The 121,896-nt window shown below is 41.8% G+C and overlaps 2 protein-coding genes across 2 annotated transcripts; one reads left to right on the forward strand and one right to left on the reverse strand.

The window, feature by feature from the left end:
* Window positions 1–14,663: 14,663 nt before the first annotated feature.
* On the forward strand, window positions 14,664–38,996 carry LOC142194473 (cytochrome P450 2J2-like). Its single transcript, XM_075263623.1, has 9 exons — window positions 14,664–14,834; window positions 15,624–15,786; window positions 16,226–16,375; window positions 17,714–17,874; window positions 20,273–20,449; window positions 22,361–22,502; window positions 22,831–23,018; window positions 36,355–36,496; window positions 38,412–38,996. Exons 1-9 carry the CDS (start codon window positions 14,664–14,666, stop codon window positions 38,588–38,590), a joined length of 1,473 nt encoding a protein of 490 aa, XP_075119724.1. The 3' UTR covers window positions 38,591–38,996.
* A 3,437-nt stretch (window positions 38,997–42,433) lies between these two features.
* Window positions 42,434–109,099, reverse strand: LOC142210096 (zinc-regulated GTPase metalloprotein activator 1B-like). Its single transcript, XM_075279128.1, has 16 exons — window positions 109,034–109,099; window positions 97,943–98,068; window positions 93,374–93,460; window positions 87,383–87,479; window positions 83,677–83,768; window positions 75,450–75,509; window positions 70,375–70,412; window positions 61,456–61,502; window positions 60,396–60,482; window positions 59,677–59,721; window positions 58,329–58,385; window positions 57,088–57,136; window positions 49,964–50,032; window positions 49,829–49,894; window positions 48,410–48,533; window positions 42,434–42,603 (listed from the first exon to the last, which is right to left on the reverse strand). The coding sequence occupies exons 2-16, from the start codon at window positions 98,046–98,048 to the stop codon at window positions 42,545–42,547; spliced, it is 1,083 nt and encodes a 360-aa protein (XP_075135229.1). The 5' UTR covers window positions 98,049–98,068; window positions 109,034–109,099; the 3' UTR covers window positions 42,434–42,544.
* Window positions 109,100–121,896: the final 12,797 nt, after the last annotated feature.

Genomic DNA, 121,896 nt, shown 5'->3' on the forward strand with positions numbered 1-121,896 from the left:
GTATATCAACCAGGGACAGAAATAGACTTGACAGGCTGATCAGGAGGGCCAGCTCTGTCCTGGGGAGCCCCTTGGACCCAGTACAGGTGGTGGGTGACAGAAGGATACTGTCTGTGGTGACCTCCATGCGGGGGAACAAATCCCACCCCATGTATGGGACCCTGATGGGACTTGGCAGCACTGTAAGCGACCGTCTGCTTCACCCCAAGTGTGAGAAGGAGCGCTATCGCAGGTCCTTCCTTCCAACCGCGACCAGGCTGTATAATCTACATCAGACCAAACGAAGAGCTCTCCGCACAGAGAACTAATGATTATGAGGATGACCATGAGGTCTTCCTCTTTCTCTTCTGTTTTTTCCTTAGCTGCCATGGACTCCTAGTATATCTTCTCTTCTCAGCTTATCTGTGTCTACGTCTGTAACATATTACTCTGTATTATCCTGTATCTGTATTACTATGCTGCTGTAACACGCTGAAATTTCCCCAAGGTGGGACTATTAAAGGATTATCTTATCTTATCTTATCCCTCCCTGTCTCCTTAGCTATCTTGCCTACTACTAGCCCATCCCACTAGTGTTTTTTTCCCACTCGCGGAATAAAGAAGCGAGCTGCTCTATCTTACCGCAGATTCTGTGATTGAATCCGCCATGGCATCCACAGTGAGAGACTCCCTCCTGACTAGGCCCATTCATTTGGGCCTAATCTGGAGCGGAATGCCACGACTGGATGCCGATGCTCTGCACCAGCATCCATTGCAACTAGCCATGGGAGGTGTTTTTTGGAGACTGATTCTGAGGCGGCCTCAGTGTCAAAATCTGTTCCAAAAAACTCCATGTGAATTAACCCTTAGACTTCCCTTCTGGACTGCTCCTCCTTTTCTTCCACTGTTCTGGTTGTGCACAGGCTGGAGATGCCTGCACAGTACAGACAGCACCTCTAACAGGGGCTTGCACAGACCAGAAATTCCTCTGACGCCTGCGCAGTAGAAATGGAGTGCCATCTTTACTGTACGTGTCGCATGCACCTCTAGACTGCGCAAATGCTAGCAGAGAGGAAGAGAGGAGGAGCCATTCCCATAGAGAAAGACATGCAAGTATGATGGGGTGGGAGTAATGGTGATGTTTCGTTTTGGAAACAGGGAAATGGAATGTCACAGGATTAACAAAGTGTGCCTGGGGCGGTCAGATGATTGCCACAGGGATATTGGTAATTATATATAGATTTTTCTTAATGTAAGTAAATTAGAAGTTAGGTGAGGGGAGGTGGTTTAGTTCAGGGGTTAATTTTTATTTCATCCCGGACAACCCCTTTAATGTACTATACATATATATGGCAAATTAAATGATGGGTATACATTAAATTTACAACGATGGAAGGGGGATGGGGCAACACTTCCACCACCTTACATAAAGATTTGATATTTTTGTGATATAGGCCTCACATGCCACTCTTGGCACACACGTCCGGGGTGGCTGATCCCTGTGCTACAGTATACTGCACTTCATTATACAACATAAGGACTGTATGTGTATGCAGTACAGACAATAGAATTTGGATGTATTACAGTTGTGGGGATCCAGCCTTAAAGGGTATTCACAAGGAGGATTTCAGAGAACATTTTGAGGCAGTGATCAGAACGCTACTCTTAAAGGAAGTTTTGTTTTGTTTTGTTTTTTAAATGTAGATTATGAGCCCCATATAGGGATCACAATGCACATTATTAATTATTATTATTTTATCCCATCAGTATGTCTTTGTTGAATGGGAAATCCACACAAACATGGGGAAAACATACAAACTCCTTACAGAAGTTGTTCCTGGCGGGATTTCAACTCAGTACTCTACGCTGCAAGGCTGCAGTGCTAACCACTGAGCCACCGTGTTGCCCCTAGTCTTAAAGGAAGTCTGTCACCACAACCAAACATATTAATCAACCCTGCAAATTGATTCAGGGGACCCCAACCTTTCTAAGGTTAAGGCCCAATGTTAAGGAAACAGTATTTTTTGTTGCAGATTTTGCGGCTTTTTTTTTTTTTAGCCAAAGTCAGGAGTGGATTTGACAGAAGGCAAACGTCTAAGCATTTCCTTTTCAATCCAATCTAAGGTTTTCAATCCACTCCTGACTTTGGCTAAAAAAAAAAACACAAAAAAAAATAAACACAAAAACACAACTGCAACAAAAATGCAGAATTTTTTGCAACATGGGACTTTAGCCAAACAGCATTTTTCCCCTTGTGAGATTTGCTGAGATATCGCCATTTTCATCAAGCACCAGATTCCTCCCTCTGCGGACTTTCTGTGAAAAGCACTGCAAAAAGAAAAACGCAATGAGTTTCCATTGCAATCCTTTCCACAGTGCTTTTTTGATGCAGTTCACTATATCGGGTCTTAAGAGTTAAGGACAGTTATTACTTTTTTTTAAATTCCACTCCTGGTTTTGGCTTTAAAAACTGCCTCAAAGACTTTATCAAAACCTGGTTGTGTGAATATAATCCTATCTGCTTTCTCATATGTGCTGGGTGGAGTATTTTGACTTAAGAATTTTAGACTAGCTTTACATGGCAGTATTTTGCATCAATAGATTTTTGTACTAAGAGCAGAAAAACACTGCGGAATAACAAACATGCTCCAGAATTCTGACATAACCTTCACCTAAAAAATGCATAAGGCAAAGGGCCCTACATTGCGGAAGCACTGCTTTTTTTTGCTGCATACTTTGCTACAGGATTTTTTGTTGTTGTTGTTTTTTTTAGTCAAACCTAGAGAAGGAATGGGAAATCTCTAGCTCTAGTCCCCCACCTCTGCAAAAATTTCTGCTTGTTATATCCACATGCTGTGACCCCCCCTCCTCGTGTCCTACAACCAAGTCCGCTGTATTATTATTATTATTATTATTATAATTATTATTATTAACATCAATCTGCACAGAGAACTAAATGATCCTGCAGTGTGTCTGTTTCTTTCTTTTTTAGTTGCTATGATTCCTAGGATTTCTCTATCTGCCATAAGCTTCTATGTGTCTCTCTCTTGTTATATACTACTGCACCATCTATGAAACTGTATCACTGAAATTTCCCCATTGTGGGACTATTAAAGGAATATCTTATCTTATCTTATCTTAGTCTACCTTATGCTCAACCCACTCCTGGCTTTGGTTCAACAAAAGAACAAAATGAAGAAAAAAAAAAAAAAAAAACGCAACATGCATTTACCAAGTATTTTATACACTTTTGCAAATTGCAAATGAGAAGTGGCATACGGTAATAGGGGCGGCGTTTAGGAAGTGTTCCAGTTCGCCAAAAACACAGCAAAAATTTTTTAGCCAACTAATAAGTAGCGTAATGTTATATTAGACAGTCAAACAATAGTCCAGATTTATAAAACGGCATTGGAAACTTAAATCTGCCACAGTTTAAGGGCTCGTTCACATCTGCGCCTGGTCTCCGTTCTGCCAGTGAGCGTTTTATGCTGTCCGCCGCGAAACCGGTTTTTTTTAAACCGGACACAGAGTCGGACATGCAGTACTCTGTGTCCGATTTTTTAAAAAAATCGTTTCGCGGCGGAGAGCATAAACCGCTCACCACCGCTCACGGCCGGACCCGGTCTGACAGCTTTCCCTCTTCTGCATGCGGAAGACGGAACCACAGAACAGAGACCCAAACGCAGGTGTGAACCTAGAACAAGATTGTATAGTCTAAATTTGTAAGGTCTAAAACCAAGACACCAATAGTAAATCTGCCCCATTGTTCTGCTTTCAAGGAGTACGTTTCTGGTTTGAAGTGCTTCAGTTTTTGATGTTAAAATAACAGCCCTTTATGGATAGAAATCTACCTAGAGTTACACAATTACTAAGCTATATTAATACTATATTAAGGCTTGGTACGAGAGCCCCAGGCATAGAAGTAAAACTGGATCAGAGTCAGTCATTGGAATACAGGGACTGGGAAAGCCCAAGGGTAAGTTCACACAGGGTTTTTTGGACTGGAATCTGAGGCGGAGGCATCCAGCCGCGTGCTCCGCTCCGGATTAGGCCAAATGAATGGGCCTAGTCCGGAGGAGGGGGTGTCTTCAGCTGCGAGGCAAAACGACCTGAAGAATGAGCATCTCGCTTCTTTTTCTGGGAGCCGGCACAAACTCCTGAGCAGCTCCCATTGAGTTCAGTGGGAGCCATCTTTTTGGTCAGGATTTTGAGGGGAATACAGCCTCAAAAGCCTGACCAAAAAACTCAGTGTGAACTTACCCTAAATGTGCACACTTAAGACTATACAGACCAAGCCAATTCAAGGTGGTAAAATAAGAAGTATACACTGACCTATACCTAACTAGTGAAAAGAACTGACTTACAGCAACCAATCTCTAGATAAACAAAAAGCCAGAAAACTGAGGTCAGTTATGACAATGAATATAATAGATTACATCATGTTAATATTATATAACAGACCAAATGACATAGTGGCTATAGATAATAAAAACAAAAAGAAGGCTTTGCCGTGATCATTCACATTTAGCTAGTCTGTAATTCTGATTAAGAAGCTGAGACATTTTATGATTGTTAACATGAACTCCTTACCTAAAACACAGAGGGAGTCTGGGTAATAAAAAGCTTCCAGCTGTCTTAAATTGCCTTTTATAGAGTGTTGAGACCAGCAGGGGCAGCAGAGATCCCTACATGCCTATCCTAACAATCCTCAAATTCCTATGTTGTTCTAGCATTAGGAGCTACAATGCATCCATAGGTAAGTCTCAGTCACACACTAGTACTCTGCTCAATAAACCAGGAGTGGATCCAAACCACACGGCATGTTTGTGCTATACTTTGTCTTTGTAGATTCCTTTCTTGATCTAGGCAGGAAAAATACTGATGCAAATTGCTAAGCATAAGGGTGCATTCACACTGAGTAAACGCTAGCTTATTTTGTAGAGTAAAATTACACTTGTAAATTTTGCTATCCCATTGACTTCAATGATATTTTTTTACAAGTGTAAAAATACGCCTGTAAAAAATACGCCTGTAAAAATACGCCTGTAAAATGTCATTGAAGTCAATGGGATAGCAAAATTTACAAGTGTAATTTTACTTTACAAAATAAGCTAGCGTTTACTCAGTGTGAATGCACCCTAATACTGCCATGTGAACATACCCAAAACTCCTTGCAAACGACCGTATGACTGGTCAGGGTTTTTCCCTGATAGCACATGACCCGTTCATTTCTATGGACCCCTACAAATGACTTACAAGTGAATTACAAGGTCTTGTCAAAATACACACCAAAAAATGTGATGCATATTTTGATACGTGTAAAAAATTTAATTGAAGTCAATGGAAGTGTTATTTTTACACGTGTATTCTATACACGTGTATTATGCTAAAATGCGCTCGCGTTAACTCCGTGTGCACGGGCCCTTATTCATTGAATGAATGGGGCCATCTGTGTGTCACCCGTACACCGCCCGTGCCATTCATCCATGGCCATGTGCAACCGGCTTAAAGAGGACCTTTCATCACTTGGGGCACATGCGGTTTTATACACCGCTAGAAAGTTGTCAGTGCGCTGAATTCAGCGCACTGTCAGCTTTCACGATCTGTGCCCCAGGTGAAGAGCTATCGGTGGCGGTACCGCAGCTCTTCACCGTCAGAAGGGCGTTCCTGACAGTCAGTCAGGAACGCCTTCCTCACATCAGCGCCTATGGCGCTATACTGTGTGAACGGTGAGGAACGCCCCCCCCCCCCAGTACTTGTCTATGGATGAGTACTGTGAGGAGTATCTATTCCTCCAAGAATTTTATTTATTTATTTATTTTTTGCAAAGTTTTAGATTTTTTTAAGGGGTTAAAACATAAATAAAACTATATTAAATTGATAGACCCAGAATCACACTGCTCCATAGAATACAGGTGAAAAGTGAAAGCCTTAAAAATAAAGCCCATAAGAAAGTTGCACAAATGCAGTTTTTCTCCAATTCCACACCAGGTCTGATTTTTTTCCCCAGCTATCTGGTACATCATACAGAATATTAAATAGTAACAGTATAATACAATTTATCCTACAAACATTAAGTCCTCATATTGCTCTGTGAACGGAAAAATAAAAAAGTTATGGGGTTGGAAGGTGGGGTTAAACAGGCTGTTTGTTGATGTACTAAGCTAAGGTTAGATGAGTTTATTATTGTGCATGTGCTTGTATTAAAGGTTCAGAAGAGGTTGTGATACTGGGCCAAGTACGCCTTGAATTGTGACTCGATATACAGTAGTTGTATTTATTTAGAGAGTGATACACAGTGTAAGAACAAAGTGCAACATAAATAAGCCTTTTCCTCTTGTGTATTGTTGTTATATAATGACTTTTAATGTTTAACAATGCCATATTTATTTGTTTAAAGAGGACCTTTCATCAGATTGGGCACAGGCAGTTCTATATACTGCTGAATTCAGCGCACTATCGGCTTTCCCGATCTTTGCCCGGTGTAAAGCGCTATCGGTCCCGGTACTGTAGCGCTTTAGTGTCAGAAGAGCATTTCTGACAGTTAGCCAGGGGCGCCCTTCTGCCCAGCAGCGCCTATCACGCTGTACAGTGTGAGCGGGGAGGAACGCCCCCTCCCTCTGCTCACACAGCTCGTCCGTAGACGAGTTTCATCAGGGAGGGAGGGGGGAGTTCCTCCCCAGTCTTAGAGCACAGCGCGATAAGCGCTGCTGGGCAGAAGGGCGTCCCTGGCTAACTGTCAGAAACGCCCTTCTGACTGTAAAGCCCTACGGTACCGGGACCGATAGTGCTTTACACCGGGCACAGATCAGGAAAGCCGATAGTGCGCTGAATTCAGTGCACTGTCAGCTTTCCAGCAATATATAGAACTGCATGTGCCCGATCTGATGAAAGGTCCTCTTTAAATATATGTTATAGATTGTTAATGTAACTGTATGTACAATGTATGATCATAGTAGCTGCATCTGGCAGAACTAATCTAATGTTAGTGATGGTGCTGAGACCCCCACCAACTGATAAAGAGGCAGAAGCACTAACATCAAACCTTTGGTCTGAAATCGTCCAAATCCAAAACTAAATGAATCTTGAAAGGTTTGCTCATCTGTAACTATTTTAGAGTATGTTCACATGGAGTTTATGCCTCAAAATCTGCCTGCAAAAACGTCACCCATTCATTTCAATGGAAGTCACTTGCTTTTTTTTCCCGCTAGTGATTTTTTTTTTCAACTAGCAAGGAAAAAAGCAGCATGCCCTACCTTCACGCAGATTCCGTGGCTCAAGACTCCCTCCTGCATAGGCCCATTCATCCAGGCCTAATCAGGAGCGGGATGCCGCAACGGGTGGCCAATGCACCACATCAGCATCCTGTTGTGGGCAGCCACACCAAAATGCCACACAGCGAAAAAGGTTTGTGCCGTGTGACTTTCCCTTACTATACATATCATTATTCTATCTCTAGCTGTTGCTAAATTCTGAGGGTTACTTTCCCCATCTTCACCCAAAACCATTCATTTTAAAATGACTGGTAAAACATTTTATCTTTCCCCATTTGTAATACGCATTCAGTAAATAGCAATGTAGGTAACCTTCTGAGTGCTTTCTACCTGAAGTATTATCTACAATTCCTTCCCTATGTGACTACATTGTGATTGTCCAGATTGATCCAGAGTTTGCTGTCTGGGCTGCGTGTCAGTCTCTTTTTGAAAGCCTGTGAGAGTCTTAATGTAGGGGCGTATTCACACATCTGCATTTTGCAGATGTATGATGTCTATGATATTCACAGACTGCATGTGTACCCATTGATTTTAATGAGAGCAAGAACAGAAATATGTTCTATCTTGGTCCATTTCGTGCTCAGTATTTTCGTGTCAGTATTTTCCAAGATCGTGCTCCATTCCATCTTCTGTGTTGAAGGGTCTGGAGGTGGTTTTTGAACAGGACCCGTGGTATCCCATGCACTTCCTACTGACTTTCCATGAAAGTAATTAACTAGAATGTCAAGGGACTTATGTCCCCCATAAATGATCCATGGTTCTTAAACATCTCAAAAAATTAAAAGCTGACAAAACTGCAAGAGACACACTTTGGGGAAAATGGCTTTTATCACATGAGGAAATACTGGGTGAGTGAGGTGCTTGGGGGTCCCAGCTAAAAATAGGGTGGCGTTCTCATGTTCCTATATAAGACTACCTCTTTCATGGTCAAGTCCTACTCTGCTAAGGAGAAGGGCTACAGGTGATGCTTGATACGCTTGTAAAGGAACTTGGTCTACATAATATATATGGTCCTAATGTAGATAGCAGGAAGATCTTCTACATCTTGTGGGAGAGAACTTTGTTAACAACAAGCTCACAGTAGTTGACATACACATGGTCATGGACCCCTTTCAACCTTTGCGAAACCCTGGGGCTAATTCATGTCTGGCAGGCACACAACCCTGATAGCCGAGAATACATTCATTGGGGATTATTTATTAACTGCACCTTTTTTATCTCAAGTTTTGGAACTTGTGCCTCTGGTTCTTTGATAGTGGATATTTTTTTAAATACTCCACTTTGGCCATGCCCACTTTTTCACAAAAAAATAAAAATAGCAGGGGAGGAAGAATACAAAAAGCAAAAAGCACAGCAAGGCACTTGCCTTCGTTTCTTACCAAAAATTACTTGTTCTTTCTCTAGGAAGACATCTTAATGTATGATGGGGCACAGAGGAGATATTGTAATGTGTGATAGGCCACCGAGGGGACATTATATTATATGGAGCTACTGCAGGTGCATTTGATTGTGTGATGAATAACTTAGAGGTATTATATTGTATGGAGCCAAAGCAGGGCAATTTTACTATTTGATGGTTCGCAGAGGGCAATTATATTGTATGGGGCCACTGAGGAGGCATTAAAGTGTACAAAAACTACTGAGGGAGGACTATTCTCTGTAGGGGCCACTATACTGTGTCACTAGGGGCCACTATACTGTGCCACTGAGAGTACATTATACTGTGGAGGAGGTATCATCACTGTCTTTTATAAATTAAAGGGAACAATTACTGTGTTAGGGAACAAAGGGACATAATAGGAGTGAACAGGATTAAAGGGGATGTATGTGGAGTTTGGGGCACATATTAACACAAAATTATTTGCTATGGCACTCACAGCCACACTTATCCAGCTCTGTGATCCCTGAAAATTGGGATGTGTGTGTAAATGGTGGTTTTGTGGGAGCAGGGCCATTTTAATACATTAGGGGGCCTGTGTCTTGACGCTCATTGCAAATCCCTGCCACAGACAGCATCAGTCAATGGCTAAATAATGAAATATGGATCTGATAGTGCAGCATCCCAGAGTGACACTGCTGATAACATCTTTATTTTATGTGCTTCTGGTTGTATATATTATCTTTGTATTGTGTATTTTATGTTTTGCAGATTCCCTTATGTGTTCTCCTAAGGTTTTATTCCCCACTGTTGGTCACCGCTTTACCTTTTCAAAGCTTGTTACAACTGTGGCAAATCACAGGCCACTGAGTGGGGTAGGGAGACCCAAAGTCTCTGGAGAATCATTAGGGTCTCACCCAATTCTGTGCTGTGACAGCCCTGAGACAGGGAAGGATAGTCTGTCTACTGAGCAGATGATTTACCAGGAGGAGAGAAGGGGTCCTGTTATCCAGAAACAATATTCTGGGAGCCACCTAACAAAGTATATGGACCCAGTGGACTTGCTTTTTACCAGCCCCCAGAACTGGCTGAGGCTAGGTTAGCTACTGATTTGATGGAGTGGAGTACAAGATACTTATCTACCATTACAGTCTGGGCATCCCTCAACCCCTGGGGGAACAACTACCACCACCATCAGGTACCATGCAGGCTCCCGTCATCAGTGTCTGGCATGGAGGGTGGGCTGGAAGAGTCCGTTGGGAACACTTGACCTACCTAGTGACATCGCTATAGCCGCTACTACTCCCAGCCTTTGGTTTCCTCCATATGGTTTGCCTACATAGCTCTCTGCTCCACCATTTTTCTTTTTTCAAATCTCATTTTATTAACCTTTTCAAATTTATTTTTTTTTTACAGAAAATAAAACATAAAAAGGAGGTAGCAGTGGTATGAATATTTTGCGCGTATAAGATCAAACAATACAAAGAGGGTCAAACCCTCAAATTATCTGAAAAAGACTGAATAAGTACAATGTATGTAAAGTAAAGTACAGGGATTCTTGTCCTTAAGGAAAGGAAATGGGAGAAAAGTCATAAAAATTAGAGATGAGCAAGTACTGTTCGGATCAGCCGATCCGAACAGCATGCTCCATAGAAATGAATGGATGCACCTGGTACTTCCGCTTTGACGGTGGCCGGCCGCTTAACCCCCCACGTGCCGGCTATGTCCATTCATTTCTATGCGAGCATGCTGTTCGGATCGGCTGATCCGAACAGTACTCGCTCATCTCTAATAAAATGAAAAAAGGTAGGGACACGGGGAGGGCAGGGGATATAAAGGTCTGGTGAAAGGTGAGAGAGGGGTCTGTCAGTCTGAAATAGTCTCGGGAGTGTGGGTCTTTGGTAAAGAACAACCTTTCAAAACGTCTACTGGGTGTTTGCTGAGATACTAATTTGCTTGAATTTAGACCACGGTGACCACATCTTCAAGAATCGGTTGTGTGAGCCGGAGGACCAGCTAAGCATTTCTTCGAATTTAAAAATTTGCGTCAATTTTTCTCTCCATTCATCAGTCAAAGGGACGGTGGGTTTGAGCCAATATTTAGGTATGAGGGACTTTACTGCCTCAAATAAGTGCATTGTGAGGTTGGCTTTGTTGGGCGAATATCTATTATCTATTATATATTACACTATCTGTGGATATGGTTTTTCTTTTTGTATATGTGAGTTAAGCCCCATACCACATTATGCATTATTGGCCTCTTTATGTATTCATTTGTTGGGCGAATAGTAAGATGTAGGGCATGAGAGAAGGACTGCAGCAGGTGGGTAGATTAGAGTGGACGAGGTGATATGTTGAATCTCTTGCATTATTTGGGACCAGAAAGCCTTAATCTTTGGGCAGGTCCACCATATGTGATAAGGGGTACCTCTTTCCGTTCGTCATCTCCAGCACAAGTCGTTTGACGCCAGATTGTGAGCGTGTAGCCAATCTAGAGTACGGTGCCATCTCGCTAGGAGTTTAGAATGTGATTCCTGAAGCCGCACACAGTTTGAGAAGCCATGTGAGGATTGTAAGTTGGATGTGATTTCATCTTGAGTGAAGGTTGTATCGAGCTCAGTTTCCCATGCGGAAAGATATCCCGGCTTGGAATCTGGAATGGTATCTAGCAAAGCTGCTTTACAGTTAGCTAATCTTCTGTTTCTTGGAGATTTAAAGACAACCATCCTCTCGAATTTGGACATTGGTTCGACAGTTGTAACTGGGCGAGGTAAGGAGGCGATACTGTGTCTGAAATGTTGATAATGCAAGAAAGAGTTGTTTATTGCCAATTAGTGTCTGCAGAGCGTCTTTATCTAGAGGTTCACCATTGACCCTCCACCATTGTATTTAACCTCTATCTGTATCCCGGAATAGTGAGACAGCACCTGAAATGTGGGAGTGTCCCACTCTATCCAGGGTGGCTGAGAGTACCCATAGGGTCTGGTGCGGTTGCATGGTTGGTCCTATGGTTAATTTGGTGCTGTGTGGGGGTCTTTCCACTGGGCCCACTAATATGTTACAATGTCCTGAGGGTATCAGGGTAGGATCCCAGGCATTTAAGACAGTCTTGTTTGCTGATGATGTGTTGCTATGGCAGATCCCTGTAGACATCTCTGATCAGTCTTTTTGCACATTGATGCTTTTATGGCAATATCAGGTTCAAGATCAACCCTGGCAAATGTGATATGTTCCCTTTGGGGGTCACTGGGTTCAGAAGGAGTGAGTGTAATCACATCTCTCTGGGTTCCCACACATCCTAGACTGGATACATCAGACATGCCACTACTCTATGATATCCATTGTTTGTGGTGCCCTATGACCCACTCACTCATATAATAATTTCTATGCCATCCTGCCGCCCTAGCAAAACAGCCAGTATTGATCAGATACACGATAGGGAGTAGTAGAGAACTAACCAAAAAATGTGGTCTGTCTTTCCAAATATTTATCTCCCGATAGCTGTTCACGATCCCCTAACTGACATGTTTCCCCACATTAGTGGTGTTTTCATGGGCGCCACACCCAATACCCCTATGGACTCCACTGAGGTGGCAAAAGTATTTCAGGTGGGGGTGCTTACAGTAAATTGCTGTGCGTTAAAATCGCTCACAACCCACAATTAGTATAGTGGTGCTGTAGATGTCCTAGTTATAGTTCATATGCAGTAAATATTAACTCTGTTCGCAATACTACATACACTTTTACAATGATTTTATTTTTGCACATTAGGTTTATTCATAGATACAGGTGGGTTTGAGTTTGGCAAAAATAGTGTAGTTTTAGTATAGATTGAAGTGCTAATGGGTCCATTCCTAGACACCACCCGGTATCACACCTGAGAACTTCCCCGGCAGATGGCAACTTGGTCCTTATTGTATTAGGTAAACTGTATTGATCTGTGGATTCCTTAATGGGTGCAGGTAGCACCTTCAATTTCATATATATGAGACACACTGTATTTCTTGTATCTATGTACGAGTCATGTTCTTGCCTCACCCTCACTAAAATAAAATTATAAAAAAATAAAACTGGATCAATGACACAAAGCATGCGAATCTAAAATATAAAGGATCATGTGCTGTTTGTGATTACACACACACACACACATATATACAGTATATATATATATATATATATATATATATATATATATATATATATAATGATTATCATGGATGTCACATATCCTTGTGAAGAAGTCCTGAAACTATATAGAAGCACAGAAAGACTGACTGTCAGTCCACATAGCAGACTCTGTATTATTCTTACGGTGCGGTCACATGGTAATGTAAAGCAATGTAACTAAGAACAGAAAGAAAGCCCTCAGTAAAAATAGTGCTGGGAGTGGAACTTTATATCATCATAAAGAACTCACAATATCTATAAAGCAAACAATAAATGAAATGGCAGCGTTAACTATGGGAACAGTTTCACTGGAGGGGTAAGATAAGGTTCGATGAGTTTATTATTAAACATGTTCTTGCATTAAAAGTTCAACTAAGTTTATGAAACTGGGCCAAGTATTTCTTGAACTGTGACTTGATATAGTTATATTCATTAACAGAGTGATACACAGTGTAAGGACAAGGTGCAGCACAAATACACTCATTGAAAGCTTAAGGGGGCGTTCACACTACCGTCAGTGTCCGACAGGTAGTGTCCGTTCAAAATCTCGCACGGACATTAGGAGCGGACACTAGCTATGTCCGTGACACTTGTCATTCATATAAATGGCGATCGGGTGTGTTCTTTTGCACTCCATGCCCTTCCTTCACTGTCCGTTTGTAAAGATGTCTGACTTTTCAAGCGGACAGAAAAAACCTACATGTCGGGTTTTGTTTACTGATGAGTACTATGCAACCCTGGATGGTTCAGATGGATGAAGTAGTATATGGTTGGTGTATGGCCACCATGTCCTAACAAGGCTGAAGCATCAGCAAGGAGGTGTTAGGGTCATGTTTTGGGCAGGAATCATGGGGAGAAAGCTGTAAGCCCCCTTTATGGTTCCTAAAGGTATGAAAATGAACTCAGCAAACTATATAGAGTTTCTAACAATCAAATCAATCAAAAGAAAGAAACTAGCCACAACTGATATATGTGGAAATTACAGTGACTATAAAACAAGTGTGCATAAAGTGATTTACAAATGTGATAACTTTAGAAAGTCCAATATCTACAAAGTTCAAAATCTAGAGGTAGAATTTGAAACTACCTGTCAGGAGCAAGGCCAGAGCCTTCGTGGCGCCGTGTGGAGGCTGCCAGCTCTCCTCCTCCTGCGCTCCCAGGTCCCTCGCATCCTAGTCTCAGAAAGCAGACCAGAATCTCCACAACATTGTGCGGGAGTTGCCAGCCTTCTCCTGAGCCGGACGGGGGACTTTCGGTTTTCAGCCTAGTGGCGAGCTGGAGCCTGTTTAAGGTGGGCTCTAGCTCCGGCTCGTCACTAGCTATTCAGTTGTACTAGTGTCCTGGTTGTAAGCATTCTCTTGTGTTCTGATTACCTGTGTTTCTGACCCCCTTGCCTTTGCCTCCTCATTTTGTACTGTGCCTGCTCCTGATTATGACCCCGGCTTTCCTCTAGACCTCCACTTCCTGAATTATTGTTTTGTACTGATTGACCATTCCTGTTACCGACTCGGTCTGCCTGACGTTCCAATTGGATTACCTACTGTACTGCGTTTTCCGCTTGATGACAACCCGGACCGTACGACTATGATTTACTCTCTGCGTCCACCTGCTGACCAGTATCTAGTACTGGTTGTCGCTATTAGCGCAGACCTGCATCTTTAGCTTTATTTTATTTGTATCCATATCTACAATTTGGTCACTACCTGAGCTGTAGCCAGCATTGCTAAAACACCGTTCATGACAGTTAATCATTGACAAAAGGAGGAATCAAAATGTCAGTATATAAATGTCCAACCAGCCTAGGAAGGAAAAGGCTAGACCTGAATAGTGTCATATTCCTGTTGTGTTCCCTTTGTCCAGAGACTATGTGGTTTATTCAACAGGTCCTGTTAACATTTGTGTTTTTCCTCATTTTTGGCAAGTACTTACAATTGAGATGGAAGGCAAGAAGTTTCCCTCCTGGACCTTCTCCGCTCCCACTGATTGGGAATCTTTGGACCATGCGCTTCAATTTACATCCAGAAACACTCAGTAAGGTATTGTCATTATTGTCACATTTTAATCAAACTAAACGAGGTTGTCCATTTTCATCAAATAATGTTGTTGCCTGTATAATGTAAAATTACAAGATACAAGTTACAAGATACAATTTTGTAATATACTTTCTATATCGATTCCTCATGGTGTTGTAGATCTCTGCTTGCTGTCAATTTTTGTTAACTTCCAGTCGATAAAAAATCAGTCCATGGTTATGTGATATGTACACACAGTTGCACAATTGTTACCAGGCAGATGTCTGTGACTGTAAAGAGCTGTGCCCCTGTGTATATATCACAGGACCATGGACTGTACATCACGTGACCATGGACTGATTTTTATCCACTAGAAGCAAACAAAGAATGACAGCAAGCAGAGATTTACAACACCATGAGGAATGGATATAGAAAGTATATTGCAAAATTGTATTCTATTATATAATTTGTGACATCATCTATTGTCAGCAGTAGATACAATGAGGCATTATAGGTGTTATCTGCAAGGGTGTGAACTTCTATTGTGATCCTATCTATTTTGTTTGAGATGTAAATACAATAACTGCTGTAATGAAAATGCAATGAAAAGTGTCAATTTATTATTAGGATTTAATGGCCAGAATGAAAATTGCTGAATATAGTACCTTTATAAATATAGATAAGGACTTGAAAAATGAAAAATAAAATCAACAATTCTGAAAAAATGTTTCACATAAAAACTTGGTTTACAAAATAGGCCATATCTGGGAACACCTTAACCTTTTATCTTTCATTACTACTCTTTTTACACAGCTTGCTAAAGATTATGGGAATATATACACTCTTTGGCTTGGTGAGACACCTTTCATAATATTACATGGATACAAGACTGTGAAGAATGCGATTATCTCTCACTCTGAAGAGATGTCTGGGCGCCCAATTACCAACTTAATGAAAGACATGACACATGGAAAAGGTAGGAACCCATGTCACTTGTCAAGGGAGTACTTGAATTGTAGTACAGAAGTAACAACACTGACCCTATATCAAAGATACAAGTGCTGCCAATTTTCCAGTGCAACTAGGCTCTAAATTGTGAAAAGCAATATAATTTAAAGGGAGTCTGTCAGCAGGAAAATTGGAATGGCAGTACCTTGTAGTGCTCTGTATGCACTTTCCAAATATGGCTTTGTTCAGCCTTCAGCTCCATAAAACTGCAATTTTCTCGACAACGGAATTGCAAAACTGAATAACTAAGACATATTTGGAAAGTGTGCAAGTAGCACTGCAAGATACTGTCATTACTTTGGTCATGATTTTCCTGCTGACAGACTCCCTTTATTAAATGTTATTACTAAAGATGACCAGAATTGAAAATATTTCTCTATCTACCTTTTTTATTCTCCAATATTTAGGTATTGTGGTGTCAAATGGACACAGCTGGAAACAGCAGAGACGTTTTGGCTTGATGACTTTAAGGAATCTTGGATTAGGAAAACGTGGAATAGAGGCTCGAATTCAGGATGAAGCTCAGAGTCTTGTAGAGATTTTACAAGCCCAAAATGGTATTTTAACATTTGTTGCCAGTTTATTCCAAAATCTTCCTACCCTGGAATGTCTAAATTTATCGCTCACGAGTAGGATATAGCAGCTGTGATGTGTCATAGTGCACCAAATATGTGCTACGTTGATACACATTTTTGAGCACTTTCTGGGTACGGCTGTTTTAGTAAATTTGGCCATTGTCTCTAGAAAAATGACTTCATACTCTCATTTTTTTATGTGACAAACTATTTTTAAAGGGAGTCTCTACCACCCCCCTCAAGCATATACAACTGCCACCACCATGTTACAGAGTATATTACAGTGATAGATGACATACTTTTTTATGTATGTCACTTTTGAAGATTTGGAGAAAAATAATTTTGTAGTCTTAAACAACTGGGGTAGTTGATTCACTGGAGGTGAGGGCTTCATCTCTGCAGCACTACTTTTGTAGCTCAAGTAGGATGGCTGATGTCATACCAATGGGGGAGTCAACTTTCTCTGCAGGGGTGAGATGATAGGGGTCTTAGGTGGTAAGAACATTGCCCCAGGGAGCTGAAGGCAGACCTCCAGTGCACCAACTGCTTAATTTGCATAAGACTTTGAAGTTGTTTTTCTCCAAGGGAGATAATAGACTCCCTTTAATGCAGACCTGTCATTATGAACATAATGTGGGCCATTTTTGCCCTCTCCTGATTAGAGCGATGGATTATTCATTCCTGTTGACCCAGAATGAAGGCATGTGCCTTAAAGAGGACCTTTCATCAGATCGGGCACATGCAGTTTTATATACTGCTGGAAAGCTGACAGTGCGCTGAATTCAGCGCACTGTCGGCTTTCCCGATCTGTGCCCGGTGTAAAGCGCTATCAGTCCCGGGACCGTAGCGGTTTAGTGTCAGAAGGGCGTTTCTGACAGTTAGCCAGGAACGTCCTTCTGCCTCGCAGCGCCTATCGCGCTGTACTGTGTGAGCGGGGAGGAACGCCCCCTCCCTCTGCTCACACAGCTCATCCATAGACGAGTATTATCAGGAGCGGGAGGGGGCGTTCCTCCCCACTCCACAGTACAGCGTGATAGGTGCCGCGAGGCAGAAGGACGTTCCTGGCTAACTGTCAGAAACGCCCTTCTGACACTAAAGCGCTACGGTCCCGGGACCAATAGTGCTTTACACCGGGCACAGATCGGGAAAGCCAACAGTGTGCTGAATTCAGTGCACTGTCAGCTTTCCAGCAGTATATAGAACTGCATGTGCCCAATCTGATGAAAGGTCCTCTTTAAGGACTTCTTTATTTGGAATATCTTTTCTTTTTGTATAGAAAGTTGCTAAATATTGGCGCTTAATGTCTTTTTCTACATATAGGTAAACCCATAGATGCGTCAAACTTCATTGTACATGCTGTTGCAAATGTCATTTCTGCTGTTGTGTTTGGACATCGTTTCTCCATCGATGATCCAACTTTCCAAAAATTGGTAGAAATAAATCATGCTCTCATCGATAGCCTGGGCTCAAAGTCTGCAATAGTAAGTACATTTTACTATAGAATTACCTATGAAAAAGTGGTTATACAGCATGCCAACCAATACAACTTTCATTTTATCTGCGTCTGAAAAATTAAAGGTGCATTGTTATTGGTTGCTATGGGCAATTAAAGCAGATTTTTTTTTTAGACCATTTTAATAAATCTGCCCCATTGTGTCCATTTTATTTCTACCAGGTGAAAGCAAATAAACCAAATGCATTTGTCCTTTCCAAGAGTTGTAAGTCAGGTTTATAGGGGCCACCTGTTAAAGAGCGCCTTTCATGTCCTCAGGCACATGCGGTTTTATATACCGCTAGAAAGCTGACAGTGCGCTGAATTCAGCGCTCTGTTGGCTATCCCGTTATGTGCCCTGGGGCTAGAGATATCGGTGCCATTATAACAGCACCAATATCTTCCCACTGTCAGAAGGGTGTTCCTGACAGTCTAGCTGGGCTCTGAGGAACGCCCCCCTGACAATATAGGGCTATGGACGAATACTGTCAGAAGGGATGTTCCTCACAGCCCAGATAGACTGTCAGGAATGCCCTTCGTACAGTGGGCAGAGATCTGTGCTGTTATAATGGCACCGATATCTCCAGCCCCGGGGCACATAACGGGAAAGCCAACAGTGCTCTGAATTCATTGCACTGTCAGCTTTCTAGCGGTATATAAAACCACATGTGCCTGAGGACAAGAAAGGTTCTCTTTAAGCATTACTAAATCATTATTAAATGTAGACAGTATTATTAGGTGTCTGAGGGTCAGTGGAGAGCATTATTAGGTATCTGTGGGCCATTGGGGAGCATTATTAGTTTCTGGGGGCCACTGTGGATCATTACTTGGTGTCTGAGGTCCACTGGGAAGCATTATTATTAGTGTCGCGCGAGTAGTATTCGGCGAATACCTCGCCGGCATAGGAATGCGTGTAATCAGCCGAACACTAAGGGGTTAAACGCTTCAAAGATTCAATGCGTTTAACCCCTTGGTGTTTGGCCGATTACACGCATTCCTATGCCGGCGAGGTATTCGCCGAATACTACTCGCTCAACACTATTTATTATGTTTCTGTGGACCACTAGGGAGCATGTACTGCATAGTGGGCCACTGGGGAGCATGACAATATGTGGAGCCACAAAGGTAGTTTGGTGATAGTACCAGTTTTGTGGTACTTATAGGATAGTGTAGCTTTGAGGGTGCATTCACATTTTGGAGTTGTGATGCAGAAACAATTGCGTCAAAACTGCAAAACAAGAGAAGAGTACATGAGGGCAAAACAGGAGGGTCAGGAAAGGGGGGTATTATGGGGGGATTTCACAGACCTTGCAAACTACAAAATGTGTCCCATGGGTCCCATTTAGTCTGAAATTTCTCGATTGTATTATTTAAAGTGGCAGTCAGAAATTCCAGGCGAAGGACCTCATTCATTTGGGATATTAATTTTGTTCTCATGGAAGAGGGGGGAGTGAGGCTGAAGACTTCCAATGTTTAGCTATGTAGTGGTAAATAAATATAAAAACAGCAGTGAGGAGGCAAGTTGAGAAGGTATGTCCAAGGGCTCACAGACACCCCTTGCAGGAAGAGAGATTCTGTCAGCACAAAATTTGAGAATCCCGGGGCATTCCCAGAAGATATGATACAAGGAGCCCACGGCATTGTTACACTGCAACTGCATTTCCCTAAACGTTACGCATGTTGAGGATTTCGAGGCTGTAGACCAGATAATCTGCCATTGAACATATGAGATCAGTGACTGTCTCCCAACGAGACATATAACAATTGATTGAGGAAGGTCTCTATCCTCCGGGTGGGAGAGGATTTGGTATATAGCGGACATTAGACCCTTAGCAGAGGTACCAGCCTTGTAGAGTCTCTCAAACTGGGTCGAGGAGGATCCCATAAGCCTCCATAAAGAGAGCAAATAAAATTAACAACCTGCTGATATGGAACCACTCAGGGAGGTGCAAAATGTACGTGAGATAAGTAAAAGGCTCCAAGGTAGTGGGATCAATCATATCAGCAAGCCTGCGGCAGACTACACGGACCATTGCAGATGTCATACCCTCTGGGAATAGCGGGTTATACAAGCGGGAGACCATAGAGGAGCATTAAGACGTAAGGAAAAACCGTAATGGTTCCAGCTGTAAATCACATCAAAACTGTCATTATTTTTGTCTTTCGGCAAAAATTATTTGGTAGGTGTGCACCAAGGATTTTTTTTTCAGGGGTTCGCCAATAAAAGGTTGTGAAACACTGACATATAGCAGCACTGCATCCAAACTCTGTCCATGGCCTTAGCATAGCACTATACCCTTCTAAATTGTACTGCAGATATTCTAATACAAATCAATGAGTCTCAAAAGGTTCCTTTATAATATAGATATCACTGATTTTGTTCACAGCTTTATGATTCATTTCCTTGGCTGATGAAGCACTTACCAGGTCCACATCAGAGAGCATTTCAAAATCACGAATATATGTCTAATTTTGTGAGGAATGAAATCAGAATTCACCAACAAACAGAATCGCCAGAGGAGCCCGATGATGTCATATACCACTACTTGGCACAGATTACAAAGGTATAGTAATGGTTGCAAAGGCATCATTCAAAATTGAAAGCTGCGGCCCCACATTGCAGAAATTTTTTTGTTGCAGATTTTGCTGCCTTTTTTGGGAGCCAAAGCCAAGAGTGGCTACAAAAGGAATGGTACTCAAAGAACAAGAAAAGACACCGAGCGGCCAATAGTGTAGTAATTCTAAACTCCAGTGGTGATTTAATATAAGACAGGTTCTCACCTGATCAGGTTGTATTCACACAACCTTTGGTAGGCGTTGGAACCGATCAACAGAGGGTTCCTCTCTAAGTGGGGATGGTTACAGCTGCGGAAAATTCCAAGACACCCCAAGGTGTGTATCAGCAATGGAAAAAAGGACCAGACATGGACCCGCCGGGAGACCAAGTCACAGGAATTGTGCTTCCACCACAATATAATTCGTAACGGGTTTATTTGGCAAAACAACACTACGTGCTTCGGGCTTCGCACAGCCCTTTATCAAGTGTATTCGCTGTATGTCCGTGCCAGATGCATCAGCGGGTCCATGTCTGGTCCTTTTTTCCATTACAAAAGGAATGGGAAATATATAGGAATCTTCTTATACTTCTACCTCCTTCTCAATCCACTCCTGGCTCAAAAAACTGCAGCAAAATATGCAATAAAAAAAAAAAAAAGATGTGTTTTCTCAACGTGGGGCCTTAGGCAGGGGACCTACATAGTGTAAATGCTGCGATTGTGCCACAAAAAATGCAGCATTTTACAGTCCCTGAAAATTTCATCCACACATTGCAAAAAATAATCCGCAGTGGGCATGCAGTGATTCCAAAAAAACGGCGCATTTTTGCAAATCACAGCATGTCAATTACAACTACGGAAACGCTGGTGTTTTCCATATAGGCATAATGGAAGTAGAAAGTCTGCAGAGGAAAACTGTGAGGAGCTTTCTGTTAAAAGCACTGCAGGAAAAACCGCAATGCATTTATGTCACAGTTTTTCCCGAAGTACTTTTTGGCTGCGGCCCGCTACATGGGGCTTTAGCCTCAAGGAGTTTTTCAAGATTAGAGGTTTTGTATGTTTTCCCCTTTTATATGTGTTTCCTTTCTTACGACAAAAAAAGGTTAATTTGTAACTAAGAATTGAACCTCATAGTAGACAGGGACCAATATGAGTGAATACAGTCACTGCACAGAGCTGAGGACATGGTACAATATATATTAATTTTAATAATACTTACACATGGGGCTTATCATATGCAGTATTGTGATACAACATTGCTATGTACCTCAGGTATACAGTATATTACATATAGTTATGCCATATATGTATCAGACCTTATACATTAATATGCAAATCTATTCTCCAGGATGTAATTAGGAGAACAGTGCACTCTGTATGCCGCCCTCTAGAGGGCAGCCTCCTTAACATCATGCATGACTCAGTTAATAAGCCTACTATCATGATGCGGATTTAATTGCCAAATTAGTATTTCTATTCCAAAAGGAACAGATTCCCAGCTATGGACAGCGCTGTTTCGGTCTTTTGGACCTCCTCAGCATAGCACAGGGATACTGATTTGGCAGAGTGAGAGACTATAGACCAGGGTCAGGGGATAATCGTATACATTAGGGAGAGTGTGTGCCTACATAGGCAGTACGGACTTACAAGTCATTCCTGCTCCGCTAGGGATTCTGGGTAAAAAATATGCAAATCTATTCTCCAGGATGTAATTAGGAGAACAGTGCCTCTATATTCTGCCCTCTAGGGACAGCCCCCTTAACATCATGCTTGACTCAGTCAATAAGCCTACTGACATGATGCAGGCTTTATTGCCAAACTAGTATTTCTATTCCAAAAGGAACAGATTCCCAGCTATGTACAGTGCTGTTTCGGTCTTTTGGACCAGTCATTATAAATGATGATGTGTTTTACTTTCAGACAAACAGTGATCCAGACTCCACATATGATATGGCAAATCTTCTACAAGTGGTGGTTGATCTCTTCACTGCTGGAACTGAAACTACAGCCACTACCTTACAGTGGGCTATCATGCTCATGTTGGCTTTTCCGGATATACAGGGTGTGTAAATGGAGTTCATTTATGTGGAAGTGTCCCATATAACAAGACTAAATATAAACTAATAAAAAGTAACTACAGTAATCATAAGAATAATATGCCAATATTAATATTGTGTATATTTTAAAAAATATCAAACCACATATAAGTCCATCACTGGAAGGTTTGAGCAATTACTGCCATCTTATATATACTGTATTTGTTGCTTTATAAGACACATCCAGGTTTTAGAGTTCAATGGAAAATAGTCATAATAGACAAAAGATTTTCCTATTTTTAATTCTGTGACAAACTAAACCAGACACTAACATGCCGTCATTTCTAATCACAGAGAAGATACATAAAGAGCTAGATGAGGTTCTTCAAGACTCTTCAGCGATTACGTATGAAGACAGGAGGAGGCTTCCTTACATCAATGCTGTGATTCATGAAATTCAACGTTTTGCGAACATTGCAGGCACTGGAACCTTAAGACGCAACATAAGAGACATTACACTTGATGGTTATTCTATAAAAAAGGTAAGTACTTATGTTCGCTGTGTGTCTGAGCTCTAAGAGCCTACAGGAAAATAAGAACATATAATGTAAAAATATTATGGATGGAAGTTTCCTTTGCATTAGTGTTTGGGGCTTCCAGTGTTTTTCAATCTGTAATGCCAGTAGTCATATGCAAACAGATTCAGCATACGTGTAAACCTGATTAATAATAGTATACAAAACTAATGTGAACAGAGCTTTATAGAGATGGCTGACTGAGTATAAAAGTATTTTTATTTTTATTTTCAAGTAATAGTTTCTGAAGTATATAGGTTAGAGAATTCTGAGAATGCCATACAGATGTGTCCTCCCTTACCTTTTCTTTTGAATTTTGATGTCCTATAATCACTGCACAATTTAAAAAGCTTTAATTTAAAAAAAAAAAAAAAAAAAAAAAAATCAGCTTTTTTTTTTTTTTTCAAAGTCTGTCAAGTTGGCCAACTAATTCTGGGATATCTTAGTTCAAAGAGAAAGGTAATGGAGGACACCTCTATAGTCATTGCTATGTCTCTGTTCCAGGGGCGTAACTACTGCCGTAGTAGCAGAGGTAGCTGGCACAGGGCCCGGGACATTAGGGGCCGGTGACAGCCGCTACCACTGCTATCATTATACTCGGGGGTCTTTTCGGACCCGCACGTATAATGATCGGTGGACTGGGAGAGGGAAGAAACATAAAAAACACTGTTACTTACCTCTCCACGATCCGGGCAGGCTTCGGCCTAGTCGTCTGACGTCTCATGACCCCTGCCTGCGTCCCGTGTCATGTGACGTCTGACGTCATTGAAGATGGACTACTTCGGAGGCCGACAGAGTAGGAGCCGGGAGATATGGTGAGTAACAGAATTTTTTATGTTTTTCTCTCCCTGGGTCTCCGATTATTATACTCTGGGGTCTGAAAAGACCCCAGAGTATAATAATTGTCTATGGGTGTCCAAAGTGGGACATATTACTGTTTGCAGGGGCCACTATGGGGGAAAATACTGTGTGGAGGGGCCACTATGGGGGATAATAATGTGTGGAGGGGCCCACTAAGGGGGATAATACTGTGTGGAGGGGCCACTGAGGGACATAATACTGTGTGCAGGGACCACTATGGGGTATAATAGAGCATGCAGGAATGCGTAGGAGGGGGTTGGTCGAGGTCTTCGGCATCGGTCGGGAGGGGGAGCGGCCCATGTCAAAAGGTCGCCACGGGGCCCCACCATTCCTAGTTACGCCACTGCTCTGTTCCTTTCTGTTCTCTTTTCTGTTCAGTGTGGTTTCACACATAGCATTTTTGGAATAAAATATTGCAGTTTTTAATGCTATGTTTTGAACTAAAGCCAGTGTGAATATATAAAAATATAAGTCTTAGGAACAAAGTTAAAGTTTAGACTACAAAATTCTAAAATATTAAGAAGAATTCAACCATATATGAGACTAATTCTATATTAAGCAGGAGTTCAGCAAGCAGTTGGCTATAAAAGGGCGTTACTTAACAAAGGACACCCCACACCCTCATTTCATGCTGTCAGCAATGGCACCACATGGAAGAGAAACTTCACAAGACTTGAGAAAGTAAACAGTTTCTTGACACAAAAAAAGTGAAGGCTACAAGAAAATCAGCAAAGCTTTACTTAACAGTCAGACTACTGTAGCTGAAATAATACCTAGCTGCAATAAAGATGGATCTGAAACCATCTCACAGAGACATACAGGCATTACACAAACATTAACATCTAATTGGGACCGTCTTCTAATGTGAAGGGTTGAAGAAAATTGTCGTGCAAGCTCCTTGCAGTTAGCTAAAGAAGTTGAAAGCCAAACTGGGGTGATTGTTTCCCTTTACACAATATGGCATACTGTTCATAGTAATGGCATTCAGGGGTGTCATCCACTAAGGTACCCTCTCCTAAGGTCCATGCACGATAAAGCATGCCTACAACATGCTAGAACCCATGCTGAATAATATGAAGACTACTGGGACTCTATAATCTGAAGTGATTGAGACCATGATAAATGTTTTTGGAACTGGTAACAAGGCAAAGGAGAGGAGTAGAAAGAAAAAATGCATGGTGTCTACAGTGAGACATAGTGATGGCGGAGTCCTTATGTGGGGCTGAGACCTGCTGGTGTCGGGGAGCTGCATTTCATTAATAGTATCATGAATTTACACATGTCCTGCTCTGTACTGAAAGAGAATATATTACAATTAGAGATGAGCGAACAGTGTTCTATCGAACTCATGTTCGATCGGATATTAGGCTGTTCGGCATGTTCGAATCGAATCGAACACCGCGTGGTAAAGTGCGCCATTACTCGATTCCCCTCCCACCTTCCCTGGCGCCTTTTTTGCTCCAATAACAGCGCAGGGTAGGTGGGACAGGAACTACGACACCGGTGACGTTGAAAAAAGTAGGCAAAACCCATTGGCTGCCGAATACATGTGACCTCTAATTTAAAAGAACAGCGCCGCCCAGGTTCGCGTCATTCTGAGCTTGCAATTCACCGAGGACGGAGGTTTCCGTCCAGCTAGCTAGGGCTTAGATTCTGGGTAGGCAGGGACAGGCTAGGATAGGAAGGAGAAGACAACCAACAGCTCTTGTAAGAGCTAAATTCCAGGGAGAAGCTTGTCAGTGTAACGTGGCACTGACGGGCTCAATCGCCGCAACCCAGCTTTCCCAGGATCCTGAATGGAATACACTGTCAGTGTATTCCCGTATACCCGATATATACCCCGATACCCGTTCCAACGGTGTGCCCCCCCACCTTCACCCCAGAAATACCCTGCAAGTCCCCTAGCAATAGAATTGGGGCTATATACACCCACAATTTTTACTACTGGTATACAGTGCCATTGTCTGACTGGGAATTCAAAGAATATATTGGGAATACAAATACCCTCATTTCTTGCTACTGCCATATAGTGCCAGTGTCTGACTGGGAATTCAAAGAATATATTGGGGTTACGTGCACCCACAATTTTTACTACTGGTATACAGTGCCATTGTCTGACTGGGAATTCAAAGAATATATTGGGAATACAAATACCCTCATTTCTTGCTACTGCCATATAGTGCCAGTTTCTGACTGGTAATTCAAAGAATATATTGGGGTTACGTGCACCCACAATTTTTACTACTGGTATACAGTGCCATTGTCTGACTGGGAATTCAAAGAATATATTGGGAATACAAATACCCTCATTTCTTGCTACTGCCATATAGTGCCAGTGTCTGACTGGGAATTCAAAGAATATATTGGGGTTACGTGCACCCACAATTTTTACTACTGGTATACAGTGCCATTGTCTGACTGGGAATTCAAAGAATATATTGGGAATACAAATACCCTCATTTCTTGCTACTGCCATATAGTGCCAGTGTCTGACTGGGAATTCAAAGAATATATTAGGGTTACGTGCACCCACAATTTTTACTACTGGTATACAGTGCCATTGTCTGACTGGGAATTCAAAGAATATATTGGGGTTATAAATACCCTCATTTCTTGCTACTGCCATATAGTGCCAGTTTCTGACTGGTAATTCAAAGAATATATTGGGGTTACGTGCACCCACAATTTTTACTACTGGTATACAGTGCCATTGTCTGACTGGGAATTCAAAGAGTATATTGGGAATACAAATACCCTCATTTCTTGCTACTGCCATATAGTGCCAGTTTCTGACTGGTAATTCAAAGAATATATTGGGGTTACGTGCACCCACAATTTTTACTACTGGTATACAGTGCCATTGTCTGACTGGGAATTCAAAGAATATATTGGGGTTATAAATACCCTCATTTCTTGCTACTGCCATATAGTGCCAGTTTCTGACTGGTAATTCAAAGAATATATTGGGGTTACGTGCACCCACAATTTTTACTACTGGTATACAGTGCCATTGTTTGACTGGGAATTCAAAGAGTATATTGGGAATACAAATACCCTCATTTCTTGCTACTGCCATATAGTGCCAGTTTCTGACTGGTAATTCAAAGAATATATTGGGGTTATAAATACCCTCATTTCTTGCTACTGCCATATAGTGCCAGTTTCTGACTGGTAATTCAAAGAATATATTGGGGTTACGTGCACCCACAATTTTTACTACTGGTATACAGTGCCATTGTCTGACTGGGAATTCAAAGAATATATTGGGGTTATAAATACCCTCATTTCTTGCTACTGCCATATAGTGCCAGTTTCTGACTGGTAATTCAAAGAATATATTGGGGTTACGTGCACCCACAATTTTTACTACTGGTATACAGTGCCATTGTCTGACTGGGAATTCAAAGAGTATATTGGGAATACAAATACCCTCATTTCTTGCTACTGCCATATAGTGCCAGTTTCTGACTGGGAATTCAAAGAATATATTGGGGTTACGTGCACCCACAATTTTTACTACTGGTATACAGTGCCATTGTCTGACTGGGAATTCAAAGAATATATTGGGGTTATAAATACCCTCATTTCTTGCTACTGCCATATAGTGCCAGTTTCTGACTGGTAATTCAAAGAATATATTGGGGTTACGTGCACCCACAATTTTTACTACTGGTATACAGTGCCATTGTCTGACTGGGAATTCAAAGAGTATATTGGGAATACAAATACCCTCATTTCTTGCTACTGCCATATAGTGCCAGTTTCTGACTGGGAATTCAAAGAATATATTGGGGTTACGTGCACCCACAATTTTTACTACTGGTATACAGTGCCATTGTCTGACTGGGAATTCAAAGAATATATTGGGGTTATAAATACCCTCATTTCTTGCTACTGCCATATAGTGCCAGTTTCTGACTGGTAATTCAAAGAATATATTGGGGTTACGTGCACCCACAATTTTTACTACTGGTATACAGTGCCATTGTCTGACTGGGAATTCAAAGAGTATATTGGGAATACAAATACCCTCATTTCTTGCTACTGCCATATAGTGCCAGTTTCTGACTGGGAATTCAAAGAATATATTGGGGTTACGTGCACCCACAATTTTTACTACTGGTATACAGTGCCATTGTCTGACTGGGAATTCAAAGAATATATTGGGGTTATAAATACCCTCATTTCTTGCTACTGCCATATAGTGCCAGTTTCTGACTGGTAATTCAAAGAATATATTGGGGTTACGTGCACCCACAATTTTTACTACTGGTATACAGTGCCATTGTCTGACTGGGAATTCAAAGAGTATATTGGGAATACAAATACCCTCATTTCTTGCTACTGCCATATAGTGCCAGTTTCTGACTGGGAATTCAAAGAATATATTGGGGTTACGTGCACCCACAATTTTTACTACTGGTATACAGTGCCATTGTCTGACTGGGAATTCAAAGAATATATTGGGGTTATAAATACCCTCATTTCTTGCTACTGCCATATAGTGCCAGTTTCTGACTGGTAATTCAAAGAATATATTGGGGTTACGTGCACCCACAATTTTTACTACTGGTATACAGTGCCATTGTCTGACTGGGAATTCAAAGAGTATATTGGGAATACAAATACCCTCATTTCTTGCTACTGCCATATAGTGCCAGTTTCTGACTGGGAATTCAAAGAATATATTGGGGTTACGTGCACCCACAATTTTTACTACTGGTATACAGTGCCATTGTCTGACTGGGAATTCAAAGAATATATTGGGGTTATAAATACCCTCATTTCTTGCTACTGCCATATAGTGCCAGTTTCTGACTGGTAATTCAAAGAATATATTGGGGTTACGTGCACCCACAATTTTTACTACTGGTATACAGTGCCATTGTCTGACTGGGAATTCAAAGAGTATATTGGGAATACAAATACCCTCATTTCTTGCTACTGCCATATAGTGCCAGTTTCTGACTGGGAATTCAAAGAATATATTGGGGTTACGTGCACCCACAATTTTTACTACTGGTATACAGTGCCATTGTCTGACTGGGAATTCAAAGAATATATTGGGGTTATAAATACCCTCATTTCTTGCTACTGCCATATAGTGCCAGTTTCTGACTGGGAATTCAAAGAATATATTGGGGTTACGTGCACCCACAATTTTTACTACTGGTATACAGTGCCATTGTCTGACTGGGAATTCAAAGAATATATTGGGGTTATAAATACCCTCATTTCTTGCTACTGCCATATAGTGCCAGTTTCTGACTGGTAATTCAAAGAATATATTGGGGTTACGTGCACCCACAATTTTTACTACTGGTATACAGTGCCATTGTCTGACTGGGAATTCAAAGAGTATATTGGGAATACAAATACCCTCATTTCTTGCTACTGCCATATAGTGCCAGTGTCTGACTGGGAATTCAAAGAATATATTGGGGTTACGTGCACCCACAATTTTTACTACTGGTATACAGTGCCAATTTCTAACTAGGAATTCAAAATGCGCAAGGCTCCCGGAAAGGGACGTGGACGAGGCCGTGGGCGAGGTCGGGGGAATGGTTCTGGGGAGCAAGGTAGCAGTGAAGCCACAGGGCGTCCCGTGCCTACTCCTGTGGGGCAGCAAGCATTGCGCCACTCCACAGTGCCAGGGTTGCTTGCCACATTAACTAAACTGCAGGGTACAAACCTTAGTAGGCCCGAGAACCAGGAACAGGTCTTGCAATGGCTGTCAGAGAACGCTTACAGCACATTGTCCAGCAGCCAGTCAGACTCTGCCTCCTCTCCTCCTATTACCCAACAGTCTTGTCTTCCTTCCTCCCAAAATTCCGAAGCTTTACAGAACAATAACCCAAACTGTCCCTGCTCCCCAGAGCTGTTCTCCGCTCCTTTCATTGTCCCTCAACCTGCCTCTCCACGTCACGATTCCACGAACCTAACAGAGGAGCATCTGTGTCCAGATGCTCAAACACTAGAGTCTCCTCCATCTCCGTTCGATTTGGTGGTGGATGACCAGCAACCCACCCTCATCGACGATGATGTGACGCAGTTGCCGTCAGGGCATCCAGTTGACCGGCGCATTGTGCGGGAGGAGGAGATGAGACAGGAGTTGGAAGAGGAAGTGGTGGATGATGAGGACACTGACCCGACCTGGACAGGGGGGATGTCAAGCGGGGAAAGTAGTGTGGATGTTGAGGCAGGTGCAGCACCAAAAAGGGTAGCTAGAGGCAGAGGCAGAGGTCAGCAGCTTAGGCGAAGCCAGGCCACACCCGGAATCTCCCAAGATGTTCCAGTTCGTACCCAGCCCCGAAAAACTCCCACCTCGAGGGCACGTTTCTCGAAGGTGTGGAGTTTTTTCAAGGAATGCGCCGAGGACAGATATAGTGTTGTCTGCACAATTTGCCTCTCGAAATTGATTAGGGGCTCTGAGAAGAGCAACCTGTCCACCACTTCAATGCGCCGTCATTTGGAATCCAAGCACTGGAATCAGTGGCAGGCAGCAACGGCAGGACAAAGGCCGCCTGCCGTTCACGCCACTGCCACTGCCTCTGCCACTGCCACTGCTGACTGTGCTGGCGATGCACTCCAGAGGACGAGCCAGGACACCACTTCATCTGCCTCCGCCACTTTGTTGACTTCTACCTCATCCTCCCCTGGTCCTGTCTTATCTCCTTCTCCTGCACCATCAAAGGCACCATCAGGCGTTTCTTTACAACAACCCACCATCTCTCAGACATTGGAGCGGCGGCAGAAATACACTGCTAACCACCCACACGCGCAAGCCTTGAACGCCAACATCGCTAAACTGCTGGCCCAGGAGATGTTGGCGTTCCGGCTTGTTGAAACTCCCGCCTTCCTGGACCTGATGGCAACTGCGGCACCTCGCTATGCCGTCCCTAGCCGTCACTACTTCTCCCGGTGTGCCGTCCCCGCCTTGCACCAGCACGTGTCACTCAACATCAGGCGGGCCCTTAGTTCCGCGCTTTGCACAAAGGTCCACTTGACCACCGACGCGTGGACAAGTGCATGCGGACAGGGACGCTACATTTCACTGACGGCACACTGGGTGAATGTAGTTGAGGCTGGGACTGCTTCCCAAACTGGCCCGGTGTACCTCGTCTCCCCGCCTAACATTCCTGGCAGGGACACGAGAAGAACACCCCCCTCCTCCTCCTCCTCTACCGCCTCCTCCTCCGCCACCGCCTCCTCCTCCGCCACCGCCTCCTCCTCCGCTGTTAGATTGACCCCAGCTACGAGTTGGAAACGTTGCAGCACTGGCGTTGGTAGACGTCAGCAGGCTGTGCTGAAGCTGATCAGCTTGGGGGACAGACAGCACACTGCCTCCGAGGTGAGGGATGCCCTCCTCGATGAGACGGCAATATGGTTTGAGCCGCTGCACCTGGGCCCAGGCATGGTCGTTTGTGATAACGGCCGGAACCTGGTAGCAGCTCTGGAGCTTGCCGGACTCCAACATGTTCCATGCCTGGCCCACGTCTTCAACCTAGTGGTGCAACGTTTCCTAAAGAGCTACCCCAATGTTCCAGAGCTACTGGTGAAAGTGCGGCGCATGTGCGCCCACTTTCGCAAGTCGACAGTAGCCGCTGCTAGCTTAAAATCTCTCCAGCAACGCCTGCATGTGCCACAACACCGGCTTTTGTGCGACGTCCCCACACGCTGGAACTCAACGTTTCAGATGTTGAATAGAGTGGTTGAGCAGCAGAGACCTTTGATGGAATACCAGCTACAAAACCCTAGGGTGCCACAAAGTCAGCTGCCTCAGTTTCACATCCATGAGTGGCCATGGATGAGAGACCTTTGTGACATCCTACGGGTCTTTGAGGAGTCCACAAGGAGGGTGAGCTCTGAGGATGCGATGGTGAGCCTTACAATCCCGCTCTTGTGTGTTCTGAGAGAATCCCTGATTGACATCAGGGATAACTCAGATCACACAGAGGAGTTAGGGATAGCATCCGATCCGTCACAGCTGGAGAGTAGGTCCACACATCTGTCCGCTTCACTGCGTTTAATGGAGGAGGAGGAGGAGGAGGAGGAGGAAGAAGAGTTGTCCGATGATGTGATGGTGATACAGGAGGCTTCCGGGCAACTTCGAATCGTCCCATTGTTGCAGCGCGGATGGGTAGACATGGAGGATGAGGAGGAAATGGAGATTGAACTTTCCGGTGGGGCCAGAGGAGTCATGCCAACTAACACTGTGGCAGACATGGCTGAGTTCATGTTGGGGTGCTTTACAACCGACAAGCGTATTGTCAAAATCATGGAGGACAACCAGTACTGGATCTTTGCTATCCTTGACCCCCGGTATAAAAACAACATCTCGTCTTTTATTCCGGTAGAGGGGAGGGCCAATCGCATCAATGCTTGCCACAGGCAATTGGTGCAGAATATGATGGAGATGTTTCCAGCATGTGACGTTGGCGGCAGGGAGGGCAGTTCCTCCAGTAGGCAACCAAGTTCTCACCGGTCCACACAAACGAGGGGCACACTGTCTAAGGTCTGGGACACCTTGATGGCACCCCCTCGCCAAAGTGCCGCCACGGAGGGTCCTAGTGTCACCAGGCGTGAGAAGTATAGGCGCATGTTGCGGGAATACCTTTCCGACCACAGCCCTGTCCTCTCCGACCCCTCTGCGCCCTACACGTATTGGGTGTCGAAGTTGGACCTGTGGCTTGAACTTGCCCTATATGCCTTGGAGGTGCTGTCCTGTCCTGCCGCCAGCGTCCTATCTGAGAGGGTGTTCAGTGCAGCCGGTGGCATCATCACTGACAAGCGCACCCGTCTGTCAGCTGAGAGTGCCGACCGGCTCACTTTGATAAAAATGAACCACCACTGGATAGAGTCTTCATTTTTGTGCCCACCTGTGTAAAGCACCCCAACATGAAACTCCATGTCTGTACTCAACCTCTCCAATTCCTCCGCATCCTCATACTCATCCACCATAAGCGTTGCACAATTCTGCTAATACTAGGCTCCCTCCAACATGATTTCCCCCAACTCTGCTGGTTAGAGGCTCCCTCCACCCTGATTTCCACCAACTCTGCTGGTTAGAGGCTCCCTCCACCCTGCTTTCCCACAACTCTGCTGGTTAGAGGCTCCTTCCACCATGAATTTGCCAAAACTGGGCTGTTTAGAGGCTCCCTCCACCATGAATTGGTCCAAACTGGGCTGGTTAGAGGCTCCCTCCACCATTAATTGGTCCAAACTGGGCTGGTTAGAGGCTCCCTCCACCATGAATTTGCCCAAACTGGGCTGTTTAGAGGCTCCCTCCACCATGAATTTGCCCAAACTGGGCTGTTTAGAGGCTCCCTCCACCATGAATTGGTCCAAACTGGGTTTTTTAGAGGCTCCCTCCACCATGAATTGGTCCAAACTGGGCTGGTTAGAGGCTCCCTCCACCATGAATTGATCCAAACTGGGGTGGTTAGAGGCTCCCTCCACCATTAATTGGTCCAAACTGGGCTGGTTAGAGGCTCCCTCCACCATTAATTGGTCCAAACTGGGCTGGTTAGAGGCTCCCTCCACCATTAATTGGTCCAAACTGGGCTGGTTAGAGGCTCCCTCCATCATGAATTTGCCCAAACTGGGCTGTTTAGAGGCTCCCTCCACCATGAATTTGCCCAAACTGGGCTGGTTAGAGGCTCCCTCCACCATGAATTGGTCCAAACTGGGGTTTTTAGAGGCTCCCTCCACCATGAATTGGTCCAAACTTGGCTGTTTAGAGGCTCCCTCCACCATTAATTGGTCCAAACTGGGCTGGTTAGAGGCTCCCTCCACCATGAATTGGTCCAAACTGGGTTTTTTAGAGGCTCCCTCCACCATGAATTTGCCCAAACTGGGCTGTTTAGAGGCTCCCTCCACCATGAATTTGCCCAAACTGGGCTGGTTAGAGGCTCCCTCCACCATGAATTGGTCCAAACTGGGGTTTTTAGAGGCTCCCTCCACCATGAATTGGTCCAAACTTGGCTGTTTAGAGGCTCCCTCCACCATGAATTGGTCCAAACTGGGGTGGTTAGAGGCTCCCTCCACCATTAATTGGTCCAAACTGGGCTGGTTAGAGGCTCCCTCCACCATTAATTGGTCCAAACTGGGCTGGTTAGAGGCTCCCTCCACCATGAATTGGTCCAAACTGGGTTTTTTAGAGGCTCCCTCCACCATGAATTTGCCCAAACTGGGCTGTTTAGAGGCTCCCTCCACCATGAATTGGTCCAAACTGGGCTGGTTAGAGGCTCCCTCCACCATGAATTTCCCAAAACTTGGCTGTTTAGAGGCTCCCTCCACCATTAATTGGTCCAAACTGGGCTGGTTAGAGGCTCCCTCCACCATGAATTGGTCCAAACTGGGTTTTTTAGAGGCTCCCTCCACCATGAATTTGCCCAAACTGGGCTGGTTAGAGGCTCCCTCCACCATGAATTGGTCCAAACTGGGGTTTTTAGAGGCTCCCTCCACCATGAATTTGCCCAAACTGGGCTGTTTAGAGGCTCCCTCCACCATGAATTGGTCCAAACTGGGTTTTTTAGAGGCTCCCTCCACCATGAATTGGTCCAAACTGGGCTGGTTAGAGGCTCCCTCCACCATGAATTGGTCCAAACTGGGGTGGTTAGAGGCTCCCTCCACCATTAATTGGTCCAAACTGGGCTGGTTAGAGGCTCCCTCCACCATTAATTGGTCCAAACTGGGCTGGTTAGAGGCTCCCTCCACCATGAATTTGCCCAAACTGGGCTGTTTAGAGGCTCCCTCCACCATGAATTTGCCCAAACTGGGCTGGTTAGAGGCTCCCTCCACCATGAATTGGTCCAAACTGGGGTTTTTAGAGGCTCCCTCCACCATGAATTGGTCCAAACTTGGCTGTTTAGAGGCTCCCTCCACCATTAATTGGTCCAAACTGGGCTGGTTAGAGGCTCCCTCCACCATGAATTGGTCCAAACTGGGTTTTTTAGAGGCTCCCTCCACCATGAATTTGCCCAAACTGGGCTGTTTAGAGGCTCCCTCCACCATGAATTGGTCCAAACTGGGGTGGTTAGAGGCTCCCTCCACCATTAATTGGTCCAAACTGGGCTGGTTAGAGGCTCCCTCCACCATTAATTGGTCCAAACTGGGCTGGTTAGAGGCTCCCTCCACCATGAATTTGCCCAAACTGGGCTGGTTAGAGGCTCCCTCCACCATGAATTGGTCCAAACTGGGTTTTTTGGAGGCTCCCTCCACCATGAATTTGCCCAAACTGGGCTGGTTAGAGGCTCCCTCCACCATGAATTGGTCCAAACTGGGGTTTTTAGAGGCTCCCTCCACCATGAATTTGCCCAAACTCTGCTGGTTAGAGGCTCAATCCACCCTGATTTTCAAAACAAATGTTGGTGCCAACCTCAACTTACTACAAGGGCCAAATTCACTGCTGGTGACAAGCTCTCCTCACTGCAAGTGCCAAATACACATGTTTCAAGGTGTTTTCCTACTGTCAGAGAGGTGGTATTGAGTGTGTAAAGTGTGTAGTTGTTAGGCTGTGATGTTGGGGTAATAGAGGGTCTTTGGTGTGTTAGATGCCCCCAGACATGCTTCCCCTGCTGTCCCAGTGTCATTCCAGAGGTGTTGGCATCATTTCCTGGGGTGTCATAGTGGACTTGGTGACCCTCCAGACACGGATTTGGGTTTCCCCCTTAACGAGTATCTGTTCCCCATAGACTATAATGGGGTTCGAAACCCGTTCGAACACACGAACATTGAGCGGCTGTTCGAATCGAATTTCGAACCTCGAACATTTTAGTGTTCGCTCATCTCTAATTACAATCACTCCATGCCCTTGGTTGTTATACACTTTTCCAATATGACAAGGATCCAAAACACATATCTGAAGCCATGGGAGTGTCTGAAGAAGAACAGGATGAAAGTGATTCCATTGACAAGTATGTCTCCTGATCTGTTCCTAATGGAACACCTATGGGGAATTCTGAAGACATAAATAGATCATCACTCTCCATCCAACATCCAGGCATTAAAAATGGGTTATTCTTCAAGAATGGAAAAAGATAGATACAACATGTCACCAACTTGTTCATTCCATGCCTAGAAGATTTGTTGATGTCATTAAAAATCCTGGAGGTCATACAAAATACTAGATGTAGTAATTTTTGCTGTAGGGTCTATTCATTTTTGTATTATTGTTAATTTGAGCAAAACTGAAGATTTTGTAATCTAAGTTATATTATTAACCTTACTTTCATGTTATGGGTTAAACAAATATTCTACAAAATTCACTATTGTCACAATTTTGGAAATTGTTCTTGTGATCAGTGAGATGTTGATTAAAATCTTAATTTACATAGGGAATACACCCATTTATGCGGAGCACTGTTTATGAGAAATAATTGCCCTATACATAACCTGTTTACAATTCTGACTTATTTGCTGACTACTTTCATTGTTACAGGACACAAATATCTTGCCCAATCTGGACTCTGTCCTTCATGACCCCCAGTACTGGGAGACTCCATACAAGTTCAACCCCAAACATTTCTTAGACAAAGATGGAAATTTTAAATCAAATGAGGCTTTCCTCCCATTTTCTGCAGGTGAGATAAACATGTTATTAGATCTAAGGCCCCATTCCCACGGAGTAATGCGCCGCTCATTTAGACACGTAAAATCAATGGGATCTGTTTTGAAGCGTCTCGCTCTGACACGTGTATACATGTCTAAATGAGCTGCGCGTTACAACGTGGGAACGGAGCCTAACATTGTGGGCACATGACTGCTAAGGGGCACCAACACCCAGATGGGCACAGTTTTAAAATTACTGCCAGCTAAATGAAGCCTGTTTGTTAGAGATGAACGAGTAGTGTTCGATCGAGTAGGTGTTCGATCGAATACTACGGTATTCGAAATACTCGTACTCGATCGAACACTACTAGCTGTTCGAAGTTTAAGGTTCGATGCAGAACCAGCGTTGATTGGCAGAATGCTATACATTCTGCCAATCAACACTGGTTCTTCTCTTACCTTTCCGAAGTCTTCTCCGCGCTGCGTCCCCGTGTCTTCTTCGGGGTGGAATTCACTCTGCCTAGGCATCCGGCCTAGGCAGAGCCGACTGCGCATGCGCGGGCATGCACGCGCATACACAGTCGGCTCTGCTCAGGCGTCGGGCCTGGGCAGAGCCGACTGCGCGTGTATGCGCGTGCATGCCCGCGCATGCGCAGTTGTCTCTGCCTAGGCCAGATGCCTAGGCAGAGTGAATTCCACGCGGAAGAAGACGCGGGGACCCTGCGCCGGGAGAGGACTTCAAGCAGAATCCTGCCCGACCGTCACTCGTGGACTTGGTAAGTATGATTTTATCGAATTTTGCGTACCCCTGAAACGAGCATTTCCCCCCATAGACTATAATGGGGTTCGAAATCTGTTCGAACAGTGTGCGGCTGTTCGAATCGGATTTCGAACCTCGGACATTTTAGTGTTCGCTCATCTCTACTGTTTATCACTGGCCATGCCATAAATAGCCGCAAAATTGCTTGGCCAATAAAAATCAATTACTTTTAACAGTAGTCAATTTAAAAATGTGGCTGTAACAAGAGTGGATACAGCTTTGATGGTGAGCTTACACATTCAGGAACCAAAACCTGGACTGGATTTAAAACAAAAAATGCCAAATTATGTGTTTTCTGCCATTATGACACACTCCTGGTTGTATCTTTAAAAACTGCATCACAAAACCTGAATTTAGAAACAAAGAATATGCCACCACCCATTGCAAGATTATATGTGTGATCTTTGTAGGCCGCATACGGGCAGTGTTCCATCCAAATGTGATCACACTAAATTAGAATGCAACCTTAAATAGGTCTCATGGTCATGGTCATGGTTAAAGCGGTTTCATGTCCTCATTAAAGTGCGTTTTTTTTTATACCATTAGAAAACCAACAGTTTGCTTAACTCAGAACTCTGTCGGCTTTCCTGATATGTGCCAGTTGGAGGAGATATTGGTGTCATTATTTTCAGCACTGATCTCTTGTCACTGTCAGAAGGGCATTCCTCATAGCTGAGGGTCATCGCTGGGCTGTAAGAACCCCCCCCCCCTTCCCTGACAGTACTGTAACATATCCTTGCACTGTCAGAGAGGGCCTTCCGTACTGCCCTGGGATGATGCTGAGCTGTGAGGAACGCTCTTCTAACAGTGGGGAGAGATCAGTGCCAAAACTAACGGCACAGATAGATATCTCCTCCACCAGGGCACATACCGGGAAAGTTAACAGTGCACTGAATTCAGCATACTATCGGCTTTCTAGTGGTATATAAAACCGCACTTTCATGAGGACACGAAAGGTCCCGTTTAAAAGGGTTGGCCACTTTCAATCCAATATTGAGAGACAAATGTTATTGTGTGTAGAATAAAAAGTAGGATAAAATTCTGAACATGGTCATTTGATATACGGTCAAGCATTGTAAATATAGCCTTTAATACATATGGACTAACTCAATATATTTTGTTCACAGGGCACAGAGTATGTATGGGAGAGCAACTGGCACGATTTGAATTGTCCATTTTCTTTATTACTCTGCTGAGGGCATTCAGATTTCAGCTTCCAGAAGGAGTCACAGAAGTTAATACAAGCTATGTGGCAAAAGTCACATTGCACCCTCATCCCTACAAAGTCTGTATAATTCAAAGATGAGATCACATAAACCTCCAGAAAACCTCAGTAATAGACTTAAAAAATCTGAATAAAGGTTCAAGTCCATCAAGTCTAACCTATGGTAAAATCCTACGTGTTGATCCACAGGAAGGTGAAAAACCCTACGAAGCAAAATGCCAATTGCCTTATGGGAATACATTTCTTCTCAACTCCTAAAATAGAAGAATAAAAAAAAATTCCTGGAACAACATAGAATTCAAAAAACCTAGTTCCCGCAACTAGTGATATTTTTAGTTTCTAATGAATCCAGTCCCCTCTTAAGCTTGTAAAAGTTATCAGGCCTCACAACATCCTGAGGCAGCGAATTCTATAGTTTTACTGCTCTGACTGTGAATTTAAATCTTTTTTTTCAACTAGATGTAGTATAGCCCGAGTATAACCCCCCCCCCCCGCCCCCCCCCCCCCCCCCCCCCCCCCCGTTTGTAAGCAGCTTTCTTTCCAAACTGAATATCCCCAAAGTTTGATAACCTTTCTTTACACTCTGATCCACCAATCCTCTTAATTATCTTGGTAGTGCTCCTCTGCACCAACTCTACTTCAACTATGTCTTTTCTATATGGAGGTGCCCAAAGTTGTGCACAGTATTCCATGTGTGGTCTGACCAGTGATTTGTAAGGAGGCAAAACTATGTTCTTGAGCATCTATACTTCTCTTGATACATCCTATGATTTTATTTGCTTTTGCAGCAGCTGTCTGGCACTGGTTGCTAAAGTTAAGTTTACTATCAGCTAATATCCCCAAGTCTTTTTCTATGGTAGTTTTACCCAGTGCTAAATTTATCTACATTAAATTGCATTTGCCATTTTGCCCACTCAAGCTTCCAGCTTCCTCAAATCTCTCTCAGTAATAAACTGATCCTCATTGCTGACTACTATATAGAACAAATAAAGAAGACTATTATACAACAAATTACTTGTTTGATGAATTTCATAATTTGCTCAGGATATGTTTAAAGGGAACCTTTCATGTCTTCTAAGATAGGGCATGTTATATATCATTGCAAATCTGATGGTGTTTTGCAGGTATCTGCCCCATTTCCATATATAACAATGCTGGTAAGTTTCAGATGCCGATATTGCTGCACTGTAGGGGGGCTGGCCACACAGTTTAGCATTATCACAAGGTGGTGAGGAATGCCCTCCTTCACAGAACAAAACTACAAAAAAGTACCATCAGAGGGGTGTTTCTGACGAGTATATTTAGTAAGGGAAGAAAAAAGCAGAGAAAAACACAGCAAAAGCTCAATGCTGCAGAATAAAATTACAAATTGTCGTAGTGTTATTTAGCTGCGTTTTACTATGTGGTTCCTTTGTCTACAAGGGTCTTTCTGAGCCAGGGGTGAATTTAGATAATTAACACCTATCCTCAGGATAAGTCATCAGTATCCCCACACTGATCAGCTGTAGAAATGAGCGAGTACTGAAATATTCGATTCGAGTAAACCTCAATATTCGACTATTCGATCGAATATCGAATAACATTATAGTCTATGGGAAAAACATGCTCGTTTCAGGGAAACCAAAATTCGGCCAATTGGAGCCACCAAGTCCACTATGACACCTCAGGAAATGATGACAACACCTCTGGAATGCAACTGGGACAGCAGGGGAAGCATGTCTGGGGGCATCTAACACGCCCAAGTCACAGTATTACGCCACTATCACAGCCTATCAACTAGACACTCCAAACTCAATATAACCTCTATGGAAAGTGGGAAAATACTTCTTTCCTCTACTTTAGTATGAACAGAAAGACAAATTTTAAGCTAAAGAAACATTAGCATGCATCCCTTTAAATCATGTTGCCCATGACAACCACAGATGGCATAGGCAAGGGGGAAGTCAAACAGCCCCCACCCTTAACTGTCATTGTGTATGTGTGTTAGATGTGGTGAGACCTCCAAAAATTACTTTTGTGGCCCTTGAGGTGAGCCCTTTCAAATTAAGTTAGAGGCCCTTAAGCTGAGCCATACAAAAATTACTTTTCAGGCCCAATGTTGTGAGAGAACTCTCTACAGCGTGGCCTCCTCTTCTTCAGCAGCGTCATATTCAGCCTCTTCTTCTGGCGGTGTCTTGTAACTTCTAAGGCCTTGGGCCTTGAGCAGAGCAGACTGAGCATGTCCACAGGCCACGAGAAAATGGCCGCTTGCACAGTATTGGAAGCAGCCATTTTATCGTGGCCTGTGGGCATGCGCAGCCTGCTCTACCCAAGGCCCGAGGCCTTAGAAGTTACAAGCCACCGCCAGAAGAAGAGGCTGAAGATGACGCTGCTGAAGAAGAGGAGGCAGCGCTGGAGAGAGTTCTCTCGCAGCATTGGGGACGCCCCCAGTGCTGTCTGAGCGCTGGGGCCTGCCCCCAGTACTGCGAGAGAGCTCATTTACATACCGACAAGAATCGGGATTGTAGTCGAACGGCGGCGCGGAGAAGACGACGAAAGGTAGGAGAAGAATAGCCTTTCTTAAGGCTATTCCGACATGGTACCTACAAAAAATTGTGTCTGACTGATAGGATCCCTTTAACCCCTTAAGGACACAGCCCAAATGTATGTTAAGGACCAGGCCTATTTTTTCAAAATTGACATGTGTCACTTTAAATGGCAATAATTTTGAGATGCTTTAATTTACACAAGTGATTTTGGGATTATTTTCTCGTAACACATTATACTTCATGTTAGTGGTAAACACTAATCAATATTTTTGTATTTACTTATTAAAAAAATAGGAAATTTGATGGAAATTTGGAAAAAATTGCAATTTTCAAAATGTGAAATTCTCTGTTTTTCAGGCAGATAGTTATACCACCCAAATACAGTAATAAATATTATCTCTCATATCTCTGCTTTATATCGGCATCATCTTTTGATTGTATTTTAATTTTATTTTGGACGTTATAAGGCTTACAAGGGTAACAGCGATTTTCCAGATTTACAAGAAATGTAACTGTTTTTTTTTGTTTTACACACTTTATTTTTTTTTTTAAAAAAACTTTTTTACATTGTTTTATTTGTGCTGCAAGCACACTAGAACCAGTGATCAGAGAGGATCGCTGGTTCTATACTAACTACAGACTGCAATACACGTGTATTGCAGTCTATAGAGGAAGCTAGCTATGCAGATGCATAGACTAGCTTCCCCTCGTCCTGGCATGCAAGGGGTTAACCCTCCCCCCATCGGAGCTCGCTCCGATGGGGGGAGGGATTAAGGAGCAGCGTGTAGCTGTAAATTACAGCTCACACAGACTCCTGCTGCCGGCAACATGATTTATAGCCCGGCCAAACCCCTAGGGTGCCATGATCACTATGGATCATGGCACCTTAAGGGTTAAACAGGGGGGGGTCGGTGCAATCACCGTCCCTGCTGCTACAGGGGAAGCCTGGCTGTCAGATACAGCCGGCCTCCCGTGGAGATCGCACGGGCTCTGCTTCTGAACCCGTGCGATCTCTATCACGTACAGGTACGTGGGAATGCGGGAACTAACCACATTCCCTGACGTACAGGTACGTGATTTAGCGTTAAGGGGTTAAATAAGCTGTGGGAAATAAAAAAAATAAATAAAAATATGCATATTCCCCTATCCCTCATTGCTTTGATTGTCCTCCAGCATTTCCTGCGTCATCTGCTCCTGTGGCGTCTTCCAGCATTGTGCTGAAGCCGCTGATTGGCCTCCGTGGTCTTTAAATAATGTTCAAAAGGAATGTTATATGGAAGGTATATGAAATAAGACTTCACAATGTTTAGTTGGCGATAAATGCTTATTGCATGTCATGGAGGCATTCATGACTAGAGAAGTAAGATTATCAGAAAAGATGATTTATTATGCATTTAATATTAACAATATATTACGTATCTGGAGATAAAATGTAGCATTGTGTAAACGGAAGTAACCAGAACTGCATGAAAAGGCCAGTCAATCTTCTTCAACAGGAATTGGAGTGTCAGCTTTGCAGAGCAGATTCAAAAAGCTGTTTGAGAATCCCTTTGTCCAGATTTCTACCTAAAAATTAAAGAAAATATATGAGCTCAACGGAAAAATGGCCTAAGTCCACATTTTGTCATATTTCAAATTATTACCTAGAAAGCTTCTTTGTACCTCGTTCTATGCATTGGGTTTACAAGGTACCTAGGATTAATGACCTAAGTCCATATATTTCAATGCAGAAGAATTTACATTCAATGGAATAATGGCCTAAGTCCAATACAAACTTACTTACTTCACTCTCGTTGGTCATTTTTTCATTGAAATCGTGACTTCCGGTCTGTTTATATTAGTGTAAAAACTTTGTCTTATTGTTTAAAAGGCTCTAAATCGACTTTTGCACATATTTAGCGCCGAAAAGGGAGGCAGGTAATTATTATTCTTCATCGTTTAATAATTTTTACGGTATATTTGACGATATTAGCATAAGATTGCACTTAAGCCGACTGCTGCGGCAACCATAAAGATACGTGTGCTGTAGCGCCTTCGATGTGTAAGCCATATTTAAGATGTGCCTTTATTTCTTTTATGCAATTTTTGTATTAAATTTTGGAACTTATACAGCTTTGAAGGTACTCCTGTTAGATGTCGTGCAACTTTTGTTATAAGCGTGCTCGCTTAGTCCCGGTCAGAATTTGTACACCCATGATTAGGATTAACGGTGTTCATTAGCTGATTACATTGGATAGATATATTCCACAATAATGCCAGTTTGCTTTAGGCTAAAACTTTAAATTTAGTTTTTCTCACAATATTGATTTTTGGACTTAGGCCATTTTTCCGTTGAGCTCTTCATATGTTTTTGTTAGTGATGATAATCATGATGAAATGAAGCCTAAATTCTGTCACTGGAGTAGTAGTCATGAAACAGAGGTTACAGTTCACCTGCAAGGCTTCCTTCTACTTCACTGCTGAATTATTATAACACTCCTAGATTTCACCCCTTAGGGACACAGTTGGTTTTGGACTTAGTGTTACTGCAAAATTATGTAATAGTATGTTGTGAAGATTTCATTGGCGGGGGTACCAATGCATTGCTATATTGATGAGGGGTCCACTGAAGGCCCAAACATCACCCTCACAAGCCTCTCTATAAATATTTACAGCAAAATTTTACAGTAAGGCTTCTTACTTTCACTTTGCATACTATAATACAAGGCAATTCGACAATAGCGCCAACTAGTGTTCAAGTCCCAGTGTGGGACTACTTGTAAATTTTCAAAATAAATAAAATAACAGTAATGGCCATATGTGGTACTGAAAAGTCCATTTCAACCCATAGTATAAAAATATAATGTTATCTTGGATAGTGAATACCGCAAAAAAAAATAAAAAAAAAAAAAAAAAAATACAAATTTGGCCACACTGCCTCCAAAAAATGTATTAAAAAAATTATGAAAAACATAATTTGAATGATTTGAAGCGGGCTCGGCGACCATCATGCTCGGCGACCATCAAACCTAACTGAACTTGAATTGTTTTGTAAAGAGGAATGGTCCAAAATACCTTCATCCAGGATCCAGGAACTGATTAAAAGCTACAGGAAGCGACTAGAGGATGTTATCTTTGCAAAAGGAGGATGTACTAAATATTAATGTCACTTTTCTGTTGAGGTGCCCATACTTTTGCACCGGTCAAATTTTGGTTTAATGCATATTGCACATTTTCTGTTAGTACAATAAACCTCATTTCAATCCTGAAATATTACTGTGTCCATCAGTTATTAGATATATCAAACTGAAATGGCTGTTGCAAACACCAAAATATTTAGAACTAAAAATGATTAAGATTAATAGGGGTGCCTAAACTTTTTCATAGGACTGTATGTCAGTTTTAATGCCCAGTACACCATTCAAAATTTAGAACATAAACAAAGGGATGGAAAAACTGACAAAACGTGTTTTTTTGCAGACAATCTGTACTTTGTATTGATACCATTCTGGCATACACACTTTTTTGATCACTTATACAATATTATGGGCAGCAAGATGACCAAAAACTTGGTGACTATAGGGTGAATTCACAGAGGGGCAAAAGCCATTCAAAGTTTCACATACATATAATCACAGAGGAAAACAGACAAGTAGTGAAGACTATAAAATATAACTTTTAGAGATGAGTGAGTACTGTTCGGATCAGCACGCTCCATAGAAATGAATGGATGCACCTGGTACTTCTGCTTTGACGGCGGCCGGCCACTTAACCCCCCGCGTGCCGGCTACGTCCATTCATTTCTATGCGAGCGTGCTGTTCGGATTGGCTGATCCCAACAGTACTCGTTCATCTCTAATAACTTTTAATGTTGTTGCTAAAATAAAATATTTGAAAGCATTGACGTCCGTTACCTAGCATGTAACCATCCATAAAATCTGTAAATAAACCCTGGGTACCGAGAATTACTGTTAGTGCTACTGGTGAGGGCAGTCTGATAGTGATACCTATAAACAGTCCCCATAGATACTTATGCAATGAACCTCATAGACAACCGAGTGGGTATGCAAGCATCCACAACTCACCGAGGTCCGTCACAATGATGAGAAACTTATAGAACCTATCTGTGACTAACAAGAAACATCAGTCTGGAGGAACTTATGGGATCAATGCCACCCTCTCTACTTCACCATGAACCTAGTAATGAGGCTGAGATGGGTAGACTGTGGGGAAGGGGGGGGGAGGATATTTTATATGAACCATCTCTGTCTACACCTTTCAATGCTCAATCTCAGAGTGAATATTTCGAAGTAGCATCCATTCTTCCCTTAAACTCAAGGTGCATCTTCGAGAATTTATGAAGGTTGTTGTTTAGCCTTTTTATATCACACTCTGAGTCCGTTAGCGGAGGTCTTCTTCCACCTAAATTATAGTAGTAATGGATAGTTATTAGGGAGATAGTAACCCTCATTTGGAGCTACGGCCAATGCGGGATCAGAGTCCTACACTTATGCAGGATACTTTGAGTCTCAATCTCCAGAAGCTTCATTACCATGTAGCTTAATATAAGGCTCAGGATCTATTATACATGGGCCCCGTGAGGAGTCCACATTTACCTAATACTGTTTGTGAGCAAGATGAAAAGACCAGCTACTGCTCAACTAGAAAAAATGCAGTTCATCCAATTCATTGGCAAAATGAAACGCATTACAGGCACTCTAAACAAGGGAATCGATTGGTTTAGAGTAATGAGGAGGGCAGAGATGTAATACCAATGTATCAGGAGTTTCTTGGAGCACATGGCACAGGACTACACAATCGCCACTGCTCCAAAGAGATACGTCTGCCAACTGCCTCCTCCCACTTAGACTTCTACCAGCGGGTGGTGGGTGGGCAGCCATCCTGGAAAGAGAGTATCTGATCGATGGAGAAAAAGAGGCCCTTAGTAGAGGTGCCAGCTCCGAAAATCTTCTCAAATCAGGTGGGGAGGGAAACTACCAGGGACCCATGTAATGAATGGACAAAATTAACCACCTACTGGTATTGAAGCCATTCCTTTGTCGGGAGATCCAATGCTCCAATGCAGCAGGGTCAGCCATATCTGCAGTTGTGAACAGGCCCTCTCTCAACCACACATGGACCATGGTATTTGACAGTCCCTCAGGGAGGAGAAGGTTGAACAGAAAAGAAATCACCGAGGAACATCTCAATGCCAAGGGGAAGAGCTGATGGCAAACAGACCAAATAACCCTGGCGAAGTGGATGGAACACAGTAGGGGGAGAAGCCAACCCACAATAAATCATTAGGATGCAAAGGTACAAGCCACAACTCTTCAATTTCCACCCATTTGGTGTATGCAGAACTGCCCAAAAAGCAGAGCACAGGTAGGCTGCCGCATAATAGTGAAGAAGGCTCCAGTCTTAGAGAAGTTAATCTTATACCCAGTGGCGCCAAAATGTATTATTTGTAAAATGGTCTTTAAATTTTCAGACAACATAATCTCATTTAATAGGGCATGTGATTCTGGACCAAAACATAATGCACGTTAGTTAAAAATGTTGCTGCTTTTTGCTTGAAAGATTTCTCTAAATTTCCTGCCACTATGTCTCTCCCTACTAGCTAGTTTTCAGTTCACTCCCTGTTACTAGGGAAGTTCCATCCATAGATCAATTAAAAAAGCAAGACGTCAATGAGTGAAAAGAGGAGGGGACTGCTCTCAGCACAAAGTGAATGCAGAGGGGAGGTTGATTCACCTCACAGCCTCTGCACACGTCTGAAACCTGCTTTCTTTGTGCACTGGACTGAACATTCTGCACATCTCCCAGCTTACAATGTAAGAAAAGACTTCTATGTACGTATATCTATTTCTGGCTGGTTCTGTTTTCATAGATGGGATATTATTCAGAACAGCAAGCAACTTTCCTAACTGGGCTAATAGATTGCTCTTTGCCTGTATCAGAGATCTTTTTAGCTGTATCATGCTTGTATGTACTTACCTTATATTTGCAGTCACTGTGAGACTGAGAGCTCCCCTATGTTCAGGATTGGAGCATAGCTGGAATGATTGAGTTCAACCTTTAACATCCCCTGATGAGTAGCCATCACAGGGTTACGCAACATGTTGGAAGGAGGTGTACTTATGACTATTTAGGGCAAATAATGGTACTGCCCTTGTCAGGGCGGGAGTCAATTTTCTTGGGTTGGTAGGACAAATGTAGGATTGATGTTGGACTCTGACTTCTTTGATAATTTAGTGTGATCTACTCTCACTTTCGTTACACTTAATATATCTTTTGAACTGGTAAGATTGCTCTATTTTTTACGCGATTTGAGTGTCCTATAGGACGTTAATATTTTAACTTAAATATTAAACATTAAGATGTATATATTTATCTCTATATGTTGAGGATCTTTGCTTTTTTTTTTTTTTTTTTTTTTTTTAAACTTCTAGTCATTCGACATGTCACATTATCATGCCGAAAGATTATATCAGTCCCAAACAGCACAAAAGTCAAACAGCATATATAGGTATGCGTGATCTACAAGGATGTATTAATACCCAGATCGGTTCAGAGTGCTTTCCACATGGATGAGTGTACCCAGAGAATCCCATGAAAAAATTCCCTAGACCATAATGCAAACAGCACCATTTTATGTTCTTCCAACAATGGTTTCAGAGTGTTTGTTCTCTAATGTTTCTCACTTGACAAGCCAAAGTCCATTCAATGAGTCAGAAAATGTGACTCATTGGAGAAGGCAACCCGCTGCCAAACAGTGGTGGTCCAATTCCAATATGGCCATGCAAATTGAAGCCATTTTTCCTGATGCACTTTGCTAGCATAGTGACCATCAGTTGGCTTCAGAACCCCATCCAAAGGAGGGTCACTGAACTGTTTTATGTACACATCTGGTAGCACCCAGATTCATTTTCACATTAAGCTGCTTCATTATAGCTTGTCGATCAACCTGCACACACCTTTGTAGCCAATGTTCACGGCTGACATCAATGGCATATGGTGCTCCGCAGTTACTACATCACTTATTCCCAGTTTGTCCACTCACAATACACCACAGCAGCATACAATCATCTCACAAACTAAGTCGTTTCAGAAATGCTGGCACCCTTAGCTCGAAAGACAATAATCATCTAACTTGCAACTATGGTAAATCATCACTTTTACCCATGACAGCACCAGTGATATTTGTTCAGACAGTCTATTACACAACTTATATACCCATCAAGCCACTCCGCAACCCGTTACTTCCTTCATGGGCTACCCGCTGCCAATGTTGAAAGTAGGAGGTGGTCATTATAATGTGACTTGATTGTGAATATTTTTATTATATAAATCTTCTATATACAGTTCTTTACAAAAGAAGCAATGCAGTTACCTATAAACACCATGCGATTTAGCCTTTCTCCATCCCACATCACTTGTGTCTCTTCAAGGTCGTACAGCTCATGAACCCCTTGCACAATCACCTGCTGGTGCTTACTGTGGATTGCCACCAAACCCTATATAGATACAGGAGAGCTTATGAACATACAAACCAAAAAAATATTCAGCTGCGCACACATTTACATACAGTCTAAAAAGGTTTGTCCTTGATGAAGTGTTTCTGTTAGAGTTGGCCATAAGTGGCCATGTGATTACAAATAAACTGTCTAATATAATTATATTAAAAATGTCCTGGGCTCCAGCGCTGCTCCCTGTGCTCCTCCAACCTATAGAGGTGGCGTCAGGTGGTCACATGTCTGCCTGACATCTCTGTAGGCCGAAGCAGCATGGGGAGAAGCGTCAGAGCCCAGGATCGGTAAGTAATATTATTTTTATGTTTGATTACTTCCCCACGGCCTCCTACAATTATACTTTGAGGGTCCGAGGAGACCCTCAGAGTATAATTGTAGTTCCTGTGTGACAAACCCCCCAAAATTTCAGTTTCAGCTGAACCCCCAAAAAATTGTAAAACAATCCCAATGTATGTAGGATTTTATTAATGTAGGGGCCACTCAGGAACATTATACTGCATGGAGGGGCCACTCAGGGATATTATACTGCATGAAGGGGCCACTATAGGACATTATACTGCATGGACAGGCCGCTATGGGAAATTATACTGCATAGAGGGACAACTATGGCATACTGGATGGAGGGGCCTCTATTGGACATTATACTGTATGGGGGCCAGTATGCACGGTGAGGGTTCATATTTAACTTGTGGAGGCCATTATATAACATGTGGGGGACACCATGGGAGTCATTATATTACTTGTGGGGCACTGAAGTTTGAGGGTCATTATACTACATGTGGAAGCACTGGTGGTGCCATTATATTGAGTGGGGGGGCACTGACAGGGCCTTTACATATTTGTTAATGAAAGCTCCAAAAAAAAGTCTTATTTTATCAACATTTAAAAGTGATCACTACTTTGGGGGTATTGGGTTGGGACATTTTCTCACCAGGGGGTACTCTGCCTGAAAAGGTTGAGAACCTCTGCCCTAGAGAGGCTAATAAAACCGATATATTTTTTTTAAGTGTAAAAACTCAAATCACCCCATTTCGATAGATTTGAAATAAAAAATAAATAAACCAAAACAAATATAATCTAAAATAAAATAAACTAAATTATATATCCCCATGGCTGAAAATTCACAGTCTACAAACATAAAAATATTTTCCCCATATGGCAACAGCGGAAAAAAACACTAAACATTAAATTTGGTATCCCTGAAATCATACTGTCCTACAGAATACAAGCGACATGTCATTGTGGCTGCTCATTGAATGCAGTAAAAAAACATTACCTACCTTTAATCTTATCACCTCCATGGAATCGTCATTTGCATTTTTAACATTCTTCTCCCAAAGTAAATTCTGCAAATCCAGACAGAGTCAGTAAAAATAAGGCAAGACAAATCCTTCTTGTGCATTGTTAGATCTTACCTGTATAAATAAATGTAGACTTTCTTCATCCACACTTCCAAAGACCTCAAATGTCACTGTGACAATACTCTGTGGAAAATATCAGATATGCTTAGAGCTGGATGTCAGAAAATAGAGGCTTGAACAAATTCTTCAGGGATATGATCACAGTAACCAGTAGTTTACTTCACATTGGAGGAATTTTTTCTATGTTCGTTTTGGACTTCCCACCTTCCAAACCACATAACATTTTTATTTAACTGGAGCCACATACACTATATGAAGGACTAACTGCAGTCTATGAGACTTGCTGGCTATTGCTATTTTTGCTCAGTTAGGTGCAACAATAAGGTAAGAGATCAATAGTTAGATTAAAGTTAATATCAGATTCTTATTGCAACATGAACAGATGTTTATCCCAAGTCTTCAGACCATTAAATACACTGTAGAGGTGGGAAAAAACTCCAAAGACAATGGGTGATATCTAAACACAAACTCCAAGGCATACTACTTCTACTAGCATGCTTGATTTGAGTTATTAGTTATCGATAGGGTTACTTTCTTTTGTGTATCTTAGAACACTAGTTTAAGGGCTAGTTCACAGAGTTTTTTGCAGTCAGATTTTTGCAGTCAGATTACAAAAAGGCTCACCACATGAATCCACAACAAATGTTGTAATGCATTTAATAATTAATTAATAGTAATTGTCCCCTGATGAACCATATATATTTAGGGAAATGCATTACAACATTTGTTGTGGATTTATGTGGTGATATGATATCATTCACTTCACCATTTTATTGGTATGCAATATATGGTTTTCTATTTGTGTGTGTAATGAGGATCGCTTGAATGGAGGATTTGTGTTCCCCAGTGACATTTTTATTTATCATGTTGATTTTGTTTGTTTAGTAGATGTGGGGTTTATTTATTAGCAATCTCTACTTTTATTATTATTAATAAAGGTTATGTTTTAATTGGTCCCCTTCTGTGAGAGGGCGTTCACACTTGTGCCTCTCCGCTGGGTTTCCGTCCTCAGCCCCGAAAAACTGGACTGGGGATGGCTTCCTGGCAGTCAGCTTTAAAACCCATTCATTTGAATGAGTTTTTAAAGGTGACCACTGGTGTCCACCTGCGGCCTCTCTGCGGGGAAACTGTTTTTTTTCGGCTGGACACAAAGTCAGACATGCAAGACTTTGTGTCCGGCCGAAAAAAAGCTTCAGAGGGAAACGTGAAGTGCTCTAGAATTTCCTGGTAGATGGCTGCACTGACTTTGGTCTTGATAAAACACAGTGGACCTACACCAGCAGATGACATGGCTCACCAAACCATCAGTGATTGTGGACACTTCATTCTAGACCTCAAACAGCTTGGATTGGCTGCAGCCTCTCCACTTTTCTCCAGACTCTGGGATCTTGATTTCCAAATGAAATTCAAAATTTACTTTCATCTAAAATCACCTTTGACTACTGAGCAACAGTCCATAAGTTTTTGATGATATTCTAATTTATTGAGATGCACTAGTAGGTTTGCCAGATTTGTGAACATTTTAGAAATGATATATTCCCTGCTTCTATTTAACTGTATAACTAACCAGACTGACCATTCAGAACTCTATGAAAACAGTGTGACAAGACCTGTCAGGTATAATTGTGGGCATTTCACTGAAGCTGCACCACAGAAGATTTTCTAGTAAAAGACAAGATGAATTTTCCCTTCTGTTTCCCTTGGGATCCCCCATGAAGAGCCAGCTGTTTTTCCCCATACCTTCTAACCTATGTGTGAATTTATTATGAGGAAGTAGAAGTGTCACTTTTAGTACAGTCTAGGGACCTGTAAAGGATCAATGAGGGTATTGACTTGTTGTGACAGTAGTTCACACACTCATTCTATGTACTCCTTAAGAGGCATTATAGAAAGATTTGCCTTAGTGAGAGAATAGTGCCCTCATTACACTTCATCTGAAGCCATTATGTCTTTTAATCTGTTAGGCACTAAAGTAAATAGTGACGTGTACTCACAAATGCATTTCCAAGTGACAAGAGAACTGCTATCTAAATAGGTTTCTGTTAAATCAACAAAAATCATTTCCTCTAAAAACACAATCTGACATTTCACAGAATGGATCCTCACCACCTTTTGGCGCAATGTTTTTCTTTAAAATACACTCAGACTCAGCTATTAATGTGATAGAATGTATGATGATATAGAGCAGTGCATGACTAGTTTAGAGAAACCACATCAGAGACCCACGTTTCTCTGCTGCATAAAAAAGTTGTTTTTAGAGAAAGAATATGAAAGAGAGAGAGAGAGAGAGAGAGAGGGGGGGGGGGGGGGGAGAGAGAAAGCAAGGAAGGAAGGAAGGAAAAAAGGAAGGAAGGAAGTGTGGCTAGTAGTATGGGGTCTGCAAAGTCTTGATGTGGGTAATGTGAAGAAACATGGAGAGAGCAGGATTATTGAGGCAAACACAAAGTTAATTAAGTACAGATCAGAGACATATTAACACGAACGTGCTCAATTTACTGCTAATCCATCTTTACAACCTCTTTATGCTGTAAAAGGGGAGACATCTGTGCCCAGGAAGTTCAGTGGACTCTAGGTTACTTTTAAATGTGTCATTGTAGCCAAAAAAAGGATAAAACATGTAGTTAAACATAAAGAAAATATCACATACACCTCTAAACATGGACCTGTCACCAGCATCATACATTACACTACAGCTACAAAGTTAAATATTACAATGTGATTTTAACTATTCTTTATTTAAAATTATAGCCACTGAAAACATTGTAGACAACCTGGGACTTTGTGTAACCCCCAAGGTAACTTAGAATGTATTGTCCTATAATGAGTAATTGAAGACACATTGAGACTACAACTTTAGGTGAAGTTCACACACAGAAATTGCTGTGGATTTCTTCTGGTAAACTCTATAACTCCTATGCACATGCTGAGGTTTTTTCCGCAGTTTTTTTTTTTTACCTGTTGTGCAGATTTTAAAATCTACAGCTTGTCATTTCTGTTCATTTTTAAACAGTGGATTTTATAACTCTCAACCATTTTCTTTCTTACAATGTACGAATATGTCAGGGGCTAGGAGTGGTTTATGACAAGATAATGGCACTGTAACAGCTGACACCCTGTGTTATGGTTGGGAGCGGTGGTAACACAAACTGTGGCTATTTAAGCCCTTAGCTGCCATATTCTGGGACATCTAATAGATCTGTTAGTATCTAAGTCTCCCAACAATACCCAGTAAAGTTATCATGGAGTGTTGATGAATAGCCATGGTGATGCGGGGGACCTTCTAAAGGCCCTCACATCTCCATCTGATTTTTTTTGTTAGAAGGACCTCAGAATAATAAGTTGGCCACAGGAAGTCCCACCACTGTGATGCCAAGGGATCAGCTGTAATGTAAGTGAGAACTTCACAGCATCTGGTCAATTCCCTGCAGAGTCACCACAGGGTAAATGAAGCTTTGTACAGGTGTGATGAGTGACAGTATCACAAATCTGCACATATCAAAATATGCCCCACAATAAACCTATCCAAACAAACCATGTTACAATTTACTTTTCCTTGTTCTATACTCCTGTGTCTACCACAATGTCCATATACATACTATAAACATTTAGGTAGGTTAGCAAAACATTGTTACCTAATGTAGGGAGCAGTTGTATAGTGAACATGTGCACCCCTTCCAAATCCATTTTGTTGTAATTTAGTAGAGGGCAAAGAAGAGGGAGACAGAGGATTTAGCAGCTCTCACAATAGCTTACCAGTGGGTAACACAGTAGGAGGGGAGCTGGTTCAACTTGGATAAAAATAAAGTGAATCAACCAAAACATCATAGGCATTATAATGTAAGTAGCAAGTGATGAGCTGGATTCAATGCCTGAAGGAAGTTTCCTTTAAAGCCACACAGTGCTTTGTTAATACAGGGAAGTTTGTTTAAGGGAGTCCAAAATGTTTCCCAAACCAACAATAGTGCCTTGTGAGGGTCTTTAATAGCGGCAGAAACCTACTTAATGGGTAACTTTGGACAATGATGTCAGAGGAAAGCTGGAGCAATTGCAACTTGTAGGCAAATCTGATGCATCAAGCCCCATCCCAATGCACTTGTAGGCTGATCTTTATATTCATAAAAAGGCATCTCTGCATTGCTTCGTTGGTTTGTGGTCACAATTAGTGATGAGCGAGTAGTATTCGTTCGAATACCTCGCCGGCATAGGAATGCGTGTAATCGGCCAAACACCAAGGGGTTAAACACATTGAATAATCGAATCGTTTAACCCCTTGGTGTCTGGCCGATTACATGCATTCCTATGCTGGCGATGTATTCGATCGAATACTACTGACTCATCACTAGTCATGATGATATGTTTCTACTCCTATTACAGCCCCTACATGACAAAATTTCTTTTAAAGGGAGCCTATACCATGAAAACCACTCAAAAGTCAAAGAGAGACGATCAGACCCAAAAACTCTTTATATATTCGATTCAGCGATAGGTGGGGTACACAGACATGTCACCATAAGGTTAAGGCCCCACGAAGCAAGCAGCAGCATTTTTCGCAGAAAGTCCACAGAGTTTTTCTCTGCGGACTTTCTGCTTCAGTTATACCTAAGTGGAAAATGCCAGCGTTTCAGTAGTTATAATTGACATGCTGCGATTTACAAAAAAAAAAAACAACACAATGTTTTTTGAAATTGCAGCATAAGCGCTACAGACCTTTTTCGATTAGCCAGAATCCTATCCACTTTGCAGGTATTATGAAACACCATGGTTTTTGCTCAGCCGGCATTTATGCTACACATGGCCCCCGGCCACACAATCACCAACCACATGACACAGCTTACGGATATGAAAATACAAGAAAGGTCTTTTGCCAGATAAACTACACCCTAAACATTAAATCACACCCTTCTGTGTGTGCAAACACCAAACTATAAAGATACATCAAACTGACAAAAAAATTGAATAAAATCTATATTTTTATTAGATAACATACAAGTAAAAACAGGGATGTCAGACACCACAGAGACAAAACTACACTGTTAAGAGGACCAAGAGAAAAGGTGTTAGAAGTACCATATAAACACCAATATCAAAATGTCATATATACTAAAGAATAAATGCGATAATACAATTCATATGAAGTCTAAATTAATGTAACCAAACTCATATACAAAGTTAAAAAAAATATATCCACTATATTCACGAAAGGTGATTGCCCATAGGTAAATATTTTCTATGATAATCAACAATGTATTCTTCACATATAGTATAACCTTCTTAAGGTAGTCAATTTTAAATGCAAACATAATATTAATGCCCATTGAAGTATTCCTCTGGTCTGACACCACACATTTCGGCTGTGTCTATGTCTCTGTGCTGTCTGCCACCCCTTTTTTCACTATATGTATCATCCATAGTCTTTTATATAGCATGCTGTACTCTTATGTTATCTAATAAAAATACAGATTGTATTGTTTTTTTGCTTTGTCGTATTTCTGGTCGGTTTGATATGTCACCATAACAAGTGGGGTCTTCTGACAGGTCACAATAAAAAAAATCAAAGGTTTTTAGAAAGTTTAGTTACACTTATAATGTTAGCACTTCAATGCATCTGTAAATGCAAAACACTATAGGGATGGCCAAGAGTATGATGACCAGGAAGTTCAGGATAATGCTCCCCATTGTGCTGTATGTGAATCTGCACATGTGTAATGCTGTGAGTTGCTTCCTCATAGGGTCTCATTACAATGAAAAAAGAAAAAGTTGCTATCCCTCAGTAAGCGTCCCCTGAGCTGCCATTGTATGCTCCTATGCCACTAAGAAAGCACTTTTACAATCTAGAAAGCCTATTCACATTGCTTTATTTGCAGCTAATAAGAGTTTAAAGGTGTTGTCCCATGAAAAGCATCCTATCTATACCGCTAGTTTATGTGGATTTAAGACTTTTCCTAAATACATTGCTTTATCAAAACTGCTTTGTTTGGCTGCTATCTTAATTTATTCACTTCATTGCGTTTCTATGGCCACTGGGCTTATCTGCTCATTTCCCAAGTGATGTAGCTGCCTGCTCTCAGGGGGGAGGGAGGGGCTGACAAGCAACTTTGCTCCTCAGATAGGGGAGGAGGGAGGTGAGACCTCCGGGATTACTGTGCTGTCTATCTTCAGCTTTTCCACTTATCAGCCGGTTTAATTGAATTTGGCTGATAAAAGCTGAGATAAGGAGTCCGTTACCTCTGTATGTAATGCAAGCTGACTCAAATCCAGCTCCGCTACATCAGTTTCCACATCAGCTTTATACTGTGGTAATTCATTTACAACCAATCCCTCATTACTGACTGCAAACATAGCAGATAGCAGAGCAAGTGAATCCCTGCCCACCAATGTGCCGAGATATCCAGGAAGGGAAGAGAGCACAGAGCCTTTAGGCTGCAGAACAAGAGTTATGAGAATACCCCTTTAAGTGCCTGGACAGGATCTTGCAAATAGCAAAGAAATTATTACTGGCATTTTGTAAAACAGGTAAACACAGGTAAAACACAAAAGTTTCTTTTAGAGCCAGAAACTATAGATTCTAACCTGTTAGAGAAAGTGGGAAAACCTTAGACACTTTTGGATCCCTAAATATGGATCACAAGTGCATGAGATAATATCTTCATCCAAAGTTGCTATTTGTATAAGTCCTACACAGGAGCTTTATTTAATGGCTAACCAAAACTTAGTCGATGTATTGATGAGTGTAAAATAATAATAATAATAATAATAATAAAATAATAATGCTATATTCAGAAACATCCACACCCCATTCTTTAAAGAGGACCTTTCACATCCTCATCCAAGTGCAGTTTTATATACCGCTACCATCCTGGTGTTGGAGATATCGATTAGGTTAATTTTGGCACTGATATCTCTACACTGTCAGAAGGGCGGGCCTTACAACTCAGTATCATCGCTGGGCTGTGAGCCCTCTTCCCCACAACTGTATTCTTCCATACATGTGTACTGTTAGAGAGGACATTCCAGGGGCGGATACAGGGAAAGCAGACTGTCTGCTTTCTAGCAGTATATAATATTGCACATCTATGAGGATGTGAAAGGACCTCTTTAACTCTGTTCATGCCACTTACTTTATCCAGATGTGGATGAGTACCACTAGTGAAAAACTTGTCCTGCAAACTAGAAAACAATCAATGTTATTTTGCCGATAAAATTAAAAAAAAATTAAAGTAAACCTAAAATCTAAAAATAATTACTTCTAGCTATGAACCTACAAAAGCTTTGTAGATCCGACCACTTCTAAAGTTATATTACAAAAATTCATCAGCACAGAATTGTCAACCTATTTAGGCTAAAAGAACTAAAGCAATCCTTTCAAGATTAAGCAGCTGTCCAGGATTAAACTTGACACCCTTCTTGCCTCCATTCCTGCAGAGTGTCATTCACTCCAGCAGCTTGTCTACACATACACTTTCCCTCCCTTCTTTTAAACCCACTGTTACCAATTTACCCCTCGCAGCTCTGCTTAGTCCTTGCAGATGTTTCCTTCTGAAGTCCGTGCCAGCCCCCTGCAGCGGAGGGGATTCTACAGTTCAAATGGCCGTAATCTATTAGACAATATTTAGCTGCAAACCCCACCGTGAAGGTTTTGTATTGTCCGTTAAGGAATTTCACTTGGCTACATTCAGTTTGGTTGTATCACTGAACGTTTTCGTCTTTTCTCACTTTGTATGTTAATTTGATTTTCTGAGTCTCATGGCTGCCGTACATTTCCCACATAATTTACGCCATAAATCTAGCGTAAATTATGTTAAATCTGGTGGGGTCTATGGCCCGACCCTGCCTACCCTCGCCAAGCCCCCTTTGCGCATAAGTGGGAGAGGCATTGCAGAAGCAAAAAATTAATTTTATTTTGTATAAACTGCCAATTTGCACAAAAAAATTGAGAATTTTTATGTCTTGAACGCTGGAGAACTGGCATACAAGATAAGACAAATATGCCCCATAGTTTTCCTAGTTGTGTTGACGGAGCCCTGTAAACGCTGAATTTTTGTACTGACCTTGGAGATTAACTCTCTGTTCCTGTGATCTTACAGAGGGTGTAGAAGGTTTTTGAGGACCAAGAATGAAGAAACAGCCTAGTGATCCACACACAGGGCAGGTTTAAGCATAGATCAAATGAATGGCGCACCTGCGCCATTATATATGTACTATAATACGGGCACTGAACTGCAGTACCAAGAAGAGCCACCATACAGTGAATGGTGCTGTGGTTGTTAAGTAGTAAAGAAACCACAGCAATCAATATCACAGTCCTGGAGAAGCCTTTGCAAAACTATCTCCTATAACGGCAGTATCTCCTATATATTACCTTTTCGCAGATAGACAATCAAATGCATGTAAATCTAAAATCTCTGTTATGTCCACTCTGAAAAATAAAAACATAATAAAAAAAACATTAAAATTCATTACAATGATCTTATCTTCTGTTATCTTCTGAGATATAGTAATTTGTTTAGAGGGTCTAAAGCTAGATACTATGTAACATTTCCTTTTTCCAACCTCACGTAACATAGTAGTGATTTAACACTCCCTGGGATCTGCTATACAAGTATTACAACTTCTCATCATGTTGGTAGGATTTTAACAGATGCTCGGACAGGTAAGCCAAACATACAAAAATAAATATTTGGCTTTCTTATATCTTTCACTCATCAAACATATATCTAATCTAATCTTCTCTAACTTCCCAACATGCAGCTCCTATAATTAGAAACTGCTTTTCATGCCGCTTGCACTTCTTAAACAGGGAGGGAATGTTATTGACAGAGTGATAATGGGGCATTAGGATAAATTGATTTCAAGTTAACATCTCAAAAACGGCATGGAAGCATGCCGTGTAAGTGGACATGACAGCCAGTGCAAAAACTGATATAAACTCAGGAAAGTCATGTCAGCAGGTTACTGATTTACCAGCAAGTGGCAGGTTAGAGACAATGCATACGCAGGATGCACCAGGATTAAAAACTCCATAAAGTGAAGTAGCAGACTACAATGCACATTTTAATAAACCCTTGAATAGCTACCATGCCACCAGATTAACATTGCCATTGTGCTTTGTTCATACAAATATACAACCTATTATTAAATCTACAGGCTTGGCTTGTGCTGTGCCCAATGTGAATTCTGAGTCATGTGAATTCTGATGCTATAGTAAAGTTGCATCAGCTACTAAAGAGAAAACTTTTTAACTCCAGCCTTCACTATCTATGCAACTAACCTGCCTGAGTCAAACTTGTACCAGCATCTAGTTGTACAGAAGCACACAACATTACATTGTGTAATATTGCTCATGGGTTGAAACCCTGACTACAAAAACCCCTGACTATTCTCCATCGCTATCACTTCTTGATAAACTTTCTGAAAACACACAAGCTGAGATACATGGGTTACAGTCTTTTAACCATTACATTTTCATCTTTAGGTAGCTTTCATATACCAATAATAAAGATGGGGGGAATGGCGACAATATTCAGATTTCTCATAGGTTAACTAAACTAACTTAAATTACCATACAGTTCTATTGTGATGTAACTTTGGATATTTCCAAAGTCCAATATTGTAACCTAAAAGAGTGTGAACTTATCACATATACAAAGTATACACAAACACAGATATCATGTAGAAAACATGCAGACATAGTAAGTATTAAATAATACCTTGATCTTTGAGTTTCCAAAATTTTCACAAGCCCATTTATTGACCTTGAAAAATAAATGAAGGTTAATATAAATCACAATACATGCACAAAATATATACAGTGGGAAGCATTAGTTTGGTGTAAGGCATCAGTCTGACATCCTCTCTCAAAGATTTCATGAATGTAATTGGAAACTTAGAAACAGTAAAAAGAAAAAAAAGACATTAACAAAATGTGTATGTAGAAATACATGTATAGATAGTCTTCATATCCACTGCAATGCTAGTAGAACCACCTCTTCAGAAATGCAGCAGAGGGCCACGCACCCTTGCTGAAATATATGCCAGCTCATAGCCACGGGAGCTTTTGCGGGCCGTATACGCTCCCATTGTTTTCAAAATAGCGCCGCGTATATGGTACCGGCTTCCATTGAAAACAATGGGAGCATATACGGTCCTCAAAAGCTCCCGCGGCGTCTACGTACCACATTACGTGCTAAAAGACATCGTGTGAACCCGGCCTTACACACCCGACATTCGCCGTACTATTACGGCGGATGTCGGGAAGGGGTTAAAGTGGTTTGCCTTGGCATGTACTTCCATTTTATATAAGTCAGAAAGTCATTTTAGGCCTCCCCAAAGGTAATTTGCCGGTTCTACTTTAGGTCATTATATGTATATTATGTTTTGTACCCCACTGGATACCTCAATGCAGTACAAAACAGTGCTTTGTATTTACCTGACAACAGATTTCACATCCTCCAGTTCCTTGATGGAGACTAAATCAGTTTTGTTGATAATTATTACATCCGCTAGTGCCACTTGTCTGCAATAAACACAGAAAAAGACATACATGGCATAAATGTCTGCATTTTTTATTGTTTATGAAACTGCAAAAAATACTGCACAGTAATGGCTACTGCTGAATGGTTACCATGGCATAAGAAATTCAGAACAAGACTATATAACATCTTTTGCAAGACAAATTTGCACAGAAAAGCATTGGGTTGTAATATCTGTTAAACTGGGTAACCTAAACACCAGGCTGCACCCTAAAGCAGCACCCAGAATTCTTTACAGTTTTCAGGAGGAGAAGTTACAATCTGAATGTTTACATCACGATGTAAGAAAAGCCAACCGTATATGTGGTATGGGATGTTGGGGGTCATTATTGTGTCCTCTATTTACTTGTAGGTGCCAGTCCCACCCCTTACGCTCACAATCATGCTCTACTGAGTTCAATCAAGACATGGATGACCTTCTGCACAGCCATAATTACTGAAATCTATGGTACTTACAGAAAGAATCAAGTGATCAGCACTCAGTTCTTTCCTTTACTCCCACAGACTTCAATGGAAATGGTTGTGAGCAAGCATGGACACTTCTCCACTGATGGTAGTGGAGAATATGCCGCCATGGTCAGCATTGATACACACAGGGATTTCATTCCCAGATGTAGTGACTGTTTCTCCACAAAGACCTAGTTCAACACCTAGAACTTTTTTTTATATTAATAGTCTGTATACTGATATGCACATATATTTGCTATCACCCAGGAGGTCAAACTATCAGTAAAGATCTATAGAAGTCAATGAACAATCTAATAACCTTTCATTGATAGTGTGAGCTCATGTTCTTCCAAGAAACACTGTGTGCATCAGTGGAGCAAAGGGGAGGTCCATGCTTCAGAGAGGAGCACAGAACTATTCAGTGAGTGCTTTGTGTGGTTTCATTTGGACAGTGGTTCTCCATACCATACAGATTTATTATGTACAGCAATAGGTTAAAACAGATATTACCTTGCAGCTTCATTGATGAGACCCTTTGGTTTCTCTTCCAGTAAGTGCTTAAAATGATTTAAAGAAAGATTGTCAACATTTTGAAATTAAAGTAGTTTTTAAGTTATCAAATAAGATCAATATAAAAAAAAAGTCACAAAAGGTAAAATATCGTTGAACATCCACAAAACTAAAGTGGGTTTCCTATAAACAAAACAATATTTAAATTGGTAAACAATTAATAGTAAACATGTTTTACCAATATAGATAATAGTTTTACTGAGGCTTAAAGATTTTCTCTAATCATCTTAGTGGTGACTATGACCATGGATACAGGAACTTTTTATGTTTTGGCAAATATCAGAAACCCAGTCATGATTTCGTTATAGTGGACAACAGCAGGACCAGATGTCCAAAGCAGAAGATCCGCGCTCTCTGGTTGTAAAGGTGAGACACAAGCCATGATTTCCTTAAAGTGGCTGGGTTATCTTCTTATACATTCACTGTCTCTGACTGCTTTTGTGTAAGAAATAAGGGAATAATGACTGGGTTTCTGACAACATTTATTCTCTAATAAGGGATAGCTATGATGGTCTGTGATCTTATTTGTTTGGTAGTTTAAGGAACAATGTAGTCTCATGTAGTCTAATACACACCATCAGTCTAATAACTAGCTCCGGGTTCTCTAACTCTCCTTCATACTTTTCACAGCAACTTTGTGCGCTTAGTTAGAAGCAGCCCATAGAAATGAATGGGCTGCTTTTAAAAGCAGCCCATTCATTTCTATGGGGAGCGCACGTATGCCGGCTCCCATAGAAAGCAATGGGATCTGTTTTAACGCCGCTGATTCGGAAAGTTTACACATTCAGAATCAGCAAGCGTATACTCCGTGTGAAGGGGCCCTAAAAAGGATTTTGACGCTAGGTTCGCACTAGCGTTTGGGTTTCCGTTCTTTGGGTCCGCTTGGGGACTCATAAACCGAAAACCCAATCTGCTTAAAAAACGGTTACCTCCCAGGTTTCTACCTGAAAAATGCAGAGAGAAATGTCCTGCTTGCAGGACTTTTCTCTCCTCATTTTTCAAGCAGAGTGGGGGACGGTATCTGAAAATGGAGACCGAGCGCTAGTGTGAGCCTTAGTTGGCAGCACATCTCTCCATGTAAACAGGAGATGTACTTATGACAAATACTGTGGGGAAGATAAACTAATGAAAATTATCCAATTATTTCTGGCAGAATCTGAGCCAAAAAATGAGTGTACATCCTTTAAATCTAATTTACTAACTGTTTTAGAACCTTTCAAGGCTGGGCTCACACAATGCAGTTCTGTTCAAGTTGTATTGCTTTTTCAGCAAAGCATCTTAAAAGGTTGCCCAGGGAGTTAAATTTAACTTCATTCCTGCAACAGTTCTTCCATAACTGGATCCGAGGGCTTTAGGCTGCTTCTGATACAGAGTTAGGGGCATTCACACAGAGGAAGTTGGCGCCGATAAAAAAGACTCCCATTGAGTTCAATGGGTTCCGTCTTCCGCGAGGAACACATTGAAATAAATAGGAGGCTTTTTAACCCATTGATTTCAATGTGTTCCGCACAGAAGACGGAACCTATTGAAGTCAATGGGAGTCTTTTTATCAGCACTGATTCTGGCGTGAGTTGTCATGGCAGAATCAGCGCCAACTTCCTCTGCGTGAATGCACCCTTACATAATCAGAACCAGCCCGTTTCCTTCTGCTCCCTCCCTCCTCTCCTGTTAGAACAGATAATTATCCATGCTACAGGGCTGGAATTACTATAGGGGGTTGGTTCCAATCACATGATCAAGGGTCAGAACCAGTCCAGAACCCAAGTATGAAGAAACCGCTAGAGGAAGGAGGGTAAATTTAACTCCCCGGACAACCCCTTTAAAAACTGCAGTTGCAGACATTTTTAATTGCAGTTATGAGTTGCACATGTTATTATGTAAATAATTTAATTCCAATTTAATAGAAGTTTGCATACAGGTGAAGTCTATAGTATCATGTTCTAGGCATTACTGCAATTATGAACCAAATGCAATTCTTAACCCCTTCCAGCCGATGGCATTTTTTGATTTTCGTTTTTGACTTTCCTCCTTCTAAACCCCATAACTTTTTTATTTCTCCGCTCCCAGAGCCATATGAGGTCTTAATTTTTGCGGGACAAATTTTTCTTCATGATGCCACCATTAATTATTCTATATAATGTACTGGGAAGCAGGAAAAAAATTCAGAATGGGGTGGATTTGAAGAAAAAAATGCATTTCTGTGACTTTCTTACAGGCTTTGGTTTTACGGCGTTCACTGTGCAGCCAAAATGACATGTCCCCTATATTCTGTGTTTCGGTACGGTTCCAGGGATACCAAATTTATATGGTTTTATTTACATTTTGACCCCTTAAAAAAAATCCAAAACTGTGTTAAAAAATTTTTTTTCTAAAAGTCGCCATATTCCGACGGCCGTAACTTTTTTATACGTAAGTGTACGGGGATGCATAGGGCATCTTTTTTTGCGGGGCCAGGTGTACTTTTTAGTTCTACCATTTTCGGGAAATGTTATTGCTTTGATCACTTTTTATTCAAATTTTTATCAGAATCAGAAACGCTACGGCGTTTACCGAACAGGAAAAATATTTTTATAGATTTGTAGAGCGGGCGATTTCGGACGCGGGGATACCTAACATGTATATGTTTCACAGTTTTTAACTACTTTTATATGTGTTCTAGGGAAAGGGGGGTGATTTGAACTTTTAATACTTTTTATATTTTTTTATTTTTTTTTTTACTTTTTTTTTTTAATTTTTTTTTTTTGCATTTATTAGACCCCCTAGGGGTGTTGAACCCCAGGGGGTCTGATCACTAATGCAATGCATTACAATGCTAATGCATTGCAATGCACTGCAAAAAATCATCCTCTCTTTTGCAGGCTGCATAGACCAGCCTGCAAAAGAGACAATTTGCAGACAAGCCTGGGAGCCTTGTACAGGCTCCCGGCTGTCATGGCAACATGACGTCAGCCTTGGAGCATGCTCCAGGAGCCGGCGATCGGAGGCATTAGAGCCGGTTGTCTACTGCTTAAAGCAGTAGACACCCGGCGGCTATGGCGGTCGCCATAGTTACAGACCCGACATGCGCCGTACTATTACGGCGCATGTCGGGAGGGGGTTAAAGGAGTTGTCCCATCACAAGGCTCCTATCTATACCTCTTGTTAATGTGGATTTAAGACTTTTCCTAAATACACTGCTTCAGCAAAACTGCTTTGTTTGTCCACTATCTTACTTTATTCAATTCATTGTTGACACAGCCCTTGACTTATCTGGTCAAAAGTCATTATGGCAGAGACAGGCAGTCTCTGTATGTAACACAGAATGGAGTTGCTCCTGCCTGTACTTCATAGTCCAATATTGTGCATATAGTGTTTTTGAGGACCTTTGATGACATCACAGGCCCTTCAGCCGCCACATAGGATCACGCTATGCGGTGGGCGGAGCTACACAGTAATTTGGGGCAGAGCTAAACATCAGGTTGCATGTGAAACCCCGCCCACCGAATGACGCAAGAAACCAGGAAGAAAGAAGATTTTACAGCAGTGAAGACTGGTGAGTATGCAATGTGGGAATACCCCTTTAAGATGCTTTGCCTGAAGAAAAAAAAAAAAGCCATGGAGCTGCACCATGTGAACCCAGCCTCAAAACTTCTACATTTTGTCTGACAAGTGGGTAGGGCTGATCAGGAAAGGGGTAAGGATTAATATGCACACAGGCACCACATTTTTGATGCTTTTTTTGTTCAAAAACTAATCCAACTACTAAGTGGTGTAATGTTAGACTAGACAGTCTAAAAGTACATCAGATTCTTAAAAAAAAGTCTTTAAACACTGAAAAATCTGACACAAAACAGTTTACTCTAAAGTTTCCACTGTCTAAAGTGAATACAATATTTGTTTTAGTTTATCTGCCCCTCTCTTTTTGTTCAAGCCTCCCCCCCATACATTGTAAAAGGAGCCTTAGTATATGACCAATTCCGAGTAATACAATTGCACCCCTTAGTGGTGGCTAAGTAGTAACTAGATTAAAAGCAAAGACACCACAAAATTTGGATCGAGCGGTGTGGGATGATTGTATGTCTCCGGTTTGTCGACATGACAGTTATCGCCATTTGTTGTAGACTGAAAGTGATAGAATCTTTGAACTGAGAGATCTTGATTGATCTCATCAGCAGATCATTAAGTGCATAGGCCAAGATGTCAGCACTCTTCAATGTTGTATGTCCTGGTGGCTGGAAGAACGACAAACTGGAATAATAGCATGAGGTGCGCAGAGACGAACCTCTGCATGGACAAATCATCTGACTGGAACAATGGCAGGTAGTCATCCACTCTGTCCTGCAAGCCTAGGGCAGCAAACAATGTCAACACAAACTACCAGAAGTGTCCCATTGACCTCATGCCACCACTCTCTAAAGCCATCATGGTGCACAGCAAGATGACAAGGGAGGCCAAATGGAGGTCTATCCTCTCTTGCGATAAGTCCTGCTTTTGTCTCAGAAGCAGTAATAGCTGGGGATTGTTCTGGAGACCATGTGGGCGTTGCCATAAATAGGCCTTCACAAAGGAACATCACACTGGCCCTACTCATGTAAATATTGTGTAGGGTGGCTATGGGTAGTTGATCCGTCTGGTATTCATTTCAGGTACACCAACAGCTCAATATTACATCAATTTGGTCGTGGAACCAGTAGGGCGTCCATTTCTTCAAAGTGTCCCAGGAGTCATTTTTCAACAAGACAACACCAGGTTACATTTTGCTTGTGCTACTATTAGCAGTCTGCATGATCTAAATGTGCTACCATGGCCTGCAGCGTCTACAGACTTGTCTCCCATCAAGCACATCTGGAACATTATTGGTCAGCAATTACAAAGGGAGGTGCCAACATCCAATCTTGATGATTTCGTGCCCAAGTGCATTGTATAACTTTCTTCAGACAACCATTAATAAGCTCACTGATAGCACGCCAAAACATTGAAGTGTATGCATTTCTGCACATTGTGCTTATACTCAATATTGAATAAATCAAGATGTTTCGATTATTTTGTTTCTTTATCATCATATATACACGATCCTGTGATGTGCACAATTGACCCTGTGATGTGCACAATTGACCCTGTGATGTGCACAATTCCAAGAAATTTTCTTCTTGGTTTTGCAATATCACTGTTCAGGAGTATATGGAATGCTTCCGAAGAAACGATAAGATCCGCAGGACCACACCGCACTGAGAGGGCACTGGTGCACCAGAGACAGGCGAGTATGGTTTTTTGTTGTTTTTTTTTTTTTTTTTGGGGGGGGGGGGTTTAAATGTAGATTGTGAGCCCTATATAGGGATCACAATGTACTTTTTTTCCTATCAGTATGTCTTCTGTAGAAAAGGAGGAAATTTACGCAAACACAGGGAGAACATACAAACTCCTTGCAGATGTTGTTCCTGGCGGGATAAGAACCCAGGACTCCAGCGCTGCAAGGCTGCAGTGCTAACCACTGAGCCACCGTGTTGCCCCTTGGTTTTTTTTTTTCCTTACCTCCCCCAGTCTAGTAAAAATAAATAAATAAATGAATAATAAAAATTATCCTGGACAGCCCTTTAATGATCAAACAAAATATACACCTTTTGCCAATCTAGGGAGATACCAGATAAGTATGCATGGTCATTCACAGATTTATTTTACCTGATATTTAAAAGCCTTGATGTACACTGTATTGAAGTGGACTCTTCTGGTATTATGGGAACACGTGTCTTTAGCGTGTACATATGTATGCTAATAAACCCATAGATTACATATAACAATACACAAGCTCCTTTAAAAGGTTTTCTTTACTATATACAAAACAAACCAGATGAATAGCATTTATCCATCAATGAAAGAAAATAAAAGATATGTTAATTTTGTACATGTCAGGTCTAATACGAAGGCAACTGTCATGTCATGTTGTCCAATCATTTGTCCATGATGAAAAAATAAATATTTCAGATGCGTAGGTGACAGTCTCATTAGAGTGATCGCCCATGATATCAATTACCACTTCAGTTTCAATTTAGCAATGTGGTGATATAGCGACATCTTTCAGAGTGGCCTGTGCTGAGCTGGATCTGTGAAGCATGACACTCTCAAATTGCTCACTATTGTTCTACTGTCACTGCTTGTATTGGCTTGAAAGGAGTCCTGTGATATTCAGCTATTGAGGTCAAGGCGTGCAGCCAAAGAAATTGAACAAGTTAGCAAATCTACTGCAGGAAAGTGGAAAGTTACTTCTCTGAGCTTTGAGGATTTCTATTCTGATGACAGAATTCCAATTTAGTCATGACTGATAGTTATAGGATCTGATGGGTTTTAAGAGGCTGACAAGGATGTTCATCCTTTAAGAGTTATCTGCTCTCGATATTGTTTTTCCACCTTGGCATTATTTACAGCGCAGCCTTAAATATAGCGCACTCACATATGACAAAGGGAGTAACATTTACAAAGTATGTGTGTGTATACAGATGTAGCTTTCAGTAAAAAGGAATGTTCACTGTGCTAAATGAATGTGTGGTTCATGCAAATTGCATAGGATGAACGCTCTATTGTTAGCATAATATGTAAAAATTGTTTGGCAAAAATAGATAAAATTGGGTATCTGCCTGTCACAACATGGCTTTCTTTAAGCGATCAGAAAACTCAGAAGGAACAGTACTGTGCTACACTGTTTCCAGAGCTCCCATTCACTTCTGGAGTTACGGAAACAGCGTGGAGCTGTTCCATAAGTACCACCTTTGTGGTCAGAACTTGCGGCTAGTTATTCCCGTCAGCCAAGATTTGCTGAGATGGGAATAACCCATTAAAGCATTAGTAACGTTTCAGACAACTTTTGATTTTCTAGTAGTATTTACGTTATGAATAACTTCTATAATATCCTTTATAATAAATTTTGGACCCTTTCCGTGAAACCCTGCATTTTTTTCACTCTTTTCCTTGTTTCTGTATTGAGAGCTGTATGTTATTGTGTACAGGAGTACGGGGAGGATGACTTCAAACAGTTATAGCTCAGACATTATAAAACATACAAACTTGTTTTTGGTGTCATATAAAAGAGAAGATTCTCTACGACTGCAGTGCTATTTAAATTATTTCCAGATATATCACTAGTTGAAAACACAGCCAGAATTAGGATATTTATATGCGGCTGTATAACATATATGATATTAAAATACCATTCCTGAATGTGTTTTCAACCAATGATATCTCTGGTAATAATTTAGATTTATTTATTTAGCCTTAGTAACATTAGTGAATTTCCTCTTTCATATGACACCAAAAACAAGTTTGAATGTTTTAGAGTGCCTGAGATAGAACTGTTTGAAGTGACCCTCCCATTCTCTCATTTTCTCTACATCTTACACAGCCCGTACTCCTGTACACAGTAACATTCAGTGAGAGGCAGAAACAGCTCTCAACACAGAAGCAAGAAAGAGTGAAAAAATGCAGGATGCCTTGGGAGCTCTGGGAAAAATATGCAAATCTGTTTCCCAAGATGTAAATAGGGAAACAGTGCCTCTGTTTGCTGCCCTCTAAGGGTAGCTCCCTTAAACATCATGCCTGACTTTCCAACAAGCCTTTGCTTCAATGATGCGGGATTTTGCCAAGCTATCCCTAGAGGGCAGCAAACAGAGGAACTGTTTCCCTATTTACATCTTGGGAAACAGATTTGCATATTTTTCCCATAACCCCCCAGTGGAGCTAAAAAGCTTTTTGTAAGACTCCACACACCTGAGAAGGTGGTCTCTCCTTAGGAAGTGACATTATCCCCATAACCTGGTCTAGAAGTCTCTCACTTCTGCCAATAAGTTTTCCCTACACTGTGCTGAAGAGATCCAACCAGATCGAAACAGCGCTATCCACAGCTGGGATGCTGACTTGGCAAAATCCCGCATCATTGCAGGAAAGGCTTGTTGTAAAGTCAGGCATGATGTTCAAGGGAGCTACCCCTAGAAGGCAGCAAACAGAGGCACTGTTTCCCTATTTACATCTTGGAAAATAGATTTGCAAATATTTTTCCTATAATTCCCCCTAAAATGGCTTTTTGTAAGACTTTACACGCCTCAGAAGGTGGTCTCTCTTTAGGGAGTAACATTATCCCTATAACCTTGGGAGCTCTGGACATTCAGGAGAGGTGATAAATAACTGTTTGTTATTTTCACTTCCTTGGGCCTCCACTGATTATATTCTGGGTTCTGAGGAGACCCCAAAGTACACATTTCTATCCTTTGTCCATTTGAAAAAACTTGGTATGGCATGCTTTTCTATTCCTTAAAAACAATGGACGAAAATGCACTTTTGATGTACGTTTCACGAACAGAATTCTATGGGGATGTTGAACAACATGGTTTAACTCATATTACCTGTGTCTGAAACTTAAAAAAAAAAAAAAAAAAAAAAAAGTGATATGAATGTCCCTACGACTAGATAATGATAAATCTGTTGGATTATTAAACTGTGTAGTCTAACTTTACACTTTCTATTAATTAGTTTAGCTTATACTAGAGAATGTGCTAAAATTTTGGCACGTTTAGAATGGTGTTGCAAGTGAAAGCATGCCCACGTTCAATCCTTTATCATAAACACCCCTTTATCCTACAAGTTCTACAAGGTGCTTAAAACATTTGATAATTGTGGCAAACAGCATGTTATACAGGTTTTGGTGCAGCTTATTCTTCCAGCATTCTGGCACATTTTCCTTTGTAAATATCTCCCAGAAACGTCACCTTTCATTCTCCTCACTAGAACCATTCTTCATATAATAAATGGCAGTAAAATGTAACATATTGTCAGTTATAAGTGATCACATGCATGACAAAATAGAGCTTTCACTATAAACTATAGGTGACTTACCTGCATGGCATATTTGGCATCAACCACTGATACAATGCCTGTACAAAGTATATACATACATATATATTTGAAAAAGTTTTGTACATAGACATGCATTTTGCAGCAATAAGTGACATTTATTTGCACAAATGATTACTAGTAGAGATGAGCGAACACTATTCGAAACAGCCGTTTCAAATAGCACGCTCTCATAGAAATGAATGGAAGCGGCCGGCAGCCAGCCGCTTAACCCCTGCGTGCCGGCTACGTCCATTCATTTCCATGGGAGCGTGTTTCGAATAGTGTTCGCTCATCTCTAATTACTAGCTTAAAAGACAACAAACTGGATGGGCTGGACATACCTGAACTGCACTTTCCATTACAGTCCCAGTGTTGATGATGTGAGAGGTTTTGAACACTTTTTATGTAACTTACTATATGCATTAGAAACTTTGTTACTTTGTGAACCCGTGCCAAAAAAGCAAAAAAAAGAAGGTGACGGACAAAGGACAACCTTGTACTTGTGGATAACAAGAAAAGGAGGCTTCCAGGACAGAGCAGCCAGTTTGAAGACCCTGAAGATGGAAGTACTGGCCACCAGGAAGGAAACCTTCCAGGACAGAAAGTGAAGAGAGATTTCACACAAAGGCTTGAATGTGGAAGCCTGGAGCACCTCAAGGATGAAATTAAGGTTCCGCGGGACGATGGTAGGGAGGAGTACAGTCTACCACTCCATGCAGGAAAATCTTCACCTGAGGCCGGAATGGCCACAGTCCTCTAGAAATGGATGAAAAGGGGGAGAAAGCTGTCCCTTAAGGGAAGAAAGACCAAGTCCTTGGTCCAGACAAGACTGGTGAAAAGACAGGATTCTGGGATGAGAAAAAGAGAGCAGATGAAAGTAATTACTCTCACACCACCGGACGTAGCCCTTCCACACATGCGAACATAGATCTTAGCCGACTGGGGTTTACAGCCTTAAGCATGGTCTAGATAACAGGCTAGAAAAACAACTCATGACGCTTCAGAACCCCAGCTTCAACAGTTATGTGGTTACATGCAGCTAAGGTAAGGTGGGGTGGAACAGCGGTCAATTTGCAAAGGAAGAGGCCAAGGAGCCTCTGCCAGCAGGAAAATGTTGGAGGTCAATCCGGCAGGAATGGCGGGAATCCCCTTGATCTTGAGTTTCTTGAGAACCCGAGGGAGAAGAGGAAGAGGAGGGAACCGGTACAGAAGACAGAAATCCAACCAGGGAATCATTAGGGCATCGGTGGCCATGGCTCAAGGGTCCTGGGTCACAACATAAGGCGGGGGAATTTGTGGTTCAAATGGAAAGCAGAGAGGTCTGTATCCGGGGACAAGTGAAGAAAGATCTTCTGAGCTTTTCTCAGCTTAGATAGTCTGCCACACAAATGACCACATCTGGAATGTGGACTGCCAGCAGAGCAGAAAAGTGACATTCCATCCAAAGAACAGAAGGCTTCTTGTAAGGCCACCTAGCTCCTGATGCCCCCCTGATAGTTCAGCTAAGCAAGGGCAGTTTAATTATCAGTCTGGATTCTAACTGGACGTCCTTGAAGGAGAGAGGTCCAATGAGACAGGGCTAAGAAGACAGCCCTTAGTTCCAACAGGTTGATCTACAGGAAGGTCTCAGCTTTATACCATACACCCTGGGCTGGAGTTGATGAAAATCACCTGCCAACAGAGGGGAAGAAAGGACTTCCCCTGTGAGGAAGGAAAGCCCCAAAAAAGCACTCAGTGGACCAGGGAAGGCAGGAGAAACATACAGTCAAGGCTGGACAGAGACTTGTTCTAGCACGCCAGAATCGCCAACTGCAGAGGAAGTGAGTGGAACTGAGCAAATGGGGATGCCTCTAAGGTCAAACCATCGTGCCAAGGACACGCATACAGAATTGAAGAGAGTACGGAGAGTAACTCTGAAGGCGAGAAACATCGAATTGGCGAGCCAGGGCCTTGGAGTCTGGGAGGAGAATCTTTCTCTGATGTATATCGAGGATTATGCCCTGGAATTCCATGTGCTGCAAAGGCACGAGACAGGACTTTTCTTTATTGATGAGGCAGTCAAACCAGTGAAGAAGGTCTAAGGTGCTCCGCAGGGTGGTCAGATTGTCCATCTTGGAAGGGGCTTTCACCAGGAGGTTGTCCGAGTATAGAATCACTGCAATTCCTCTGAAACAAGGGGATGGCCATGAGGGACAACATCACCTTGGTAAATACTTGGGGGGTGGAGGCCAGCTCGAACTAGTGAATGAAAAACTGCAAATGACGTGAACCCACCACAAAATGAAGAAAACACTGATGACACATAGAGGTAAAAATCGATGGACGACAAGAGTTTGCCAGTCTCCAGGGAAGTCACCACCAACCGCAGGGACTTCAAGGGGAACCTGAAGACACAGACGAATCTGTTGAGCCCCTTCATGTCCAGGATGTGGCGAGGAGCCGAACTTCTTGAAGAGGTTGCAATAAAAATCTCGGAAACACTCTGAAGTGGGCACGGAGATAATTATGCCCTGCCGCTGAAGTGTGCACATGGCCTGGAGAAAAGCGGCCACTCGAGCAGGGTAAGGCTGGTCTTACACGACCATAATATAAGTCTGTAAATGGTCCGCAATTGAGGGTTTTCAATTATGGACCATTTGTGGACACATTATACTCAATGCGGCCTCTTACATCACCAGATATTTTATCTGTCGTGAGCTGGGCCGCAACCGGGGTCCGCAAATAATAGAGCATGTCCATAATGCCCGTGAATTGCGGCACTGCACGGACTCGCCCATAGAACTCTATGGGCGAGTGCGGCAGGACATGGACATCTGCGGAGTGTATGTTGCCGATCAGCAACTAGTGTTACTGATCGGCAACATGCGGACCGTAGAATCATTACGGTCATGTAAGACGAGCCTAAAAAGACAAAGTGGACAGAATTTTTTTTTTCTGTTTTGAAGGGAGAAGAACTCAATTGATTAGCTGGTGAACACCATCTCTGAGACGCTGGGTAGCTAGATCCCCAGAAGGAAAGTGACCATAATCTCACCTGAGGAGCCGATGAATGGGGAGGACCTTCATGTAGAGGAGAGCTTGGAAGAGGAGGACTTGGTGAGGAAAGTCTGACTCCCAAGCAAGAGGTTGACCCACGAAAGGAGTAAAATTGGTAAGAACTGCTACAGTCTTCTGCCATTGAAGAGCCATATCAAGCTTCACCACTGACTTGCTGGGGTTTGCCAGTTGTAATGGTGCTACAACTCTTGAGTGTTGAGTGCACATTGTCAAGAGTGAACCCACCTGGGGACTTGACTTGATTTTTTGTCATCTACCCAAACACTAAACATCTTTGCTAACTCAAAAATTGGAATTTCTCTATAACACATGGTGTTAACACCAAGTGTAGGCAAACTTTTTTTTTTTTAACAGGTTAACTCAATGTTGGGCAAAGAAAAACTATAATCATCTCAGAATATAATAAACTAATAAGTGTTCAATAAATGAAAAGAGAGAATACTTAGCTGTGATAAACAATTGATGGCAGATATTTCATGATTCATGCTGAAACTACCAAACAATAGCCCCTACAGCTTTTATAGTACTTTTGGAGGAGGTGGAGGGGCAGAGTGGTCAGCTTATAACATGACCATTTATGGTACAAGAATTTGAAGAAATGTTTATCTACTGATCAGTACAGAAAAACATACACAAATACAGAATAGTATAGAGAACTACAGTAACAGAAATTATACTATAGATGAGCAAAACAAAAAAATACATATATAATGATCAGTAGGATATTAACCTTGTCATATCACATCAATAAGTCACTATGATTTATGAAAAAAACATGTCCTTTTACAAACTCCTAGGATGCCTCTGGGAGGAGGAGAGAGCTTTTTTCCCCCTGTAGCTTCAGAGATGAGTTTTTCGATGCCTCTTTTCAAAAAACCAGCCCTGTTTGTCCTTAGAGAAGGGAAGAGCCACAACTGCCTTCTTAGAGGTGGATTCAGTATGACGGATTGCCACTGTGTTGGTGGCTGCCTTGGCAAAACGGTGAGTTGCCATCATGGAAGCATGGCACAGGTACTTGGAGCTATTTGGTCCTGGAAATGCAGGCTTTGCTGACCCAAGAAGCAATGAAGGAAGGTTGCAGGTAGAAGCCAGTAGCTATAAAGGCCGCCTTAGTGAAAGAATCCATTCTTGGGGTCACGGAATCCACTGAAGGCTGAAAAGTAGAATGGGAGAGCCTAGCTATCACAAGGTCCACCGCAGGAGGCTCTGACCACTTGGAGACACACTGGTATGGAAAAGGAAAGAGGACATCTGAATTCTGGGTGGAAGGAAGACAACAGTCTGGGTGAAGCCATTGTTCCTTCAAGATACGGTCAGACGTCCCATGGGTGGGGAAGACTGTGGTGGAAGGAGATGTCCTCTTGAGAAGTCGGATTCGGTTCCTGTGAGATATGTAGAGCATCCATGACCGCACAGATGAGCTCCTGCCTACCAGCAGATATAGATGTGTCTAGCTGATGCTCCAAGTCGGAGTCAGAGGCTTCCCCAGGAGAAGCAGACCGTGTAGGGGGACACAAGGTTCCATCTGTCAGAGTGGAGCCGTGAGCTGTGGCCCTATCCAGGGAATGCCCAGAGGAAGGGGAGGAGGACAGTGACCAATAGGATGATTTCCTAGTCCTTTTGAGAACGGCTCCTGGAGCTGGAACAGCAGCAATGAGAGCATCCTGGGTGGGGCCTAGAAATCACTTTTTTGGGACTAGTAGTAATTCGATTTGGGGAGGCAGCCAATTCACAGTTTCTATTGCAAACTGGTTAAGTCTGGCAAGGTTGCCTATGGCCCGAGTAATGGAATCCACCCAGTCCGGGGGAAGAGTTCGGTGAGGGGCCATGAGGGTCCTGAGATAGCTTAGGAAAAAGGCAACGAGAGCAGATGGCTCAGGTTGACCGGATGGCAACCTTTTAATACATAAACAAAACTATATATCATTATAACTATAGCACCTTAACTAGATGGAAAATTAAAAGTAATAAAAAAAATAAAGGTCAGGTTCTCAACACTTTTCTTGCTCTGAACTTACCATCTAGGTAGATGTCACTTCCCAGCTCAGCATCAACCCAGAACATGGAAGCCACAACTCCTAAGAGCACATCAAAGATAAAATCAGACAATGCATTACATTATGCATATGAACTACTATATTCTATTTAAAATTAATATCTGTAAGTGCGTAAACAGCTATTATATTTTAATGCAATTGCATCTGATGACTAATAGCTGGGTTCTGAATCTGTTCACACATCAAATTTCGCTTACGATCAGCATGTACTGTACACCAAGATATAAAAACATTATGCCAGTCTTCATATCCCCTGCCCTGGTAGAGGGTGCATATTATTTCAATATCAGGGTCACCCTCCATCGGGCCGCTTGTAGCTTGCATAGATTTCAGTAAACTGGAGGAAATATAATAAATCTAACACTACTCCCACACCACGTTTCCTTCCATGAAAGTGACATTGGCAACGCAAAACGGAAAATTGGATTGCAAGTAATAAATATATATAATAAATATGCCCCATTGACCATAGTGTACCTGGGTGAAAATGTATATCATGTTGTATCCCTTTTATAAAACAACCTTTTTTATATAGCTAAAAAAAAAAAAAACTATATGCCAACATATACTAACCAAAGTTATGCCAAAATGGCTCACATTGGGTAAACTCAAGTCTATGGAAGTAACAGTAAGCATCTTTTGGCATGACATTCTGTGAATCAGGACTCAAAAAGCACCTTGTCTTTCAGCTTTAAGAAGTTGTCAGGGCAAATCAATTATTTTTAAAACAAGCCAGGAAGGTGAAAAAAAAAAAATCACACTCACCTGTCCTCGATGCTTTGCTATCCTTTCCAATGTGGTCCGATCCTGCAGCTTGGCTGCCTTCTTGCTGTGGAATTTCTCGCCAGCTATGACATCCCACTTCCCTTCCTGAAGCTGCTCATTGGCTTCAACAGTCATGTGCAAAGTGGTATTTCCACTGGAAGACAACAAAGCTGCAGGAGCAGACCACACGGGGAGGCACCAGAAAAAGGCAAGTACGTTCTTTTTTGTTTTATTTTCATCGCTCCAGCTGATTTAAAAAAATATTTGGGTGCCCATTTTTGCCTGTACAACCCCTTCAACAGAAAATTTTAACACTAGTGATTTTGCAAGTTTTCCCACATACTAAGAATGGAGAGTTCTGTAATTTTTATTGTAAATATACTTCAACTCTGAAAGACAGAATCTAAAAATAAAATCCAGAAAATAACATAGTAGGACTTTTTAAATAATTAATTTGCATTTTATTGCATGAAATAAGAATTTGATCACCTACCAAGCAACAAGAATTCTGGCTCTCACAGACCTGTTAGTTGAACTCAATACCTGTCCACACACCAAGACCAAAGAGCTGTCAAAGGACACCAGGGACAAAATTATAGACCTGCACAAGGCTGGGATGGGCTACAGGACAACAGGCAAGCAGCTTGGTAAGAAGGCACTGTTGGTGCAATTGTTAGAAAATGGAAGAAACACAAGATGACCGTCAATCTTCCTTGGTCTGGGGCTCCATGCAAGATCTCGCCTCATGGGGTAAGGATGATACTGAGAAATGTCAGTAAACAGCCCAGGACTACATGGGAGGACCTAGTCAATGACCTGAAGAGAGCTGGGACCACAGTCTCCAATATTTATTTAGATTGTGAGCCCCATATAGGGATCACAATGTACTTTTTTTTTCTCCATTTAAGTATGTCTTTGTAGAATGGGAGGAAATCAACGCAAACATGGGGAGAACATTCAAACTCTTTCTTGATTTCTTTTTTCTTTTCTTTTTTTTTTGGTAGAGTTGGAAGGGACCTCAAGGGCCATCGGGTCCAACCCCCTGCGAGTGCAGGTTTTCCTAAATCATCCCAGCTATATGTTTATCCAGATTCCGCTTGAAGATTTCCATTGATGGAGCGCCCACCACCTCCCGTGGCAGCCTATTCCACTCTCTCACTACCCTCACTGTCAGAAAGTTTTTCCTAATGTCTAATCTGTATCTCTTTCCCTTTAGTTTCATCCCATTGCTTCTTGTACTTCCTTGTGCTAATGAGAATAGGGTAGATCCCTCTGCACTGTGACTACCTTTCAGATATTTGTAGACTGCTATTAAATCTCCCCTCAGCCTTCTCTTCTGCAAACTAAACAATCCCAGTTCTTTTAGCCGCTCCTCATAGGACATGGTTTGCAGACCTTCCACCATTTTGGTTGCTCTTCTCTGGACTTGCTCCAATATATCGATGTCTTTCTTGAATTGAGGCGCCCAGAACTGTACACAGTATTCCAGGTGTGGTCTGACCAGGGAAGAGTACAGCGGAATAATGACCTCTCTTGATCTAGATTCAATGCTTGTCTTAATACATCCCAGAATTTTATTAGCCTTTTTTGCAGCAGCACCGCACTGTTGGCTCATGTTGAATTTGTGATCTACTATTATGCCCAAGTCCTTTTCCCCTATGCTATCACTAAGTTCTATTCCTCCCATACTATATATGTTTTTTATATTTCTGTTACCCAGATGTAGAACTTTGCAGATGCCATTCCTGGCGGGATTCAAACCCAGGACTCCAGCGCTGCAAGCCTGCAGTGCTAACCACTGAGCCACCGTGTTGCCCCTCACAGTCTCCAATATTACCGTTAGGAACACACTACGCCGTCATGGATTAAAATCCTGCAGCGCATGCAAGGTCCCCCTGCTCACGCCTGCAGATGATCCAGAGGAGGCATGGAGAAGGTCATGTGGTCAGATGCGATCAAAATAGAACTTTTTGGCATCAACTCCAATCACAATGTTTGGAGGAAGAAGAGGGATGAGTATAACCCTAAGAACAATGTCTCATTTGTGAAGCATCAGAGTGGAAACATCATGCTTTGAGGTGCTTTTCTGCAAAGGGGACAGGGCGACTGCACCATATTCAAGGGAGGATGGCTGGGGCCATGTATCACAAGATTTTGGCCACTCTTTCCTTCAGTAAGAGCATTGAAGATGAGTCATGGATGGGTCTTCCACATGAACAATTACGCAAAACACACAGCCAGGGCAACTAAGGAGTGGCTCCATAAGAAGCATTTCAAGGTCCTGGAGTGGCCTAGCAAAACTCCAGATCTGAACCCAATCTTTGGAGAGAGCTGAAATTCAATGTATCCCAGCCACAGCCCCACAACCTGAAAGATCTTAAGAAGATTTGTAAGGAGGAGTGTTCAAATTTGGTCGAGAACTAGAGTTAATGTCTGACCTCTGTAATTACAAACAAAGGTTTCTGTATTGTATCATATACAAATTAATTATTTAAAAATCATACCATGTGATTTTCTGGATTTTATTTTTAGATTCTGTCTCTCACAGTTAAAGTGTACCTATGATAAAAATTAAAGACCTATCCATTCATTGTAGGTAGGAAAACTTGCAAAAATGCCATGGTATCAAGATCTTATTTTCCCCAGTGTATCTAGGGCAATGTTTCACAAACTTTCCAGACTCAGGGCACCCCTGGAAAAAAAGTTATATTCAGGGCACTCCTACGAAATAATTTTTACCAAAAGACAATAAACGTCTTAATGAAGCAGATGGTGTTGCATGATGGCATGTGGTTATCTTCCAAAACAGAGTGTAACAGTCCCTGTTGAGAATAACTGATCTAGGACACACTGAAGGCAAAATGAGGGAGCAAGTTCAATGCTATATCTTTTAATGGATAAAACTTTTCCTTAAAACAAGAATTTTGCTGTGTATTTTCTGTTGTATTAAAGCTGATGTCTGCTAACAATTATGCTTGTCTAAAGTCTCATATAAATACATAGCATTTTACCTGTGCAGTGCTATTTATCTGATACCCAATGTTTGACCCTTAAGCATCTTCTAATAATCTCAGCTCTCACAGTTCTGAGTGACAGCTGCCTCTTTAGGATCCTTGTAAATAATAAAATTCTGCCATTTGTATTTAAATAACTTGTTCTTTGCAGAAACATCACTGACAGCGCAGATAGCTATTGCGCTTTCTGAAAAGAATCACAAACACGTGCATGGCAGGCCTGTCCAAACAGATGAGAGGCAATGGAAACAGGGCTTGCAGAAGAGTCTGGAGCTGTCTTTCTGACATGATCACATGTGGTCTTCCAAGCATCACTTTGTGTCAACATTGTAATACCTGTCATCTGCTTGAGCAGCTTCCTGCAAGGGTTACAGATCCTGACTGTGTCCTGAAACCAATTGATTTCTGTCCCAAAAAGCTTAATCGTTTTCCAATTTGGCTGAAATGGACTTTACAAGTAACGGGGGCCAAATCAATGTCTTTTCCTTTAAAAGAAATTACTGTAGCATGACAATTATTTGGCCAGGAACCTGCATGTCACTGTTCGGAATGAGAAATAACAGGAGTGCCAAGGGGCATTGACTAGTGACATGGAAACGTCCAACTCTTTAATGTTATGGACAAATATCACCACAGAGGTACAATTAAAGCTACATTACATTATAATAATGGTCTAAAGAGGCAATATAAAGTCCAATTTCACCTGCACAGAAAAGAAATGAAGCATGCAATGCTACTATCTATTAGGAACAGCACTAAACATTATAACATTATGACTGCAGAAAAAAAAAAGACAGCCAACATTTGTTTTTATATGATGAATTTTACCTATAAAACTAAATTGTCCCAACAATAGAGAGGAACCATGTGCTTTTCTCTGCCAGCAGTTTCGATACTCAAGCCAGCTCCCTGTGCTTCATGTGGATGAACAAAGTATTTTAGGTACTGCAGTCTTGTGCCATAAAGAGAAAGTTTGTGCTAAATGTCTGTTTAAAGGGAACATGTCAGGTGGTTTTTGAACCCTAAACTGACCCCAGCATGCCCAGCATCAAATAATGATCTTTCCAAGATTTCTGTTGCTGAAAAGTCACATTATAAGCTTTTAAAACCTTATGCAAATGTAGCTTAAACTGTAAATTAATTTCAGGCAACTTTTGATTTTCTGGCTGCATTTGTGATTTTGTAATTTACTTTATCAACAAATTTTGGCTTTTCTCACTTTTTCCTTTGCTGTCCCCCGCTTCTCATTGTGTGTGGTGTATGGAGCTGTGTGAAATCGAGAGAAAGTCTACTTGTATGATTTACAGAGATATCACTGGTTGAAAACACAGTTGGGACTGGGATAGTTATATGCAGCTTCATCTAGTCATGCAGTCATTGCTCTAAATCACATCCTTTATATTCTGATTGAATGTCCCCCACTGTCAGCCTAACACCCTACCTAACTACCAGCCTCTAATGGTGTGATTTAGAACACCGCCTGCACGACTAAATGAAAGTAGATGGAGAGCAGCCCAATAAGTAGAAATGGAAACATACAGTACAGGTTCCACTCTGAACAGGCCTAGTCATGGTCAACCAAAGAAGTTGGGTGCCCGTGTTCAGCATGATATACAGATGTTGTCTTTGCAAAATAGACATATATGTACTGCCAGCATTGCTGCAGAGTTTAGAGGTGTCGGGGGTCAGCCTTTCAGTGCTCAGACACACTGCATCAAATTGGTCTGTAGGCTGTTGTTCCAAAAGTAAGCCTCTTCTAAAGATGACGCACAACAAAGCCTTCAAATAGGTGCTGGAGTCAAACAAACTAAGGACATGGATTACTAGAGCCAAGTCCTGTGGTCTGATGAGACTAAGATAAACCTATTTGGTTCAGATGGCATCAATTGTGTTTGGTGGCAACCAGGTGAAGAGTCTAAAGATAAATGTGTCTTACATTCAAGCATGGTGGTGAGTGTGTCATGGTTTGGGGCTGCATGAGTGCTGCCGGATGTGGAGAGCTACAGTTCATTGAGGGAACCATGAATGCCAATATGAATGATGATATACTGAAGCTGAGCATGATCCTCCCCTCTTTGGAAACTGGGCTGCAAGGCAGTATTACAACAAGATGACCCCAACCACACATCCAAGATGACTACTGCCTTGCTAAATAAACTGAGGGATAAGGTACTGGACTGACCAAGCAGGTCTCCAGACCTAAACTCTGTGGGGCATCCTCAAACGGAGGGTGGAGGAGCGCAAGGTCTCTAACATCCATTAGCTCCGTGATGTTGTGATGGAGAAGTAGAAGTGGATTCCACTGGCAACCTGTGACGTTCTAGTGAACTCCATGTCCAAGAGGTTTAAGACAGTGCTGGAAAACAATGGTGACTACACAAAATATTGACACTTGGGGCACAATTTGTCCATTTTCAGTTAGGGGTGAATACTGGCCATTATAAAAATAATAATAATAACAACCAGCATTTAAGGGAGCCTGTCAGCACGATTTTGCCACTAGAACTGTTGCAAGTACCTAACAGGGCATTTCACCTCTTGTCCAAAGCTATTTCTAATGTCTGAATCCTGCTTCCATCCTTACCAAATACAATTTTATTTAATATGAAATTTAGGATTTTAAAGTTTTGCTGCAATGAACCTCCCCCAGCCCTGTGACACTGCCGCTCGATGAAATCCTGCACCAGCTCATTACTTCGCATGTGCCAGGGTCCATGCACAAGTAGGTGTACTGATGGGCTAAAGCTGGGGATATACACTTGCTGAGTTTCACCTCCATTGAAGAGGCACAGGGTTTTATCAGGCAGTAAACTCACAGAGGGTAGAGGAGATGGGGTGTGGAGAGCTTGACGTAAAATACTAGCTCTCCACCCCTTAACTTTAAAACCAGAATTTTCATATTGAATAAAAGTAGTTTTGCTAAGGATGGAAGCAGCACTTAGACATTGTAAATAGCGTTGCACAAGAGGCAATATGCCCTGTCAGGTTCTGGTGACAGCTGTAGTGGCAAAATTATGTTGACAGTTTCAATTTAACATTAGGATTGTGCAATTAAACAAATGTATTCGATTTGTTTGCAATTTGCAAAAAAAAAAAGTCACGATTATGATTTTCACCAGAGTCATGCAATTGCTTTTAGCATTGCCCAGGATTTGCAGCAGGGAGGATAAAGCCTGCATGGAATATATCAAAGTATGATGGACAGTCGTTTCACTGTAGTTAGTAGTTGGGTGATAGAATAAAGAAACCCGTATTAAATACATTTGACTTCTTCCCACCGCGCCAGCTCACTGAACTTTTTTATCTGCCAGTTCACTAAACCAATTAAAAACAGGAAAAATCATGCTTAAGATGAAGAATCACCCTTAAGCTTGAAAAAAAATGGAGATTGTAACTTTAGGTAAAAATCACGTGATAATTTTATTGTCATCTTTTTATTACAGTGAGAAACCACCAGCAGTGCTGATGGTTACAGAGACATATTAAAGGGGCTCTGGGAAAAGTCATTTTTAACTAATCACCTTGCATAGGCTTTAGAAAGACTATTCCACACCTACCTTTAGTATGTAAATTGCCTCAGTGGTTTTTGAATAAGTCCATTTTTATTCATATGCTAATGAGCTTCCAACCAGCACAGGAAGTTCCCAGCAGCACTCGTCTCTCGTATTCTCTCCTATGTGTGTGTGCAAACAGGAATTGGAGTCATCAGCAGCAGCAGCCTCCCATAGGAAACAACAGGAGAGGTGTGCACAATGTATCGTGCACCAGACTAATTAGCATATGAATAAAAACGGACTTATTCAGAAACCACTGAGGCAATCTACATACTAAAGGTAAGTGTGGAATAGCATTCCTAAAGGCTATGCAAGGATATGATTAGTTAAAAATGACTTTTCCTAATGATATAACCCCTTTAATCTTCTCCCTTGGCCCTGATAGGCATCTCCAGCCTTTCTGGATGCTATCTATTATTAGAACCTCCCACTCCCGTATCCAAGACTTCTCCTAAGTTGCCCACTTCTCTGGAATGCTCTACCTCAGACAATCAGATTAACACCCAATTCCTAGCAATATGTTGTCACTGTATAGATGTATGGTATCTAAGTGTATATGATGTTTGGAGAATTGATTGAGGGTGTTGTCCAGGAATTGGAGACTGAGTCATGGCACGCCATCAAATGGACTACGGCGACAGAGAACAGGTAAGTATTTTTTTTTCTTTTTATGTTACACCTGCCCCAGGCCCCTGCGTAGTCTGTCCAATTCCAGGACAACCCCTTTAAGGAAAACAAGAGGCAAACATATATATTTTGTTTTTTCATCAGTTGATTTGCAGAGAAGCTCTCTACTGCACTGAAGTATTTTACCCCATTGCATAAAAAAACTAATTCAAAAATTAACTTGCTTACCTGGATCTGCTAATCCTGTGGTTTCCAGCAGTATGTAGTCAAACTTTCCTTTCTTCTGCATTAGATTTTCTATTGCTTTTAGACCATTGTCCCTTAAATAAAAATAGTTGTAGACTAGTAATCCATAGTAAACCTTCTTATATAATGGGGTAGGTTTCAGTGATCTATTATTTCTCATGAAATTGTATTTGTGTAGCTGTGTCCACTAGAGGGCACACTGTCCATGCAATAAACTCCACAAGTAAGCATCCTAACGTTAGGCTTTTATTTAATGCTTCCACTACATGAGTAACGTTAGGTTCATCCTAGCATTCAGGTTTCTGCTCTTTGGCTCTGCTTGGGGACATGAAAAATGTAAATCCTATCCAATTAAAAAGTCGGGTCTGCTGGGTTTCCGACGATTTTATACAGAATAGTGGTAGCTAGTGTGAGTACACAATATATATATATATATATATATATATATATATATATATATATATATATATATATATTATACACACATACCGTATTTTTCGGACTATAAGACGCACTGGACTATAAGACGTTTTAGAGGAGAAAAATAGGGAAAAAAAAATTTTCAGGCAAAAAATGGTAAAATATTTAATATATGGGAGTTGTAGTTTTGGAACAGCTGCAAGGCCACATTGACAGGTGACCCTGCAGCTGTACGGGGATGTATAGGGCGTTTTTTTTGTGGGGCCAGGTGTACTTTTTAGATATACCATTTTGGGAAATGTTTATTGCTTAGATCACCTTTTATTTAATTCAGAGGCAAAACAGAGAGAAAAACCCGGCAGTTTAGCACTTTTGATTTTGACGTTCACTGTACATAAAAATATTAGTAGACCGGGCATTTTCAGACACAGGGATACCTAATATGTATGTTTCACAGTAATGTTATACTTTTATATGTATTCTAGGGAAAGGAGGTGAACTTTTATTTATTTTATTTTTTATTATATTTTTTTTAAGTGTTTTTTTTTTTTTTTACTATTTTAATATCCCCCGCCTAGGGGGCTTGAACCTGCAATCATTTGATTGCAAGTCCCATAGACGGCAATACAAGTGTATTGCCGTCTATGGGAGATTCTATACATTACTATCGCGGAGGGTCATAGACCAGCCGCGATAGTAATATATATCTATGACAAGCCTCGGAGCCTTCATTAGGCTCCCGGCTGTCATCGGAACAGGTCGGCTCCTGCGGCCTCGCCGTGCAGGAGCCGGCCTGCATCACTAAAGGTATGAGGCCGGGGGGGGGGGGGGCTAACTGACTGCCGGGACCTGTGGAGGAGGAGTGGGTTTGCAGCATGGCCGCGCCACTGCCACCACTGGTTTTCTTCAGCGGCAGTAGCGCGGCAATCTGCAGGGCCCGGCAGCTAAGACCGTCCCCGGCATCTGCTGTAATAGACCGGCGGATGCCGGGGAGTGTCTTAGCTGCCGGGGCCTGCAGTATTGTCACGCTCCTGCCGCTGAAGAAAACCAGCGGTGGCAGTAGCGCGGCAATCTGCAGGCCCCGGCAGCTAAGACACTCCCCGGCATCCGTCGGTCTATTACAGCAGATGCCGGGGACTGTCTTAGCTGCCGGGGCCTGCAGATTGCCGCGCTACTGCCGCTGAAGAAAACCAGTGGTGGCAGTAGCGCGGCCATGCTGCAAACCCACTCCTCCACCCACATTCAGACTATAAGACGCACCCTCATTTTCCTCCGAAATTTGGGGGAAAAAAAGTGTGTCTTATAGTCCGAAAAATACGGTATATACATACATACACACTTAGCACAACACAAAAAAGAAGCTGGGAACAATGGTGCTACACAAGAACAGTGCCAGACAAGATACATATCTACGGCTATTTACAGTATCTTGTGGAAATTCGCACTGAATTTTTGCCTCAAATAACGCCTCCCAACTCTCCTATTCATTTCAAAAGGATCAGTAGCAGATTTTTCAAATTTGCAAATCCCACTGAAATGAATGGCGCAAAAAATAAAAAACGCTAGCTTTTTTTTTCTGCTTCCCATTCATTTCAATGGGCTTTGCATGGCAGAATCCACCTGAAGATAGAAAAAAAATCAGCTAGAGGCAAAAATCTGCTACTGACTCCGATTAAAATGAATGGGAGAGTTGGAAAGAGTATTTTATTTAGGCCAATTTTGAGGAGTACCTGAGTACTGATGGGTGAGGTACACTGGGATTAGTGGCTTCCATCAAAAACAGCTCCTCTCATGTGAAAGTATGATTAGTATTACAGTGAAATATTCATTTAGTTGATTCCATTTTTTTTTAATGTGTAGTGCAATATGAATAGATAGAACATTTAGAGGCACATCTATCATCAGAAAACTGGCATGCGAGCCATGAAAAATGTAAGAAGTTTTTGGAAATTGGTGAATATTTAAGTTTTACGACCGCATGCCACTTACCTCAAAGGAGGCATGGCAGAGAACATGAGGGTTAGGGCCATTGGCCCTGTCAGATTTATCTTTATTTATGCCAGTTTTCTGATATACATGATGATAGAAATCTACGTCAGCAAGGAGCTAGTGTAGATTTCTGTTTAGATGCACAAACCCCACAGGATGCACCTAATTTATGTACCTAATGCGTACACATAGTCAGAAATTAGACGCAAACTTAATCATGGTAGGGTGAAAAAAACAGATAAATAAGCCTCTTAACATTTTCCCATCAAAGACATTTTAAAATATTCACAGAATATGCCATCAATGTTCGATGGATGTCAGAACCTCCTGACCCTCATTTCTATGAGGCAGCCACATTCAGGCACAGAATAAATAGAGAGATGGCCATGTGTGTGTACTCTATTCACGTCTATTGGAGTTGCCATAAATTTCTACTATTCAGAAAACCCTTAACGTACCACTCCAGCAGTATTTTTTCAGCTATGCAAGGTAATTATCAAAGAAGTTAAGCAACTGTAGATGCTGTCAACCATATCTAGTACAGGAGGGAAGGACTTTGATAAATCTGAAGACACACGGTAGTTCTCAATTATATATGCAGACAGCAAAGAGAGACCTCCTGTTTGCACAATGATAGCCAATGATGGACTCCCTTTAACTATGTATCTTTCTTTATGCCAAAAAGAAGCAGAATTTATGTATGTATGTGCGTTTAAAAGAGGATATCTAACCAAAGCAACCCCTCCCCCTGTATATTATGTCCACAATCCATATTAGGACATATAAAATAGAGTATAAGGGGAGGGATGACCTTTATTAAACAACAGATTTATGAAAGCAGTCTAAAAGAAAATCTGTCTTTGTTGCCATTAACAATCAGTCACAGCACAACTTTTTTCTTTTTTCTAAACGCAGCATAAGAATCCTGTGCTGCAATTGGATGTTGTTGGCAACAAGGACATATTTTATTTTAAGCTAAGGCCCCACGTAGCGGCGTCGCAGCAAGAAAGCTATGTAGGAGAACCACGGTGTGAACACATTGCGGGTTTCCTGCAGCGCTTTTCACAGGGATCCTCTGTGGAATTTCTGCTTCACCCACATATCTGCAGGTATAATTGACATGCTGCAATTTCTAAAACCGCAAAGGTTTTGGAAATCGCAGCATTTCTGCTGTGCGTATTTTTCTGCAATGTGTGGACAGTATTCACTAGAATCCGATTCACTTTGCAATGACTCTAAAACATGTTTTTTGCTGTGGCACACATTCAATGGTTCTTACTTTACAGAGCAGCATAGACATCCATTTCTTAACTCCAACCACTCCTCATACAGCTCTCCAGCCTGGCTTATGGCCAAGGACTTCTCCACAGCACTGCCTGGAAAGCAAACAAACATATGATTTATAGAACAAAAGTAACAAGTTCTGAAATCCACACCCTAAATTCAATCCTATTTTGGTACTAATTGGGGAAGAAAAAAGTTTGCACAACTCCCATCTAAGGTACAACTGCAAAAGTGAATAAACTGTGAATGTTGTTAAGAAGTTATAGCTTTCCTCCCTTTATAGTATTACAATAATCCTTATCTATGAGAAGATTCCATGACTTCTAGGCACACCCAGAGAGAAAGCCTCACTAAAACAATAAAAAGACATGATCTTATAATGCCAATAAGCAACTGTTAAACTGATATAGCTATAAGGGATTGAAATGTTTACGTTTGCAACCAGGCCCATAAGCCAGGAAGGCACCGCAGGCCCCTCATCACGCTACGACTTACTGTATGTCTTTAATCATGCTTTGTTAAAAATGGTATTTATTGAGGTTACTCATTAAAAGCAATAGGTTCAACAGCACAACAAATTGTGAATATTATATAATCCAAAAATAAACAGTATAAGGCTAGGTTCACATTTGCTCTCCATTGATCAGGTCCTCTGGAGGACCCAAACAGTGGAGCGACTGACCACCATTTTTATAATGAAATCAGAGGAGAGTAAAGTCCTCCATGCAGGACTTTTCTCTCCACAGATTTCTGGCAGTTTCTGTGGCTTAGCTTAAAAAAAGAGAAGAAAGAAAAGGGAAAAGAGCAGGAAGAGATAAAGAAGAGATAAGGTTAAAGGGCAAAAAAGAAAAGAGAAGGAAGTTATCTCCCTGAAAAGCAGAGACGCCTTGAGATCCACGAGGAATAGTCCAATCAGTATTGCCAGGTTGTATAGAAAGCCTGGACACAAACCATAATATACTGGCCTATAGGGACATTTTGATACTCCTGGAATATCAGCCATATCCTTTGATGTCTGTTAGCCTATACATCATACATCCTTCTACTTTGCTCTCTGCAATGGTATTTATTAAACTAAGGCATCCTGACAAACCCCTCTACTCTGTCAAGAGATCAGTTAAATTGTGTCTATACCTGTCATGTTAGAAAAGTTGTCTTGATATGCTGTATTGCAATAAATATATTTTTGGCACTACTTAGGGCGGGTTCACATCTGGACAGGAGACGGAAACCGGCAGTCACCGATTCATTTGAATGAGTTTGCAGAGTGTCCACCCGTGAGCGTTTTGTGGTCTCCGCGGCAAAACCGTTTTTTTGGGTTTTTTTAACCGGACACAAAGTCAGACATGCAGGACTTTGCGTCCGGTTAAAAAAAAAAACGGTTTCGCCGCAGAGACCACAAAACGCTCATGAGCGGACACTGTCTGCCACGTTTCCGTCTCCTGGCGGCAGAAGATGGAAGCCTGAAAGCGGAGACCGGGGCACAGATGTGAACCCGGCCTTATTCAAAGTTTGTGGCTCTAATCTTATACACTCACCGGCCACTTTATTAGGTACACCTGTCCAACTGCTTGTTAACACTTAATTTCTAATCAGCCAATCACATGGCGGCAACTCAGTGCATTTAGGCATGTAGACATGGTCAAGACAATCTCCTGCAGTTCAAACCGAGCATCAGTATGAGGAAGAAAGGTGATTTGAGTGCCTTTGAACGTGGCATGGTTGTTGGTGCCAGAAGGGCTGGTCTGAGTATTTCAGAAACTGCTGATCTACTGGGATTTTCACGCACAACCATCTCTAGGGTTTACAGAGAATGGTCCGAAAAAGAAAAAACATCCAGTGAGCGGCAGTTCTGTGGGCGGAAATGCGTTGTTGATGCCAGAGGAGAATGGCCAGACTGGTTCGAGCTGATAGAAAGGCAACAGTGACTCAAATAGCCACCCGTTACAACCAAGGTAGCCAGAAGAGCATCTCTGAACGCACAGTATGTCGAACTTTGAGGCAGATGGGCTACAGCAGCAGAAGACCACACCGGGTGCCACTCCTTTCAGCTAAGAACAGGAAACTGAGGCTACAATTTGCACAAGCTCATCGAAATTGGACAATTGAAGATTGGAAAAACGTTGCCTGGTCTGATGAGTCTCGATTTCTGCTGCGACATTCGGATGGTAGGGTCAGAATTTGGCGTCAACAACATGAAAGCATGGATCCATCCTGCCTTGTATCAACGGTTCAGGCTGGTGGTGGTGGTGTCATGGTGTGGGGAATATTTTCTTGGCACTCTTTGGGCCCCTTGGTACCAATTGAGCATCGTTGCAATGCCAAAGCCTACCTGAGTATTGTTGCTGACCATGTCCATCCCTTTATGACCACAATGTACCCAACATCTGATGGCTACTTTCAGCAGGATAATGCGCCATGTCATAAAGCTGGAATCATCTCAGACTGGTTTCTTGAACATGACAATGAGTTCACTGTACTCCAATGGCCTCCACAGTCACCAGATCTCAATCCAATAGAGCATATTTGGGATGTGGTGGAACGGGAGATTCGCATCATGGATGTGCAGCCGACAAATCTGCGGCAACTGTGTGATGCCATCATGTCAATATGGACCAAAATCTCTGAGGAATGCTTCCAGCACCTTGTTGAATCTATGCGACGAAGAATTGAGGCAGTTCTGAAGGTAAAAGGGGGTCCAACCCGTTACTAGCATGGTGTACCTAATAAAGTGGCCGGTGAGTGTAAGTTTCTATCAATCAATCTGGCTGCTAGTGCTGCATGGACTGGTCACTTAAGGGCCGGTTCACACGGGCACAGAGGGGGCAGATTATGGCGCGTAATCCACGTCATAATCTGCCCCCTCACAATGGTGGTCTATGGAGACCGACAGGCTTCTTTTTCCGCTCACTGCACAGGTATTCCGTCGTGCAGCCGCGACAGAATATGCACACGCAGATTTGCGTGTGAACTAACCCTTACTTTATCATATCTTTATGGTCAAATTATTTTCAATCTTTTCTTGGAGTACCATCATTTTTATCTACGATAGTTTAGGCATTCGGGGTTTACGTTCAGAAGGTCCACTTGGGGAATCTAATGGATGGAAACCTAATATGCATAAAAAAGCAGTTACCTAAAAAAAACATGGACCCCATAGACTATAATGAGTCCGTGTGGTTTCTGCGCGAAAAATGCGGAGAGAAAAGTGCTGTTTGTAGCGCTTTTCTCTCCACATTTTTCATGTGGAGAGGGGAACAGAATCCCCAAACGCAGATGTGAACTGAGCCTCTTTTTTCTTTTTAAAATGGTTTTGTTGAACCACAATTCAAAATCAATGACTGATTTTCAAAAGTTGATTTTCTGTAAATTTACAATTTTGTCCACCTGTGTATAATCAGCAGGTCTTTACAATTACAGCGATACCACATTTATATTGTTTTTATGTTTTAACGCCTTAACAGAAGTTCAACATTTAAAAAATAAAAACATTCTTGACATACAATACTCTGACACCATAATTTTTTAGCTATTTCCATATACAGGGTGTCCAGAAAGTAAGTACTCAAAATGAAAGAATGGACTTTAGCTGGTATATGAAGCATTTTTTTTTTTTTTTTTTTATTAATGAACATGTAACCGGAAATACACTATGGCGGCGCTGCAGGTAGACTGACACACTGAATATAAGCTTGTAATTGTGAATGTAACAGTAATTCTTGTGGGGAATGTCAAGTCCGTTGTGTACGCAACACCTGTGCCAACCCGTGAAGAGCTTGTGAACCGCATCCAGGCTGCATTTGTCATGGTGTGGGCCATGTGCGTTGCACTGCTGGCATCGAGGCAGGCGGCCGGCACTTCCAGCAATTCTTGTAAATAAGTGACTGATTAAACTGATTTCCCATTAAAGCGCTTTCTTTTCTTTGTTTCTCCTTTCACATGGCGCAACAAGGGATAGGAAACAGACATCTCGGTCTACCTGCAGCACCACAACGGTGCATTTCCGGTCACATGTTCATTAATAAAAAAAACGCTTCATATACCGGCTAAAGTCCACCCTTTCATTTTGTGTACTTACTTTCCGGACACCCTGTATAGAGATCCTTAAGGCCTCTTTTTTTGCGGAGCCAGTTGTACTTTTTATTTGTGCCATTATTGGGAATGTCTAATTTTTGGATTGCCTTTTACTCTATTTTTTTTCAGGAGGTAAAACATTGAATACACTCTACGGTGTTAACCATGTTGGAAAAATTATATGTGTGTAGTTTGGGCCTTTGTGGTCATGGGGAAACCTAATTTGTTTATGTTAATTTTTCTTTATTTATTCTCATTTGTGATCTCGGGAAAGTGGAGTAATTTCAATTTTTTAAAACACTTTGTTTGTTTTCTTAATTTTTTTTTTAATTTTGTTAATTCCCCTGTCCAAGGAGGCTTGAACCTGTGATCCTCAAGTCATTGTACCATAGGCTACAATACTGCTAAAATTTGTATACTTGTAACATTCTGTGTGATAATCATCAATTTATAATTACTAGAGATGAGCGAACACTAAAATGTTCGAGGTTCGAAATTCGATTCGAACAGCCGCTCACTGTTCGAGTGTTCGAACGGGTTTCGAACCCCATTATAGTCTATGGGGAACATATACTCGTTAAGGGGGAAACCCAAATCTGTGTCTGGAGGGTCACCAAGTCCACTATGACACCCCAGGAAATGATACCAACACCCTGGAATGACACTGGGACAGCAGGGGAAGCATGTCTGGGGGCATAAAAGTCACTTTATTTCATGGAAATCCCTGTCAGTTTGCGATTTTCGCAAGCTAACTTTTCCCCATAGAAATGCATTGGCCAGCGCTGATTGGCCAGAGTACGGAATTCGAACAATCAGCGCTGGCTCTGCTGGAGGAGGCGGAGTCTAAGATCGCTCCACACCAGTCTCCATTCAGGTCCGACCTTAGACTCCGCCTCCTCCGGCAGAGCCAGCGCTGATTGGCCGAAGGCTGGCCAATGCATTCCTATGCGAATGCAGAGGCTTAGCAGTGCTGAGCCAGTTCTGCTCAACTACACATCTGATGCACACTCGGCTCTGCTACATCAGATGTAGCACACTCGGCTCTGCTACATCTGATGCACACTCGGCTCTGCTACATCAGATGTAGCAGAGCCGAGTGTGCATCAGATGTAGCATCATGTGTGCATCAGATGTAGCAGTGTGCACACTCGGCTCTGCTACATCAGATGTAGCAGAGCCGAGTGTGCATCAGATGTAGCAGAGCCGAGTGTGCATCAGATGTGTAGTTGAGCAGAACTGGCTCAGCACTGCTAAGTCTCTGCATTCGCATAGGAATGCATTGGCCAGCCTTCGGCCAATCAGCGCTGGCTCTGACGGAGGAGGCGGAGTCTAAGGTCGGACCTGAATGGAGATTGGTGTGGAGCGATCTTAGACTCCGCCTCCTCCAGCAGAGCCAGCGCTGATTGGTCGAGTTCCGTACTCTGGCCAATCAGCGCTGTCCAATGCATTCCTATTGGAAAATGTTTATGTCACAAAAATCACAATTACACACCCGATAGAGCCCCAAAAAGTTATTTTTAATAACATTCCTACCTAAATAAAGGTTATCCCTAGCTATCCCTGCCTGTACAGCGATCCCTGTCTCTTAGTCACAAAGTTCACATTCTCATATGACCCGGATTTGAAATCCACTATTCGTCTAAAATGGAGGTCACCTGATTTCGGCAGCCAATGACTTTTTCCGATTTTTTTCGATGCCTCCGGTGTCGTAGTTCCTGTCCCACCTCCCCTGCGCTGTTATTGGTGCAAAAAAAGCGCCAGGGAAGGTGGGAGGGGAATCAAATTTTTTTGGAGTTTGCCATGTGATGTTCGATTCGAATCGAACACATCGAACAGCCTGATATCCGATCGAACATGTGTTCGATAGAACACTGTTCGCTCATCTCTAATAATTACTAAAAAAATATCCTACCTTCACCAAACTCATTAACAATGACTGCAATTCTTTTGTTGTGCTGTTCTGTCAAAATGTAATTCAGCAGTGTTGTCTTTCCAGCACCTAAGCCATAAACAAATGAATAAATATAAAGGAAATCATTATATAAATATCAATAAAACATAAAATACAATTTATTTATATTTTATATATCATGTAACTCAACTATAGACAACAATCGAGGGAAATCAAATTAAGGTACTGTTGCCATAGTTTACGGCATGGGTTATCGGTAATGTATGCAATATCATAAGTCACCACTAGAATGCACTACTGCATTACAATACACTGAAAAATAGTAAAAAGAATAAGCAAATAAGTTGGAAATTTAGAAAAATCAACAGAAGAAAAATGTAGAACTTGATAATTGGTCAAATATAGGTATAGTGTAGGTACAATATCAGTTAGATAAAATCTAAATGACTTCAATTGCTCCACTTTGTTAGGCTGGGTTCACATGCCGCTTTTTTTTGCTGAAGAACTGCACGTGCTTTTTAATTTCAGTCATTTGTACCACATGTCATCTGTATGCTGATGACTGTCAATGTGAAAATCTCTGGTTTACTGGCCATTAGCTTATAGGAGAGATGCATAACATGTGCTGAGCACTATTAAAGTAAAAAAAAAAATACAAGCAGTTCTTCAGCAAAAAAGCGACACGTAAATCCACCGTCATGCTATGACGCCCTCACAACTAATACAGGCCAATAGCAGCATGGTGGTTTTGTCTAGGTGTTCCGTTTTCCTCCCACAATCCAAAGACATCCTGATAGGGAATTTAGATTGAGAGTTCTGAGTGACTGACGGTGTATGTGAAGTGCAGTGAAATATGCTGGCGCTATACAAGTAAGAGAAATAATTAATAAATGGATTGGAAACACTCCTCAGCTGTTTTTACAAAGTCACTGACCTGATAAGATGTGCTATATAAACTCCAGAGTAATACAGCATAAAATAGGAACTTCTAACAGACTGGCATTTTTTGGCACAAATTAAGCAGGAATTCGGACTCAGTTAGCTCAGTAAATCTGCTCCAATGATAAGAGATGCAATCACCTGACAAATGAGCATTTGCTCTGTCTGATGATCACTGACATATACAGGATATACATAGATGACGTAGTAAGTTTGTTTATCTCTCTGGCACATCTAAAGAAACCTCTGACTGATATGTGCAACTCTGTTCTGAAGAAAAAGAGAAGAGCAGAACATGCTCAATTTTTTTTTTTTTAAGCCGCTTCTGTACTGGGTCAATTTTTGGTCCAGGACCAGACACATTTTCGGGTTTTTTGTACGTGCAGTTTTGAGGGCTAAAACATTTTTAGCATTTGTGTTATTCAACTAACACATAGGGCTTTATTTTTATATCCGGGATAATATAATCAAAAGAGGAGGGAAAATATGTCTGTTTTTAACTATATATATATATATATATATATATATATATATATATATTAGCAGAAAACAGGAAAAAAAAACTTTTAGCTGAACAGATTTTCAATTGCAAACATTTCTGCAACAAATCTGTCCCATGTGAATAAACCCTAAGGCTAAAGCCACACGTTGTGGAAACGTTGCATCTTTTTTTGTTGCAGATTTTGGGGGGGGGGGGGGGGTTTAGCCAAAGCTGAGAGTGACTATAAAAGGAATGGAAGATATGCAGGAATTACTTGTACAGTGGCATGCAAAAGTTTGGTCACCCTTAGTCAAAATGACTGTTATTGTGAATAGTTAAGCAAGTTGAAGATACAATGATCTTCAAAAGGCATAGCATTACAGATGACACATTCCCAATGTATTTTTGAAAAAACCTATTTCACATTTTCAAAATAACAAAAAATGAAAACGGCCGATGCATAAGTTTTGGCTCCCTGCATTGTTAGTACCTAGTAGCACCTCCTTTAACAAGTATCACAGCTTGTAAAGGCTTTTTGTAGGCAGCCGAGAGTCTTTCAATTCTTATTTGTGGGATTTTCATCCATTCTTCCTTGGAAAAGTCTTCCAGTTCTGTGAGATTTCTGGGTCGTGTTCCATGCAGTGCTCTTTTAAGGTCTAGCCACAGAATTTCAATGATGTTTAGATCAGCGGACGGAGGACTATGTTAAAACCTTCATCTTGTGCCTTTTTAGGTAGTCTATGGTGGATTTTGACATGTATTTAGGATCATTATCCATTTGTAGAAGCCATCCTCATCCTCTTTTCAATTTCAGAGTTTTTTATAGATGGTGTTTTGTTTGCTTCAAGAATTTACTGAAGTTTCATTGAATCCATTCTTCCTTCTACCTGTGAAATGTTCCCTGTACCATTGGCTGCAACACAACCCCAAACCATGATTGATCCACCCATTTGCTTAATGGTTGGAGATATATTCTCTTCCTGAAATTCTATGCCCTTTTTCTCCAAACATACCTTTGATCATTGCAGACTAACAGTTCAATTTCAACCTCATTGGTCCACAGGACTTGTTTCCAAAATGCATCAGGTTTGTTTAGATGTTCTTTTGCAAACTTCTAACGCTGAATTTTATGGTGAAGATGCAGGAGAGGTTTTCTTCTTATGACTCTTCCATGAAGGACAGGTATGTCCAGGTATCACTGAACAGTAGAACAATGTACCACAAGTCTTATAAATCTTCCTAAGGCCAGGGCCCCATGGGCCGGAAACACCGCCATTTGCCCGCGGTGAAAAAAACTGCGGCGTTATACAATACTTGCAAAGTGGATGGGATTCATGCAGCGCAGCGAGGACACGCTGAGAATTCCAAAACTGGCGCAGTTTTGGAAATCGTAGCCTGTCAATTATATCTATGGAAACGCCGGTGGCTTTCCCATAGATATAATGGTAACAGACAGTCCGTGCAGGAAAACTCTGTGAACTTTCTGTTCAAAGCGCTGAGGGAAGAACCGCGATGCATTCACGGCGTGGTTGTTCCCACAGCACTTTAGCGTGGCGTTTCCGGCCCGTGGGGCCTCAGCCTGAAGATCTTTGGCAGTCAAGTGGGGGTTCTGATTTGCCACTCAGGCAATCCTATGCGCAGCTGTCTCTGAAATTTTTCTTAGTCTTCTAGACCTTATCTTGACCTCCATTGTTCCTGTTAACTCTCATTTCTTAACTACACTTTGAATTGAGGAAAAGGCAACTTCAAAATACTTTGTTATCTTCTTATAGCTTTCTCCTGCTTTGTGGGCCTCCACCATTTTCATTTATAGGCATTTTCAGTGCTCGGCAGCTACTTAGAAGAACCTTTGGCACAAGGTTAGAGGAGGAAGGGTATTTATAAAGCTGAAAAATTTGCATCACTTAGCTCTTCCTAATGACGGTAGTGAACAAGTCATAACCATAAGGCTCCTTGCAGATGATTGTTGAGAAGATCTATGTGCAATCCTTGTTTTTCGCGGATAGCACACTGACCCATTCATTTCTATAGATACATGCATACGACCATGTTTTTAACTGATCAGCGTGCAAGCTGTGATTCTGTACCACATCAGGTAGAACATGTCCTATTCTGTTCAGCTTTGTGGAATGGGCTCGCCCATAAAAGCCCATGGGAGACTAAAAACCTATGACAGCACACTGATGTGCTCAGTATGTCATCAGTGTGCTATCTGTTTTCACAGACAAGCTGGATATATCATTAGATGTCACCTGTGTTTTTTATGGTGGATCCGCAAACTAGGACCACACACTGATGGCACACTGAAGACACTCCATCAGTTTTTGTGGACACACTTCACTGATGCTGAAGAAACACTGAACACACTCTGTCCGCAAAAACTGAACACTAATTACTAGTTTGCTGATCGCAAAATACACACGGTCTTCTGCAGCTAGCCTAACTGGCTAAAGTCTGAGACCTTGGTCAAAGTTATCTGAGCACACAAATTTACAAGGGTTCCCAAACTTTTGCAAGGTACTCCTTTCCTTTTTCACTCTAAAATTGTACTCAAATATAATACACAGATATTGCTTAAAATGAAAGGGGTGTGTTTAATCTGTAACTTTATTCCTTTTAAAGATCATTTCATCTTCAACTTGCTTAACTGTTCACAATAACAGTCATTTTGGCCAGGGGTGTCCAAACTTCTACATGCCACTGTACTTCATTCTTCTCAATCCATTCCTGGCTTTGGCTCGAAAAAAAAACAAAAAAAAAACGCAGAATATGCAACAAGAATAGCTGCGTTTCCGCAATGTGAGGTCTTAGCCTAAGGTCGGGCCCCACGTAGCCGAAACGCCACGGGAAAAAAAAATTGCGGCATTTCTCAGTCGGTACAAAGTGGATATGGTATTTTAGCGAATCCCATACCCACTTAGTGGTAAAAACCGCACAGTTTACAAAACCAGCGCAGTTTTGGAAATCGCAGCATGTCAATTATACCTACTTTCAGTCTAAAGCGCTGCAGGAAGAACAGTAATGCGTTGCCACCATGGTTTTTCACGTGCACTTTTTTGCTGCAGGACGCCACATGGGTCCTTAGCCTTAAGAGAGGTTTCTACTTTCAGAGGAGCAGTACCAAGTATTAGAAACCAGGGTGTACTTACCTAAGTAACCTGTTATAATAGTGACTGGAATCTTACGCTGCGGTTGTTCATTCTGTACCAGTTCCTTGATGGGAACAAGTTCAGGGCAGTCATCATCATCCTCCATGAAGACAATAGGGCCTCACACTGTAAAATAAATCAAAAACAATTGACAAATACAATATTTTTTATTTTATTAGGAAGAAAGTGAACCTGTCAAGTGATTTCTGCTGCCCTAAGAGCAGGATATAATAGAGGGAGCATCTACACTAACTAAATATGCACAACATTTAACAAAGAGGTTAACCTACATCATAAATAAGCACTACAGTAAAACTAGTTTAAAAAAAAAAAAAGAAAAGGAACACCTGTGAAAATATGACATGGGGCAGTTGATATATAACCCGACAATGACTGCTCTTTATGTATTAGTGCATTTATAGAATATTATATATTGCCTGATAAGCTGCTTTAAAAATAACATAAGCCTCAAAACAAACCAAACATACTAAGTTATTAATTACATTCACAGGTATATAAGTCAAGTCCTTGCATCTTCTTAGCCACAAATCACCTTTGTCTCATCAGTATAGAACACTCTGAATCCTATTTGCTCCACACCACATGGAAGCAGAGATAGGCATTCTGGATTAAAATGGAGATGTTACAAAAACTGAAATAATTCCAGGGTGCATGCTGACAAGGGAAATACTTGTGAATTTATCCTTTGTCATAAACTGGAGGCTGCCCTTGATGCTTCTATTACTGGAAATGAAATGACCATTAACAACGTAAATCTTTGTTTCTGCTGGTGTCCCTTTACACACTCAGCATTGTGAGGCTGGCTCACAGTGCCCTTGGTAAATTTCATTAAAGTAACCCTGATCACACACATCCTGTTTTGTGGATAGAAATAACTACAAGGACCCATCTGTGATAAAATGCAGAAGCCTAATTTAATTGTGAAATTCAATCTAAAGTAGTAAAGCATATACTATATAAAATGATAAATGCTAGTTAGTTATGTCCGATAGCTGAAAGCCCTGCTGATCATTTGAATGTAGGACCTCATTCGCCTCCAGGCCAGGAGGAGTTGGAATGGAGTAATGATTGAGCATTCGCCCTGCTGTCCATTCATTGTCAACAGGAAGAAATGAAAGGCCCAGCATCAGTGCCACAGACTGTAAATGGAGTGACCGGACTCATACTAAATCTCCAGTCCATTGACACTTCTAGCTTCAGGCTTGTGGTTAGGTAGGAACAAGGGACCAGAACCCTTTTTCTGGTGAATGGTGAGGGTTCCAGCAGTTGGACTTCATAACAGAGTATACAATTATTTACTAAATCAAAAATGTCAGGAGAGCTGATGGACCTTTCACCACCTCCTCCAAGTCCAGCTCATTCGCATCATTTAAAGGGGTTGTCCAGTTTCAAGGGTTGGATAGGCCATCAATATTAGATCTGCAGAGGTCCAAAACCCGGGCCCCCTGCAGATCACCAGTACCGAGACATTGTAAGACAGCTGCACTGCTCACTTGCCATATAAACTGTAGTGGCGAGTGTAGGTACTGCAGTGCCGCCTCATTGAAGTCTATGGGCTAGTTCACACGGGGGCAATGAGGCAGATTTTGACAGCAGATTTCGCCTCAAAATCTACCTCCATACAATGATGGTCTATGGAGACTGCTAGCTTTGTTTTCTTTTCTGCTAGCAGTTTTTTTCTGCTAGCATAAAAAAGAAGCGACATGACCTTTCTTCAGGCGGATTCCGCCTAAGGAAAACAATAAAAGTGAATGGGAGGCAAAAAATGCCTAGCGTTTTTTTTACAGTCCATTCACTTTAGGTAAGGGGAAAACCATCTGGTGTTTTCTGAAGAAGTTTTTACCAAAAACTGCTCAAGAAAACGCTCCCAAAAATGTCTCAAGGCCAAAAAAACGCTACCTAATTAGGAAGCGTTTTTTTCAGGACCAAAATAAGCCAGGCGGTTTTTACGTGTGAACTAGCCCTATGTGGTAGAGCTGAGGTATCCGGACTAGGACAACCTAAAGATAATCCATCAATCACAGAAACCAGATAACCCATTCAATAAGTGCTGCTCCTTTTCAAGTATGTGTTGGGGCAGAACTCACGAGATCTGTCTTGCGAGGTTTGCCCGATGAACACATCCGAACCAGAACTACTATTATCATACTATGGAGTCTCTTCTGGCCCCCACCAATCCTGAGCAATCAGTACCATTAGTTTCAGAACCCAATATGGCAATTAGGCAAAACAGCCCGTTTCAGCCTAGGACTGCCCACCTGACAGTAATGAGCCTACGTAGCACACTGAGTGCTGAAACTAATAAGATCAATTTCTCAGAATTGAAGAGGCTAGAGAAAAAATTCCAACTGTGTCGGAATCAGTGGACCAGTGCCTATTAAAGGATGCAAAGACTTGGAGGTAATAGAGGTAATATAAAAGGTCCTCTATAACTTGTGACATGCAGCTGGTACCAATGGGTAGTATTTAGGCTGCCATTGATATGGGCAGAAATTGTAATAACATATTGCTCAGCTAAAAACCTTCTTTATAACATATAAAGAGTTCTAGGCAGGCTAGGACAGAATTTACTGATACAAACAAATCTTGTGCCAAGAAGGCACACCCTGGCTTGTGGTCTGGTCAATGTGCTTCCTGTCAAGGTGGTTATGACAACAAGGCAGATGCTTTATTTTTTTTTTGTTATCCAACTATATCAGATGACATCCGCTTTTCATCAAAGTAACATTATGAGGAACCTATCAGCTCATCCCACGTGATAAGCTGTGCTTAGCTGCAGCCATCACCAGGATCTGGTACCAAGTACAAAATACTCAATGGCACACATCATTTGATTCTTGCTGTGCCCCAGTCAATTTGGTGTTTGTCTTTTAAAATCTGTCCACCTGTTCAAAAAAGATATGGTCTCTGGAAGGTTAAAGCTCTGATTCTTCAAGTGGGCGCTAACCTTTTGTTTTTCTATGACAAAATAAAAGTTCCTGCCCATGTGGAGGTTCTGAGCTAGCTTACATGTCATATTCCAGAGGCCATATCTTTCGTATGATTGGACACATATTTTTTTTTTTTTTTTTTAAAAAACAACATTGTTTTTAGGCACAGCGAGAATCATGATTTATATTTAGCATTTTCAACTTGGTGACAGATGCTCTTTAGGCTAAGGCCCCATGTGGTGTCCCGCAAAACAAAAAACGCTGCGGGAAAACCTGCAGCAGTAATGCATTACAGTTCTTCCCACAGTGCATCGCACAGAAAGTTTGCAAAGTTTTTCTCTGCGGACTTTCTGCTTCAATTCTATCTATAGGGAAACCACCAGTGTTTCTGTAGATATAATTGACATGCTGCAATTTCCAAAATTGCAAAAGTGAGGATGCGATTCGCAGTCACTCTTCTGTGATTGTATAATGTCTTGTTTTTTCCCGCAGGGTTTACACCACATGGGACCCCGGCCTTAATCACAATGGCAGTGTTGTTTTCGTTGTTAACTATAATCTTTCCCCACGATTTTCACAAATTTCTGCATCAGAGTCTCTACAGTGTAGATACAGTCCTATGAAAAAGTTTGGGCACCCCTATTAATCTTAATCATTTTTAGTTCTAAATATTTTGGTATTTGCAACAGCCATTTCAGTTTGATATATCTAATAACTGATGGACACAGTAATATTTCAGGATTGAAATGAGGTTTATTGTACTAACAGAAAATGTGCAATATGCATTAAACCAAAATTTGACCGGTGCAAAAGTATGGGCACCTCAACAGAAAAGTGACATTAATATTTAGTACATCCTCCTTTTGCAAAGATAACAGCCTCTAGTCGCTTCCTGTAGCTTTTAATCAGTTCCTGGATCCTGGATAAAGGTATTTTGGACAAACAATTCAAGTTCAGTTAAGTTAGATGGTCGCCGAGCATGGACAGCCCGCTTCAAATCATCCCACAGATGTTCAATGATATTCAGGTCTGGGGACTGGGATGGCCATTCCAGAACATTGTAATTGTTCCTCTGCATGAATGCCTGAGGATTTGGAGCGGTGTTTTGGATCATTGTCTTGCTGAAATATCCATCCCCGGCGTAACTTCAACTTCGTCACTGATTCTTGAACATTATTCTCAAGAATCTGCTGATACTGAGTGGAATCCATGCGACCCTCAACTTTAACAAGATTCCCGATGCCGGCATTGGCCACACAGCCCCAAAGCATGATGGAACCTCCACCAAATTTTACAGTGGGTAGCATGTGTTTTTCTTGGAATGCTGTTTCTTTTTGGACGCCATGCATAATGCCTTTTTTTATAACCAAACAACTCAATTTTTGTTTCCAAAATGAAGCTGCCTTGTCCAAATGTGCTTTTTCATACCTCAGGCAACTCTATTTGTGGCGTACGTGCAGAAACGGCTTCTTTCTCATCACTCTCCCATACAGCTTCTATTTGTGCAAAGTGCGCTGTATAGTTGACCGATGCACAGTGACACCATCTGCAGCAAGATGATGCTGCAGCTCTTTGGAGGTGGTCTGTGGATTGTCCTTGACTGTTCTCACCATTCTTCTTCTCTGCCTTTCTGATATTTTTCTTGGCCTGCCACTTCTGGGCTTAACAAGAACTGTCCCTGTGGTCTTCCATTTCCTTACTATGTTCCTCACAGTGGAAACTGACAGGTTAAATCTCTGAGACAACGTTTTGTATCCTTCCCCTGAACAACTATGTTGAACAATCTTTGTTTTCAGATCATTTGAGAGCGGGCTGTCCATGTTCGGCGACCATCAAACTTAACTGAACTTGAATTGTTTTGTAGAAAGAAATGGTCCAAAATACCTTCATCCAGGATCCAGGAACTGATTAAAAGCTACAGGAAGCGACTAGAGGCTGTTATCTTTGCAAAAGGAGGATCTACTAAATATTAATGTCACTTTTCTGTTGAGGTGCCCATATTTTTGCACCGGTCAAATTTTGGTTTAATGCATATTGCGCATTTTCTGTTAGTACAATAAACCTCATTTCAATCCTGAAATATTACTGTGTCCATCAGTTATTAGATATATCAAACTGAAATGGCTGTTGCAAACACCAAAATATTTAGAACTAAAAATGATTAAGATTAATAGGGGTGCCCAAACTTTTTCCATAGGACTGTATGAACCTAGCCTTACACAATATTTCAGTTCTCTGAGAACTTTTATGTCTGATCATACCTTCCACCATCCCCCCGCCAGACAAGAATGGAGATGTAGCACCAGCCATCTCTAAACAGAGAACATCTCTGTATCACATTAAAATCTATTTGGTGTGATGAACGTGTCTGTGTGTACAAATTACATACAATGCAGATATAAAATATCCTTCACGTCACTCTGCCTTCTTTAACAGCAGTATGCCCTATCTGTATTTTTATTATCGATCTGTGATTTCTGCCAAGGCTATCTATATGCGGTTGTCTGGGGAATGCTATTGGCATGTGGTATGTTCGCAAATTACATGCATGAGTCATTCCATATCAAGTGATCCAAATATGAATATTTTTTTACCTGACGTCTAGATTTTTTTTATTTTTATGAAGTACAACCTAAGTTAACTACAAATAAACAGTTTAGAATTTTTTTCTTCATCCGTTAATTTTTTACAGACTTCTAAAGTTTTGAAAAAGCGCAAATTTTGGCCTGGTATGGCTTTACATTTTTTATCATATCTCGGGCTAGAATTAAGATACAGAGGTGGGAGAGGCATCATTTTTCTCAGAACGGTCCCGGCTTTCATTTGATGTCACAAGACCATATTTCTTTATATTTTGTTTTGGAGAAATCAAATTCAAAATTTGGTGCGCAATTGTGAAAAAAATGTATGTTTTAAAATTGTGAAAAAAATGCATATGTGTTACTTGTGTTCTAGGTTATACTTGTACAGGGTTTCAACTTGGTACCAAATTGGGATCTATTTTTCTTTTTTTTTTTTAAAGCCTCAAATCATCTGATATTATGTTTGTGTGAGCTTCTTCCTTTTTTCTTTTCATATTACAACTTGCTGAATTCAACATTTTTATGCAACAATAAAGAAATATAAAAAACAAATCCCGTAAGTGCCAAAATAAATACAACTTCATCATCAGAACACAACTTGTTCAGCATTTTCAACCTGAATGCATTGAACAAACCAAAAGAAAAAAAGCTGATCATAACCTCAAGTGGGATTTTCTAAATACAGTTTCATCCTAATTATATAACAAGATTAAAAGAACCAATATTTATAACACCTATTTCTACATGTAACAATTTTTTTATTATATCACTAAACATGTAATTTATTAAGAAGAATAGTCCAGTAGTTACATCCTCATTCTATAAAATATGAACTAATCAAACACTTATTAGGACGTACATTAAACTACTGGTCTTTTATCATCAATTTGTCCCTTCTAGTGAGTGAAATGTAATCTTGTCCATCAGCGCTTACTAGCAATGTGTCACAGAGTATGACACATGGTGTCATGGTGTTCGGCTCCACCTGAGTTAAAGGGATTCAATCATTGAAATGACATTTTTTTTCTCCCTTACATGTAGGAATAGCCTTAAGAAAGGCTATTCTTCTTCTACCATTAGATGTCTTCTCCGCACCGCCGTTCGGTAGAAATCCCGATTTTCTTCTGTATGCAGATGAGTTCTCTCACAGCACTGGGGGCGGTCCTCAGCACTCAAACAGCACTGGGGACGTCCCCCGAGAGAAATCTCCAGCGCCGCCTCCATCTTTGCCTGGAACAGCCTCTCCCTGCTCTTCCGGAGCTGGTTTCAAACTTCTGGGCATGCGCAGTCGGCTCTGCCTTTGGGCCTCGGGCAGAGCCGGCTACGCATGCCAGCAGTCATTTTCTTGTGGCCGCTTACCCCAGCTTACTGTGTAATCAGCCACATGAAAATGGCCACTTACACCAGTTTACTGTGTAAGCAGCCGCAGGAAAATTGCCGCAGGCATGCGCAATTGACTCTGCCCGAGACCCGACGGCAGAGCCGACTGCACATGCTCAGAAGTTTGAAGCCAGCGCCGGAAGAAAGGAGAAAAAATGTCATGTTAAGGAGAAAAAAATGTCATTTTAATAATTGAATCCCTTTAATATCTGATTTTTGTTAAGTTTTAAAATGTCTGGTTTTCTTGGATACACAAAGGATGATGCTGGACCAGAAGGATGCAAAAAAGTCAATTCTACGTCTTCATTTTCACAATCTTTGGAGAGTACAGTAGCCAGCCACCAGCGCCAATCATATTCACAGGTCACAGAACTAGTTATGTCATCCATTGCCAATCTTGTGCCACCTTCTATCACTTCATGGACTTCACTGTCATTGCGGAATGAAAAAATCCTTGTTTTTATTTCTGTTTCATTACATGGAATTAAAGTGTGGTATTACTGAGTCCCTTTGATGGGTTCTCCTTCCTGTAACCAATGTTTTAAAAAATTCTCCTCCTCTTCGTAGTCAGGACATGTAAGTTCATGCCAGCGCCCGATTTGCATTTTCAGGTTTCCGTCTTCTTCCGACACAGGGGCAGAAACCTGACAGACCGTGTCCGGCCGTCAACGCCGGTGAGCGTTTTGTGCTCTCCGCGGCAAAACGTTTTTTTTTTTAACCGGGCACAAAGTTCTGCATGTCCGACATTGTGTCCAGTTAAAAGAAAACGGTTTCGCCGCAGAAAGCACAAAACGCTCACCGGCGCTCATGGGTGGACACGTTCCAAACCCATTCATTTGAATGGGTTTGAAAAATGCCCGCAGGTTTCCGTCTCCTGTTGGGCAACAGGAAATGGAAATCTGCATAACGGAGACCGGGGCGCAGATGTGAACGATCCCTTACTGACACAGTTGCTGGCCTGTTATCTGCTCTGTATTCACTGTCTACCCCTGTTCCTTCTCAGGTTGAGCCCTAATAAAGCTTTCTCCTCTGTCCTCTCATGCTTCTAAGGTAGGGTTCACACTACCATTCGTGTCTGTTCAAAAAAAAAACCAAAATGGACACTTATCATAACGGACACACACAGACAGTAACTGATGGCTATCAGTTAGTGTCCGTTACCCATAGACCTCTATGGTAAAAAAAAAACAAAACAAAAAACGGACACTTACTGCTCGTTTTTTCGAACGGACAGAAAAGTCCTGCATGTAGGATTTTTTTGTCCGCTTGAAAAAATGGACATTGTTGTAAACGGACACTAAAGGACACAAGATAAAATCCCATTGTAATGAATGGAAATTGCAAACGGACCAGCTAGTGTCTGTTGCTAAAATCTTGTACGGACAATAGCCACGGACACTGCTGAGCGGACAACAACGGTAGTGTGAAGGCCCCTAAGCTGTGACATGATAAAATAATACAGTAATATCTAAAAATCCTGGATTATTTGGTAAATCTAGACCCCGCACTTTTAGACCACAGGCTGAACAGATCTGAATACAAGATTTTTGAATTGACACTGTAATAGTTATACTTTAAAATATGATCCCATCGCGATCCCAACTTGAATTTTGGTACAAATGTGGCTTGGAGCATAGCAGGCACATGTGCATTTTGGGAAATTTTTAAATTGAATGTTTTTTCAGAAATGCGTTTTAAAAAATTTTTTGACATATCTGGTGAAAGCCTGTACAATTCTGAGTAGAATGGTGATTATTTTGTTTCTCTATCTTTTTTCTAGCCTGAGTTATGAAGAGAAATGTAAAGGCAGGCAACACAGAAATTCACACTTTTTCTGAACTTTGAAAATCAATTAAAAATAAAAAAAATTGCTAGAATTTTTTCTTCTTCACATTTTGCATTCTCTGACATACTATTACCAAATAACAAAATCTCAAAAGAATTAAAAATATAGAGTGATCCACATGTAATGACATGGAATGACCCACAAGCTGAACATACATGCTACAGACTTCCTGCCTCAGAACTATATTATGGAATTGTTAATTAAGCATTTAACAAGCTACTAATAATAATGCAGAAACCAAGACACGTCATTAAAGGGATTCTACCACTAAAACACTTTTTTTTCTAGTTACCACGTCGGAATAGCCTTTAAAAAGGCTATTCGTCTCTTACCTGTGGAAGTGCTCTCCGCCGCGCCGTTCATTCAAAATACCGGTTTGTACCGGTATGCTAATGAGTTCTCTCGCAGCGATGGGGGCGTCCCCATCGCAGGAGCAGCCCCATTGCAGCTCGAAAACTCACCGCAGCGCTGCCTCTCTGGTCTTCGGTGTCCTCCCCTTGCCTCTTCAGCGTACTGTCGGACGCCTGCGCAGTACGCTCTGTTCGATGAAGATTGCTGAACGTACTGCGCATGCGCGAAATTGCGATCCCAGCCATAGTGCGGGCACCGAACTTTCGCGCATGCGCAGTACGTTCGGCAATCTTCGCCGAACAGAGAGCATACTGCGCAGGCGTCCGATAGACGCTGAAGAGGCAAGGGGAGGACACCGAAGACCGGAGAGGCGGCGCTGCGGTGAGTTTTCGAGCTGCAATGGGGACGCCCCCATCGCTGCTCCTGAGATGGGGACGCCCCCATCGCTGCGAGAGAACTCATTAGCATACCGGTACAAACCGGTATTTTGAACGAACGGCGGAGAGCACTTCCACAGGTAAGAGACGAATAGCCTTTTTAAAGGCTATTCCGACGTGGTAACTAGAAAAAAAAGTGTTTTAGTGGTAGAATCCCTTTAAGTTTCCAGCCAGTTCCCGCCTATTGATGTAATGTAATGTTGAGGTGGGTTCTAGTTAATGTGAAATGCTTTACTATTGCATGATGATGGAGACTGCTTAGGAAGCGGGATGGCACCATTAGCAGCAGTTGTCCATTCACCAGTTCATACAGATCACACTATGCTGCAACATGCAGGACTCTGTGTCCGATTAAAAAAGCTGTTTCTCCAGGGACAGGCAGAAGATGCACACAAGTGCTTTGGAAACCGACCTCCAGGTTTCCCTCTCCTGTCCAGTTTCGCGGGGCAGAAGACGGAAACCAGACGGACTGCGCAAACTACACCACGAGTGCAGGTGTGAAACACCCCCCCCCCCCCCCCAAAGGACATGTTCACACTGTGAAAAACAAATTCCACCATGTGAAATTCCAAGCAGCTAGCCATGACTGGATGCTGACGCAGTGCACCAGTATTCAGTCGCAGTGTCTCGCTCCTGATTAGGCTCAAATTAATGGGCCTAAGCAGGAGTGTGTCTCGAGCTGCGGAATCCGCAGCAAGATGGGCATGTCGCTTCTTTTTTTTACACTATCTTTTCCGCGTGAAAATCTGCCTGCAAAAAAACCCTTAAGGGTAAGTTCACACTGAGTTTTTTTGGTCAGGATTTTGAGGCCGTATCCGCCTCAAAATCCTGTCCAAAAAGACAGCTCAGGGCTTTTTTTCCAGGAGCCGTTTCTTCCGGCTCCCAGAAAAAAGAAGCGAGGTGCTCATTCTTCAGGCCGAGTTGCCAGACACTCCAGACACTCCCTCCTCCGCACTAGGCTCATTCATTGGACCTAATCCGGAGCAGTGTGCACGGCTGGATGGCGATGCAGTGCACAGGCTTTCAGTCGTGGCTACCCGGTTTTTGGATCAGCCTCTGCCTCAGGTTCCGTGTGAACTTACCCTAACCGTTCCCATAGAGCAATGCAGGGGTGGTAATCTGTATCCATCACAGCTGGGAGCCTTCAATGTATTTATATTATTAAAGACTGGCAACAGCACTCAGTAATAGAAGTGAATGCATTTCTCAATATAATACAATACAGTAGGATATATATATTCCTCATCCCCTCAGAAAGAGTTAATAAAATGTAACCAATAGGCTAACTACAACTTATCACGTGGCAGAATATGCCATATGGCTACCTCACCAAAAGTCAAAAGCTCAGACTTTGAGGAAACAACGTGCTGCGTCCTAAAGCGTTAATACTTATTGTTAGTGCGATGTCAGACATGCTGACGGTTCCGCACAGTAATATGTACACTGCGTTACCGCCCCAGGAACCACTACACCAGAACAACGCGTTTATTTCACTTTCCAATACAGGGCAGCTATGAGAAGCGATTCTACAAATTGCCGCATACATCACCACACAGTTAGTGCTCAATGCACACAGCCCCAAGACGTGCGGCCGGTCGGCGTGTTCCGGTGCTGCAGCTAAATGCTTCCCCCAGAAACACGGACTCCGTCCTGTCACAGGAGCCGCAGAGCTGGAAGTAGCCGAGGTAGACGATGCTTCGCGCGGAGTGTCCCTGTGGTGAAAGCGGTCAGGCCGTGACAAGCAGAGCAGTGCTGAGAGCCCCTTACCATGTATATCCCTCTATATATATATATATATATATATATATATATATATATATATATATATATATATATATATATATGAGTCTAGGTACAAGACAGTGCTGGGAGCCCCTTACCATGTATATCCCAATATACATATGTGAGTCTAGATGTACAGTACATGTACAAGACAGTGCTGGGAGCCCCTTACCATGTACAGTATATCCCAATATACAGTACATATATGAGTCTAGAATAGATGTACATGTACAAGACAGTGCTGGGAGCCCCTTACCATGTATATCCCTCTGTACATATGTGAGTCTAGATGTACATGTACACTGAACACGGTGTAAAGGATGAAAGGAAGAGCGCCAAATGCAGCTTTGATATGGAGCATGAGGAAGATACATGTCTGAAGATCCTCCACACTGCTGTAGCAGTCCTGTATATCTGTGAGGCCAATGCTCTGCTGCGTCAGTCGTGGGGGTAAACAGCTTTAGTGCTGGTGGTCCAGGTTCTGAGCCTTCACTTGCTTGAGCCTTTGCTTGAATGAAAATTCTTGCGCTGCATTCAACGACAAACTAATATGCTTTTGTCCTAAAATAGACACTAATGAATCCTAGAAATTACAAACTGCAATGGAACCCAGGGGACCCCATTTGGCAGAAATTTGGCCCGCCCCCTCTCCACCCAGAGGAGCAGAATACTGCGCACGTTACATCTCACTAGCGTCCCCCCGTCATGAGATTGGGGCCCCTAAATTTAGGCCCTATGCATGTAATGGGGTAAAGTAAAAGCACTGAGGGGAAAATAACAGTTGTGACTGACAGGGACGGATTATAGCAACAGCGCCAAAGAATCGCAGCTAAAGGAGCCGCAGCACCACACAAACACACGCACGTGCACACACATGCATACATATACACTGACCACACACGTATACATACACATGGATCACACACATGCACACACACAAATACAGGCACGCACGCACACACACATATACACGGACTACACACGTGCATGCACACCCGCATGCATACACATGGATCACAAGCTTGCACACACACACATATACATGGACTACACACGTGCATGCACACCCACATACATACACATGGATCAGACGTGCAGACACACATACACGTGCATATACACGCATACATATACACAGACCAAACATATGCATGCACACACGCATACATACACATGGATCACACGTGTGCACACACACATACATACGCATACATATACATGGACCATACACACGTGCATGCACTCCCACATACATACACATGGATCAGACACATGTACACGCACGCATGCACTGACAAAACATGTCTGGTATCTTTAGTGGCTGCTTGCACGCTTGGGCCATGGTTTTGGCGCTCCATAGACTTCTTTGTGCATACAGCTGTGAATTTTGCAGGCTACATATATACATATATGGAGATGTAGAATCCACGATCCGGAGACTGTAGTGTTACTGTAGTGTGCATGCTGCCTTAGTGAGCAGCAATATTGGTCAGGCAAAAACTACTTCATAGTAAGATTGTCATTATTGCTCACTATACAGGGAGTTTTCATAATTGAAGCACTACAATAGATAGTTGTGCAACTGGAAACCAATTTTATTCTTTTGTCCATGAACTACTTATAAATTACACTGGAGGGAGGGGGAAGGGTTGCACTATGTTGTTAATTGGGTGTAAATCAGTGGCATAACTAGGAATGGCGGGGCCCCGTGGCGAACTTTTGACATGGGCCCCCCCCGACGCGGAAGACCTTGCCCGACCCGCCAACATTCCTGTGCACACTATTATACCCCATAGTGGCCACTGCACACAGTATTATACCCCATAGTGGCCACTGCACACAGTATTATACCCCATAGTGGCCGCTGCCAGGATCGGTAAGTAAATAGGGCCTGTTACCAACTGGAGTAACTCCAGCCAGTAACAGCCTACCAAAAAAAAAACGCAGCGGTAGAAGCTGTCGCCGGGCCCCCTAATGTCCCGGGCCCTGTGGCAGCCGCTACCACTGCTACCCCAGTAGTTACACCCCTGGTGTAAATGTTTTATATGTTTGTGTAAGGCGCATAAATTTTAATTTTTGATAAGAAAATAGTTCAAAAAATAGTTGTAATAGTTTATACTACATAATATGTATTGAATATATAAAATCAATAAAAATGTTGAAATGAAAAAAAAAGTTGTTCACATCAATGTTACGACAAATTAATAAAATGCCAAAATAATAAAAATTTTAATTGGAAAAAAAGATTTACTGTGGCGCTCTCAAAATATCAATTTTAGTGTGACACTGAAAATTTTACTTTAGCTAGCATAACCAATAACATATTTTCTGCGAGCGAAGCCGTGGGTATTCTACTAGTTGTATATACAGTGAGGTATTCACAAGGACCACTTTATTGCTTTTGTCTGCCATTCTTAGATCCAGTTCACATCTGCGACCCCCCGAACGGAAACCTATATGCGTTAAAAAGCAGTTACCTGGGAAACCCTTGGACCCCATAGACTATAATAGGGTTCGTGTGGTTTCTGCACGAAACATGCTGTGAGAAAAGTCCCACAAGCAACACTTTTCTCTGCGCGTATTTCATGCGGAAGCCACACAGGCCCCATTATAGTCTATGGGGTCCGCGAGTTTCCCTAGGTAACTGCTTTTTAATGCGTATAGGTTTGCGTTTGGGGGGTCCCCAAGTGGACTCTCTGAACAGAAACCCGAGTGCAGAGATGAACTGGGCATAACAGTGATTTCATTATTTTCTGTTATATCTCTATAATAACGCTGTAATATTTATTTAGAGGGAAAGCGCATTCTAAACGTGTTCTATACCTGACATAATGTCACAGAACACCAAACTCACTAAGACAAAGAGCAATCCTCGGCTCAATAATAAAGTATCCCTAGAAATTGTATTAGAATGTTGGCAACTCTGAACATGAAATGTGTATGGAATACTTTTCTGGTTTTTACATGGCAAATTAATAACATTTGTGTCTCGAGAGAGAGCAAAGGAAATTCTGGTATCTACTCATGTTTCTGGATAATAAAACATACAGAGGGGGCACATACTATGGAACATGCCCTAATACACACCCAAGAATGTATATTTCTGCTAACGTGTGCATGCATCTGTGACCACAGACAGCTGCCACTACTACGTCACCACTTCCTCATATCACAAGCACTTGTTTTGTCTTCATGTAGGAGTATGCTTGGGTAGAAGACACCATGTTTTATAAGTGAATCATTATCACCTTAAATGTGGTTTCATACTGCAAATCAAAAAGATCCCTACATAAAAGATATTGTAAAACAAGATACTGCTCATATGTTCAGGTGTCAAATATTTGTTGTACTGAATATTTGCTGTAACATTTGATGTACACCACCAGATATAGTCTGTATCCAGCCACATTGTTCATCCAACCAAGCCAACAAATGATCAGCATGGCAGATCAAGAACAACTTAATCGACATCTGGGGCTCGTAAACAATGAACAGTTTATTATGCATATTCTAATGTTATATATGTTTCTAATAGAAAATATAGAAGTAGTAGGTGGAGGCCCTCTCTGGTAGGGACTTCTATATTAGCTAAAATATTAACATACTAGCTTCTACCCGCGACTTCGTCTGCGGTGATTTGAGACTTGGGCGGACACAGACGTGTGAAACTGTAAAAGTGCTTTAAAAAGTTTGGTGGGCTAGCAAATGTGATGTGATGTGTTATATTGTGTATGTAGTGATACAGACAATGTGATGTGTTGTATTGGGTATGTAGTGATACAGACAATGTGATGTGTTATATTGTGTATGTAGTGATACAGACAATGTGATCTGTTATATAGTGGAAAGCTATATGTAAATGTGAGTGAGTAGAGTGAGGGCTACTCCTGAGGTGACAGTAAGGAGTGTGCAGGCAGGTTGAGGCAGGAAATGCCAGGCAGTGTGTGTGAGTCTATAGCTGGGGCTAGGAGTCCTGCTGTTGTGAGTCTCCTGCTAGGAAGCCATGTTGTTTAGTGGCACCCTACAATGTGATGTGTTGTATTGTGTATGTAGTGATACAGGCAATGTGATGTGTTGTATTGTGTATGTAGTGATACAGACAATGTGATGTGTTGTATTGTGTATGTAGTGATACAGACAATGTGGTAGTGATACAGACAATGTGATGTGTTATATTGTGTATGTAGTGATACAGACAATGTGATCTGTTATATGTAAATGTGAGTGAGTAGAGTGAGGGCTACTCCTGAGGTGACAGTAAGGAGTGTGCAGGCAGGTTGAGGCAGGAAATGCCAGGCAGTGTGTGTGAGTCTATAGCTGGGGCTAGGAGTCCTGCTTTTGTGAGTCTCCTGCTAGGAAGCCATGTTGTTTAGTGGCACCAAAAGTAGCCTGTGACTCAATCCTAAGGGAAAACTATGTTTGTGGAAAATTGCACGCAGATCCGTCCAGGCGTTTTAGCGTGATTGAGGAACAAACATCCAAACACACAAACTTTCACACTTATAATATTAGTAGGATATATATATATATATATATATATATATATAATATTAAAATACTAACTGGTACACAGACGCATCTACCTTATGTCATTCGGTGTATTGGTTACCCATCCATCACAGAATACAATATAAAACTATCACTCTGACCCACAAATCCATCCATGGTGCTGCTCCCCCTTTATCTTCTCTCTTGTCACTGTCAACTGCCTTAACCTTTCCTCTCCATTTTGCCAATGATGTTAGATTTACATCCTCTGTTATCCGAACATCCCACTCCCATCTCCAAGATTTTTCTTGAGCTGCACTGGTGCTCTGGAATGTTTTACCCTGGACACATCCTTATAGTCAGGCTTATCACATGACCTGATCACTGTGTAGTGTGCGGAGGTGTAGAATAATAACTCTTTTTTATCCTTCCTCCTCTGTTCCTCAGATCCTGTCCTCTCCATCTAGAAGTTACCCTGTACTTCTTGCACTTAATATCTCTTTATTCTCAGATACAGGCTGGTGATGGGTTCATATCGCTTCTAGTTACTTAACCTTTTGTATTAAAAGATGTCTGGACCATTGTAGCACACAAGCCCTCTGACTTCTTGTGTCCCCCTACCTCTTCATAGAATGTAAGCTCTTGCGAGCAGGGCCCTGACTCCTATTGTTTGATGTTTATTTCTTTGTCACATTGTAATGTCTCATATTGTCTGTTCATATGTCCTCTGATTTGTAAAGTGCTCTGGAATATGTTGGCGCCATATAAATGAAGTTTGTTTATTATTATTACAGTACACCACCTATGACTGCAGAAGTGCATAACCAGATGTTAAAAACACATGACATTGGTATATATTGCAGATGACACTGTAATGGAATTGCCTCCTGACCAATTCCCAATAATTGAATTGCTATTTCAGGAGTTTCCAAATACAGTGCAGGAACTGGCAGATCAGATAACAAGATTCCCAAAATCATATACTGCTCACACTGATAAGAGTCTAAAGCGCTCCTGACATTTTCATCAAAGCCTGCCACAAGGCTGGATGGACTTTAGCACAATCAAGACCCAGGTTACCACACCAAAGCTAGTGTAAGGCTAAGTTCACACATGAATTACGTGTGGAGTAATTTGGTCCAGAAAAAGCGGTTTTTGGACCTTTGAGACGTTTTTTGGAGTGGTTTTTGGTAAAAAAAAAAAAAAAAAAAAAACTTCAGAAAATGCCAGGCGGTTTTCCCCTCCCGGAAAGTGAATGGACCATAAAAAAAATTAGTTGCGGTTTTTGCCTCCCATTCACTTCTATTGCCTTCCTGAGGCGGAATCCGCCTCAAGAAAGGTCATGTCACTTCTTTCTTCTGCTAGTGGCAACATGCCACTAGCGGAGAAAAGAATGCTAGAGGTCTCCGTAGACCACCATTGTGAGGGGGCGGATTATGGCATAGATTCCGCTCCATAATCCGCCCCCTTTGTGCCCATGTGAACGGGCCCTAAGAATATAGGTGAACTTGAGTTCATCATTGAGCAGCCTGGATGCATTTCTGCACTAAAAGAGGTCTTGGATGTTTTATTAACCTGATTTAAATCTTATTTTCTCCTGAAGTGTTCACATGAAATTTTGGTTTCAAAAATATGATTAGAAAAAATGTTGAAAGTTCACCTGGTATGATCAGCAGGTCTGCCCTGCTTGTCCTCTGAGGAATGCATGGTGTGTCTTAGAAAGTGAGCTGCATGAGCAGTCAGTCATTTATTAACCTGATTTGGCCAAACAATATTCACTGAACATTGTGTCACATCACAGGATATATTGCTACAGTTTATAGCACATATATTCAAGGAAGCCTTTGTCCTTCATAACAAATGTAATGTGAGTTACATGGACTGTGATTTAAAACATGGAATTCTTAAAGTGATTGATGGGCCATCAATGAGTATACTTATTTTGACATCCAGGAGCCCTATCGATTGACACTATACAGGGACCATGGCCTACCACTGTAGTCTGCCCGTGCTGTTCTTATCAGCAGGGTCAAACTCCCAACAATCAAACATTTATGGCCTATCCTAGGAATCAGGCATCCATGTTAAAGAATCACACCATTACAAGTGTTATTGGTATCATTTTCTGTGGAACTGTTCACCTATGGCCTCCTCTATCTGCCCCATGCTCTCTTTCCGTTATAATTCAACTATCCCAGAAAATTTGGCATCCGGTATGTCCTGGCAGATATTGTAGCTCCTTCGACATTGGAACTCTCCTGAATGGTTTCATTACAAGCTTTATTTGGGAAACGGAGTGCTCTGTCCCTTACTTTGTTTGAGAAACTGTGCCATACAGACAATTTGACAAAGGGCTTGATCTCTGCCATTCACGGAGTCCTCTCCTAAGGGATCAGAGGTACCCCATTATAGATATATGTATAAGTGGGAGGGAGCGGTTCTTAGCCCTTTGACTTTTCAACAGTGGCAGATGATCTGGAATTGGGCTTTTGAATAATGTGTATATTCTGTAGCAGGAAACCCAATGTAAGCTGCTGATGCATTAGAAATGTTGCTCAGATGAGTGAATAAAGTATATTTTTCCTTTTTTTTTAACATCTGGATTGCTGCCATTTTTTTTATGATAAAATTAAAGTTATAAAAATTATTGTAATATACTAACTGCCTGACATCTTTTTTGTGAAGTCGTTCAGAATGAGTGCGTAAAAACGTGTTCCATTGATTTAAATGGGTGCCAGCATACGCGCGCTCCGCATTGAAATCAATGGGAGGCTTTTTTCCCTATTGCTTTCAATGTGATACGAGCGTATCACATTGAAAGCAATAGGGAAAAAAGCCTCCCATTGATTTCAATGTGTTACGCACATTAAACGGAACGCATTGATGTGAATGGGATTCTGTTTTGTAGCGCTGATTCTTACGCGAGTTATCATGCCAGAATCAGCGCCGCGTTACTCCATGTGAATGCCCCCTGAGACTACAGAATGCTTGTCTAAGCTTATGCTAGCTATTAGTAAATATGGGCTGATGGACAAATGTATCCTAAACTGATAATATGCCAGGATTCTTATTGCAATTATTTTATTTGATGATAAACTCTTGTGGCAGGCAGGGGCTAGACACCTGTGGATCTTGGCATCTTGGTTTGAAGCTAATATTCTGAGTCAGAAGGAGGTAGATTTTTAATGAAGTAAAGTCTGTAACAGAACGAGAAAAAAAGAAAGTGGTGCACATGTGAACTTAGCCTTAGGCTGCTTCCAAACAAATGATCCAATTTGGGGACTCTTTAACCCCTTAGCGACCTTTGACGTACTATTACGTCATGGACGCGAGGTACTTCGCGCACCATGAAGTAATATTACGTCATGGTGATTCCGCCCGCTCACTAGCTGAGCGGGCGGAATCGGAACTGAGTGATAGCTGTTACTGACAGCTATCACCCTTTTCCATAACCTCCGGTCGGTACTTTTACCGATCGGAGGTTTTAACCCTTTGATTGCGATGGTCAAACATGACCACCGCAAACAAAGGGTGCCGCGATCTCTCCCCCCCCCCGCCGGCACCCCCCGGACCGAGATTGGGGGGTGCCGGTATCTGTAGTACGTAGTCTGGGGTCTGGTTAGTGACCCCAGACAGCCCTGAGCACTCACTTACTTACCTGGTGCTCCCGGCGTCTTCTGGAAGTGAGCTGTCCCGTCCGCACAGCTCACTTCCTGTGTCTAGAGTGAGACACGTGCAGGCTGTCACTGCAGCCTGTGTCTCATTCTAGAGTAGAGAATCAGTGATGCAATCTTCACTGATCCATGTGTCCCATAGGGACACAAGAACAAGTAAAAAAAAAAGTGTAAAAAAAAAAAAAAAAGTATTTGAAAACAATTAATAAAGTTATAAAGTCCCAAAAATCCCTTTTTTCTATAAAAAATGAATAATGTAAAAAAAACACAAAAAATTAATAAAAACAATACATATTTGGTATTGTCGCGTCCGTAACAACCTGTACAACAAAACTGAAACAATATTTAATGTACACAGTGAACGGCGGTAAAAAATAACGGAAAAAACCCGCCGGAAGTAGTGATTTTTCGCCATCTCACCTTACAAAATGTGCTATAAAAAGTGATCAAAAAGTCATATGCACCCCAAAATAGTACCAATAAAATGCACAGGTTGTCCCGCAAAAAATAAGCCCTCAACCAACACTGTCAAGCGAAAAATAAAAATGTTACGCCTCTCAGAAGATGGCGATGCAAAAATCACTGATTTATGTCCCCAAATGTGTTTTTGTTCTGCAGACTTAGTATCGCATAAAAAAATAACATAAATGAGGTATCGCCGTAACCGTACCGACCCGCAGAATAAAGGTCACATGTTACTTATACTGTACGCTGCATGGCGAAAAATGTAAAAGGTAAAACTCAATACCAGAATTGATTTTTTCTCTTTTAAATCCAGCAAAAAAAGAGTTAATAAAATGTAATCAGTAAGTTTTAGGCACCCCAAGATGGTGTCATTACAAAATACATCGCATCCCGCAAACAACAAGCCCTTATATGGCCACGTCAGCAGAAAAATAAAGAAAATATAGCATCTACCAATGTGAAGACAAAATCACGCAAAATCGCCAAATCATTAGAACACAACTGGGTGCGGCAGGCAGGGAATGTATAAGCTGTGCAAGCGAATATCAGGGGACACCCTATATTTACAGCTTATGAGGGAAAATATACCAGAAGTGACCCCCAAAGTGACCCCAGTGTGACTTCCCCAATCATAGGAGCTACTGGGGGTACAGTAGGGAATTTAGTGTCTGCAATGTCCTCCGCACCGCTTATATATTCCCTCTTCGCCATCCGCTGTGCAGTCACGTCCGGGATACTAATACTCACTACACCCCCTGATAAATTCTTTTAGGGGTGCAGTTTTCAAACTGCGGTCACTCCTTTGGGGAATCCACTTTTCTGGTACCTTACAGGCTCTACAAACATGACATGGCGTCTAGATACCAAACATCTGAATCTGTGCTCCAAAAGCCGCATCGCGCTCCTTCCCTTCTGCCCCCTGCTGTGTGCCCAAACTGCAGTTTATGCCACATGTATGACACATGTATGACACTGGTGTAACCGGGGTAATGTCATATGTGAGTATAAACTGATATTAGGGCACATATATGACACTGGTGTACCCCGGATAACGTACGTAATGTCATATGTGGGTATAAACTGATATTAGGGCCCAGCCGGACACAGAAGGGAAGAAGGTTATTTGGTTTTTGGAGCACAGACTTAGACGGTTTGGTTTTTCGATGCCATGGCACTTTTGCAGAGACTCTAAAATTTCCCCTACAAAATGGGGTCACTTCTTGGGGAATTCCAGTTTACTGGCACCTCCAGGGCTCTGCAAAAACAACATGGCGCCCAGGAAGTCCCTCTAAATCTGTACCCCAAAAGCTAAAAAGCGCAGTGCTCCTTCCCTTCTGAGCCCTGCTGTGCGCCCAAGCAGCAGTTTATACCCACATATATAATTTTTTTGCCCCTCGGGAAGGCCCACTTAATAGTTTTAGGAGTGCAGGTCTCTGACAACACAAAGTGGGTGCAATGCATTGGATACCAAAATGGCATATTTCTTTAAAAATTTCAATTTTTGGGAAGCATTTTTAGTCTCAAAATCATAATACCACTTGATACATTCCTTGACGGGTGTAGTTTCTAAAATGGGGTCACTTTTGAGGGGTTTCTATTGTATTGATACTTTAGGGGCTCAGCAAATGCGACATGGCACCTCAAAACTATTCCAGCAATATATGCCCTCCAAAATCCAAATAGCGCTCTTTCCATTCTGAGCCCCAACATGTACCCATACAGCAGATTATGATCCCATATGGGGTATTGCCGTGTTCAGGGGAAATTGTGTAACAAACTGTGGGGGGCTCTTAATTCTCTAACTACTTGCAAAAATTAAAAATATGGTGCTAAATGGACGATTTATTGGAAAAAAAGTAATTTTTCATTTTCACATCTCAATGGTAAAAAAATCTGTGAAACACCTGTAGGGTCCAAGTGCTCACTAAACCCCTTGATAAATTCCTTGATGGGTCTAGTTTTCAAAATGGGGTCGTTTGGGGGGGGGGGGGGTTCCACTGTTCTAGCACTTCAGGGGCTCTCCAAATGCAACATGGTGCCTGAAACAGATTTCAGCTAAATTTGCCCTCCAAAATCCCAATAGCGATCCTTCAGCTCTGGACTTTACAGTGTGCCCATACATCACTTTACATCCACATGTGGGGCATTTCTGTAGTTGGGGCAAAGTGCTTGACAATTTGTGGGGTGCATTTTCTTTTTTAACCCCTTGTGGAAATGCATAATTTGGGGTTAAAGCTACATTTTATAGCAAAAAATGTCACTTTTCCTTTTGTTGGGCCAATTCTGTTACACTCCTGTAGGGTCAAAGGGCTCACTAAACCCCTTGGTAAATTCCTTGAGGGGTATAGTTTCCAAAATGGGGTGACATTTTGGGGGTTTCCACTGTTTTGGCACATTGGGGGCTCTGCAAAAGGGACATGGTGCCTGAAAAGTATTCTAGTAAAATCTGGCCTACAAAATCCAATTAGCGCTCCATCCGTTCTGAGAGCGACCGTGTGCCCGTACATTAGGGTACCAGCACATACGGGGTATTGTCGTGTTCAGGAGAAATTGTGTAACAAAATGTGGGGTGCAGTTTCTCCTTTAACCCTTTGTGAAGATGAAAAATTTGGGGCTACAGTGACATTTTATTATAAAAAAAGTAATTTTTCATTTTCACATCTCAATGGTAAAAAAATCTGTGAAACACCTGTAGGGTCCAAGTGCTCACTATACCCCTTGATAAATTCCTTGAGGGGTCTAGTTTCCAAAATGGGGTGACATTTTGGGGTTTTCCACTGTTTTGGCACCTTGGGGGCTTTGCAATCGGGGCATGGCGCCTGAAAAATATTCTAGCAAAATCTGGCCTACAAAATCCAATTAGTGCTCCATCCGTTCTGAGAGCGACCGTGTGCCCGTACATTAGGGTACCAGCACATATGGGGTATTGTCGTGTTCGGGAGAAATTGTGTAACAAAATGTGGGGTGCAGTTTCTCCTTTAAACCTTAGTAAATGTGTAAATTCTAGGGCTAAATGAATATATTAGTGACAGAAATTGAAAAATGTAAATTTGACCTCCATTTTGTTTTAATTGTTGTGAAATGCTGAAAGGGTTAAGAAACTTTCTAACTGCTGTTTTAGATTCTTTCAGGAGTGCAGTTTTTAGAATGGGGTGACTTTTGGGGGGTTTTATTAGAGAGGCCTTTCAAGTTCCCTTCAGAACTGAACTGGTCCCTTGAAAAATGTGTTTTGGAAATTTTCTTGAAAATTTGGAAAATTACTGCTTGACTTGTAAGCCTTATAATATCTGAAAAAAATGAAAGGGTGCTTAAAATTTGATTGCTACATAAATCAGAGACATGGTTAATTATATTTATGAAAAAATTCGGGTAGTATGACTTTCTATTTGAAAGGCTTGCAATTTCAAAGTTTGAAAACTGCATTTTTTTCAAAATTTTCACCAAATTTCCTATTTTTTCATAATTAAAGACAAAACATATCAACGAAAATTTACTACTGACATGAAGTACAATGTGTTACGAAAAAACAATCTCAGAATCACTTGTGTAAGTTAAAGCGTCTCAAAGTTATCGCCATTTAAAGTGACACATGTCAGATTTGAAAAAAGAGGCCTGGTCCTTAAGTCACTTTTGGGCTGTGTCTCTAAGGGGTTAAAACAGATGCTGTACATCTTAGTGGATTTCTGTGTTTGATCCATGTGCCGTCAGTGTCCGATTTGTATGTCATCCATGTCTCATTATATTTGTTCTTTCTACATAAGCAAAAAAAAAAATCATGCTGTCTTTATTATATTTCCGCATTATCTAGTAATGAATCTGTGAAAAACAGATAACACAGATAGCAAATGGATGATTTTTTTCACAAGATTTGCATGGCTGAAACAAGTACAGAAAAAAAAAAAAAAAAAAATGTGCAGTGTCTCTCAGTCCGTGAAAAAAACATGTGAATGATGTTATTCATTATAATGGGTACAGGTGCTGTCTATTTTTTCATGAAC

This window comes from Leptodactylus fuscus, chromosome 1 (genome assembly GCF_031893055.1).
Source record: "Leptodactylus fuscus isolate aLepFus1 chromosome 1, aLepFus1.hap2, whole genome shotgun sequence".
Lineage (NCBI taxonomy): Eukaryota > Metazoa > Chordata > Amphibia > Anura > Leptodactylidae > Leptodactylus > Leptodactylus fuscus.

Excerpts from the sequence above, each read along its gene's own strand:
- LOC142210096 (XM_075279128.1), bottom strand. The coding sequence starts at position 98,048 with ATGGAGGATGATGATGACTGCCCTGAACTTGTTCCCATCAAGGAACTG. Across the intron at positions 59,722-60,395 it reads GATGTGAAATCTGTTGTCAG|GTCAATAAATGGGCTTGTGA; the intron begins GTAAATACAAAG and ends TTATTTTTCAAG. Across the intron at positions 50,033-57,087 it reads CTCATCCACATCTGGATAAA|AGTATTGTCACAGTGACATT; the intron begins GTAAGTGGCATG and ends TATTTTCCACAG.
- LOC142194473 (XM_075263623.1), top strand. The coding sequence starts at position 14,664 with ATGTGGTTTATTCAACAGGTCCTGTTAACATTTGTGTTTTTCCTCATT. Across the intron at positions 14,835-15,623 it reads ATCCAGAAACACTCAGTAAG|CTTGCTAAAGATTATGGGAA; the intron begins GTATTGTCATTA and ends CTTTTTACACAG. Across the intron at positions 16,376-17,713 it reads GATTTTACAAGCCCAAAATG|GTAAACCCATAGATGCGTCA; the intron begins GTATTTTAACAT and ends TTCTACATATAG.